The sequence below is a fragment of the Meriones unguiculatus genome, chromosome 9 (genome assembly GCF_030254825.1).
Source record: "Meriones unguiculatus strain TT.TT164.6M chromosome 9, Bangor_MerUng_6.1, whole genome shotgun sequence".
NCBI lineage: Eukaryota > Metazoa > Chordata > Mammalia > Rodentia > Muridae > Meriones > Meriones unguiculatus.
The window spans coordinates 38,495,787-38,639,965 of NC_083357.1; the positions used below are offsets into that span (position 1 = coordinate 38,495,787).

At 40.9% G+C, this 144,179-nt stretch overlaps 1 protein-coding gene across 1 annotated transcript; it reads right to left on the reverse strand.

The window, feature by feature from the left end:
• Positions 1–13,574: 13,574 nt before the first annotated feature.
• On the reverse strand, positions 13,575–82,851 carry Aco1 (aconitase 1). Its single transcript, XM_021627109.2, has 21 exons — positions 82,689–82,851; positions 56,365–56,483; positions 55,392–55,560; positions 52,276–52,413; positions 41,214–41,283; positions 40,913–41,096; positions 40,214–40,353; positions 38,218–38,389; positions 37,213–37,313; positions 36,370–36,486; positions 35,081–35,240; positions 33,724–33,859; positions 32,931–33,015; positions 31,779–31,935; positions 30,196–30,320; positions 28,363–28,467; positions 27,155–27,297; positions 25,548–25,695; positions 18,602–18,724; positions 16,308–16,493; positions 13,575–14,359 (listed from the first exon to the last, which is right to left on the reverse strand). The coding sequence occupies exons 2-21, from the start codon at positions 56,459–56,461 to the stop codon at positions 14,246–14,248; spliced, it is 2,670 nt and encodes an 889-aa protein (XP_021482784.1). The 5' UTR covers positions 56,462–56,483; positions 82,689–82,851; the 3' UTR covers positions 13,575–14,245.
• Between the last annotated feature and the right edge of the window lie 61,328 nt (positions 82,852–144,179).

Below are 144,179 nucleotides of genomic sequence, written 5' to 3' on the forward strand. Positions count from 1 at the left end.
ATTTTCAAATGTCAAGATCTCTATCAATGACTTTTTGGTTTCAGGATTTGGTATGACTCTATTGACAGCAGAAGTCGATCTCTATAAGAATTCAGTGAAGACTTCTTTAGAATTTTGTATTACTTTAGTAAAGGAGGTGGGTTTTTGTCCTGTCTCCTCAGCTGTGTTCCACACTCTTAAAGCTGCAGCATGACATTGTTTAAGTATGACAGTATCAGACCAGATTTGCTCTTGCAAATCAGCATAACACCCTTCACCAAGCATCTGGTCCTTAACATTTATCTCCCTTGCTATATTAGGTTGTTCTGTTTTCATGGCTTTGTCCCTCTACCACAATAATCATTGTTGACCACCTTTTAGAACAGCTGACACCAAATTCTTCCAATCTTGAGGAATAAGTCTGTTTTGCATAGCTCAATTATTTAATACTTGTTTAACAAGTGGGGAATGCATCCCAAAGTTTAAAATAGAGTCTTTAAAACATTTTAAATCTAGCATGTCTATTAAATGCGATGTCATCTCATCATAAGCTTCACTACCATCATTAGCAGGCATATGGTTTAAAAAGACTGGGAAGGCTTATGGTGCCTGTATAGGCCTAGACAACTCCTCTGGTGGTGCACTTTGCTCCACAGGAACCCTATACAGCCTCCTGCTCTTCCTGGCCCCTTGCCTCATGGAGGTGTTCTGGGCATGGAGCAGGGTTGGGTGGCAGCCTGCCTTCCAGCCTGCTTTGCTTCCCTCTTTCATTGTGCAGGGAAATTCCTTGTGTTGGACACCAAACCTGAAACCTGTTGTTCTCCTCCCACAGGCTCCTTTTGATTTGCAAGCATATCAACCTCTAATCACAAATTCTCCAGGTGCATAGCCAACTCTGCCATCCTTTCCAACACCAGAGCATTGAGTGAACCTTCTGAGTTTTCAGCTTTTCCCCCAGTCTTTTTCAAAATGGTACATATGAAGACCAAAAAGCAAACCCAGAAAACACCCTCTGGGAGCAAGACAAGAGACCACCCAGTGGCCAAAGACACTATTTTGCCAACCTCCTTAAACAACATTGCCAACCCATCAAAACCTGATGATTCTTACATTAAAAGTGAAGTTATCCATTGGGCCTAACCCAAAGCTGGGCACCACCTGTAGGCTTAGATTTTTCACTAAAGCTACTTTATTTAAGGTTCTTAAGCACCTTTACCTCCTTTTCAAACCACTGCAACCTTAGGTAGATTAGTAGGGAAAAGGGCTATGGTCCTGTTTTATGTACTTCCTGTTGATTAGGGTCGATGGGTTGTTAGGGGATTACCAGACTCAGTCATCAGGATACCAGCAGTCAAGTCCAAAGGCCAACACAAAATAGTAACATGAAGTCATCGAAAGTCCCAAGACTCAGTTGGATTGCCTGGAGAAGCTCTCTGGAACATTTCTTTCTGCTAAGTGTTGAGGCATGAAGATCAGTGCAGCAATGGTGATCCAAAAAGTGATGTCTCACTCTGTGTGGGCCTCTATATATGTCCTCTCCTCAGAGTCCACCTAAGGATGTTCTTAGATGACCGAAGTCATGCTCCTCACATGAGAAATCAAAACAACATGTGTTCTCTCAAAAACCAACCTGGGCAATACATCACTTGCCCAGCTCTCAGCAAAAATGTCACATGACAAAACTAAATCTTTAAGAAAACCAGAAATTTCCACTTCATGGAAGGAAGGAAGAAACTGGCTCTGCTTGTGTCTTGAGTAGTTTCTTTTCAACCACAGGGGTGGGGTCAGTAGGGCAGCACCTTGGTGGCATGGCCACCAGTTGCTGCTTTTTCCTTAAAGTTTAACCAATAGTAGTAACAACTTTAATGCATTAGAATTTAGAGCAACTACCAACAGTACATTGAAGATACTTGAGATGACTAGTATTTACTGGAATCTTACTATATAATTTTTAAAAGCCATTACGTAGAGGTGAATGAAGAGACAACTGACTATCTAAGGGAAAGCTTATGTTTATTCTTTCCCATCCCCCCCCCACTCCAGCCTGTAAGAGGCAGTGAGTAGATCTGAACCTTTTAATCTTTTATTTTATTCTTTTTATATGTATGGGTATTTTACGTATATTTGTGCCTCTGCACCCTGTTCACTCATAGTGCTCTCAGAGGCCAGAAGAAGGTGCTCGATCCTCTGGGTATGGAGTTACAGATGGCTATGAGATTTGATGTGGGTGGTGGGAATCAAACCCTGGAAGAGCAGCCAGTGCTCTTAACCACTGAGCCATCTCTCCATCCACACTGATTCGTATCTTAAAAAGGGAAGTTAAAATCTGGGCATGGTGGTGCATAACTTTAAATCTCAGCACTTAGGAGGCAGAGGGATCTCTGTGAGTCCAAAGCCAGCCTGGGTCTACATAGTAAGTTGCAGGCTAGCCAGGGCTATGTAGAAAGACCCTGTCTCAAGAAAACAAAACAACAAAAAGGAAAGTTTAATATTAAAATTACTCATAAAGGGATGTGTATATCAGAAAACCCTAAATTTTGTTCTAGAGATGTATCCAAAGGTAATTTTAGAGTAAAGAGTAAGTACATGTCATGTAATTCTTAAAAACAGGAAAATAACCTTCACTTTTTTTTTTTTTTTTTTTTTTTTTTGAGATAGAAGCATTACTTAGCCCAGGTAACTTTCAACTTACTGTGTAGGTGAGGATGACCTTGAACTTCTGGCCCTTCTGCTTCCAGATCCAGATGCTTTGTGCTACCACACCATTCCCACCCCTCTCTCCATTTTATTCACAAAAACAAGAAAATCTCAGAGGCTGGGCATGGTGGGAAATGCCTTTAATCCCAGCACCTCAGTTGCTGACTGATCTCTGAGTTTCAGGCCAGCCTGGTCTACACATCCTCAGGTGGGATAGCATGAGGGTTGGAGGCTGTGTATGTCATACACTGATTATTTTCTAACCTATAGTCATTGTAGGTGTCACGGTGGCGAATTTTGTTTTCTTCTTCTGAGAAAAACCTTGATTTCCCCTTTATTAATCGTTTTAGCATGTGAGAAATAACTGTGCCCTGCCTTGTGACCTGTGTGGCAACTGAGCACTGGTTGCTGTCATTCAGACTGCTTTTCCTTTGTAGAGAAAGGGTTTCCAGACATTTAATTACATGTACCTTTGTGTAAATATTTTTGCTTTATCCCATTTGGGGCTGTGACTCTATGGTCATGTTGCTTTTCACATTTCAGAATTGTTCAGCCATGGCTTCTCTGACTTTCCAAATCCTGCTCTTTGGTTTTTGGACTCTGATGATGTGCATGTTAGGTGTAAAAAAAATTGTTCAGTTGCCATGTGTCCCAAAGAGTCTGTTTTTTGTTTTTGTTTTAGTCTATTTTCTTTATGTTGTTTGACTGGGATAATTTCATTTGTTCTAGTTTTAAAAGTGTGTATGAGTGTGCTGCCTGCATGTAAGTCTCTGCACCAAGTACTCATGACTAGTGTTCAAGGTGGCCTGGAAAAAGACGTCAGATTTCCTGGAACTGAAGCTACAGAGAGTTTCAGCTGAAATGTGGATGCTGGGAATTGAACCCAGGTCCTACAGAAGGAGAACCAATAGTACTTATTAACTGCTAAGCTGTCTTTTCAGCACTTACTTTAGTTTTTTTTTTTTTTAATTGATTGTTTGGGAATTTCACATCATGCACCCCAATCCCACTTATTTCTCAGGCTTCCCATGTCTACCTACTCCCTCCCTCCCACCACCACCAGAAAAAAAACAAGTCCATTTTGTGTTGTTCATATACTCACTGGAGCATGGTCAAATTCCTAGTGGCCAGCCCCCCTGGAGAATACGAGTCGTTCTTCTTTGGCATCCACACCAGAAGCCATCAACTGAGGAGAGGCACTTGACTGCTAGTGAGAGGATCCAGCAGCTCTCCCTCAAGGGGCGGGGACCTGCTCTAGTTTTTAGTTCAAAGTTGCTCCTTGGTTCCTTTTAGTCTGCTGTCCACACCATCTATCAGGCATTTATTTTCAGTTATTATAAGCCTGTATATTTTTCCACAATTAAATGGGTGTGATTGTTCATTGAAGCATTTTTATTATGGCTGTTAAATTCCTTACTACATAATTCTTATCAGTTCAATGACAGCATCATTGATTTTTTTTTTCATTCTTGTTTCATGATATGAAAAGAGATCTTTGAAACCTAGATATTTTCATTTGCTGATCCCAGGACTCTGAACCTTGTTAGTCTTCTGCATTGGGTGGCTTCCAGCTTGGCTCTAATTAGGAGGCCAGGGCCTCCTCACCACCAATAGAAGCAGAAAAGGCACCCACTTGTTAATACCGTGTGAAGGTGGGAATTCTGCTTCCTCCTAGGGTCTTCTTACTGTGTGTATAAGCAAGGGTGGCGCCACCCTTAATAATACAATAAGCATAGTGTGTCTATGCTTCCAGTCAGCAAGGCTGACGACTGACTCCATCATGAAAACTGGGGCCAGATCACAGCTTTGTAAAGTAGGGATCTTAGTTCTCCCTTTATGCTGGCACAGGTAGGGAGGGGTTAGGCCACAGGCCCCTCCCCACCCTGGGAGCAAAGCTCTGAAAGTTTTGTTAGGCTGCCCTTTTCTGGTCCTTTGCTGTAGGCTTTTCTTGAGATTTTTGTTTCTGCCCATGGGCACTTCAGATTGTCAGCTGCTTCAGCTTCAAGTCTACACATATCAGATGAACAGAAAATCTGGGGAACCCAACACCATATTATTTTTAGGGCCCTAGTGTTTCTGGCTGGTCTGTCCTCTTCTCACTCTTACTAATCTTTTATTTGGTAATGCCCCATTCTTTCTGTATTCAGTCAAAGACAGAATTTGAGTTAGAACACAGCTGCATACTGCCAACAGACCAAGGTACTCTGTTCAAGGTAGGAACTGTACTGATTTATAAGCAGTACTGTGATTTAATCACATTCCTAAAAGTTATTTGTAATTCATTAGGACCATCAGTGGCCTAAACAAAACTGCAGAGATCATATGACTACATAACTCTTTTTATGTGACATGTGTGTCTGAAGACTATTCCCATACTCTCCAGTGCACAGTGGGTCACCCAAACTACCCAGATCAAGCCTGGAGGTCAACAGAATGACCCAAGAGAACACTTCATGCTCTGTTCAGAGACATAGGAATTTTTTTTTTAGGATCATAAAGACGTGTGTTTTTAATTGATAACTCAGTCTCTACATACAATATTGCCCAAAGGAGGGATGTCTCAATAATTCTGTTAATGATACAAACACATAAAACTATGAGTTGGCACATTTTGGTTGTAGATAGTTCAGTGAATAGTGCAAACATTAAACTCAACTCCATTAGACTCAGCCTTCCACAAAAAAACCTTAAGGTTTTTTTTTTTTTTTTTTTTTTTTTACTTAAGATGTTAACGAAAGTCAATCAGGTGTCGTTGCATCTGCCTCAGGAACCTGTGTGTGTAAGCAAGTAAAAGGGTCTTGGGTTCAAGGCTGGCCTGTACTACATAGCAAAACCATGGCTCAAGAGACTGGTGATAGAAACATTCTAAAATTTAGCACTTTTGCTTAGGAACTAGAAAATGCATGTATACTGGGAACTCTAAGAGTCTCTGTATTCTTCTCCACAGGGCCTATGCTCCAACAGTAACTCCATTGCAGGATCTTCTCTGTAAGAAGAAACGACTGTTTAAGATCTAAACAAACAAGATGGCAACTCATTACAAAAGGGTTTAAATGAGATTTTTCCATTCCAAAGAATACTATTGCAATCTCCATAAACTAAGAAGAAATGCTTACCAAATGCTGACCAGGCAAGAAGCCAGGCTGCCACTCATCTCTACCAAGTGTACCATACAACACTGGCGCAGGCTGCCAGTGTTGTATACTAGCTTGTATACTAGGGTGGACAAAAGCTGAGATCTAGTCTCCATACATAAGGGCCATGTAAGCCGGCTGGCTGCTTTTCCCAAGAGCTTCCAATAGAAAGGTCTAAGCAAATCATCACAAAGCATGCCCTAGGGACTGGACTGAAACCAGGCCTGCTGGTCCCACCTTCTGATAGCAGAACTCAGAACTTCAACTGTTGTAGGGTCGGCAAGTGAGTCATCTGATTATCACATTTTTTTTTGGCAAAAATGTAAAAGGCGATTGTTGGTATAATGTTCTTTTGAAATGTATACACCTTACCCTTGTTCATTCAAATAATAATTTCTCTTCCCCACTCTTTGGTTTCAATCCAGACATTTCATTGTGATACGTATTCTAAGCATCACCTGTCTCGAACTTTGTGTAAACATGCCAAAATAAAACAACCAGCCACAATGTTGAGCAATGGAGAGGAAGGAGTAGGAGGGAGAAGGGAGGAGCCAAAGGACAGGAAGAAGTGGGAGGCAGAGGAAGAGAGAGGCTGGGAGAACAGAAGTGGGAGGAGAGGTCTTTGAATAACATGGAGAATGAACTGGACCTAAGATTTCACAAAAGGCAAGTATAATGGGTGAATCTAAATGTTAGGAAACTATGAGGGCTTGGAGGTTTAGAATGGAGTAACTATTGCCCAGCATTGTGTTCTAGGTTAACTAAATAAATCAGTCTCTGTGTGGTGATTTGGTTATACAGCTGTTTAGGATTAACAGCAGTGTTACCAGAAGATATATCAATAGTATATATTAGCACAATGCAACAGGTGATGGCAAAGGTGAAGGGAAATGAGGCACCACTACATGTTACCCACGGTTATTCCGCCTGAGACTGGGAGTTGACAAAGGTTGAGAAAGGGCCCAGGAGACTGACTCTCAAGCCATTCACTATGATCTATGGGTACACACCTGTTATTCCATTCCTCAACTCCCAGCAAAGCAATGGGCATGAAGCTGGTTCTAGGGCAAAGCATGCTACAGCATTAAGAGCAGAGCAGGAGTTTTCTGTACAGGATAGAGTGACTCAAAGAAACCAACAGCTTTTCAGTTTCTGCACCTTACAAGATAGTACAGATCCCATGCCTTCAGAACTCTTAACATGATGGCTTGGTTTCCAAATGCATCACTTTATTTTTCCCCACAAGGCAGCCACACATTATAAATTCTGAGCATGTGACAGTCACACTTCTTCAGTAAGCTCCACGGTAGATGCCAGCTCTCCTGAAGCTTGGAGTCCTGAGGTTTCAAATGTTAAAGCTCTCACCACAGTGGCCTGCACCTTTGAATTTGAGGTTACAAGCTCACTGGATACTTTGTCCTCTGCATAGTCCATTTTTGTTTCTAAAATGTGTTTTCTTTTCAATGAACACTCTGACTCCTATATCCCATCACTAGGATGTAGAGCAGGAATTAAGCCTGGCTACATAAGGAGTGCGGGGCTAGTCTAGGCTACAAAAGAACCTGTCTCAAGAAGACAAGAGAGTGCACCATCTTGCAAAACTTCATCAGAATCTCCTTTTTTCTTTATATAAGATAGGACGTTACAGCCCCAATCCACACGCCAACTTTCAGACACACCAGTGTGAGCAACACCTGCATGGGCTGCAGCTTCCTCTTTCTTACAGCCCCAGAGGTGAGAGCATTGGGCCTCAGCCTCTCTCCATGGCCACGGTGGGTGCTATGACCAAGACACAGGAATATTAACCACCAACATAGCTTTTTGGAAAAAACAAACAAACTGTAGGCAGTAGACTTTTAATTGATAGAATGTATGAAAAAAGATATACTAGTTATTGATAATGGTTAATGGTAAAATTATTAATAAGATGCAATAAAATAGGCTAAATAAGTTTACTGAGAGCTGACTTTTGCTTATATCTTTTTTTTTTTCAATGCAGTTTATTCAGGAACCTTGAACAATCCTCGGACCCTGGGGAAAGCCAGCCCACAGCTTAAATAGCCTCTGGGTAGCCAACCCAGGTGTGTCACGTGGGCAATGCAGATAGGTCCACATACATGGAAGCAAGCCAGATCCTCAGCCTTAGCCAAATGTGGAATTGTTCGTGACAGAGAGCACTCACCATCGGGAAGGTGGAAGGCGAAAACCAGCTCCATCTTTAAGGCATAGCATTCCGGATCTCTCTCCAGTTCCCCCTTTTTGTTTTAGACGCATCCGGCAAGAGTAGAGGTCTGATCTCTGATATTAGAAATAAATTGGGACTTTGTACTGATGTTCATTTAGGTGTCATCCACCCAAAGAGCATCAGACCCGTCCGATACCTTTTTCTCAGAGGCGGGACCTGGGGCATCAACCCGCATGCAATCAGACATGCTCTTCTCTGGGTCAAAAGCGGCTGACCCTGAGTGCAGTGCTTAGCCTCACATCCTGAGCGTATCATTTTAGCTTTTTATGGTATCCAACCATGCTTGGGGAGAATGTCCTGCTTCAATGGCTGTAAAGGCCTGAATGATCATGGCTGCATCACACTGTTGTGAGACTCTAATCTTGCATATATACCACAGGCAAACCAAGGAGACCAACACCAGGCCTGCTAACGCTCCCATGCCCGCCCATTCCTTCAGATGATTCATGGCTGCAGCAATCCATGTTGATAATCCTGTGGCTAGTCCTGCGTCCACTCTGGTAGAATTTACTGTGACAATGGCCACTCTCAGCTGCTCCATCGTAGTATCGAATTCTCCAGTCCAATTACCTAAAATATAGCTCGACAATTGTTTAGACAAATTTGCAGCACAGGAAAAATTCTCATGTTGTATGCTAGTGACACAAAGTCCAGCATACTTTCATTGACAGCCAGGTTGAGCGATTTGCCATAGGGTATCAATTTGCTCCTGCAAGGGGTCAATCCTCTGATTGACCACCATCAAGCTTCCTTTTAGTTGAGCATTAATTCCTTTATGTACAACTAAGGCATGAGCTACATTGGCTAAATGATTATTCAGGGTCTGAGCAGTCTGCCTAGTATGACTCATGGCTAATGCCCTGGTGGTAGCTCCAACAGCCGCCAATGAGATGGTAGTAACAATGGTGGCTGTAGTTCCAAGATCCCTTTTCTGTCTGAAGAGAGTCATAGCGTGAGGGGCATCAATGGGCATAGGCACCCAGTGAGGCATGCGAGTAACCAGGGCATACCTAAATTTACTAGCATTCCAGCATTGGGCAAAAAAGCAAGTATCATTACCACAATTACTTGGCTCTATCTGGCTAATAATGAATAGAAATGGGGGATATAGACAAACAGGTGTGGGTTTATAGGAAATATTATGAGAAGCCTTAACTCCTCATTGGAACATCCTGCGTCAGTTCTAGAACTAGCAGTGGGGGTGTCCGAGGTCTGAGTAGGTTCAGGAGACCATTGCCCCCAGGGGCGAGACGTGCTGCATGCCAATTGACTAACTCCATGTTTTCCTCCAATTTTGAAAGTCATTTAAGGTTCTTAAATTAATTTTTCCCTTTTTTTTTAAATTTTTCATCAATTACTCTTTATTCATTCTGCATCCCCCCATAAGCCCCTCCCCCTCCCCTGCTTATATCTTTTAATATGTGATATCTTTTTGCTGCTACAGTTTAAGAACTCTATAACTTATGTAAGATATTTACTGGAAGTTATTCAAGAAAAAAACATTAAAAAATTTATTATTTATTTATACACCATTCAGGCTTCATGTGTGCTTGCATACCAAAAGAGGGGACCATATCTCACTATAGATGGTTATGAGCCACCATGTGGCATCTTCATCTTGAACAGGAGCCTTCAAGTCAAAGACCTCATTGTGTAATAAGTTCGATAAACTCCTGACAGACTCAGTACTAAATTTCAAATAACAAAGCGACCAGATACTAGTATTTCTGCAAGCGTGTCTTGTGGAGGGCTGTTGTAAGGTTCTGAGAGATGCACTGCTTGGCCAGAAAGCTTTTGTATCCTTGTTTACAGCACACAGAGTCACTGTGTTGCTTCTGCAATATTAACATCCATGTAAAACAGGGGTTCCTGAAACATTTCTGTTCATTGGACCTTGTTAATTAGCACCCTGTAAATACCACAAACAGATGTCTGGCTGGGAGACCAACTAGACAGGTAGAATCAAAGTGGACTATAATCTTCCGGATCATGCCAGTAACTGTTTAAATACACCATAAAATATATAAAAATAGCAGCTATGATTATCTTTGCTTATGGCAATTTGACTAAGAGAACAGAAATTAGTTGAATGTTAAATCACGTCTGTGGTTATGACATTTAACAACTTCCTAAAGCAGTGAACAGAACCACAGTTACAGGTTTCACAAGCATTACCTATTACTCTTGTACAAGCCATGGGCTGCTCCATACTATCTTAATTGCCTATTGTAAATCCCTTTTTAATGTAACAATTGTATGTATTTTTTAACAAGGTATTTTTTTCCATACATAAAGAACCTCTGTATTAGATAGTATAAAAACTCAAGACAGAATCAAACATTTGTCAAAGCTATTTGCTTCATTAAAAACTTTTCTGTATATCTGTTTATATGTCTAATTGTCTATATATGTATATATTTATATTTATATGTTTACATACATGTGGATGAATGATGTCTTTGGGAGCTTCCTTGTTTTGTCTGTGTAAGGTTTGTAAAAATCTGCTTGCTTTTTCTGCCAAATGTGTGTACATTTTTTGCACGTTTCTAAGGTTAGTAAATTTAGTAAGTGATAATCCAGAGTGTTTTATTGGCCTTCTTAATTAGGATTCTAGCTTCCAGCAAGAGTCCACTGTTGCTGTTCACTGCTAAGCTGTTAAGGTAAAAGGAAGTAAGGTTTTTCTTTTTATAACCCCTTGTATTTACAGCAAGAAAATGTCAGGGTTGCATCTGCTAAAAGAGCCACCTGGCTTAACTGATTAAGACCCTCTGCTGTTAAACAATAAAAGTTTTTAGCCAGAGTTTTGGTGGCAGAGAAACCAGAAGGCCTGGATAGCTAAATTGATAAAGCTTCAGATCATGAATCTGAAAGTTCAGGGTTCAATTCCCTGCTACCTCTCTTTTCCTTTAGAGGTTCTTGTGATCAATGGCCCCTGGGAGTTAAACTATGTAATAGTGTTAAACTGTGTGTATGTATGTATGTATACATGTATGCATGTATAATTAAACTGTATACATAGAGAGCCCCAAATAGCAAGGCTACGAGCCTTGTAGATTAAGAGTTAAAGTCTAGAGAGAAACAGCAGCCACCAGCTGGTCATCGTCTACACTGCCATCCACCTTGGTTTACCCTCTGTGCTTGAGCTGGCCTCTAGTATTACAAAGCCATAGTAATTTGGAAATAGCATTCTGCTAACATAAAAACAAATGCATGAGCCAATGGAAAAGAACAGAGACCCCAGAAATAAACCTACATAGGTATGGTTAAATGACTTGACAAGGAAGCCAAGAACACACAGTGGAGAAAGAGCTGTCTCTTCAGTGAGGGAAAAACTGGATGGCCACAAACAAAAGAATGAAGTTGGACTCTTGTCTCAAACTACATAAAAATCAACTCAAAACAGATTGAAAAGTTAAGCATTAGACCTCACACCATAAAAGTATTAGATAAACTCAGAGGGGAAGTGCCATGGCATTGTGTATTTTCTGATCGGAACTGCTGTGAAGAGCTGCTTGTTTGTCAAGTTGCTTTGTTATTGACTATTCAGCGAAAAACATGTTTTCAACCTGGCCTTTACCTTGAGACAGAGATAAACAAGATGTTCTGCCAAGTTCCTTTAATTTGTTTGTGTGACCTTTGACCATATCTGCTACAGGGAAGTGGTTTAAGAAAAGTTTGGCTGTTCCATGAACCCCTTCCTTGTATTGATGTGACTTGTTTTGTTTTACCAATAAAAAAGAATTGTGGAATAAACTTGTGGCTGCTGTTTTTACTGACAGTCCTCTTGAGCTGATCCCTTGTGTTATTTATCCTCACTCCCCACTTAGGTACTGTTTGACTTTGCCAGTGGGCTCCGGCAAACGACAGGGACAAAAGTAACAAGAATAAAAATAGGCCATCGGACTGTTTCAGGATAGAAGTTTTGTACCCAAAGAAACAGTCCTTGGACTCTTCCAAGGAAGAATTAGACAGATCACAAAATAGGAGAAAATACCTGACAAATACTTACTATCTATACTATGTGCTATTAAAATTCAAAGAACAAAATGAAATAATTCAATTAAAAATGGACAAAGGACTTGAACCAACATTTTTCAAAAGAAGTCACAAAAATGATCAACATGTATATGAAAATATACTCAACATCATTAGTCATCAGGGAGCTGCAAATAGTTCCATAGTTAAAACTATTAAGAAAATAAAGGTTAGCAGTAGTGAGAGTGTGGGATGTGTACACACAGTTGGAGGCCATACGCATGTAAAGACATTGTGGGAAACCGTATGGAGCCTCCAAGAACATTATTATGACCCAGAAATTCCACTTCTAGGGAATTAAAAGGAATTAAACCAGTATATTCAAGAGATACCTATACCAAACATTCATTTCAGCATTAGTCACAAAAGCTAAGGAATGAAATCTGCCTAGTTGTTTAGTGTCTATCCATGGCTGAATCAAGAAAGAAAATACAGGGCAAACATGTCTACACACAAATATATTATTTGTGGCAATATGGATATTATGTTAAAAGAGTAGGAAGGAGCTTAGGAGCATGGTTATTGTTGTTAATACTCATACATTATTATTTTAAAAATATATTCTTGGAAGTATTCTCACCACAAAAAGTTTATGAGGCTCAATTTAGCCACTCTATACACTTACATATTAAAAGAAATCATGTTGGGCACTGGAGAGATGGCTTAGAGATTAAGAGCACTGACTGCTCTTCCAGAGGACCTGTTGGGTACTGGGAATTGAACCCAGAGGCAGCTCACAACTATCTTTAACTCCTATTCCAGGGGACCCGACACTCTCACACAGGCATATATGCAGATAAAACACCAATGTACATAGAAAATAAAAAAATCATGTTGTTCTAAGTAAATACAGTTTTTTTTTTCAGTTAAATATAAAGATGCACAAGATAACCCTGCCCTAAGGAAATTTTAATCTATAACAGAGGCACTCACTGGTGTGGAGCCAAGGCTCAGGGGTCTGCCATGTATGGTGCAGGGGACATCCTCAGCTCTAGTTCTCATACAGACCCAAGAAAACCCAAGAAAAACACTGCTCTCACAGTGTGAGAGCAAGGAAGCATCAGCAAGCCAGTTTTCAGAGAGAACATGAAAGTGTGTGTGTGTATGTGTGTATGTGTGCATGCCCACATGCTCTCATACAGGGTAGGGATGGGTGATTTATAGTTTGTGGCATTTTGTTATGGAAGTTTAAACAGAATAAGGCACACCCTAAAATAATTCCAGATATGGAGGTCAGTGCGCAGATTTTAGGACACAAGGAGGCTAAGATTTTCTCCTTGTTGCCGTGACCAAGGTAGGGCTCTTCTTGTCCACTGCTCTTAAACAGGCAGCTTATGCATGGTTTGCTCTATTCCTTGTGTGCTTGCAGTCCACATGCAGTGGTAGAAAAAGCAGACATAAAGACCTTTCAGGGCTTATATGGCTCTCAGTGTCACAGCATTGTGCTCACATTCCCAACAAAACTCAATTCCAAAGCCAACACATTTTCATGAAAATATATTTAATCTTATTCAAATGAGAAATCCCATCTCTCTCCACAGTTACTTTCAAACAAAGGACCCCTCTCAACAAATGCTGAAAATGATAAAAGACAATCTATCATGTTGACTGAAAGGTACGTAATCAAACACTTGATGGCTGACCTATCCAGAAGGTTTTTGGTCACTTGGAAGGAGGGGATCACATCACTGCTATAAATTTGAAGTGAGGAAAGGTTCTTAACCTAAGTCAGTTAACACTGGTGTAATATAGACTAATGGCTCTCCAGGAAAGGGTTTCACTGAGTAGAGAAAAATAGAAGAACAATGAAAAGAGTAGGAGACATTTCTGAGAATACTGGCTAGTATTCAGATGAAGATTAGTCTGAGGGAAAAATCAATGTCTGGTGATCAGTAACTTTAAAGAAAAGATAGATCTCTTTTTGGTATTACAGATCTTCCCATGATGCTAGATTCCAGATTATAGAAAGGAATAAAAAGATTAACAAATCAAGAATGTAGAAACTCCTGGCTTTTGCCTCCAGGAATGGCAGTGTGTACTTGCTCATCTTGGCAGCACCCTCATTAGAGGTTGAGGTGGCTGCTTCACCAGGCCTCCACCAGCTGGGGCCTGCTGCCTCACTGTACCTAGTGCGGGTCTCCTGAGAGGCCAGTGCCTACTGGGCCATCTTGCGAATCATGTAGTTCAGGATGCCTCCATTTCGGAAGTAGGTGAGCTCCACATCAGTGTCGAGCCTCATCACAGCCTGGAAGGTCTTCCCCACGTCCAGCTGCAAGAGTAAAGAGGCAGAGCTGAGCAGAAACACCTGCCTCAGGGACACCCACCTGGCTTCCCTCTAGCCTCAGTTAGGGTGTGGTCTCTATGCCAACAGTGCCAGCAGCATATGGGCCCGGTAGCCTCTAAACTCAGCCAGACCTACTGGATTAGTATTCGTTCTTCAGCAAGACCCCTGGGATTTATGTGCCAACTGGAGGTTGAGAACATCGCAGAATCAATGATGTAGGGAACAAAGTGGCCTCTCAGGGCAGCAGATATAGGTGACACTCTGGACATGCTCTAGGCAGCAGTAGTCTTAGTGGGGTTGTTCCTTTGGCAGCTAATTCGGTTGCTCACCTTGGGCCACCCTGGACCTTAGCACCTGTCTAGATGCTAAGTATCCTTGGGACTTTGTTACGGGGATATTTACTCTTGCCTCTCCTTAGATGTGCTCCATATTAGTTACTGTTCCTGGGATAAAACACCACAAGCAAAGCAACTTATAGAATAAAGAGTTGATCTTGGGAGAATCAGTCTCAGAAAAGACCCCTGTGCCCATGTTTTTTTGTTTGTTTGTTTGTTTGTTTGTTTGTTTTGATGTTCTCTTTGTAGAACTCCTGTTCCCTCCAGGTCTTCCCCTTCTTTCATAAGATTCCCTGCACTCTGTCCAAAGTTTAGCTATGAGTTTCAGCACCTGCTGGGTGGAGACTTTCAGAGGCCCTCTGTGGTAGGCTCCTGTCCTGTTCCCTGTTTTCTTCCTCTTCCAGTGTCCATCCGTTTGCCTTTCTGAATGAGGATTGAGCATCTTACCCAGGGTCCTCCTTCTTGCTTAGCTTCTTTAGGTGTACAGATTTCAGTATGATTATCCTATATTATATGTCTAATATTATATGTCTAATATATGCCATGTGTGTCTTTCTGCTTCTGGGATACCTTACTCAGAGGACCATTCATGGAGATAACCTAGAACCCCTGCACAGATGTAGCCCATGGCAGCTCAGTCTCCAAGTAGGTTCCCTAGTAAGGGAAACAGGGACTGCCTCTGACATGAACTCAGTGGCTGGCTCTTTGATTACCTTCCCCTGAGGGTGGGGGGCCAGCCTTATGAGGCCACAGAGAAAGACAATGTAGCCAGTCCTGATAGGCTAGGGTCTCATCAGGACCTTCCCTATCAGTGGACTGGGGGAGGGACATAAGAGAAGAGGGAGGGAGGGCAGGATTGGGAGAGGACGAGGGAGGGGTCTACAGGGGGGATACACAGTGAATAAATCGTAATAAACAAAAAAATTAATTAAAATATAAAAAAAGAGTTGATCTTGGCTGGTGCTCCAGAGAGCTAAAAGTCCATCATGGCAGGAAGGCTTGGCAGCAAGTGTGGAGCATGGCTGCAGGAGCAGGAAGACAAGAGCTCATCTCCTCAACCACAGGTACAAAGCAGGGAGAGGGAGATGTAATTGTGAGTCTCTGTACTCTGAGACTCTGCCCCTGGTTACCCTTCCTCTAGCATGGCTGCACACCTAACACTCTCAAGCAGAAGCACTACCGGGTGCCAAGAGTTCAAATGCTGTAGGCTATGGGGACATTTCTCACTTAAAGTGCAACCACTGGGCTAATTAAAGCCTGAACTAGGAATGAGGTTCGTGGGGGGGCGGGGAGTGCATATAGGATCTGTTGATCATATTTTCATCAAAAAAAAAAAAAAAAAAGAGAAGTTTAGAGTTTAGATAACAGAAGTATTATCTCTGAGTTGTCATCACTATTCTTTGGGCTGAAAAGAGACTGAGAGAATGGGGCTAGGAGTTCAGAATGAATTGATAAACAATATGAATTTAAAGCTATGATAATCAGCAGGTATTAGTCTATGCTGTGAAGTGGGTAGTGCCAGCAGGCTTCACATCTAATGCCATCTTCACAAACAATGGGCCCTTACCTCAGGTCCTGCCGGCAGAAGGTCCGCTTACCTCTATCTGGACCGTCATGCGTGGCTTCAGGTTTTCAGGAATGTGAATGGTGTATCGTTCCCGACCGGTGAGTCCCAGAGTGTCTGCAGTCTCACCAGGGAGATACTCAAGGGGGATCACCCCCATCCCGACCAGGTTACTGCGGTGAATGCGCTCGTAGCTCTCTGCTAGGACAGCTTTGATTCCCTGACGAGCCAACAGAGGTTTAGACACAGCAACGACTTTTCTTGGGAAAGTACACAGAAACTTCACAAAAGAATTCTTCAGAAATTCTCACAGCTGGATGCTAGTAAGTACCTGTTAGCCTTTCATCTAAAATGCTATCTTCTAGTTATAAATAACTTAGGAGTGAACCTTATCAGAGTGCCTACAATATACCAGCACTCTGAAAGCACTCACGTGCATTCTTTCCTGCCCTCCACCAATGCTGAGATGCAGCAGATGCTATGATGGCCCCCTTTTACTGAGGAGTCTCAGTGGTGGAATGTTGTACTGAGACCCATGACCCAGCATTTAGCCACTTTAAGAGCCTCAGCTAATTTGTATCTGGAATGCATATCACAAGTATAAAAAGTCATTTTCTTTTCTTTGGGTACACACCAGCAGATACCAAGGGTTTAATCAAAACAGTGATATTCAAAATGTACTACCAAGTAAATAATTAGTGTGCAATGCTTCCACACCTTTTGTTTCAGGATCAAACTGTACCGAACAGTGCTGCTATGAAGCTTCCTATGAAGGCCCTTTTATTGTTAGTGTGTAATTGGTCATAAACAATAGTAACTAATATGTTGAAAACTGGATTGACTAGGTCATCCTGTTAGTTATAAATTCTTAGATACTACCTCAGATTTTAAATTTAAAATCTTAAATTTGAAAATTTAGAATTGCACCAGAACCTTGCAGGGCGGTGAGCTGCTGGAATGTGTGCACATGCGCACGAGTGTGTGCATGTTTGTGTGTGAGTGTGTGTGTGTACATGATTTCACCCAAGTTTCAGGAACCTGGTTGTAAAGTGGTAGGTATTAAAGCTCACCAGGAGAGGTTTTTAAACTACCAGTGTCCAAGCCTTTATTAACTGAAGCGGACTCCATGGAGAATGCCTAAAATGTGCCTGAAAGCATTGCCAAAGTCCAGAAACACGGGTAGAGTGGATTTCAGTGATATGCAGTATGCACATCCTTTGGCTGATCAGATGGCTCAGTGTGTGAAGGAACTTGCCATCAGGACCGTGGGTCCCACAAGGCTAGAACCAACTGCTGCAAGTTATCCTTCCTCCGACGTGTGGCTGTATGGGTACACATGTGTGTGTATGTGCATATATGTGAGAATGAGTGAACATACTAAATATATGTAATTTAAAATGAAAGTAACCCATTCTTATTTTACCTAGTCTCTAAAGAAGCCCAGCTCCTCACTGCTCCTGAATAGCTTGCTGTTTATTCCTTATGTTCACCGAGGATGATCATCCTAATATACTTTGGGGTTCCAAGCTCTGAGACTATTATGTGTTGGAACATGGTCCAGGAATGGGGTGATGCTAGGAGAGCTCTGAGCGCTTGTGAGAATATGCCAACAAACAAGACAAGAGTCTTGACTTCAGTTTCTTCAAAACATGGAATTGTTCTTGGAAAGTGTTTTCATTCTCCTCCCAGGTGTAGCAGACAAAAGTGAGTTTATTTCAGACTACTCATCATTGCTTCCTATTATTCAATTTAAATTATCCTTTATATACCTCTATGATGGAAAAACATGTTTTTCCATGCGAGGCTTGTCTTTATGACCGAATATATCCTTGAACTCATGAGAACTTTACCTATGTGCCCTTAACTCTCACAGCATAGGCTGTCTGAGGCTCTGGATAAGTTGGCTATTGCATGAGAATTTAGTCCACATTATTTACTGGCTCTATTCTCTCAGGTCCCACCACCTCTAGAGCAGTGACAATTAGAAAATCATGCTGTTTTTTTCTATATAGAAAAGGATAGTTGCACATACATTTCTGAATGTGTCACCCCTCACAGGCTTTTGCCCAAAGTTATTAGTAGTACTTATAGAGTTGATGGCTGTGAGTCCCAAGCCCACCTGGTATATGTGAGCCAGTTCTCCTGTGGACTGTTGCCTTGAGTGGAAGGAGTCTAGATCCACAGAGAAGCAGGCTGTGTGATACTACAAGCTCTTCACCATCTGCTTTTTCATAATGTCTTGGAAACAAAGCCATAGCATCTCTTCCCAAGCACCCTCCTGGTTCTGAGATGCCCCACCCCACTGGAAAGCCTAGGCTCCATACGCACCAGCAGGAAAGGGCCTTTGGCTGCCCAGTCTCGGGAGCTGCCTGAACCATACTCTTTGCCAGCCAGAACAATCAGGGAAAATCCAGCCTGCTGGTACCGCTCAGCAGCATCAAACACATCAAGCTGAGGAAGAGGAAAGGAAGTTTTTTATAAATGCACAAAAGATAAGAGTGAACACACAACTGCAGAAAACACTGGGGACAATACAGGGTCCAAAGGGCTGACAGCTAAGAAACTAAAAACCTGGCAATGTGCTTGGTCTACAAGTCCCCAGCTAACTCTTGTCTACCAAGAAATGTCTACCGAATTGAGTTTTACTTTTGACCAAAACGTAATTGCTGTCTTTCTATAAATTCAAATCCTAGTCAGTTCTGAAAGGTAGCAAAATACAAAATGATATGTTTGGAAACGATATCAAATGCAAAGTCTTCTTGTCATTCTACATGCAGGTCATGGCAGAGGCAGCAGAAGTGTGCATGGAAGCATGAAGCAACAGGTCAAGAAGGGTCAGCTAATTTAAGAAGTGAGAGATATCTTCCACAAACAAATTTGCTTCTTGCAGGATACTGATGAGCTGAGAGTTCCCCAGGATCTGATGGGTTCACTGCGGAATGAAACAATTATTTGTCCATAGCTAAGTGGATCAGAAAATAAAGTCCCTTAAAATAGAATCTCTTGAAAGGAAATAGACAATATTCTTGATAAATTCCATTTACCAAAATTAAACAAAGATCAGGTACATAGTTTGAATAGTCCTATATCCCCCAAGGAAATAGAAGCAGTCATCAAAAGTCTCCCTTCCAAAAAAAGCCCAGAGTCAGATGGTTTCAGCACAGAATTCTACCAGACCTTCAGAGAAGAGCTAACTCCAATTCTCTTCAAACTATTCCATAAAATAGAAACAGAAGGAACATTACCAAACCCATTCTATGAAGCCACAGTCAACTTGATACCTAAACCACACAAAGACCCAACAACAACAAAAAAGAGCTTCAGACCTATCTCTCTTATGAACACTGATGCAAAAATACTCAATAAAATACTTGCAAACTTAATCTAAGAACACATAAAAGATATCATCCACCATGACCAAATGGGCTTCAATTTGACCAGGCATGCAAAGGTGGTTCAATATATGGAAATTCAGCAATGTAATCCACCATATAAACAAACTGAAAGAGAAAAACCACACGATCATCTCCTTAGATGCCAAAAAAGCATTTAACAAAATCCAACACCCATTTATGTTTAAAGTCTTGGAGATCAGGGATACAAGGCACATACCTAAACATAATAAAGACAATATACACAAGCCTATAGCCAACATCAAACTCAATGGAGAGAAACTTAAATCAATCCCACTGAAATCAGGGACAAGGCAAGGCTGCCCATTCTCTTCAACATAGTATTTGAAGTCCTAGCTAGAGCAATAAGACAACTAAAGGAGATCAAGGGGATACAAATCGGAAAGGAAGAATTCAAAGTTTCACTCTTCGCAGATGATATGATAGTATACATGAGTGACCCCAAAAATTCAACCTGAGAACTCCTTCAGCTGATACACACCTTCAGCAAAGTGGCTGGATACAAAATTAACTCAAAGCCCTCCTGTATATAAAGACAAAAGGGCCAAGAAAGAAATTAGGAAAACAGTACCCTTCACAATAGCCACAAAGGACATAAAGTACCTTGGTGTGACTCTAACCAAGCAAGTGAAAGACCTGTTTGAAAAAAACTTCAAGTCTCTGAAGAAAAAAACTGAAGAAAATATCAGCAGATGGAAAGATCTCCCATGCTAATGGATTGGTAGGCTTAACATAGTGAAAAGACATCCTGCCAAAAGCAATCTACAGATTCAATGCAATTCCCATCAAAATATCAACACAATTCTTTACAGACCTTGAAAGAAAAATTTTCAACTTCATATGGAAAAACAAAAAACCCAGAATTTCCAAAACAATCCTGTACAACAACAGTTCGTCTGGAGGTATCTCCATCCCTGATCTCAAGCTGTACTACAGAGCAGTAGTAATGAAAGCTGCATGGTATTGGCATAGAAACAGAATGGTGGATCAATGGAATTGAATAGAAGACCCAGAAATAAACCCACATACCTACTGATACTTCATTTTTGACAAAGAATCCAAAACCATTTAATGGAAAAAAGATAGCATCTTTAACAAATGGTGCTGATCCAACTGGATGTCTACATGCAGAAAAATGAAAATAGATCCATATTTATCACTCTGCACAAAATTAAAGTCCAAGTGGATCACAGACCTTAACACAAACCCAGACACACTAAATCAATTAGAAGAAAAAGTGGGGAAGAGCCTAGAACTCATTGGCATGGGAGACAACTTCTTGAACAGAACACCAACATCACAGACTCTAAGAACAACAATCAATAAATGGGACCTCATGAAACTGAAAAGTTTCTATAAAGCAGACACTGTCGTCAGAACAAAATGACTGCCTACAGATTGGGAAAGGATCTTCACCAACCCTGTATCTGACAGAAGGCTAATATCCAGAATATATAAAGAACTCAAGAAGTTAAACAGCAACAAATCAAGTAATCCAATTAAAAAATGGGGTACAGAGTTAAGCAGAGAATTCTCTGTAGAGGAATATAGAATGGCAGAGAAACACTTAAAGAGATGCTCAACGTTCTTATAAATCAGGGAGATACAAAACAAAACAACCCTGAGCTTTCACCTTACATCCATCAGAATGGCTAAGATAAAAAACTCCAGTGACAACACATGCTGGAGAGGTTGTGGAGAAAGGGGAACCCTCCTCCACTGCTGGTGGGAATGTAAACTTGTATAACCACTTTGGAAATCAATCTGGTGGTTTCTCAGACAATTAATAATAGCACTTCCTCAAGATCCAGCCATACCACTCCTAGGAATATATCCAAAATATGCTCAAGTACACAACAAGGACATTTGTTCAACCATGTTCATAGTAGCTTTATTTGTAATAGCCAGAACCTGGAAAAAACCCAGATGTCCATCAACAGAGGAATGGATACAGAAATTGTGGTACATTTACACAATGGAATACTACTCAGCAATTAAAAACAAGGAAATTTGCAGGCAAATGGTGGGATCTAGAAAAGATCATCCTGAGTGAGGTATCCCAGAAGCAGAAAGACACACATGGTATATACTCAATGATAAGTAGATATTAGACATATAATATAGGATGATCAATACTAAAATCTGTACAACTAAGGAAGCTAATCAAGGAGGACCCTGGGTAAGATGCTCAATCTTCATTCAGAAAGGCAAATGAGGTGGACAATGGAAGAGGGAGAAGACAGGGAACAGGACAGGAGCCTACCACAGAGGGACTCTGAAATATTCTACCCAGCAGGGTATCAAAACAAATGCTGAGACTCATAGCCAAACTTTGGGCAGAATGCAGGGAATCTTTTGAAGGAAAGGGGAGATAGAAAGACCTGGAAGGGACAGAAGCTCCAACAGAACTAAAAATATCTGGGCACAGGGGTCTTTTGTGAGACTGATACTCCAAACAAGGATCATGCATGGAGATAAACTAGAACCCCTGCACAGATTAGCCCATGACAGCTCAGTGTCCAAGAGGGTTCCCTAGTAAGACAATGAAGCCAGTCCTGATGAGACCTGACAGACTAGGGTCAGATGGAAAGGGAGGAGGACCTCCCCTATCATTGGACTGGGGGAGGGGCATAGGAGAAGAAGAGGGAAGAAGGGAGGGTAGGATTGGAAGGGGATGGGGGAGGGGGCTACAGCTGGGATACAAAATGAATAAAGTGTAGTTAATAAAAATAAAACAAAAATTAAAAAAAAAAAAACAAATGGCTGAGATTTCCTGTGAGGATTTTTTTCTTAATTATATAATTTGAAGTGGGAATATCGACTTCTAATCTGGATCTTTGAGGAAGGAAGATACATCTCTAATCTGGGCCACACCTTCTGCTGCCAACCTATATAAAGGATATTGAAAAGGAAGCTTGTTTTTCCTTTGCCTGCTTGATCTTACTAGCAAGTCCATTTCTTTACTGGCATTAGAGCCTACTTCTTTGGGATCAGACGTATACTGAAGAGCAGCTGTGACATCTTGCACGGTGAATAACTACTCGATTCCTAGACCTTTCATTGGTAGATAGCAACTTTTGGACTATCTGGACTATAACTTGTAAGCCATTCTAATAAATCCTCCATTTACATATATATTCATATATTTTTAGTTCTGTTCCTCTGGAGAACCCTTACTAATATACCAATCAATATGTGATTTGATTTAAGGTCTACTCCATGAGATAGAACCCATTCTTGATACTACCTGGGTGACCAAGAACCTGAGACTAGATAGCTCAGGTAATGTAACAATAAAATGACTTGTGATTACATTCTGCTATCCTGATAGAACACTGCCTTGCTCAGCCATCATCAGAGAAGCTTTCTCCTCTGATGGGAACAGAGACCCATAGCTGGAAAATGTTCAGAGAGAGACTCAGCTCCAAATGGGATGTCTCCATCAAATCCCTTCCCTCGGGGATCAGGGAACTTTGCAGAAGAGAAGGTGAAGAGTGCAAGAGCCAGAGAAATTGAGGACACCACGGAAACAAGGCCTTGGAAACACAGCAGGATGGAGGCATGTAAGAACTCAAGAGAGATCATGGACCATGCACTGAGTATCAGTGCTGAGATTAGTGGACAGAAGTCCACATGCCTAACACACAATCTACCACCAATTGATGATCACCTGCAAATGAAAAATTAGTTTTCTCCAATGGAGTCTCACTGAGTATAAACAACAATCTTAAGAGCAAGTCCCAGGGATGGAGAGATGGCTCAGAGCTTAAGAACAATGGCTGTTCTTCCAAAGGTCCTGAGTTCAATTTCCAGCAACCACATGGTGGCTCATAACCATTTATAGTAAGATCTGGTGTCTTCTTCTGGTGTGCAGGTACACGATACAGGCAGAATGCTGTATAAATAATAAATAAATAAACCTAAAAAGAGAGAGAGAGAGAGAGAGAGAGAGAGAGCAGACCCCAAGCCTAGCAGTAGATGGCCAACATTCAATTAACTAAATGGCATCTCTGCAGGTTCATTGTCTATGTTTTGCCAGGGTATTTTTTTTTTTTTTAAACTTTACAGGTCCTTTGTCTATACATTACAGCTTCTGATTTTGTGGGTTTTTCTTTGTTTGTTTTGTTGTTTTTGACATAGGGTTTCTCTGTGTAGCCTTGGCTGTGCTGGACTTTCTTTGTAGACCAAGCTGACCTTAAACTCATAGCAATCTGCCTGTCTCTGCCTCCTGAGAGATTAAACGTTTGTGCCACCACGCCCAGCTGGTTTTGTGTTTTTATAGGATTCATTCGTACACGAACATATGTATCTGTGTATCTATGTGTTTCCTGTGCTTTTTCTTCTGTTTTTGTTTGCTTGTTTGTTTTGAGACAGGGTTTCTCTGTGACAATGAAACTTGATCTGTAGACCAGACTCACCTGGAACTCAAGATACACTTGCCTCTGCCTCTGAGTGCTGGAATTAAACACATGTGCCCAATTGTTTTGTTCTATTCTGATTTGTTTTTATTCTATTATTCTTTAGACACCTGTTTGTTTTCTAAGGTGACACAGAAAGGGTGTGGATGGGAATAGGAAGCAGGGAGGTGTTGTGGATATAAACATGTTTTTGTTTTGGTTCCAGGTGTGGGATGTGGGATGTGGGATGGGGGACTGATTCTGATGGTCCACAGCAGCAACTATTTTCCTCATGCAGACTCTTGAAAGAGGCTCTTCACCAGCTGCAAATAGCTTAAATCTGAGGACTCTGAAGATAGAATAAATGCCAGAGCCCAGAAAGGAGGAGAGGGGAGGAACACCAAGAAAGAACAAGGCTGCTGGTGCTCTCTGCTGCTGCTCCTGATAACTGTTGATACAGTTTGATGAGAAGTTGGAGATCTCTTGACAGGACCCTAACCAGTGGGAAGTAGCTAAGGAAAACTATGTCCCTTCTCCCCACTAATCTTTCTCTTCTACCGGGTACTGGGGTGTTGGGAGGGATTGGGGTAGAGAAGGGAGTGTTTCTGTTTGGCCTAAGAGATGTAAATAAAATAGTTAAAAAGTAACACTAACAGCAAGGAACTTGAGTTGGTGGTAGGGAACTGTAATCAGAATATACAGTATGAAAAGAATCTATTTTCAGTAAAAGGAAAGAAAAAAAAAAAGAAGGCCATTTTCAAGGAGGGTAAGCAATAATCAGGGAGTTCTAAAACACTCCTTGGGGACCTGCAGATATGCTACCATCCTGGATCTTATAGGTCATCCCATCTTGTTTTAAGCCTCAGAACCATGTAAGGCTGGTATTATTTCTCAGTCACAGATTTATAAAAAGGCTAGAGAGGTAAATAACAGATGCTGGTCCCTCACTCAGGTAGCTCTGAGTGAAGGCTTTCCTATCTCACACATCCAAATCTATAAACAAACAACTCCTGCATATACACCAGCTTCAAAAAGCTCCTTCAAGATGGAGCAAACCTCACACGGCCCCCATGGCCCTTCCTTTTGCTGCAGATGCAGTGGATTAGAGCAAATACCAGTGGGGACACACAACAGCCCTCATTGATAAATATTCTGAATAATCTGGAGTACTTAAAATAAAAAAGTACTTAAGTACTTAAAGTACTTAAAATGCAGATGACATTTCACTCAGAAAGCTCAACTGCCATGAAATGAGACTTAGTTAAGCTGTGGTGCCCAACCATTAAGCAACAAGAGACTGTTGCTCTTGTACTATGATGAATGGCACATGTATGGATACCTAGTAAGAGGAACTCTAGGAAGTCAGGCAAGCCACAGCAGTGAAGATAAGGAAAGCCACTGTGAAGAGCCAGGCACTGGAGCCTGACAGATACTGGTTGCTGAAGGAACGGAGATGGTACTCACAGTTTCTCCTGAAGGAAGATGCACAGTCTGAGGTGCCTGCTTGTTCAGAAACTTGTTCAGCAAGCGAATATTGGCGAAAGTCCCCCGTGCCATGATGGCATCATTACCCCGGCGTGAGCCATAGGAGTTGAACTCTCGTGGAGTTAGGCTAATATAACAGAAGCAGGAGAGGCTCTTTAGTGATGTGAGTCAAGAGTACAGCTAGGGGCTGGAGAGATGGCTCAGCGGTTAAGAGCACTGTCTGCTCTTTCAGAGGTCCTGGCTCACAACCATCTATACCCTCTACCACCCTCTTCTGGCATGCAGGTGCACATGCATCTAGAGCACTGTATTCCATAAAATAAATAAATAAAAATCTAAAAAAAAAAAAAAAAGAGTACAGCTAGTTTACACACAGCGAAGAAAAATGCCATAAAGCCGGCCATGTCACTGAATCTGCCAGACACTGGTCTGCAGGCTGTTCTCAAAGCCTCACCAGGAATAGTCACACAGGAGCTGAGAAGGGCAGGAATTAATACTCTCCTCGGTCAGTTTAAGAGTCTTTCACATTTGAGTAGGAAAATTAGAAGGAACTCTACAAGGACTGTTTGTCCTCTTAACTCAGCAAGAAGCTACATTTAAGGTGAAAACTGAATTAAAAATAATGGGGAGACTAGTCAGGTGGATCAGAGAATGAAGGACAACTAAATATGCCCCATAAACTAACCAGATGTAGGCCTGAATTTGTCCCTGAATAACCAGGGCCTCAAGGTAAAGGGAAGCAACACACTGGCAATATAACATACAACTTTCCAGAAGAAAACAATCACAGCCAGGTCACTGGCCTGTTTCTTACATCCTTGGGGTTGGTGTTAACATGATTTAATTGTTAGATCTATATTAAGGTGGTTAAGGGAGTTTCTGTTGGGTTTCAGGAGCAGGCAAACATGCCTTAGAACCCCTGAAATCTTATCCAAAATGTTGCAGGTTTGTGCACTGCAGGGAGAGAGGGACATTATAATGGCTTGCAATCACTACCCTAAAGAGTTCCCATTGTCAAGAGAACACCCCAGAGAAAAAGTGTTTGTTTTGCTTCTTAAGCTTTCTCCGAGTCCTCTCTGAGGGAACTGATTCATAAGGGAGAGATAGAAATCAGGAATTTTTGCTCCTAGATGAGTGTCATGGAAATCAAACCCGGGAACCCCAAGCTCTGTATCTTTATTGAGCTGACAGAGTATGATGTGGACACTATGGTTATGGCATATCTGAGGGGATGAAGGTGAGTGAGCTGCACATTTTTGAGGCAGTTCTGAAAGCTGTCAATAGGACACCACCATGAATTTCAGCTTATGTCACTGCTGGGCCTCAAGCAGGCAGAGGGAAGATGCTTGTGCTTCAGGCACACACTTGCTTGGGAAGCTGTCCCTCCTGGCCACTTGTGACTCACAAGCTCTCCTATGGTGCTAACTAGGCAACAAAAACAGGAAATATCAACTAGTTTTCAAGCACTAGTGCTCAGCAAAGAAAAAAAGACAGTCTGATCTAAAAGACACCACGTGAAAGAGAAATGCCAGCTTCATCTATTTCCTCCCACTACCTTTGGTCTTTTCTCCCTCACACATACTTACCCTCTGTTGGTCAAGTAGCGAGCAGCAGGACTGTTTCTTGCAATATTTCCTGCTGGAGAGATGTGGTCTGTTGTTACTGAATCTCCTAAGTTGAGTAGCACATAAGCATCCACTATAGACTTGGGTTGCTGGAGATCTAAAGTCTGGAAAAATGCACAAGTCAGCATTTGCCTAGATTTCCCAGACAGGACCCCAGGTGAGCTCAACACCATGTGAACCAGACTGAGATTTGTATATCAGTGCATGGAAAGCTCTAGTTTACTGGCTCATAGCAAGGATGTCTATAATAAAAAATAAGGTAAACTGAAAACACTGACTTCTGAACCTTGGGTAGAAGAAGGACTCACACCAGCCTCAAAGACAATGGGAATGCAGCTGCAAGGACATTCTTCCTGCTTCTCCATATAATTCGTCAGATCCCCAAGACAACTAGCATGCCAACTTCTCCTCCCTCTCCCTCCACTCCATCACAGAGTGTAAGAGTTAATACATATAGCAAGCCCTGAGGATATTCTCCTGGACCAGTCCTGCAGATCTTAGCTAGCCCTTCTCTATGCCATGTCTTCTCCCCAGGGTGTCTCTGCACAGCCACAGAGAACCTCTGGTCAGAGAGACGGCCTACAGCTAAACCTCCCAGCCTTCCACAACTTTCCTAGCATTATCAGCTTGAGTATGTAAAGGGTTTACTGTAACAGGCACTCTGTATAAGGCTGTGGGGTAAGACTGTACAAGAAAAAGATCTTTTAAAGAACTTATGTTAAAAACAAAAAAAGTCAAGGGTTGGAGAGATGGCTCAGTGGTCAGGAGCACCATCTGTTCTTCAACTTCCAGCACCAAATGGTGGCTTAAAACTGTAACTCTAGGTCCAGGGGATCCTCTTCTACGTCTCTTTCCTGGCCCCAGGCACTGTACATATGTGTACAAATATACATGCAAGCAAAAACTCATACATGTGAAAGAAAGAAAGAAAGAAAGAAAGAAAGAAAGAAAGAAGAAAGAAAAGAAAGAAAGAATATTATGCCAATGAGATGACTCAAGGTAAGTTCTTGCCACCAACACCAGGCCTGACTACCTGTGTCTGAACCCAATGTGGAATCCACACATGTCATGGCACACCTATGCCCTTGCCCACACACAAATATTATACACAGAAGATAATACATAAAACTTAGAATATATAATATCTACAAATATAGCAAAAATCATACCAAGTTTTCGAAGAATGGTGGTGACTTAATGTATGTAGATTTGGGATTCCATGCATACATCTTCTCTGATGGGGCGGCTAAGGCATTCCAGCTTTTGTTTACAGTCTGAAAGGTGAGGTGGTGATCAATTACATCCCATGCCAGGAAAAATTTGATATGTAAATATACAACATTCAAAAGAGGTCTACTAAAAGCCACTTTGATTCTAAGCAGAAACAAAAAGTGGTTTCTTTCTCTTGTTAAGTGACAGGAATCCTGTTCTGTCCTGCCCTGGTAAAAAGCCAGGAACCCTCCATTTACCCCAGCCCCAGGGACCCACACTGGCAGGTGAGCCCCCTGAAAAGCACTACCTTCTCACCATTTCTCTGATGGCAGCCACCTGCCACGATGAAGCTGGAGAAGCCATGTGGGCAATGCTGAGGGAAGCCACCAGCTAAGAGCCAGTGTGGAACTGGGGACCTCAGACCAATGCCCAGGTGGCCCAGATGAGAGGACTCTTGCCTAAAGCTTGGGAAGACAGAGGCTCCCATTCACTCTGCATCCATAGACACAAACTGTTTCTGTTTTAACATGATAAGTTTTACCTATTTTTATTTCCAATATGTGTGTATATATATTTTCTTTATGGTTTCATGAAAATGTACACAATGTTCCATTGCCCTCTTGCCCCCTTCCAATTCTTACTAACCTCATCCTCTTCTTCTCACCTAGCCTCCCTTTTACTTTTATGCCTTCTTTCCTGACCTGCTGAGTTTATATAACGCTGCTTGTATGTGCTTCGGTTGGGTGATTTGCTGGAGCCTGGATACTTATCAGCAGCTACTGAAGATTATGAACTCTTTTTTCCAGGCAACAATTAATTGCCATCTGTTCCTCAGGGAGGGATAGGGCCTCATCTGTCCCACCCCTATCCATGATGGAACCAATAATATATACTCTTAAAATACTGGACTTCCAGATTACACGGACACTAGATAGAAAATGACAGCCACTTTGTATGTAAGTTGATCTTTATAGATCCCTAACTTGATCTTTGCAGAAACACATTTAATCAGGCAGATGAGCTCCCTAATACTATTTCCCAGTGAGTAGCTTGTGGAAGAGAGCAGTGACAAAATTCTATACCCACTGAAGATTCTACAGTCCTGTCCCCTTTCACAGCATCACATTTCCCCTTGGCCATTGGGGAAGAGGGTAACTGAGGCTCAGAAAAGGGGACTGAGCCCCATTCATTTTCTCTGATTTTATTTATTTATTCATTTAATTACTTTGAGACAGGGTCTTACTATGCAGCTCTGGCTGTCGCAGGACTCACTGTGTAGACCAGACCAGTTTCAAACTCCCAGGGATCCACCTGCCTTGGCCTCCTGAGTGCTGTGCTTGAGCATTAAAGGCACGAGTCGCCAGGCTGACTTTTCTCCTATTTTAAAATGTACAACTTTTTTTTTTCTCATTTCATCAAGTTGTCACATGCTGATTTTAATACCTTTTTTTTTTTAAAAAAGACAAACACTCAAATGATTCTTTGAGATGTTCATTCAATTGATTAACTCCAGTAACTCCAGTTACTCCAGTGACAAAATATAGCCATGTGACCATCATGGTTTTCAACAAGGGTGACTCTTCAGGATGTCTGAAAAGGGAGTGGTGCTAAAGTCACATCCTTGTCCTAATCTGTAGGGCATGCGGGAATCATCAGAGAAGAGTAACTGATAACACTCCCTTAGTCAAAGGAAGAAATGCTTCTCTCTATAGTTCATGCTCCTGTTAGCTCCAAGCTCTGCAGAAATACACTAAACACTTTCTAGTGCATGTGCACTGTGTGTGTCTCACCTCTATTTTCTGATAGACCTCCTTAAACATCCCAGGGATGACATACTGCCGTTCCACCACCTGGATCTCATCTCGAGTTGGCCAGATGTCCTTCAAAAATACTTGCTGGCCCTGTGCATTCACTCCTGGAGATACATGTTACCGATAAGAAAACTTCCTCTAACACCCATTTTCATCATCACAGAGTCAGATCTGTTCCTCCCAGGAGTCGTACAAACACAGTGAAGACTGAATCTCTTCTATAGGAAAATCTTCTGATCGTATTTCTATCAAATGATTAATACATATCCTGGTAGTACATGCTTTCTTATTTACAGACATTTAAGTATAGTTTGGCCTCCATCTTACAGGTTTTGTATTTGTTAATTCAATCAACTATTGAAAACAACAACAAAAAAGTGCCTGCATTGAACATGTACACTTCCCCTCTTATTATTCCCTACACAACATTTATATAGCACTGACACTATCACAAGTATAATGAGTGACTGGGAGACGGCCTGTGAATAATATGAAATACTTTTTCCTTCGCTATAAGGCACTTGAGTTACTGGCAGACTTCAGCATCCTCAGAGGTTCCTGAAGCCAATGCCACATGGACGCTGCGGAAGGCTATACAATACTGACATTAACTGAGTTCTCAAAGTAAATAGCACACTCTTAAGTCATGTCTGAATAAAGCCTCTGTCAATACCAGGCACATTAATGGCTTCTTGTGTACAGAACATTGGACAACAGTTCAGTATTACACTCCAGGGCCAACTAAAAAAGCAAAATTATGACAAAAAACACACACAAAAAATGAAACAATGGTGCTAACTAGACCATGAAAAGGGCATTTGTTTATAGACTTAAGAGCTGAAACAAGAAGGTAGAGTGATGCTTTGTCTGCTATGGCACACTGAAGGTATGTACTGGGTGACTCAGCTTTCACTCAAGCTCATGTCTGTGAAGGGCCCTAACAACACTGGGGATACTGATTTAGGTTCATACATTTTTGCGAGCAGGCATAATTGCAAACATAGAATCCAAAACCAATGAAGGTCAACTGTACAGCTAGAGTTCGATTTCCTAAACACAAATCTAAGGATGCCTTCCACACTTAATCTCCTGGCTGGAGTGAGGAAGGTGTTGAGAGAAAAAGTCAGGGCCAACCAGCACTATAAACTGTGAGAATCTGGAACACCCGGAGCGTGTTCCCACAGGACATACAGTAAAGGCAGTCCATCTCAGGAATCCAGAAGGAGGCAAAAAGCAGTGACCTCTGAAGAATCCAGACTCCCAAATTGTTTGTAGCTTATATTCTTTCTTGCCACCTACTTCCCCCAACAGAATCTTGTTTCCTTCCTTTGTCTTTTGGTTGTACCTGGGGGAAAGGGTCTCACTGTGTAACCCTGACTGACCTGGAACTCACTTCTAGAGATCTACCTGCTTCTGCCTTCTGAGTCCTGGGATTAAAGACATGTGCCATCACGCCAAACTCTCAATTCTACCCTTCATTTTGTAATAACAAAAGCAGCAACTTCCTTCCAGTTTATTTTTCAATTCACTAGAAAAGGATAGTCACAAAAGCAAACTCTTACCCAATGGCTCTTTCTCGAAGTCAATCCTGACGGTCCCTGCAATTGCATATGCTATCACTAGTGGTGGAGAGGCTAAGTAGTTGGCCCTTGTGTTAGGATGGACCCGACCTTCAAAATTCCTGTTCCCAGACAGTACTCCAACAGCTACGAGGTCTCCCTGTGTGAGGCAAGAGACCATCAGTTTACAAGGAAAGGCACTGCCTATCCCTGTGAACATCATGTGAACAAAGATTTCAGCCAGCCCTTCCTCAGGTCCCTGCTACAGGGAGGGGGGCATGGAAGGTATCCCATGGGGAGATGCTCCAGGTCAAATGTAGGGAGTAGTGGTCAGTAACTTCTGCTCTTGAGATCTGATAGATCAGTATATGACACAGTTTTTGGTGCTGGAGTCTAGGACCAGATGAGACCACCAGGAAAGACTGGAAACTAACAGCCGAAGGAAACAGCAGTGACATGTCCCATGGCACTTTTCAAGGCTGCAGGTCTGTAGGGCCAGAAGCCAAACTAACCAAGGTAGTTACATTAGTTTCTAAGAAGATTTGCTTGATTTTGAATAAGAGGGACAAAGGGCAGGGAATAAAAGACAAAGACAGGCGATAGAGGATGAGGGAGAAAGAGTATTTGTCAGGGACGGCCTCTGGATAGAGAGAGGCAGATGTGGCCCATGGGCAAACAGCAGTTTATAATGGTAAAGAGGGAAACCCATGTTAGGATAAGGTGTTTTATTTTGATTGGGCATGTTAGTTAGGGCAGCCAAAGAGGGCCTTTGATGGCTGGACTTTAGACATTGGTAGTCAGCCTCAGAGGAGGAAGTGGCCAAATAAGGGAATAGATGGTTTTTAGTAGGGCAGAGGAAATGTGGGAGAAGGGCAAGGCCCGTCAGAAGCCCTACCTGCCATGCTTGAGCTGGCTACAGTCCCTTCATTCAGCATTCTCTAAGACAGCTACTATATTATCTCCAGTGTACATTTTTGGAAACCAAGGCACAAACCAGCTAATTTACTTGCCCAATGTGACACAGCTAGTGATTTCTCCTTGTTAATCTTAGTTCTAAAGCATACTCTTAACCACATCCCGATTCCAAGGACTGTCTTACCATGTTATATGAAGTCAAACAAGAGGTCTGCAGGATGCAGGCTCCTCTGTCATTACCTGAGTGATTGCCTCTACCACAGGTTCAGGAAGGGGTCCACTGTTGCCAATGCAGGTCATGCAGCCATAGCCCACCACATCAAACCTAGGTATCAAACAAGGCACAGGAAATGGCCACTCTCAGTGAGCCCCTCTGCTAGGGCACTTCTGGAGACCACAGGTCATAAGGAACGACAGTGGAGTACGTTTAGGACCTGGCCGTTCCCCAAAGCTTTCCTCCCTGAGCAGGATGCTATGCACATTTTTAAACATATAAACACAGGAGTTGGATGATTTAGAAGATTTAAAAGCTGAAACCAGATGTGTCATTTAATGTTTCCATCTCCTACTACTGTATGGTCCCCAAAACTTGAATTTTATGAAACACATGGAGAAAACAAATGTTATACAAGCTAATAAACAATAACATAGTAATTGGAGAAACTGTTTGGCAACTAATCACTTATTTGCCTCAAGGACTAGAACATCAGTAGCCATGTAAGTAACTATTTTTGTGCCAAAAGGCAAACTCAGTTACACAACCACTACCAAGCCCAGGGGTCATCTCAGTACAAATGAGCAAAGGTGCCCTCTTCTGGCGAAAGGAGGGAATGCTTCATGGAAGTATGAACTAGCACAACCATGCAGTTGGAATGCTAGGGTTTAAGTCTATCTACTATGTGATGAAATGCTGTGAAAGTACATAGCACCAGATAATCTCATAGTGGTTATACAAAGATGCAGATGCTAGAGGACTACAAAAGAACCTAAAGCATAAGCAAAACCAAATAACCTACCCACCCCCATTCCTCACCCTAACTGGGACAGGTACGGCATGACACCACTCTCGCGAAGGTAGTAGGTGACCACACCACTTCCAGGAGACAAGCTGGTCTTGATGTAAGGCTTCACATTCAGCCCCACCTCCACAGCTTTCTTTGCTAACAGTCCTGTGAAATGGTGAACAGAGACACAGCACAGGTGACTATTTACTTAGATGTGAAGAACACGTTTGGAAAAAGCCTGTTTTTTTTCCAGTGATGTTTCTTGACTGACAGATCAAAAGTTCACCACCCAAAGACAGTTTATGTATACAGCAAGCCCAAATGAGTCATGGTGATGAAGCAAGAGGCAGGTGGGTTTTGTTCCTTTAATAAATAAACCCCGGCCTGGCATGATAGCATACATCTTTAATTCCAGCATCTGCGAGGCAGAACCTCTGTAAGTTTAGAACAATGTGGTCTACACAGCAAGTTCCCAAACAACAAAATCAACTAACCGAACAAGTAAAAGAAATAAATCCCAAAACATTTAGGAAGATCCTATAAAATTTGTTTTTAAATTTTGAAGGGAAAATCACATAATATTATCTGTTTAGATTTAGATGAAAATTTTAACTAGACTGCCTTTTCTGAGGTACACAGATTCTGTACTGAATGGCAGGGGATCCAGGCAGCCTACAGCAGATCTAGACTACAGCTATTCCTAAAGCAGAGATCAGAGGCCCTGGGTCCCTAGACCACGATGTCAGGCAGGTACTGTGACTCAGGAGGCACCACAGCTGTGGGAAGAAATGACATAAGGGAGCAAGGAGACAAAAGCCATGGGTGGCTACTGATGTTTGACGAAACTGGTTTGTTCCAGAAAAGCATGGAAAGTTTAGGTGGCAAAGATGAACTCTAAAAAGGCTTCCCTTAGGCCCACTAACTGTTGGCACTAATCTCCAGACCCAAGGGAAGCTCTCAAGCGTGATCAGACATGTGAACTAAGGAGCTCCTAAACACTGACCTCTGTGTGTAACTATTAACTTCTCAGCATTGCACAACAGGCTGAGCACACAGAGCTTGATCAGCTAGTGCCCTATGCCCCAGTCTAGCTGCAACTGTGAAGTCTGTGAACTGTGAAGATTGCCGGGACAAAGTCTATGACATGACAATAGGTTCTTTATCTCTTTCTTTCTCAGGTAGGACCCAGATTTTAGGTGGTTTTCTCTACTTATTTTCTGTGCTAGTTACAAAAGGAAGGGCTGTCATACACTATGAATTCTACTTTAAAAATTTGCTTTGGATGCTATTTGTTGTATAGAAATTTTTTGGTCAATCGGTGTCTACATCTATAAACTTCTAATCCCACATCCGAGAGACCAAGAGGAGGGAAAATGATGCACTCACCGGCTCCTAACATCACAGATGGATTGCTGGTGTTTGTGCAGCTCGTGATGGCAGCAATTACCACAGACCCATGAGCAAGAGTAAATTCATTATTATTGTAGACAAATGTCTTGTGGTCATTGTGATGGTCCGGAGCAACTTGAAAACCTTTAAATCCTTGCTGTGGTAAGGGAAGGTTGCAAATATTATATGCAATAAGAAAGAAAACAGGATGCACAATCTGCTATAAAGAGAAAAATATGTGATCAAAACTTTTCACTTTGGAAGAAGATTGATAGTAATTTTAAGTGCCAGCTATTGACAAAACAAATACTTCTATGAGTAAACTTTGAAATAGTCCAGAAAACTTATACTTCTCTTTATCCTTTTTAAATAATCACAAAGGCAGCTGTGAGTCCTGAATCTTGCTCAGCAATGAAGCTAGTAACAATGGCTTTCTTCCCTCAAGACTAGGAGACTAAATCTACAAACAGCTCAAAGTTAGCTTGCCCCAAGACATAGTGTATGGCTCAATGACTATGGCCTGACTGAGATTCCTGATCCTGACCACGTGGTAATTTGCAGAAAGGTGACTTTTCTTTAACCTAGTTTTCAACTAATTAGTAATATAATATACAGTCGAACATCTGGTATAACGCTGATGCTTCGTTAAAATAAAATCCATCTCAACTTCCCATTGGGAGACACTCACTGAAAGTCTGAGCACTGGACATCATGCTGGGAGCTTTGTGGGGTAACAGAACGATTATGCAATTCTTAGGTTCAAAGACAGAGGTTAGGAAGAGAATCACACATACAAATAAAGTCCTGATGGCATAAGTTAAAGAATATGGAACCTCACCCAATGGGCTTCAGACTAAGTGCCATGAAGCATCAAGGACGGAAAGAGGACTACGTGCTAGGAGATGCTTAGTACCATTACAGAGAATGGTACCTGAGCAGAACTTTATGGGTATCAGAGTAGGGTGTCAGGGCATGGAGTAGAGACATGCACACACAGAGAGGCATGAACAGAAGTCCAGGGACCCACAGAAACTGTATGAACGGGCAGACAACACTGTAGGAAATGGTTTTCATGTGAAAAGCAACTATGCATAAATAGGGATTGTATTTATAAACAGGGCTTGTGCGGCAGGGAAGCCGTTGAGCCCATAGCTAACGGGGAATCGTGAAGGCACTTAGGATGTAGAAGTGCCGCTGGCACCAGGCTTCAGGAAGATTCATCACAAAGTGCTGTGAAAGCCTGTCCACTAAGAAGCAGGGAGCAGGGTAGAGTCCAGGGGCCCTACCTTGGCTCTAAGGCAGCTTTCAAAGTCCTTTTTCATGTCAGACACAGCAACTTTGTCCTGAGGTCTTTTTGGTCCACTGCAGCAAGGCACAACTGTTTTCAAATCTAACTCCACAACCTGTTCACCCAAGCCAAAAGCAATTATATAATTCATAAAGAAATAGCACAACCACACCAATGACCACAGAACATCCCAACAACCAAATCAACAAGCATCCACATTCCACTGATTCTCTTATCAGTGCAAGATTAAATTCCCAATATTAAGATGGGCATGGGAGTAGCATGAGACCAGAAGGACTCTTTGCTCCCGGAGAACTTGCTACTCTGTCAAACAGCTCACACATGGATTTCAGGCTGAGATGGGCTTTCTACTGAGGAGTGTGAACACAGGTCATCACTTCACAGAACAGACTGACAACTCAGTGAGTACTTCGTTCCCTGAGGATACATGAAAACTGGTTGCTTGGGAAAATATGGATTAGTTTGTACCCCAGAAAATAAAACAAATCACTGGATAAGCAGAACCATGGACATGCTCATCCCGTCATTTCTTTCCAGGACTGTAACAATGATGGGCTTGGCCTTTAGACAGCTCCAGCTACCTTAATAAAGTCTGCTGTGCAGAAGTGTCAATCAGTAGTTAGGGGAGGGGACACTCAATTCACAAAGGTTACATAAGCAGGCACATTAAGAAGTTACTTTGGTATGTTTATCTCCTTAACCTTTACATTTTCACCTTTTACCACCCTTATAATGACAACATAGTGACCATTTCCCCATAATTGTACCACCTCTGAAAACACAGATTCTGCAATTGCCGCCCCAGAAAGAAGAAACATACCTCAGTGAAGTCAGGATCTTGAGAGGGGTTGTTGAAATCTCGAAACATGCCAACAGCCTGAAGATACTTTTTAATGTGCTTTACTTTGTTTTCTTCACGACCTAAATGGCATTAGGGGCAAATAAACACGTTACCCTTTCCTGGTGAGCAACTAACGGGCCGGCCTGCAGTTCTGCAGGTCATGCCATTAGCACACACGCCAACACTTCTGCTCTCCAGCTTCCAGGCTACTTTTCATCAGGCACCATCTGCTATTTCTATTGAAGTGACATGTATGGTACAGACCTTGGCTCTCCTTACAGAGCCGCTTCGCTTCTTCTTTTTGGATGCAGCCCTTATTTAAGAGGATCCTAAGCCTGAGACCTCTGGCCAAGTGTACCCACACATCTGCCCAACACTTGCCACAAATACTCTTTGCATTACTTTGTTAAAATAACTAATAACCACCTTAAACCTCTGGCACCATGTGTTAAAAGCTTCAAATGAATGACTTCAAACTCTACTCTTCTATCATGATCCCTTGAAACAAGTATTCTTACTCTCATTTTACTGATGAGGAAACGCTAGCTCAGGAAAGTTATTAGTTAAGTTCTCTAAGGAGTACAACTAGGAAATGGCAGAACCTAATGTTTCAAGTCTTAACTCTCAGTGTCATATTGCCAGGAATACAAGCCTGAACCAGCTGCTGTTCTGAGTTAGCCAGCCACAGGCTTCGATTCTGGCTCTGCTACTTATTAGCAGGCACTGCAGAGTCAATAGTTACCATCACTAAGACAGTGTCAATATAAAGAAATAAGCAGATGAAAACCAGTAAAGACATCTGGGTTTTGGGGTATAAGAGAAAGCTCTTTTTCTTGGCCATCATAGCTCCATTTCACATCTCCTTAAATCCAACAACACACTTTGTCTCCACAGACAGGAAAAGTAAGTCTAAGAGCATGATGTTGGCAGGGCGAAAGGCAATGCTGGGATTCTCAGCGTCTCTGCTTTCAGCCTTGCACTTACCTGTCTGCAGCAGGTATGCTATGCTGACTTCATCAACTGGGAAGAAGGCTGCAGTTGCACCATACTCTGGGCACATGTTGGCAATTGTAGCTCGGTCAGCAATTGATAGCTGGGCCACTCCTGGCCCAAAAAACTCCACAAATTTGCCCACGACCCCAACTTGCCGTAGGTGCTATAAAGTGTAAACAATAGGAAAGTTTAAGGCTTGACGACCATGTTTAAAACACAGAATTATTATTATTATTATTATTATTATTATTATTATTATTATTATTTTGCAATGTTCCTCGAAAGCAACAAGGCGCCTAGGACTGGATCCCAGAATGGCAAAGGGACATCACTGAGGGGTGGGTGACACTGTTGTCAGGAGAACTGACCTAACATTAACCTTGGTTCTGAGAAGGCCAATATGACGTGAACATTAGGGGAGCTGGGAAGGGGGCAGGGACACTATTGGCTTTCCATCAGTTCTCCTGTAGACCTAAGATTGTACCTAATTAATTCTTATTTTTAAAAAGAAAGAAAAAGAATGCCAAAAATATGAATAACAGGAAGGTAAGTTGTTCTAAATGACAAATATCAAAAATTACACTCTTTTTAATCTAAAATAAACTTAATTCTTATATAATCACAGTATTTAAGTAAATGATTTGTTTTTAAAGACATAATGCATAGTTCTTTCTACTACAAATCACACAGCCTGCCAATCTTCTGTCTTCCCCAGAAAGCCAGTTTCACAGACAGATGACAACTGCATGAAACAGTCCTTCATTCACATGCTTTCTACCAAACTTTTGGGGTAAGTCCTGTTATTCCATTTTTGAAAAATACTGTGACAATCTGTGGTATTCAAGTAAATCCAATTCTAAATTCTATAAAAATTAAATAAAAAAGATTTTGACTTTTTCAGCATTCAGTCTATATATAAAGAGCTTCTACCTTAATTCTTATATTATAGTATTTAAGTAAATAATTTATTTAAAGACACAATGCATAGGTCTTGCTATTACAGCTCAGGCTGCATGGAAAAATAAGTGAATGCTTTATGTAAAGCAAGTAAAAAAAAGTTTCTTGCAAGAGTTTAAGAAAAAAGCCCTAATACTTTCCAACTGGTAGACACATCTGTTCCAATAAAGTAACTTAAAATAAGAAAGTGTAAAACTAATCATGGAACTAAGTTGCTATTTACATATAAAAGGATTGAGGTAGGGCCAGCAGATGGTTCAGTGGCTAGAATCAACTCACAAAGGTTATCTTCTGTCCTCCATACATGCATGACACGCCTCTCATACACAAAGATAAACACTTAATAAAACACAAAAGAAAAAGAGCCATGTGGGAAAATTGTAGCCAAAGTGTAAATGTGTGTGGGAATAATTTTCAACCTTAAGAAATTAATTATTTGTGGGAAGGAGAGGATCTGTTGAGCCATAAATACGCGCTAATTATAAAGACACTTTATCAAAAACAGCCTCAGAATCTGACAGGACATCGTTATGCCTTTAAGTCTTGGTGACAGAGCCACTGTAGTGGCACACATCTTTAATCACAGCACTTAAGAGGCAGAGGCAGGCGGATCTCTGTGATGCCAGTCTGGTCTACAGAGAGAGTTCCAGGACAGCCAGGACTACAATAGTGAGACCCAATCTTGAAAAAAAAAAATCTTGGTGACAGGAATATGAACATGATTTTAATTTCTGGGTACTTTTATGTCATAATTTTAAAAATTAAGAAAAAGAGTAAAGATAACCATCTAAACTTAACCACAAGAATCTCTTTTTCTCATTTTATTTTAGTATCTATTAAAATATTATATCCTAGCCTCTCTGAAGCACACAGACTCCTTTATGTTATTCCTTGTTTGTCCCTGGCTTTCTAAGAAATGGAAGAGGCATATATATATACTCTATATGTACATATACATACATGTATGTGTGTGTATGTGTGTGTATGAAGTATGATGCATGCATAATAAGCTATCTATACATCCCATTACCTTGGTAATGGTGAGCACAATGTCCGTGGATGTTACCAGAGGGTGAGGCTTCCCCATCAGCTTGTAGCCAATCACCTGGGGAAGCACCATGCTGATAGGCTGACCCAGCATGACAGCTTCTGCTTCGATTCCACCTACACCTGCAGTGAACAGCACAGCAGAATGACTCTTTCACAGCTTTCACTGTCCCTCAGCCACAGAAACCCAGGCAGCATGTTTACTTGGCACACAGCTGTATCTCCCTAAGGGACACACCTTTATAGAGTGTGTCCTCCCCTAGTTCTTGTATCAAAATCTCTTCACATTCAAAAGAGTAATTTAGGAGGCTCCATTGTTAACAAATGCCTAGTTGATTTTCACTTATAAAAATGTTCTAGTGCTTAATTCAGTTTATTTTTCCAAATAGAAAGTGAAAGTCTCTTTTTCTAAGAACTGGAAAACACAGCAGTACACAAAGTAGTCAGTAGCACCCTCCTCTGTGACCATGCAAACCGATGCAGGGAGTGAGGTGCGGGCCCAGATGACCAAGCAAACCGATGCAGGGAGTGAGGTGCGGGCCCAGATGACCATGCAAACAGATGCAGGGAATGAGGTGCGGGCCCAGATGACCATGCAAACCGATGCAGGGAGTGAGGTGCAGGCCCAGATGACCATGCAAATCCACATTAGCGAATGATAGGAATGTAGGAGAAGACTCACCCCAACCAAGGACTCCCAGACCATCAATCATGGTAGTGTGTGAATCTGTGCCCACGAGGCTGTCTGGGTAATAACATCCATCTTGATCAAATACTACTCTTGCCAAATACTCCAGATTCACCTGGTGAATGATTCCTGAGCCAGGAGGAATAATCCGCATGTTGCAAAAGGCCTGGGAACCCCACTTGGATTGAACAATGGAAAGAACACAGTGAAGTAAAGTTTATTTGGCCGTCTGCACACCTCTCCTCATGCCCCTGTCCCCAGAAACCAAACAGTAAAACCAAACTCTGGTCCATACCTTTAAAAATTCAAATCGTTCTCTATTTCTTTCAAATTCCAGGTCTTGATTCTTCTGTAAGCTGTCTGCCCTGTCAGAGAGAAAAGCTAACTGAATGCTGGCAAGGATTCACATGTTACCAATGCACATGTTCACCAAACTGTTGGTGACGAATCAATGAAACAGCAACTGCATCTGCAGGTGTGCAAGCAGGTATACATCTCTCTGCTACCAGATGGAAAACTGAGGTTAGCCACAAATGCATGCTACAAATTACCTGGCAATCGATTCCTCCAAAGCCCTTAAGCACAGTGGAAAAACATGAGCTGAATTCCACAGAAAGTTGACCCCCAAGTCTGACTCTCAGGGACAAACTCAAGGCATGTATGGCAACAGCAGCAAAGACACTTAAGGAGCCCTTGCTTCTGCACCTGCTTCTCTTCTTTCTGCTGAGCCAAATGCAGGAGGGATGCTTGTGTTTATGTTGTATAAAGACAACAGTAATGCTGAGGGCCCAGTACTTTCAGAACCTCAGTCTCCTGTCTTTAAGACTGGGACTTATATAGATGGTTGTTCTCCAGGATCAGCTATAAACCCCAGGTTACAGGCAGAGGTTTATTCAAGGCAATTCAGGTAGAATAAGTTATCATCACAACTCTGCAGGTTTAGCACTGAGAAGGCATTCATGACACCTGTATGTGATGGATCAAGGAGACACTAAACAGCTGAGACCCCAGTCAAGCTCCACTCCTGATATGACCACTAACTACTCACACTGCTAGGAAACAGCTGGACTAATTTTCTTAATCGAGTTTCCAAAATTATATTTTGAGTTGGGCATTACTAATGTATGCATTTTCAAATGAGGAAAATGAGATACACAGAAATAAAGAAAGCTGCCGAATGCTACACAGCTAGTAAATGGTAAAATCAGGGCATCGAGATTGGTGTCCACGCTCTTACTTCACCCTCCACTATGGCATCATCATACCTTCTCATGTGGCCCTCTACCTGCAGAAGCAGCAGTGGTACAGGACACATTGTCATGGTCAGATGACTGATCAATTATGAACTGTAATCTTAACCCAAGTCTGACTGTTCCTCAAGTTTTCATTTCTACTCAAGCCCTTCCTTTCATTTACAAATTAACTACTGGGAATGCAAAGGCTGCATTTTTGCTGCTCAGTCGAACTCAGGGCCTGGTAGGAAAGAGCCAAACAATAATGAAATGTTTTTCTTAACTCTGGACATGCAAATGGATATCACAGGAGTGTATAGAAAGGGCCATGAACTCAGACCAGCAAAGCTTCCAGAAGAAAATGACCTAGGGAGAAGGATGAAGGGACCCAGCTAGGGAGAATTAGACAGAGACTCTTTGGGAAGAAGATATGAACTAATGTTCCCTGAAAAAGCTACCCCAATGTTGAAGAATCTGACACTGATTGCTGATTAGAATTAGAATGGGCGGAGTTGGACTGCTATAGACCCAGAACGATCATTAGTTCCTTTAACAGCTATGCATTTTCCACCTGTTTCTGATCTAACATTCTTAAAGCCTTAGGAATGTATTAAGTTTTTATCAGACCACTAACTTCCTCCACTCAAAAAGCTAAGCATGTTGGACAACATCTATCATCATCATCAGTGGAGTTCCCTGTTTCCCAAGACCTGCCTGTCTGGTGTCCCCACCAATTTATAAATGCACTAGCTCATGAAGGTGTTAATGTAACCATTTCTACAATGTAGCATGCCTCAAAGGAAACCTGGATCTGCACTCCTAGGCCATGGGAACTCATACTTGACTTAGAATAAAGTACCATATTGCTTTTGAAGTGAGAGCTGTGTTTTTAGACAAAAACAGGCAGCATGTATTATTTACATTTAAAAAATACATTTAGTGAATATATTGAACCCTCCCCACGCTATAATGTGAATATTCTACAAAACATTGGTTGTTTTACTGGAATTAGTTTCTGAGACACATTAGAACAGAGGTCTATAAACTCTAGCTCCAGGGAAGAATCCAGCTCAATACTTGTATAAGCTATGTGCCTAAAGAATAAAAATTGGGGATGGGGGGGGGGAGTCCAAGATGGCAGTGACCAGTGTGCACCATATCTGAATTCTGAAATTGGTGAGTAGAAGGGCAGCTGAAGCCAGAACACTGACATTGAGGCTTCCTGGGTGAGAGGCGACAACCTGCGAGCTAGGAAAGTTTGGTTCAGGTCACCCATGGACATCTTTGGGGACTAAGAGTAGCGAATATTCAACCCCCCCTGTACTCCCACTTGCCCCTAAGCACGGGCCTTCCTCTCAGTGGAGGTGGCACTGGTTGCCCCAAGCAGGAGCCTCCATGCTCGGTGACTTGAGATGGAAGAGGCAGCGCAGTACGAGGTCTGTGGCTGCTGTGGGTGACTTCTAAGACTCCCAAGTCTGAGCCTCCATGGTCAGTGACTGAGACAGCAGAGGTGGCTGCCCAAGTGCAGTCTCCCTGCCCGGCATCCAAACAGTGGTTAGCATTGAGCTGACAGATCTCCTACACTCTCATTTGCCCCTGAATGCCCAAATCTGAGAGTAGAGAACAGGGGGACCCCTGTGCTTTCCGATTAGGCCTGCACACCTATGAGTGCACCTTCAAATCAGTGTGTGCAGAGCCCCACGTCCAGGGTCTCTCTATGCTAGCAGCCAGACATATCTCTCCCACCCACTCCCCCACTGTGGGCAACACAGGGAGGTTTGGGACAGCATTCTCAACACTGAAGTCCCTGCTCTGTGGGTCTCCTAGTGGAGTCCAGGCAAACAATTCCTGGAGCCCAGACAGATCTCAATACCGAGGACAGTAAGACAGGCCTGTAGGTCACTGAAGTATTCAGGGCACATGCACATGTACTTTGTGCCTGCGAACAGCACCAGCAACCTCTCCTGCACTTAAGCTCCACCCTTCCAGGCATCTACATGCTCTAGCACCCTGTCCTTCAAGGCACACTTCCACACACACCCCTGTACTTGCACACATGTGCCTACAACCTTCCTCCCTTAGCTACAGCTGAAACACCAACATCCACTCTTGAATCAGTGGACCTCTCTCATCTTCCTATAGAATATTCCAGACATCAGAGACAGATAGACCCAGTCTGAATTACAGACTCCAGGAACAAACAGCAAAGGATACAGATAAGCAGATGGCCAGAGGTCGATGTAGGAACATATCCAACAAAAATAAAAAATGGTTACTTCTGAGCTTTGCAGAAAAAAATTTTATTGATCCTACTGAGAAAATGAATGCCTGAGTATTTACATGTTAGAGAAAAGCAAAGAGACACACGGAGAAAGGAGAGGCCCAGCTGGCACAGAACATGGCAGCACCCTAATGTGGGCACCTGCACTGGAGATCCTCGATGCATGCAGCCAGTTCTCATCTCTAGGCTCCTTGCTCCTCCTCAGGGCTCCAGTCCTCTGCTCCTACCTCTCTCTCCTGGCCCTGGTACATCTGCATCAAGTGGAAACCCTAACAGCCTGCCTTCTTTCCTAAGTCTTTCTCCCCCATTTGTCCGTATCTCACCTAATGGTCTCCTTTCTTTCTCTTTAGTGCCTACAACCACTGGAGTATTTATCATAAACACAGCCCCCAGCTTTCTCCCAATTCATTAAACTTACCCTTCATAGCATCACTTGTGTTGAGTTTTCTATAAATACAGATCATGATCAGCTTGCCATATTCTAAAAAGGTATATGTTGGTATAATGTTCTTTTGTTCATTCAAATGCTGATTCCCCACCCCCCCCATCTGTTTTCAATCCGGATATTGCATTGTGATACTTATTCTAAGCATCCTGTTTCAACTTTGTGTAAACAGGCCAAAATAAAGAAACTAGCCACAATGTTGTGCAATGGGAGGAGCCAGAGGGCAGGAAATGAGTGGGAGGAGAAAGGGCAAGAGAAGAGCTAGGAGAGGGAGCTGGAGGACAGATCTTGGAATGACAGTGGAGATGGACTAGACATAATATATCACTAAAAGCAAGTATAATGTGGGAAATCTAAATGTTAGGAAACTATGAGGGCTCGGAGGTTTAAGAGGGAGTAACTATTGCCCAACACTGTGTTCTAGGTTAACTAAATAAACCCAGTCTCTCTGTGGTGATTTGGTTATAAGCTGTTTAGGACTAACAGCAAGCATTACTAAAAGAAATATCAAGAGTAAATATTAAACACAACTTACAACAGGTATAAATCCTTTGTTTCCAAAAACCAAGTTCTTCAGCCTGACCTGACTTTTAACAGATACTTCATATTCTCTGGTCCAGCTCTAAGGGTTGCCACATGGCAGCCCTCTATGCCTAGTGTGTTAGGATGGCCTTTTGGCTCCTCCCTCCTTGGTGTGTGTGCCTCAGGATCCTGATCATGTGGCCCTCTGGAGAGCCTTCTGGCTTCCAAGTTAGGATTCTTTGCTCCTTCTCAGGGGTGACCACACAGCAATTGCATTAAACTTTCTCTTTGAAATTTACTAAATTTATTGAATAAATCTGGGTACAACACAGGTCTATTAAACTTAGACAGGAACTCCAAACATTATTTCTACCAGTACAGGTGCAACTCTGACTCATTATGTGGCTGATGGGATCTCTTCTGTGACACATGAGAATGCTTGGACTCTAGTCATTACTCTTTGCTTTCTTAACCTCCAGCATCAGGAGGATGTTGAAACTGAAAGAGGGAATGAAAGAAAATGCTTGCCTGAAAATATGCTGGGAAAAATAATCACAAATATGTTCACAAGATGATCAGAAACCAGAAATGCCCAGGCTGTTCCAAGTTATAGGAATTTCAGATAAAAAGCTATCACTGAAAACAAAACCATATCATGTTAAATGTGGCTCAATCTATTATGGTTACTAGAATGAACAAACAAACCTCAAATTCAAATTTTAAAAATCTATTTTATTACCACTCAAAACCTTCCTAAGTTAGCATAGTCTAGTGAGCCTGTTCTTGTCTTTTGTTTTTTGAGACAGGGCCTCAAGCTCCTCATCCTCCTACCTTAGGGTTCAAGGTACTAGGATTACAAAGTGTCAACTTGCCTAGCTCCAAACTAGAGAACTAATGAGGTCTCCAAATGTGAATGGCTTCATAAATAGAAGGGATAATAATCCCTTAATTATGCAACATAAGTTCGCATTTATAGTGTCTGAGACTTTAATGGAGCAGAACCTAGAAAGTCACAAGTAATATTTCCAGAGAAAATAGCTTTCATTCTTGTGAAACCTAGTCATAAACTGTTATATAATTCTTGGGGAGAAACCAGGGGTAGGGTACTTCTGGGATAAATACAGGACACATGACAACAACATGCTAGTTACGTCCTCAGCTGCTAGAGATAATGGGAGCAAAATTATATTCAAATCAGACAAAGAGCTCCTAAGTATTGAAAATGTGCCACCCTGACACCGTTACCCACCTTTTCCATCTCCTTTCTATAGCGGAGCTGGGAATAACCCCACAGCACTCACTTTCATAATAGTTGCTGCATAGCATATTTAATTCCTTTGAATTAAAAGTCAGCCTCCAAAACTGAAACTCAAGGAAAATAAAGCAACAATAAATCCACTAAAACCAACCAACCAGCTAAGCAACCATCCAACCAACCAACCAACCAACCAATCAACTAACAAACCAACCACAATGGGGCTGGTGATGTGGCTCAGTGGGTAAAGGCACCTGCTGCCACGCTGACAATCTAAGTTTCATCCCTGAAGTCCACATGGTGAAAGGAGAGCATTTACTCCCATGGGTGTCATGTCCTCTGGCCTACACACATGCACACCACCCACACCCCCCAACAAATACATACAAAATAAGGCTAAAAACAGTTTTTAAAAAACATCACACAAAAATGTCTGGAACAGAAACATTCTCTCTAATATGTGCATTAAATTTAAATCTGTATGCAATATTCACCCCTGTATTTTATATTATATTCCTCCTGTTGTGCTCACTCCCAACTATAAAATTCATCGCTACTTCATAACTATAATTTTGCTACTGCTATGAATCGTAGTGTAAGTATCTGATATGCAGTTTATCTGACATGTGACCCCTTTAAAAGGTTTGGGAGACACCCAAAGGAGTCATGACCCATAGGTTGAGAAATACTGCTTTAAGGTGACATCGCAATGACTTTGTGAGGTAACTTTATTATTACTTATGAGGTTACATTTCAGAAAATTCTTCAAGTAGGGTACTATATTGACTATATTTTAACTTCTTTCCAAACATTGAGCAGTGCTCATGTGATTTAAAGGAGGCATGGGAGAGAAACAACCCCCAAGGAAGGGTTCTGGGGCCAAGAGGTTGGAAAAAGTAGGAGCAGTCAGTCTGTTTGTCCAAGATTTGCAAATTCAGTAGTCTGGTCATATTTTTATGCATACTGAATTTATCTGGTTTAAATATTTCAATATTAATAAGAGAATTATTTTCTAATTATTTTCTAATTTCCTTTGAGGATGTATGGAACCTACTTGACTTTGTTTCCCTCTGAATATTTTCTTTTTTGGTGTGTGGATATTTTTGAAAGACCCTCTAAAATTATAAAATAATACTTTCTTGTTGTAAAAAAAATTGGGGCTCAGAGGTCTTTTCCTGAGACTGATACTCCAACCAAGGACCATGCATGGAGATAACCTAGAACCCCTGCACAGATGTAGCCCATGGCAGCTCACCCTCCAAGTAGGTTCCCTAGTAAAGGGAACAGGGACTATCTCTGACATGGTCTTTGATCACTTCCCGAGGGGGGGAGCAGCCTTACCAGGCCACAGAGGAAGACAATGTAACCAGTCCTGATGAGACCCGATAGACTAGGATCAGATGGAAGGGGAGGAGGAACTCCCCTATCAGTGGACTAGGGGAGGGGCATGGGTGGAAAAGAGGGAGGGAGGGTTGGATTGGGAGGGAGCTATAGTTGGGATACAAAGTGAATAGTGAATAAACTGTAATTAATAAAAATAAATAAATAACGTTTTTAAAACTAAAAAACAAAAAAAAAACCAAAACAACCAACCAACCAAACAAACAAACAAAAAAAACCCAACAGAATTTCAGAGGTGACTGTTTGGCAGTCTGGCACCTCTTTTGATAGTTGCAAAACCTGGGTAGGTTTGTGATTATTCATACACACAACTTAGATTCTGGCACACTGAGCTGCAATGTGAGCACATTCCAAACATCCAAGTAATCCACTTCAGAGTATGCCATAATTCAATACATCATTCTCCTTTACGGGACATCTAGAAGGGGTCTAGCTTTCCATTTATAATACTTTTAATTTCTGGCTACCTTAGTAAGGGTGACTATTGTGATGAAACACCATAACCAAGGTAACTTGGGGAAGAAAGGGTTTATAAAGCTTACATTTCCAGGTGACAGTCCATCACCAAGGGAAGTCAAGGCAGAAACTCAAACAGGGCAGGAATTGATATAGAGACCATGGAGCAGTGCTGCTTACTGGCTTGCCCCTATAGCTTGCTCAACCTGCTTTTTTATAGAACCCAGGACCACTAGCCAAGTATGGCACCACCGACAATGGGCTGGACCCTCCCCCATGAATCAGTAATTAAGAAGATGCCCCCACAGACTTGCCTATAGCCAGATGTTATGGAAGCATGTTCTCAACTGAGGTTCCCTCTTCTCTGATGACTCTATTTTGTGACAAGTTGACATAAAACCAGCCAGTACACAGGCCATGAAGCTTTTTCTCAATTTTCAGTATTAGTTGGAAGTATGCTTGAATGCAGAAATCCCAGGTAAAAGGACAATGAAATGCTTTCTTTTTAAAGATTAACTTTATTTTTAGTTGTGCGTCTGTGTGCTTGTCAGTGCATGTGAGTGCATGTGGAGTGCCCCCTACAAACCAAAGAAGGGTGTCAGGTCCCTGGAGCTAGAGTTACTGGTAGTGTGAGAATCCCAGTATAAGCTCTAGAAACTAAGCTTAGTATGAACTCTTAACAGCTAAGCCATCTCTCCAGCCCAGAAACACAGAAGTTTCTAAGGTCTTACTACATACTGCTTTCATCATTTCCAAATACAGGGCAATTAGCAGTGCACATAAATGTCTCCCTCATGACATTTTGAATATTAAGGTTTAATCTTAATTATATTTATGAGAAAAAAATGGTATTTAAAAATTTTTTTAATTATTTATTACATTTATTTGCTTTGTATCCTGGCTGTGACCCCTCCCTCATCTCCTCTCAATCCTTCCCTCCCTCCCTCTCTCTTCTCCTTCTATGCCCATCCCCTAGTCCACTGGTAGGGGAGGTCCTCCTCCCCATCTATTCGACCCTAGCCTATCAGATCTCATCAGGACTGTTTGCACTGTCTTCCTCTGTGGCCTGGCAAGGCTGCACTCCTCAGGGTGACGTAAGGAAAGAGCCTGCCACTGAGTTCATGCCAGAGACAGCCGCTGCTCACCTTACTACAGCACCCACTTAAGAGACTAAGTCTATGGGTTACATCTGAGCCAGGTCCTCTCCATGCATGGTCCTTGGTTGAAAAATCTTTTCATTCTGTTCACTTCTAACATTTTCAAGCTGGAAATATATATTGTTCTTTGCACTTTTATTGGCTGAGTCTATTACTCTAAATGGATTACATATTGATTTTCTTTTCTTTTCTTTTCTTTTGAGACACAATCTAACTATGCAGCTCTGACTTGCCTCTAACTCTCCGAACTCAGCCTGATTCTGACTCCCAAGAGATTACATAGTTCTTTACATATTAAGATATAGCCTTTACCATATTTGTTGCAAATAATTTATTTTTTATCTTTGAAATCACTGTATCTATACACTTTTCCCTTTTTTCTTTTTTTGATTCTAAATTGAGAAGTCTTTCTAGTCAAGACATTTGACATATTCAAAATTATTATTTTCTTATAATTAAAATTACTGTATATATCCAATTATTTGAACTATAACTAAAATACAAACTGCTACTCCTACAAATACTTAGCAGAATGTGGAGAAATTCCTTCTCCACTTACAGATATACGATATATAGTCATACCTCTGTCAGATGCCCACCTCTTTACATTGATTGCTTCCCTATGTGTAAACCAATGCTCAATAACCTTACCTGCAATAGCTGGACTGGGCTTAATACCCTGATTTTGACATGCTTAAGAACCATGTCAGTCAATCATGATTACTGTGAACAGAAGTAGCTCTGTAATTGCTGAGTGAACTTTAAGAGACATTTTGTGTTTTTGACTCCTCCCCCCAGGTCACCAGATAACTGCTTCTTCTTTAGCCAAAGAAACACAAGGAAAATGGTGCCTCTCAGCTGCCCTGCACTTCAGCATTACCAGCCAGCCCAGCCACTACCACACGAGACAGAGCTGCCCAATCATCCTCACTAGGGTCAGCTCACCATCCAACCAACCTGCAACATGTCAGAAAAAAGTTCTCACTGTTGACTGTCACTGAGATCGTTGGGTTATTTTTCTACAACAATAGCTGAGTTTTATGCCTATCTTTGCATAAGAACTTTCATGGTTTGATGATATAAATTCTGCCTTTTGGAGAAAAGAACAAATAATAGTGTTTCCTCTTGCCCTTTCCCTGCCTGTCCACACCATTCTGATCCAAAGGGCAGAGGCAACGACTTTCTTTTTTTCTCAAGCTTAACCTTCTCAGGTGTTCTCTGGGTCCAGGGTGCACTCCATGCACTTCCTGGATTCTACTTCAGTAGAGCTCAGCTTTCTGAGCCTCCTAGTGCATCATGAAAGGACTGGGAATGCACTGGAATGTTTGCTAGCTGGATTCCAACTAGCCCAAAAACTCAGTCTCCAATTATTTAAGTAAAAGTTCTTTTTGGAGAATGAGATTTAAGACAGAAAGTTCATTAAAATAAGCAGCCTAGGAAGACTGACCATCACTACTTGACTTTTAAACTCAAGACCTAAATACCTTTGAACAGATTATTATTATAAATGCTACAAGTATTTTGCTTAAGAAGTATTCACTTTTTTATATCTTTATTGAGAGGCCATTGTTAAGGTGGTAGTTTACAACTGTAAAGTCATATGTTCAATTCCTCTGTAAAGACATCTTAATATCCACACCTTTGAATGTCAAGGGAGAGGAGATAGATGAAAAGGAAACCTCCCCTCCAGTCAGCCTCAGAGATTTAGTGTGTCCCCATGTAGAGATACCTTAGTCATGTTAACTTAGCTTCTCCTTTAACCTAGGGGTAATTTCAAGGTCACTGGCTTTAGTTATTTTAAGTGTCTATTGCATGCACAGCTCCAGTCTAGGAAACCAGGGACACCTCACTCCCTCGATTTATAGGTCCATTCTAGACAATGAATCTATTGAGATGAACATGTCATAGGCTGGATAATGTGGGGTTTCGGACACACAGGAATTTAAGCTGGCTGTGAAAGATGGGACAGACTTTGGTAGGACAGGCTGGGGTGAGGATGTACTCCAAGCAGAAGAGATGAAAGGTAAAACAAGTGCAGGTACTATGGCGAAGCACAGGTAGTGAGACACACACCAGTTACCTGTGGTAAAAACAGAAATAAAGCCTCTGTTGATTAAAAGCAGCCTAGCTCTTTTAAAGTGAGACGTGCTCTTGTACTGACAAGCTCTCATGGCAAAATGTGTTTTGAAATAGACTTCAAGATAGATTCAAGCTTCTAGATGCAGACCACTCCTATCCAACTTGAACAGAGAAGCAATAATTCAGTTTACACAATCCATTTCTCCCTATAGTTTTCACTGGAACACCTTTAAAGATATTCTTAAATACATTAAAACCCTTCATACCTTTACTTATTTGTGTGTATATGGATTTGTGTGTGCACGCTTGCATCGTGGCCCTCATGTAGGCCAGAAGATGACTCATGGAAGTTGGTTCTCTCCTTCTACCATTTGGGTTCTAAGGATGAAACTCAGGTCCTCAGGCTTGGTAGCAAGAACCCCAACTTGCTAAGCTACCATCAGCCTAACCTGACATATTGTTAAAAGATATGTATTCCAATATTTTTCACAAAGTAGAAAAGCAAAGAATACCTCCTAACCCTCCTCACCTTCTGTTGAAATCAACCTGGATGGAATGATCAATTACAAGGTCAGCGGGACACACAGGATTTATTTTCTCTGGATTTCCTCCCAGCTTCTTCACAGCATCGCGCATTGCTGCAAAGTCAACCACTGCAGGCACACCCCTACAGAAAGAGAGGCAAGCATAAAACAGCCATAAATGTATGGGACTGGATTCCACAGGTTTGCCAGTGTTAATACTGACAAGGGACCATTTCTTCAGAGGAGCTAGTAACAGGTGTCTCAGAAAAGTGTTAAGTTTCTAAACACATTTCCTTGGGCAGAAAGCAGTATGAATGAGTAGAACCTCCTATAGAACTCGAACACAAGAAACCATGGGAAAGCTGGTGTGTTGACATTCAAGTACCCTGACTAGGGTGACTGCTTCCCAGGGCACCCCTTCCACTTTAGACCAAACTCCAAGGGGTGTACACCTTGGAATAAGAATAACCAAAGAAGTGAAAGGTGTCTACAATGAAAACCTCAAAGCACCAAAGACTCTGCAGACACTAGAAGATGGACAGATTTCCATACTCATGGACTGGAAGAATCAATGTTGTGAAAGTGGCTATATTAACAAATCATCTGCTGGCTCAATGCAATCCTCATCAAAATTCCAATGCTATTCTTCACAGAAATGGAAAAATACAACATTAAAATCTACATGGATGCACAAAAGACCCCAGGCTGCAAAAACTCAGGCATCTTAGCTTTTCTCATTGCTATGATTAATTATTATGACAAATGCCACTCATTTTGGAGGAAAGGGATTACTGTACTGTAGCCCTTAACAGAAGGAAGTTAAGGCAGAAGCTGGAAGCAGTTGATCAAGAAAGCTAAGAACATGTGCATGCCAATGTTCCACTTTCACACTGCATTCCACTGTACAGTCTGGGATCTCTTAACTAGGGAATGGGCCTACCCACAGTTAAGACAGTCCTACCCCCACTTCCCACATCAATTAATGTGATCAAGATAATCCATCATAGACATCTCTCAGAGACCTTTCTCCCATGTGATTCTAGAGTCTGTCAAGTTGACAACACTCACCACCATTCGGAGTAAAATGAACAATCCTGGAGATTTCATCATTCTTGATTTCAAGTTATACTGCTGGGCAATAGTAGTAGCAACAACAACAACAACAAAAACCCATCAAGGTGCTCACACAAAAACAGACACGTAGATCAGTAAAACAGAATAGGGATCCAGATAAAAATTCGAACAGGATTGTCCCCCAGATTTAGGGGAAAATGCTGTTTTTTATCGGAGAAAAGACAAATGATGCTGGGAAAACTGACTATCTACATGTAAAAGAAACTAGAAACAAACACCAAATGGATAAAAAACCTAACATTAGACCTGAAACTATGAAATCATTACAAGAATAGTGGGGAAAACACTTTAAGACATAAGTGTGGGCAAGTTCTTTCTCTGTAGAATTTCAGTCTACTCAAGAAATAGGACCAACAGTTGACAAATGAGACCTTATAAAATGAAAAAGCTTCTGCACTAAAGGAAATAGTTTATAAAGTGAAGATGCAGTCAATACAATGGGAGATAATCTTTGCTATCAACACAGACGACATAGAACTAACACCTAAAATACGCAGGTCTCAAAAACTAAACAAGCAAACAACCTAATCAACAAACAGACTAACTAATGAAAAGACAGTTCTTAAAAGAAAAAAAAACAAAAACAAAAACAAAAAATGACCAATAAACACATAAAAATGTTTAATTCCTCACTAGCCACCTAAGAAAAACGTATTAAAATTATATTGGGATTCCATTTCACTCTTGTCAGAGTGGAAGTCATTAAGAAAATCATCAATGCTGGGCCATGAGGCACGTGCCTATAATCCCAGCAATGGAGGCAGAGGCAGGCAGATCTCTGTGAGTTCAAGGCCAGCCTGGTCTGCAAATCGAGTCCAGGACAGCCAAGACAACATCGAGAAACCCTGCCTTGAACCCCCCACCACCACCACACACGCACACACACACACAGAAAATCATCAACACATATTGAGGACATGGACCAAAGGGAACAGCACACAGTGTGGGTGAGAATGGACATTAGTCCATCCACAATGGGATTCTTAAAGAGCTAAATATTTCACATGTTCCATATAACCCAGCCACACCACTCCTGGACATTTCCCCAATGGCTCCCAGCGAACACATCACAGTGACACTGCAAACCCGTGTTCAGGGCAGCCCTGCCCCAGCAGCTAAGTCACATAACCAACCACGTGTCTAAGGGAGAGCAGTGGGTACAAGCACTGTCACACAACATACAGTGCAGGCGTTGTTAGCTCTTGAGTGTTTCATTTACCCCCAAGAATTAAATCATGTGCAGGAAAATGAATGCTACTGGAGACAATATATAGAGTGAGACATGCCAGTCAGAAAGACAGATATAGCTTTCTCTCATTTGTAGTTCCTATATTTTATGTAAATACATAAAGTTGTCTGTGTATATCACAGGAAAGCACATATGAAGCTGACTAGGAGAGGAATGTGCCTACAGGAGGGGAAGGGAGGAGAAGGGGACTAGGCGGTATCCCCATGCTCAATGGACATTACCTACTATGTAACAATGTAACATATACAAGGATTATACACAATTAAAAAAAGGAGTAATTAGAATAAAAAATGGGTTTTCAATCAAACTTATACAAATTAAATCATTAAAATATAAAATCTGGTGATTTCTACATAAAAAAGCTGGGTCCACCAAAGGAATAAAAAAACATCACTGCAAGTGTGAGAAATTTGGCCTCAATGACAGGTTCCAGGAGCAGCAGGCTGTGAGATGAGTGGGAGGCAGGCCTCATGAAGCGCCTCATCTCTCCTCTGGAGAGGTACAGCAGCCTGAAACTGGCTCCAGCACAGAAGACAGCACACAGCACCTCCCAGGGTACTTCTGAGGACAGCAGCCCCTGTCACTGCTAAGAGGGTGTGGCTATGAGACATAGCAGTCTTTTCTTGTTCAGAGGGAAGAGCCTCTTGCTCTCCTTGTACCACCTGGTTACTGGGAAAGAAAGCAAAACTTTTCTTGGCAGACTGACAAGGGAGGCAGACAGAGAAGTGACAGGCTCACGTAAAGTCCTGCAGGATGACACGGGCCGGTTTAAAGGGCACTTCTATGTTCTTATGCTGCATGACATTCCAATTCAGAATATTTTCAACGTCATTTTTCTTCACCAAAAACTCGTCACAGTTCCGAATGGCTGCCTCCAAGAGAACTCTGATAGAAAATGGTAAGCGTCCTAGGAGTAAGGGTAGAAAGCATTAAAAAACAAACAAACAAACAAACAAAAAAAAACACAGGGCACCTTCCATTCAGAGCTCTCTTTAAAGCCAATTTTTAGATAAACTTGATACAAGAATTGGATTTTCTTCTAACAGGGAAAGAGAGTAAAGTGATTGACAAGATTAAAATGTTTACATGGTGAAAACTATGTACAGTGGGGTTGAAGAAACATTCAGTAGTTGAAAATACTTAAAGACTAAGCTAAAAAAAAAATCAGTTTATTTATTTATGTTAAATGGTTGGTTTTGTTTTTTCGTTTTGTTTTTTTTTTCTTAATTCCCGTAACAGAAAGAAAAGCTCCCATGAAGTCACCATAGTCCACCATCAGTTCAGCCTCTCATTGTGTGGTATGTAGCAAGTAATATGTATTTTTATAGATACACAGAATAATATTTAAGAAACTAATGAGAAACAAATATTTAAGAAACAAATGAGAAAATGACCCATTTACAATTAAACACCGTAAACACAATATAGCATGGCCACTGCATATAAAAATAGAAATTCATGTAAAAAATCTATTTTATTTACAAAAGAAAAATTATATCTTGAAATATATGAAAATTACTACAATGAACAAGAAAAGACAGTAATACTTATATTTGGAAAAGTATGTGTGTATCTATGTATTTAACTGACATTCACCCATTGTCTATGATTTCTTCCAACTCTCCAAAAAGCTAAGTAATTACATAATCAATTGTACAAACATGAAACCAGTTGCTAACAGAGCACTTACATCACAAAGCAATGCACCTACCATAGCTGGAACCCTCCAATTTATTCAAATTGAAGAATCTCTTTTCTGGTTGTGCAGGGTCCAAGGGCTCAGCAAGGTGTGCAAATGGGTTTTTCATGATTATTGGTGGTCACGTGTCCCTGAAAAACAAAAATATTGGGAGCAATTAAGAGGAGGGTGAATATAATCAAAATATATTTTATTCATGTATGAAATTCTCAAAGAATTAATAAAAAATAAATTTTAAAATAGAAGATAACTTAATTTTTATTTTAGAAGCTGGGCTCTTTAGAGAAATTCTGGTACATGTTTACATAAACAAATCATTTATTAACTTTTCAAAATAGGAGGTGGGATAGGACTTAAATCAATACAAGAGTTAGTCTAGAACAAATGTGTTTCTTGCGAAGCTACCATGTCTGAAAGCCAGCATCAGCTTCTCAAAACAGCAAACAGCCCCTATACCTTCTGTCCTGTTTCTATAATCTTCCAACATTTTCCCATGAACTTTATGCAGAAAAAGAGGAAACACAAGATACACCTCACAGAAAATCTTGGCTATATAAACACATCTTGAAACTGGACTCATCTTTTAGCAGAAGCCAGGCGGCTATACAGGTGAGTTTATGTATCTGTATCAATTTTCTGATCTTTCTGCCTCTGCCTATTATGGTCCTTCTGCCTCTGCTTCAGTAAAGGCACTACAACTGGTGAAATTGAATCAAACTTCAAGCTGGAAGTAGGGACCCATGAGCTTACTTTCTGATACTGTTCTATTTGTTTCTATTTTAAAATCTCTGCAGCACTTTAGTAAACAAATTCCTGATTTCCCTTGGCATCTGATGGTAAGCAACGTGCTGATGTCTATGAACCCACCCTCTCTCGCTCTCTCCTGCTTTTCCTTTGGGCTTCAGATCAGTTTCCCACTCCCCACATATGTTTGCAGGGGACAGCTACCCTAGCTCAGGAAGACACTATTCCTAGGTCTATCATACATATAAAAGGTGCTTTCATTTAACAACACAACTGAAAGCAAAACACACTAAGGTAGAACTCATCCTTCAATCAATCTATTCTCCAATATTTTATTTAATTGCATTTTATATGTATGAATGTTTTGCCTGTATGTGTGCTGTGTAGGTCTGGTGCCAGATTGGGTGTTTGGTCACCTGCGACAGGAATTAAGGCCATTTATGAGTTGCCATGTAGGTGCTCTAGGTCCTCTGCAAGAATAGGAAAAAAAGTACTCTTAAACCCTAAGCAATGTCTCCAGCCCCTCCCCAATATTTTTTAATTTAAATATAATAACAGTTTGCATTTCCCTGCTTAATCTCAAAGTTTGTACCAGTAAACAGTATTAAGATAGTAGATACATTTATAGAGTGATCAGTATGCTAAAATGACATTATTGTAGAGGATGAAATTGTTTGTGAGGATGCAAAGTATGGGTATCTACAGACAGATGATATAATTCTTCACTAAGGACACAAGGGTCCCTTTTGAGACTGGCTACCTCAGGATGAAGGCTTAGGTTTTATGTATCCTTTACTATCATTTACATTTTAAACTATAAGCACATGTAAGTTTTTAAAAAACTAGTTACAAAGCAGGCTGCAGAGATGGCTCAGCAGTTAAGAGCACTGGCTGCTTTTCTAGAAGACCTGAATTCAATTCCAAGCACCCACATGGTGGCTCACAATTGTCTGTAACTCCCGTTCTAGAGGATTCAACATCTCCACACAGACAAACATGCAATCAAAACACCAATGTACATAAAATAAAAATAAACCAAAAAAAGTTACAAATTTTAAGAGAAACAGCTATTTGTGCATCTATCCAAAGTGTAGTGCAGAACTAGTATGCCAAACCAAAAAGTTCTTAAATTTAAAATGACTGTAACTTTTTGTGTACTAAGAGGATACCATAAATGTAAGATTACATAACTGAACTCATACTATTGGGCACAACTAAAACACAGGTGTGCTAACAGATAGCGTATGAGATGAGTTTTAGGTTTATGTGTATAAGAGGTATATGAAACATAACCAAATGAACTTCATATGCAGAATTCATTTCATCAACTGAAAGACCCAACTGTGCACAAGCAAAACTTCAAAAACCAAAATCATCTGAAAGAATATTTTGACACAGGGTCTCATGCTGGCTAGCCTGTTACTCACTATGTAGCCAATGTTAGCATTGCACTTACGCCAGCAATCCTCCTTTTGCCTCCTAGGTGTTAGGATTACAGATTACAGCTATGTACCACCTTGCCTGTATATAACGTAAAATCTTCTGGTCTGAAGCATTTACTGAACAGATCTTCAGCCTGGACTACATAGTCTTGAGAAGAAGCAGTTACAGCACAGCAGGGACAAGGCACACTGTCTTAGAATGAGTTTCTGTTGTTGTGATAAAGCACTGACTAAAACCAATTTGGAGGGGGAAAATTTATTTCGTCTTACAACTCTGGGGTCACAATCCATCATCCAGGGAGGTCAGGGAAGGAGCCTGAAAGAAGGAACAGAAGCAGAGGACACAGAAGAACACTGCTTATTGGTTTGCTCCCCATGAATTGCTCAGCTTGCTCTTTTATACAGCACAGGACCACTTGCCCAGGGATGGTATCACCCACAGCCTTCCACATCAATTATAAATCAAGAAAATGCCCCATAGACTTGTTTATAGGCCAATCTGATTGAAGCATCTTCTTAATCGAGTGTTCTCTTTCCCAGATGTGCTACTTTGAATGAGAATGTCCGCCACAGGCTCAGATGCTTGAATAGTTGGTCCCCAGTTGGTGGAACTGTTTGGGTAGTTTGTGTGGCCTTGCTATAGAATGTAAGTCACTGGGAAAAAGCTTTGAGATTTAAAAGCCACAGGCCATTCCCAGTATTCTCTTCCCTACCCCCTTCTGCTTGTGATTCAAGATGGAAGCTTTTAGCTTCCAGATCCAGCTGCCATTTTTCTGAGCTGTCATCATGGACTCTTATTCCTCTGGAGCCTTAAGCCCAAATAAACTCTTTTTTTTTTCCAATATACTGCCCTGCTTATGGTGTTTCATCATAGCAATAGGAGAGTAACTAATAGACTAGGTAACTCTAGTTCATGTCAAGCTGGCAAAAATACTAACCAGTACACATACCATGGTACCCTTGCATAGGGACAGTGGCTTTAGTTTTTGCCGTTTTGTTTGTTTTTTGAGGTTTTTTGTGTTTGTTGTTTTGTTTTTGTTTTGTTTTGACTGGAACTTGGTACGTAGACAAGACTGGCCTTGAACTCACAGAGATATAACTGTCTTTGCTTCCTTAGAGCTGGAGTTAAAGGATGTCTTGTGGCCTTCGTTTTTGAAGTTAGGAAGCATGTAAGATGAAGAATCACACAAATGCAAGAGATTTGCTAGCAAATCTTAGTAAGTGAGCAACCAACCAAGTCTAAAAAACCATCAATACTCTTTCTAACAAGAGACATGAAAACTTGTCTATAGACGGAGTTTGCTAATCTTTTGGGTCCAGAAAATGAGATTAAGTCAATTTGAAGAAGGCATCTGTTTCCAAACACAACATTGCTTTTGGATTTGTCATTCATGCCTTAGGCACAACATTCAAAATTTTCACCCCACACAGTAGCAACTAAAACAATAAAGCTGTTGTTTTTCCTGCTAGAACAACAACAACAACAACAAAAACCACAACAGATTAACAGAAAAACATCTCCAGGGATGCAGTTGGGGGAAATGCTGGAAAACACTTAAAGGACTGAGCAAAAGCGTCACTCATGTCTTCAGACAGTCTTAGTTCTGAATCGTTCCTATCCCCACATCATGTTCTAAAGGTGCTGGCTAAAACTTTACAATTAAATCAACTGCTAAACTGTACCCTATCTACCATCAGTGAGGGCCAACCAGCTGATTTCCTGAGCACTGCTCTCAGATGCGGAGGTAACACTAGTCTTCATATGATTGCTGCTACTCTGACCACCATTCATTGCCAGGTTGTATTTTAGGATGGATGAAGTGACTAGTATGGCTCCAGCAGAAACTGGCTTGTGAGAAGAGGTCTTCCTGCCTCCCTCCTTAGGAGGTTGGTAACTGAAATAGCATTATGGTCACAAAGTTAACTCTACTTGTAGACATCAGAGGAGAACAGAAGCACTTCCTGCTCACTGTGTAGCAGAAATCAAGCTGAGCACCCCCCCCCCACACACACACACATACACCTTTCTCAAATAGTGGGTTGCAACTCTGTATGGGTCATGTAACTGCACCTGGGAGAGGGGTGGGAAAATTTTAATGCAACTACTAAAAATTAGCTCAAAATCAACTGGGTAATGATTCTGAGGTGTTTCTGGCAGTATTCACCCATGCTGCACTGAGCAACTTCTCTGCACACACAGAGCACACTGCACTGTACATGACATTATGTCATACAACCCCAAACAATGTTGCCCAGCACCTCTGCTCAGACTCAATGTATGTTATGAGTGCAGTCAATGTTTCCTGTTCTTATAGAAACACAGTGATTTCATTACGGAAAACAAAGACTTATTTTTTTACTATCACTCTTATTAAGTATCAAATTAGTATAACTTTGGGTTGTTTTGGCTTTTTAAAAGTCCATTTGATTGCTAAGTTGAGTTTCATTAAAAAAAAAATCATTTGGGGGGACAAGATGGTGGCGCCATGAGAACACTGCGTCTGAGGAGCAGGACAACATTTTCCGTACAGTGACCAAGAGACTGAACTCTGGGCCCTAAAACAACAGCGATCGTGTTTCCCAGGTGAGAGGAAACCCCCACGGTGTGGGAACCAGTAGGGTCCAAGCTCAGGCCACCCAGCCAGAACCCAGAAGAGAACCCAGGTCCCGAGGGCACTAGGTCGCTGGACCAGAGCCACACGCCTGTGTGTCCTGATCATTCTTTCCAGGCTGATTGGTGGGCACAAAAACCACCAGAGACTGGGAGTTCCAGTCGCGAGAAAACCCCACAGGGAAGGAAGGAAATGGTACTGACTTGGGTCACCCAGTCTTTCCCTAGAAAAAGTCTCACAGACCAGCGGGTACAAGCCGCCATCACTGAACTGGGCTCCAGCCACAGGCACAAGCAGTTGCTGCTCGCCAGCTTTTCAGCACAGTCAGAGAGTGCGCCCCAGGGCAACAGAGACTGAGAGTCCCTATCGGGAGAAAGCCCCACAGGGAATGAAGCAAAGGGGACTGACTTAGGCCACCCAGTATATCCCTGGAAAAGGGCCCGTAGGGACCACCCAGGGACCTGCTGTGAGCCAGATAGCCTGCTGTTACCAGGAGAGCGGTACCAACCCACCACAGATTACCGCTTGGGTACTGGGGCACAGAGCCCCAACCTCAGACCTACAGGAGCCCAGAATCCCCGAGATCAACCCCCAGATACTGCTCCAAGGGGCAACCAGTTATCCCTAACAAAACTAACCAAACCACAGGACACACAGGTTACAGCAGCAGATCACTAAATTTACAGCAAGAAACCCAGAAGCTGTGCAGCTGTCTTCAGTACTTCTCCAGGTGAGAGGAAAGCCCTCTCGACTAACAAGGACCAGTTACCACTCAGGTCTCTATGCCTGAGGTGAGCAGCGACAACTCCTGAAAAACACTGGCCATCCAGTGACTATACCCAAAAAGCTGGAAAGGCTTCCTGAAGGAAAAACCATCTCCCTGCCAAGGGGATTCTCTCCACCACAGGAACCCAGGAACCACCAGAAACTAACTCCAAACACCTAAGATAGCCCAATGGGTAGAGGCCAGCATAAAAGCTCAAACAACAAAAGACAGAGCAATATGGCATCTCCAGAACCCAGTTATCCAGGGACAAGTAGCCCTGGACACCCCAGCATAATTGAAATTCAAGATGACCTAACATCTATGCTCATGAAGAGGATAACAGAGGAAACAAATAAAATGTGTAAAGAACTGGAGGAAGAGTCAAACAGACTATGGCCATCCATGAAGAAATACAGGAAGTTGCAGCCAAACAGTTTGTGGCCTTTAGAGAGGAAATGCTTAAATCACTGAAAGAAATAAAAGAAACAGAGGATTATTCAAACAAACAGCTGGAAGGAATTGAAGGAAAAACAGGAAAATTCAGTCAGACAGGTAAAGGAAATCAACAAAATGGCTCAAGAGCTGAAGATAGAATTGGAAAAATTAAAGAAAACACAAATGGAGGAAATTGTGGAGAGAAAGAACTTAGGGAAGAAAACAGGAACTACAGAGGTTAGCATAACCGATAGATTGCAAGAGATGGAAGAAAGAATCTCAGGTGTGGAAGATACAATGGAAGAAATAGATGTATCTGTCACAGAAAATGTTAAATCTAAAAAATTCCTGACACAGATCATCCAAGAAATTCAAGACAACACAAAAAGACAAAACCTAAGAATAATAGGAATAGAGGAAAAAGAAGATTCCCTCCTCCAAGGCCCAGAAAATATTTTCAACAAAATCATTGAAGAAAATTTCCCCAACTTAAAGGAGAGGCCAATAAGAATACAAGAGGCCTACAGAACACCCAATAAATTAGACCAGAAAAGAAAATCCTCCAGCCACATAATAATCAAAACAGTATCTATACAGAACGAAGAAAAAATACTAAAAGCTGGAAGGGAAAAAGGCCAAGTAATATATAATGGCAAACCCATTAGAATCACACCTGACTTCTCAACAGAGACTATGAAAGCCGGAAGGGCCTGGACGGATATCATGCAGACCCTAAGAGAACACAGATGTCAGCCCAGCCTACTATACCCAGCAAAACTCTCAGTCCTCATAGACGGAGAAAACAAGATATTCGATGACAAAAACAAATTTCAACAATACCTACACACAAATCCAGCACTAAAGAACACACTAGAAGGGAAAATACAACCCGAGAAAACTAACTACTTTCAAGAAAACACAGGAAATAATTAACCTCACTACAGTAAAACAAAAAGTAACCAAGCACACAAACTTACTACAACAGCCAACATCAAAATCAAAGGATCTAACAGCCACTGGTCATTAATTTCTTTCAACATCAATGGACTCAATCCTCCAAAAAAAGACACAGACTAACAGAATGGATGCGTAAACAAAACCCAGCAATCTGTTGCATACAAAAAAACACACCTAAGCCACAAAGATAGACATTACCTGAGGGTAAAAGGTTGGAAGACTGCTTTCCAAGCAAATGGGCCCAAGAAGCAAGCAGGAGTAGCCATTCTACTATCTCATAAAATAGACTTTCAACCAAAATTAATAAAAAGAGATGGGGAAGAATATTTCATACTCACCAAGGGAAAATTCCACCAGGAAGTCATCATAATCCTGAATATCTATGCTCCAAATACAAGAGTACCTGCACTTGTACATGAAATATTATTAAAGCTTAAATCACACATCGATTCCAACACATTAAATAGCGGGAGACTTCAACACCCCACTCTCAACAAAGGACAGGTCAACAAAACAGAAATTAAACAAAGAAACAATGTCTCTAACAGAGGTCATGAATCAAATGGACCTAAACAGACATTTACAGAACTTTACACCCAAACACAAAAGAATTTACCTTCTTCTCAGCACCTCATAGAACCTTCTCTAAAACAGACCACATAGTTGGTCACAAAGTAAGCCTCAACAGATACAAAAAGTTTGAAATAATCCCTTGTATCCTGTCTGATCACCATGGAATAAAGCTGGACCTTAACAACAACAGAAATAGCAAAAAGCCTACACACACATGGAAACTGAACAACTTACTACTAAATGACAGCTGGGTCAGGGAAGAAATAAAGAAGGAAATTAAAGTCTTCCTAGAACTCAATGAAAATGAAGACACAACATACCCAAACTTGTGGGACACAATGAAAGCAGTGCTAAGAGGAAAATTTATAGCACTAAGTGCCTTCAAGAAGAAATTCGAGACAGCTCATTCAAGCAACTTAATGGCTCACTTAAAAACCCTAGAAAAAGAAGAAGCAGACACACCAAAAAGGAGTAGACGGCTGGAAATAATCAAAATCAGGGCTGAAATCAATAAATTAGAAATAACCAAAACAATTCAAAGAATCAATGAAACCAAGAGCTGGTTCTTTGAGAAAACCAACAAGATAGACAAACCCTTAGCCAAGCTAACTAAAAGGCAGAGAGACACCATCCAAATCAACAAAATCAGAAATGAAAAGGGGGACATAACTACAGACACTGAGGAAATCCAAACAATCATTAGGACTTACTTCAAAAGTCTATATGCCACAAAATTTGAAAATCTAAATGAAATGGACAATTTTCTTGATCAATTCCACTTACCAAAGCTGAATCAGGACCAGGTAAATCAATTAAATAGTCCTATATCCCCCAAAGAAATAGAAGCGGTCATCGAAAGTCTCCCATCCAGAAAAAGCCCAGGACCAGATGGTTTCAGCGCAGAATTCTACCAGACCTTCAAAGAAGAGCTAACTCCAGTTCTCTTCAAACTATTCCACAAAATAGAAACAGAAGGAACATTACCAAACTCATTCTATGAAGCCACAGTCACCTTGGTACCTAAACCTCACAAAGACCCAACAAAGAAAGAAAATTTCAGGCCAATCTCTCTTATTAACATTGATGCAAAAATACTCAACAAAATACTTGCAAATCGAATACAAGAACACATCAAAGATATCATCCATTATAAACAAGTAGGCTTCATCCCAGGTATGCAGGGGTGGTTCAATATACAGAAATCCATCAATGTGATCCACCATATTAACAAATTGAAAGAAAAAAAAAAACACATGATAATCTCCCTAGATGCTGAAAAAACATTTGACAAAATCCAACATCCATTCATGTTTAAAGTATTGGAGAGATCAGGGATACAAGGCACATATCTAAACATAGTAAAGGTGATATACAGCAAGCCTATACCCAACATCAAACTGAATGGAGAGAAACATAAAGCAATCCCACTGAAATCAGGGACAAGGCAAGGCTGCCCACTCTCTCCATATCTCTTCAACATAGTTTGTGAAGTCCTTGCTAGAGCAATAAGACAATTGTAGTAGATCAAGGGGATACAAATTGGAAAGGAAGAAGTCAAATTATCACTATTTGCAAATGATATGATAGTATATGTGAGTGACCCAAAAACTCCACCAGGGAACTCCTACAGCTGATACACACTTTCAGCAAAGTGCCCGGATACAAAATTAACTCTAAAAAATCAGTAGCCCTCCTGTATAGAAAAGACAAAAGGGCTGAGAAAGAAATTAGGGAAACAACACCCTTCACAATAGCCACAAAGGACATAAAGTACCTTGGTGTAACCCTAACCAAGCAAGTCAAAGACTTGTATGAAAAAAATTTCAGGTCTCTGAAGAAAGAATTAGAAGATCAGAAGATGGAAAGATCTCCCATGCTCATGGCTTGGCAGGATTAACATAGTAAAAATGGCCATCTTACCAAAAGCAATCTACAGATTCAATGCAATTCCCATCAAATTACCAACAAAATTCTTTACAGACCTGGAAAGAAAAATTCTCAACTTCATATGGAATTCATATGAAACCCAAAATTGCTAACACAATACTCTACAATAAAAGATCTTCAGGAGGTATCTCCATCCCTGATTTTAAGCTGTACTATAGAGCAACAGTTATAAAAACTACATGGTACTGGCATAGAAACAGAATGGTGGATCAATGGAACCAAACAGAAGACCCAGAAATAAACCCACACACTTATGGACAGCTGATCTTTGACAAAAATGCCAAAACCATACAATGGAAAAAAGACAGCATCTTCAACAAATGGTGCTGGTCTAACTGGATGTCTATATGTAGAAAAATGAAAATAGATCCATACTATCACCCTGCACAAAACTAAAGTCCACGTGAATCAAAGACCTCAACATAAAACCAGTTACATTAACTAGAACTCATTGGTACAGGAGACAACTTCCTGAACAGAACACCAACAGCACAGGCTCTAAGAGCAACAATCAATAAATGGGACCTCATGAAACTGAAAAGCTTCTGTAAAGCAAAGGACACCATCATCAAAACAAAACGACTGCCTACAGATTGGGAAAGAATCTTCACCAACCCTTTATCTGACAGAGGGCTAATATCCAGAAAACGACTGCCTACAGATTGGGAAAGAATCTTCACCAACCCTTTATCTGACAGAAGGCTAATATCCAGTATATATAAAGAACTAAAGAAGCTGAAAAGCAGCAAACCAAGTAATCCAATTAAAAAATGGGGAACAGAGCTAAACAGAGAATTCTCTGTAGAGGAATATTGAATGGCAGAGAAACACTTAAAGAAATGCTCAACCTCATAAGCCATTAGGGAAATGCAAATCAAAACGACCCTGAGATTTTACCTTACACCCATCAGAATGGCCAAGATGAAAAACTCAAGTGACAACACATGCTGGAGATGGTGTAGAAAAAGGGGAACCCTCCTCCGCTGCTGGTGAAAATGTAAACTTGTACAACCACTCTGGAAATCAATCTGGTGCTTTCTCAGACAACTAGGAATAGCGCTTCCTCAAGATCCAGCCATACCACTTCTAGGCATAGGCTCAAGTACACAATAAGGACATTTGCTCAACCATGTTTGTAGCAGCTTTATTTGTAATAGCCAGAAGCTGGAAACAGCCCAGAAGCCCCTCAACTGAAAAACGGATGCAGAAATTGTGGTATATCTACACAATGGAGTATTACTCTGCAATAAAAAATAAGGAAATCATGAAATTTGCAGGGAAATGGTGGGACCTGAAAAGGATCATCCTGAGTGAGCTGTCCCAGAAGCAGAAAGACACACACGGTATATACTCACTCATATAGACATATAACATATGATAAACCTACTAAAATCTGTACATCTAAAGAAACTAATTAATAGAGAAGACCCTGACTAAAATGCTCAATCCCCATCCGGAAAGGCAAAGAGGATGGACATCAGAAGAAGAAGAAAACAGGAAACAACCTAGAAACCTGCCACAGAGGGCCTCTGAAAGGCTCTGCCCTGCAGACTATCAAAGCAGATGCTGAGACTTATGGCCAACTGTTGAGCAGAGTGCACGGAATCTTATGTAAGAAGTGGGAAATAGTAAGATCTGGAGAGGACAGGAACCCCAGAAGGAGAGCAACAAAACCAGAAAATTTGAATAAAGGGGTCTTCCCAGAGACTCATACTCCAACCAAGTACCAGGCATGTAGATAACCTAGAACCCCTGCACAGATGTAGCCCATGGCAGTTTAATGTCCAAGTGGGTTACATAGTAATGGGAAGAGGGACTGCCTCTGACATAATCTGATTGTCCTGGTCTTTGATCACCTCCCTCTGAGGGAGGAGCAGCCTTACCAGGCCACAGAAGATGACAATGCAGCCACTCCTGATGTGATCTGATAGACTAAGATCAGAAGGAAGGAGAGGAGGACCTCCCTTATCAGTGGACTTGGGGAGGGGCATGTGTGAAGAAGGGGGAGGGAGAGTGAGACTGGGAGGGGAGGAGGGAGGGGCTTATGGGGGGGATACAAAGTGAATAAAGTGTAATTAATAAAAGAAAATTAAATTTAAAAAAATCATTAAATGAATGAATCCCAAATTCTGTTGGGATTTCAACAGAATTTCTGTTCAGTTTCTGAAATGTTCCTAAGCATTTGTTGCCATTTTGTAATAAGTATTTATATACAGCAGTATTTTCAGCATTGATGGTTATAAAATCAACTCTAATCCTGCAGTATTGTTTCTCATGAAACAAAACAAGCACATTAGTGTGTAAACTTGCTTTTTAAAATAGATATCTAAATTATGAGTATAATTAACACATATATCAAAGATTTATTTAAAAATACATTTCTTCATATTTACTTCAGTAAGTATTTGTAGTCTATGCCTTTTTCTTCACCTACACCTGAGGCCACGTAAAAATCCCTCAAGCAAAAAGGGCTCAGGAGGGAGAGGTGTGGAGAGCACCCCTTGTACTGTCTTCTGCAGTCCTGGTGAGAGCTCCTTTGGTGGAGCTCATCACCATCCCATTTCACATCTGAGAAACAGCAGCTCTGAGGGATGGTACAATGTATTTATCCTAGGAAGACACAGAATGAGGTTTGAACTCCAGCTGTTTCCTTTGCCCCACCACTTTGTGGTTATAAGGACTCCTGCTGTTAATGTGATCCTGGCCCAACCAGGCTACCCACGTGTCCCCAGCTGAAGATAGTTACCAGAAGTGTCCAAGGACCAACTCAGTATTGAATGGTGAAATTATTCTTTCTAGCACTATTCTGAGCCATATCTTATTACATGTCCCTACCCATCTTTACTGAGCCACAGGTCAAAAAACAACAGCTGTGTTATATCAACTAAAACTGGTTTTGCTTGCGAATTGGGAAATAATCCCTCTCTGTAAGTGTCCCTGGAGGATTCAATCCAGGGGCACTCCAAGGTTCCACCCACATCACCACTCTTAGTGCAAACCTCTTTATAGGAGGTCTCACTGGTTCAGTGACTCCACAAAAAATCCCCAAATGACCACGTTTCAATGAGGAAGTGAGGAAAAAGACCTTTAGTTTAGGAATAAGTGCAGATCAAGCACAGACTCTTGGCACGGCCAATGCCTTCTAGGTCAGCCTCTTTCCCCAGTCAAACTCTAACCCATTCCAATCCTCAAGTCCTTCCATAGTTGGATAAACTCCAAAACTCTTCCAAGATGTGCAGCTTTGCCCAACACAGGTTCCAGCTTTCTTTTCTACCTGTCATGTCATGTGTCCTCCCATCCCCTACCTCCCACTCCAAACCCCACCCCAATCCCAAACCCCACCCCCGCCCCAACCGGGCTGTACTCCAATCTCTTTTCTGTTTCTTCTGGCTAATCTGCATATTGTAACACTGTAAGACAGGAATGGACCCAGAGAGGGAACTGTGGATTTGGGGAAGAGGTCAGCACACATTATTCTAGTTTCTTCTGTTGGGGAAGCGGGAAGAGTCAACATACATGGCAGTATGATTTAGGCTGCTGCCTTTTCTGTTTCACAGAAGGTAATATTAGAGGTGAGAGGTAAAGCAAACAAGTAAAAAGGAGAAAAGAAAAAAAAAAAAAAGACGGGGCAATGCAGCTAAAGCAATCATTTAGAGCCTGCCCTCCTTGGAGGCTTAGCTGTATTAATACCTGGGACTGTGGAACATTCACCTCTGGCCACTTACTAAAGTGAAAGCAGTAAGAGTTCTTATACAAAAGGATTTTATAAAGGGTGGGAAGCCCGTCACTGTACTACATTCTGAAAATAAAGAGACTTGTTTGGTAGGATAGTGGTTCAAAGCTAACGTATTTGAAGTGATGGATGCATGAAGGGCACATCAGTATTCTCACAGTACACTCTGCACAGGAGAGTAGAGGGTACAAACCCAGAGTTTTAGAGGAAATCACAAAACAAACAAGGGAGAAAGTATTAGCCACAAATAGCCTAATCTGAGGTAGACATATAAAGGAGTAGCCATGCAGGCAAAGAGGTCTGAGTCTTGCTGGTAACTGCCCTATGACTTCCATGTGGTGTCTGCAGGCTTCACTGTGGGGTCTGCAGGCTTCACTTATGCATAGATATCCAGCATGGCCTTCATCACACCCTAGGCATACCTTGACCTTCGCTGTTTGGAAATATCACCAAACAAGGCTGCACCTTTATTCAGAGGTTTAGCAGGCCCCTATTCCACTTAATATGTTGTTGGCTGTCAGTCCCTAGAAGCAGGACAGTCATATGAAAGGATCTGTATGTCTCTGTGTTTTCCCAAGCATTTGGGAAAGGCTCTATATGTTTAATGATTCTTCTCGGAAGAGTGAATGGAGGTGCAGAAACCAGGCAAGATAATTTGTTCTTATATTGTGCCAAGTTTTGAGAGAGAAAAAGACAATCTTTACATTTCTTTAACAGCTAAGAAAGTTGACTATTTCCCATTTGTCTGCTACATATGTGAATTTCTTCATTTGTAAACTGCTTAAGTGTCAGTAAGGCCAAACTGAGTGACAAACTGAGATGACCAAATGTTCTCATCTCCAAGTGAGGCAGGGATGTGGCTGAGAGGGATGCCAAAGAGAACGGGATGGCTTGAGATTCAGACTCTGCTAGATTTCCCCTTAATAAATGACGCTCTAAAATGTGTTGCAAAATTGGCTCTGTGTTTGCTAAACTGAGACCCTCACTGCCTACAACAGCAAGAAAAGAGGCTCATCTTTTAAAATGTGGGCAAAAAGTTTATCTAGGTCAAGGTGCTTTGCTCTGTGTAGCCCGACTAAACCTTCATATCCAAGCAGCAATTTTACAGGAAGGTTGTATGCCTGAGACTGAGTACTGCTTATGAATGTATGCCAAACCACCACTCTTGCTTGAAAAACATGCCGAGGCATATTCTACATGGCATCAGTACCTAGGGGTAGATGCTGTTTTCGTCCACCAAGGCATATTTGTTTGGAATAGGTGAAATACCTGCTAATGACCATGGTAGAGAAAAAAAAAAAAGGCTGCATCTTTTTGCTCTAACACCAGCCTACAGATAAAGTAGGCCTATGTTACATCTCACTATCAGAGTTGAATCCTGTCAATCCTGCCTCCTATTAAACAGACCCTACACTCAGCACTGCCTTTGCACCCTCAGAGGAGGGAGCAGAGGAGTGGTCCTGCATAAGAGAACCACATTGGTAGTGGGGTAGGTGCAGTTTTGCGGTTTGTTGAGAGGCAGTACATCAGCTTCTTGGGAAGCTCACATTCTGAATAAGCCTGGCAGCGCTGGGATCACCCCTTTGGGGCCTGAAGCACAGAAAGTATACCCTCAGGACTGCTCATTTGGGACACCCAGAGAAGACAAGAGCAGAGATTATGAAAGCCCATCTGACAGCAGGAAGCACTTTCCTTGGCCTTCCTTGCAGTGTAGCCTCCTTTCCTCATGTCCCACATCTGTTCTAAATGTACAGCCTGAACAGTCACAGTTCTCAACTCAAAGTCAGTCACCACATGTTTAGGTTTACTTCAGTGCACTGGAAAGACAGCTATGCTTCATTTTTTTTCTATTTAAAGAGAAATTAATTTGTCCTATTCCCAAACTGACTTGTGTGTCTAAACATTATACTACATATAAACTACCTTTTTGTTAAAAAAAAAAGTTTCAAAGGATGTCTATATAAGCCTAAACACTGAGGTTAGATGTCTTCAAGAAGGCAAAATCACCATGGATTGCCCCCAGCTCATCCACAAGCAAAGTGCTAGAAAGGCTTTGCTGTTCTGGGTGAATGTGGGAAATGGATTTTCTTAGAGACAGGACAACTTTGATCTTTTCAGCTATTTTTAAAAGTGATTTTGACTAAATGAAAACCTCTTAACTTGTAACTAAAAGCTAGGGTCTTGTGCTGTTGACACTTGTAACTAAATAACTTAGAAAAAGAAGCCATCCCAATTCTCTATTTTGGGAGAGCACAGACAAAGTCTTGGAGAAAGCAACAACTATATAACAGCCAGCTCTGAGTCAGGACAGATGGCTCAGTGCTTAAGAGCATTTACAGCTCTTCCAGAGGCCCTGAGTTTGATTCCTAGCACCCACATCTCACAACCACATGTAACCCGAGCTGATGCTGGCTTCTGACCTCTGCAGGAACTGCACTCATATTTGCACCCCAACACCAACACACACACACACACACACACACACACACACACAAGTATTTTTAAAAAACTGTTCGGTGTGGTGGTGCACACTTTTAATCCCAGAACTTGGGAGGTGGAAGCCTGCAAGTGGATCTATATAAATTCAAGTCCAGCCTAATCTCACTGAGTTCTAGACAGCCAGAGCTACATATTGGGGCCCTGACTAAAAACAGCCAAACCAAATAAAACCACCACTACCCCCACCCCCACCCCCCCAAAAAAAAAAAACAAAAAAAAACCAACCAAACAAACAAACAAAAACCACCTGCTCTGGCAGGAACGTTTTCCTTGAGCACCAATCATATGGTAGGTGCAGGGCTGCCTGAGAGCTGAAAGCACCCCTCTCAGAAAGCCTGGCCACCAAGGCTGTCTCTTCTTTGTACATTTAGAAGTTATTTATTAGTCTATTTCTTTTCGGTCGTCTGTCCTAACCTAGATAACTGAGCAGATTAGGCCATAGAGTTCTAGATTTTTTAAATGGATGTTAATGATTAATTTTCATTTAGGCATCAAACATTTCTGTGCTTTACAAAATAAGGTAGATTGCAGATCTAAGGTAAGTTTGGACAATGATCTAAAAAGTTCTTCCTAAATAAAAAATGATTTTCTATTTGTGCATTCAATGGACACTTACACACATCAGGAACTGTGCAGGTCCCAGGGAGACTCCAGCAAAGAGACAGAGACAAAGCTCCCGCCCATACAGGCCAGTACACAGAGTAAACAGGTGAACAAGTGTACAAACAGAATGTGTGTGGGAGCCTGCTCCTTGGTAAAGTAGAGCAAGGGCATTAGGAAGCTCCAGGGCAATGGGAAGGAGGGTCAGGTGACCAAAGATTTCTCATTGAAGCCACCAAAGCAGCGAACTGAAGTCACACCTCCTACGTGCAATTTTCACTTCAAGGTCTAAGCAATGTGTAAGAGGGTGAGATCCCTCACAAAGGTCCCCTGGTAGACGCCTGCTAGGGGGGCTGGGCAGCTGCATGGAAGTCATGGTGAGCAAGGATAATGGGGAAAACACCAATCCGGAAAAGTAGGAAAAGTAGCAGGGGCTACTTGAGCTTTTCAGCCACTGAAGGGCTTTCATAAAGACAGTTTATACATTCCTGGTTGTCTACCTGGTTTAAATTATAGGCTTTCAATACAAAAATTTTCTTAAAATTTGATGAGACATGAACTCAGTGAGGAAATATTAAATTATAATTGAGATGTGGCTACTTCTAACCTAACCTTTGTTGCTCTGAAGTTCATTACTAAGTAACACTGGAAATTCTTAGGACATATCACAGAAATGATCATGTTTTTTAGGAGATGTGCAAGCCTCTCCAGAATAGTCAGGATTTGGGGGGGGCAGGGACAGGCTACAGCAAAGCCTCTCTCCTTTGGGGGCTTCCCAATCCTGGAGGGTGCAGTGTCCATACCCAGACCTCAAAGACAAAGAATTAATCCAATTAACTCACTTTAAGTTAGTTGAAGCAAATCAAAACAACAGAAGACTCATTTTTACTTTTAGTATCACTGAGGGTAAAGAACAGTTTCACAAAATGTTGTCAAGTTTCGGCATTTATAGATTCTAGAGACATCTAGAAAAACGAGCCACCCCAGGAAATAGAACACTCACTCAGAAAGCAGCGGCACTGAGGCAGAGCTCAGGCTCATCCTCCGCTTGGGAAGGTCACCCACAAGTCTCTGCGTATGTGGGTCTTCACCCTATATTTTCTTACGGTCAATAGTGGGATTAGTGAGTGTTGCCTACAGAGACTCCAATTATGCTCCTCTGTGTCTAAGTTGTGAGCGAGTGTGTATGTATGAGAGTTTATGTGTGTGAGTGTATGTATTAATGTATGTGAGTGAAAGAATGTGTGTGTAAATGTGTGTATATAAATGTGTATGGTAGTGTGTATGTGTATGAATGCATGTGGGTGTGTGAATGTGTGTGTGGCAATGTGTATGAGTGTATAAATGTAAGTGTATGAATACGTGTGAGTGTGTGAATGAATGGGTATGTGTGTGCAAATTTATGTGTGTGTTGTTTTTGAGACAAGGTCTTGATGCACAACCAGGCTGGCCTTTCACTCTCAATACTCTTGCCTAAGCTTCCCAAATGCTAAAATTTGAGGTGTATGTGCCACCATGCCTCACTTTTACGTAAATTTTGAGGAAAAATAGAGGGGAGCATTACATAGCAGGCCTAGCTGAGACTCATTTTTTAAAGACCTGAACAATTTTCTCAAGCCCCTGAGGAATGTGGGCATGAACTTTTGACTTACATTTAGGAATGAGAAAGTACATCACCACAACTGATTGCAGGTGCAGCCTCCAGGGACCTCACAAGGCCATTTTACGTTGGCATTCACCAGGGTCTGGAGGCTCTAGTCAGAGCCTCAGCACTGTGGCCTCAGAGCAGATGATTTGTGCTAATGAAGTTCCCAGAAGCTCACTATATATACCCACTATATAAACCCACAATAGCAAATGCCTACAGGACTGAGGCCCTTGTCTCTTAGCCCAAGAGCACCATCACAGCGAGGGTGTGGATACTCTGAAACCAGAGGCAGATGTGCTGAGATAGGAACTGTGATGCCAAATGCAGCTCCTCAGTAACACTGAGTTCCAGCTCAGAGAATCACATGTGTCGTGGAACATATAGGTGACTCCCACTTCACTAGGTTAAAGATGTGACAAGTAATAGAGTGACATTAAATCTTGGTATCTGTGCTTCTTTGAACTGTCTAAGGAAGTGCCATCCTACCTGTGGGATGTGTCTCAGGATGGCTACAAATGTGACTCAAGACATTTGGAGATAACACCACCATATGGGACTATCTCCTGACATGAGAGAAGGAACTGATAGAATCATTCATGCATTTACTATTTAAAGGGATGAGGATGTTCCTATCCTCAGCTGCTCTCAGACTAAAAAGAAAAGCTGGAGAATAATCAGAGGCTGAGAGAGAACCCATGTCTCCCATACTACAGCAGCATGGCCACAGATGATGAGGAAGCATATAGGCAGTGCACCTAGTCCAGCATGGGAGAAGGCTTCTAGGGTCAGGTGACAGGACACACCTTTAAGAATCACAACGGGGGGGCTGGAGAGATGGCTCAGTGGTTAAGAGCACTGTCTGTTCTTTCAAAGGACCTGGGTTCAATTCCCAGTACCCACATGGCAGATCACAACTGTCTATCTCTCAGTTCTAAGGGATCTGACACCTTCACACTAATGCACATAAAAAAAAAAAGAATCACAATGGAACAGGAGACTAATGAGAGAGCACACTATATAAAGACATGAAAAAAGTGATGTGATGGGACTCACAAAGTCCTTCTGTGTTGAATGAAGTATGGGGGACACAGGAAAAAATGACAAGAAAAGGGATGGTCAAGGTCTGGGTCACAAGGGATCCACTCCAAGGTCTGAATTTACACTGGAGACAAGGAAGGGTGTTTCAGGCTTTCAGTCAGTTAGACTGGTGTCAGGGAGGCATGTGATTTTACAGTCACCACACTTGGACTCTGGGAGTGGTGTCAGTGAGAATGGGCAGGAAGGAAAATATCCAGGGGCCAGAGGAGAGAGGTAGGGGCCAGCGAGGGGCACAGAGAGGTCATTACTGTCCCTTTTTTGGTTAAAGCATCTTAGGTGGCCCATCTACAGGCCTAGAGCTCAGGAGATGGTTGGGGTCATGTCAGAAGCTGGGAAGAACAGTAGCAACAAACAGCGTCATAGACCAAAAGTGGCCACTACCCAAGGATGTATGTGTTGCCACTGCAGTGCTGGGCGCCTTAAAGTACTGACAAAATCTTTAAACAACCCATCCACAAAGGCACCACTATCTTATTTTATAGGTGCCTAGACAGTCAGAAGGGTTAGGTCACCTGCTGAGGCCTGTGGGTGGTAACCTAGCTAATAGTTACATTCAGGCTTCCCTGTGCTACAACCCACTCTCTTGTACCCATGATGCAACCTCTCAGGTACAGGCAGAGTCATTTCACATAAGAATACACAAATTAAACAATGTTTGAAAAAAATTAAACTCACAAATAATCTTCAAACTCTAAGGCCTCTATGTGAGGACCAGATAGTCAGCCTCAAGCTCCCCAAAATGCCCTTTATTTTGGGCAAAATTTGTTTGGTATCTAACTTTGAAAGGATGGGCTGATGTGAATTGTAAAGGCAACAGCAGCATTAAGGCAACCACTCCTTATTTTTGCTAATGCAAGAAACAACATTCTGCGTCCCAAGGCTGGAGAATGTATCACAGACTGTAACCTTCCTTACATCTTTCTGGTGCAGCTCTCAATCAGGGCATATTCTTGGCAGTTCCTGACCAAGTATATTGACTGTTCCTCCTCCCAACCAAAAATTAAAACTAGTGAATCACAATGAGTTAACACACTATGCACAGTGCATTCTGGGAGCTCTATGACATGAGATACAGTATTTGATGACATTGTTATCAACTTACTTCATGAAGCTTGGTAGCTAGAAAAGTAGCCTATTTCTCTTGCTAAAGAGTTAAATGATACAGCTGGGAAACAGTTAATAAAATGTAACTAATAATAACAAACAATAAAAAAAAGAGTTAAATGTACATTTTCAAACACATTCATTAAGCAGAGGCAAGAAGATAAGATTTAATCCAATAAAAGTGATGCTATAAAATATGTATTTTTAGATATTTTTCCTGGGGTGGGAAAAAGCATTGTAAGGTTGGATAGACCCTAAAAGCTCCTCTAGATACAGATGTAAACAAAACAAAACACCAAACCTCCTAAAAACAAACAGAGCAAACAACTAGTCCATTACCACTCTTTAAAACTTTCAAAAATCTATGCAGACAAGAGAAATTTTATACTCAGCAGAAAATTTATCTTTTATACTCATGTTTCAAACTTTCCCCCCATTGGTTCTTTAAAAACATTTTTTTTAAATTGTTTTTGTTTCTTGAGACAGGGTTTCTCTATATAGCTGTGGCTGTCTTGGAACTCACTCTGTAGACTAGGCTGTCTTCGAACTTAGAGATCCACCTGCCTCTGCCCCTCCCCACCCACTCCAGTTCTAGGAATAAAGGCTTTAAAAATATTTTTTATTTAATGCACGAAGACAAATGGAGAGGTCAGAAGAGGGCATTGGTCCCATGTAAATGAAGTTACAGATCACTGTGAGTTCTCAAGCGGGTGCTGGAAACAGAACCTAGGTCCTTTGGAAGTTGAGCTAGTGCTCTTCAGCCACTGAGTCATCACTGCAGCTCCCCTCCAAGGAGTCTTATCAACTCAATTTGGCATGTGTTTCTTGAGGATCTTGCAGTAATTACTAGGTACCAGAGCAGCAAAGAAGATAAAAAAGACACAACCTTTATACAAAGGTTACAACCTAACAGAAAGACTAACATAAGCACACACTTAATTACATTGAGATAAGGTCCAGAAGAAAGAACAGCAGATAAAAATAGCTACAACTGGGATTTGAGAAAGGCTTTAGGAAAGCCAGACTCTGGCAGCTAGAAAGCAAAGACAGGGAGGGCCCAAGGACTCGCTGGCTCTACCTGGCTTACATGAGGCTATTTATGGAGAAAAATAAACAGCAACAAAAACACAAAGAAAGGAGTTGGGGTTTTTGTTATTGTTGTTTGTTTTTCCTCTCACCATTGTTAATTTAAGTTGCTGAAAATAAAGATAACAACTTCTATCTATGAAGGAAAAGGAAGTGATATAGGTGGAACATGGATATGGATGAAAATAAGACTGGCCAACAGGTAATGTTCAAAACTGTAGAAGACAAATCACTCTCTTCTCCATGTACTTGTGTGCCCTGAATTTCTTACTAAAATAGTTAAAAATTAAACTGGGCACAGTGCCCCACGCCTATAATCCCAGCACTCTGAGAGGCAGAGACAGGCAGATCTCTGTGAGCTGGAAGCCAGTCTGGTCTACAAAGTGAATTCAGGACAGTCAGGCCTACACAGAGAAACCCTGTCTCGAAAAACCAAAAACCAACAAAACAACAAAAAAGTTAAAAATGAGACATCAAGTTGAGTGAGTGTGCATTAGAGAGAGAGAGAGAGAGAGAGAGACAAAGAAAGACAGGCAGAGACAGAGAGGGGGCAGGAAGGAGATGGTCAGCTGATGGCACTAAATCTATGAAGAACCTTCTAAGCTCTTAGTCAAGTGGACAAAGGGTCACAGTGGACTCCAGGGGGAAGTCGACACAGCACAACGCGACTCCAGTAGTCCCTGTGCCTGTTTCAATTCCCATGTCTTGCTCTCACTTCTCTCTCCACTGGAAAAAAGTTCTGCAAAGCCCTGCTGCCAGGCAGGCTGTTGGTAACTTAGTACAAGAATGGATCAACTGTTTCCTCCATGTGTTTACTGGCAAGACAACTGCAAACAGTGATGCCTTCACCAAAAGTACAACCCTCAATACTGTGGCAAACCCAGTTTCTTTACCCAGGCGAACACACACTCTTGCACACATGTGTGCACACAACACACAAACACATATATACAAATGTACACACATACATACTCACATTTTCTTTGAGGATCACAGGGAAATAGTTTTTTTAAACATTTCATTTTAAAAACCACATACCAGATTCTTGTAACACCAGTACAAGGGTTTCCAAAGGCCCATCAAGAAATACTTTGATTTTAGCACTTCTAACCACTGACAAGAGTTTTAAATCAAACACTGGGAATGTATAATGGAATGTTTTGACTTGAGAGGTTTGCTCTGAATACTGAATTAACATATACTAGCACTGCACATCCTGGTTCAAAAATGTGACATGACAACGTTACTTGCTGTGGTAGTTTGAATTAAAAATGACCCCCATAGGTTCACAGATTTGAATGTTTAGTCATCAGGGAGAGGTACTATTCGGAAAGGATTAAGAGGTGTGGCTTTGTTGGAGGAAGTGTGTCACTGGGGGTGGGCTTTGCAGTCTCTTTCTGCTGCCTGAGGATCTGGATGTAGAACTCTCAGCTATCTCTCCAGCACCATTTCTGCCTATGTGCTGCCATGCTTCCTGCCATGATGATAATGGACTAAACCTCTAAAACTAAGCAAGCCCCAATTAAATGCTCTTTTATAAGACTTGCTGTGGTCTTGGTGTCTCTTCAATACTAAGACACTTGCCGTATTGAGGGAGAGAGGGGAACAGGGAGATTAGTTACACTCTTACAAAAGATATCACCCCATCTCCCTTTAAAGGCATGGCCTGTTGGAATTTAGATTTTTTGTTTTAAGTTGCAAAACCAACATGTGAATCTTACAGGATAGATTAGTATCTACCATTACAAAAATAAAAAGGAAAAGATTACTGACTTGGTTTCACCCCACTCCACTACTCAGAAATGGCAACCAGTAATAGTTTAGTATTTGTTTTCCATTTCTGAGGCCAGTTTAAATTTATGGGTATGAGATCACATATGATTACAACTTAATATGTGTACAAGTAACAAATATACATATATCTACAGTATGTGTACAAATATGTATATAACACATATAATAATTATAATATACATAATATATAAGAAAGATTTGTCCCTGCCCTGAAATCAGGATAGCTGTTAGAGATGCTTCTCTGTTTTGTGCATGCAGTTAAAGTCTACACTGTATTAGAAGGTGGGTCCACCCACCCCAATATAAATCTGAGAGAGCTCCAGAGAGCAGGGAGTAAGGATTCCCACTTACAATGCATGCATGAGGTCCTTCTATGAATAACCTAGTTTGGATTTCTTCTATGATTGATTCTAAGTCCTCTGTGGTTCTTACTTTCACATACATCCATCCTGGAGATTCCAGACCCAGAATTCCTGAAGTATCTCTTTTTCTACACAGAAGATATTGTTGAAAAGCAGGGTTCCTCTTTATATTCTAGCACAAGGGTTTGTAAACTATAGTCCAGCACCTGTTTTGTAAATAAAGTTTTATTTGAACACAGCCATGCTCCTTTGTATATGGCTTCTGGCTGCTTTCATACCGTAGCAGCAGAACTGCATGGTTGTAATTTTTTGCTGTGGTCATGCAAAATTTTTGTGGTCACACAAAAAATGTTGATTTGTATTAGTATATTTTAAACACAGCTTCCCCAAACTCATCAAAAAATTTGGAAGACTTGAATAACACACCCCATACCTAGTATCTTTGTTCAGGCCAAGGGGTCTCGTTTTACTTAAAAAAAGAAAAAAGAAAGAGAAAACAGAAAAGAAGCCACTAGAATGTAGTTGTCTAGCACGCTGATGTGTGATAGACGAGACCTTTCATTAGATTCTTTCCTTTGTTTCATGCCCTGTCTACACAAACTTGAGATAGAAATTATATACATATAATTGAGAGATGTGTGTGTGTATGTATCAAAGCAAACAGATTTCTCCATCCTCTACCCAAAGAGGCCATCATGTTATCATGGGGCAGCTTAAACATTTTGACTGATATGTTAGAAATGATCTGTGCATATACTATTGCTTCCACAGGTGGGAGAAGGGGGATGGGATCCAAACTGTGACCACTTGTGTTCTTTCTATAAGACTACATTGATGATGGAGCCTCCCTGAGTAGATATTTATTTCACTCTTCTGGACTTTGGGGAATTAATCACAGGACCTGTCTGGAACTTACAGTCAAGAGTGTAGGTAACTATTGGTCAGTTGAGACAATTCCCAGTCTGAATGAGTATATGAAACATGGTCCTGTAAGAAGATCAATACTGCTTAGTAAAGTGTGCTTCAAAAGCATAAGTGAAGGCAACCAGAGGCCTACACTGTTAGGATGACAATTAAAACCAATATTTATTACCATGTGTCTGGCAAACAACATTGTTTGTCTTGCTTCCTCCCTTCTGTCTTTTAGAAGGAAATATCTCTTCATGAGGCAGTAAGAGCCTCGATAGAAGAATCCCTAACAACCTGATGTCAGTTCTCGGACTAGTGTTGTGGAGGATATTTGATCTTTCAGAACTTTAGTATCTCCAGTTTTATAATTAGGCTGTTGTTAGTAGGTGTCCCAAGCACCTATGGTTTCCTGAAAGAGATTTATGCTAGCATTTGTGTATATTTCTTTCCAGCCCTGTGTTCAGCAGTGTTACATTTCTGAAGCTTGAAATAGCCCATGATGAGAATATTTGCACCTTAGAAATGATCCCGTGTTCCATGTCTGAGCTTTTTCTACCTGGGGAACAAATTGCTAAGCGCTTACCAGCACATTGCTGCCATTGTTGGGGCCAAGGTGCATTGAGTTTGTTTGGCTTCTTTTCTGTTTTCTTTTACTTACACAAGGGAGGACTTCTCACAGTGATAACCAGGAATGTGTAAGTAAAAGAATTCTAAGACTGAAGTATACCTCAACATATCCAAGCCTAGAAACTACAAACAGAACTGAACGTGGGGGAAAGAAGGCAAAAGCATGCTACCCTGATGTTTCAGAAATGACCTGTCAACTAGTTGGTAATCTTATACTAACCCCTACACATTTGGCATGATCTCTCCATACACATTGGAGAGATACACACTTCCCTGAACCGACAGGTCTGCTTTGCCACTTCAATGCTGAAATCCTGATTCTTACATGGATCAACTCAGCAGGCATAGAAACAACCAAGGCACACATGAACGTCTCTGAGTTTGCAGAAGGCCAGAGCCACCATCAAGTGTGGGGATCTGGTACTTAGTTTCAAAGTGAGGTCGAAGTAGTCCTGAATAGCAGAGGTTAACACTCTCCGTAGTGCTGTGTAGAAAGATCATAAAGTAGAAAACCCTCTGAACTATGCCCCTCAAGCACTGCCTACCTCAGCGGTTCTAAAGTGTGGTGCAGTGAACCACAGGTGCAGGTATCTACGAAGTCAAAACCACTTCTAAACAGTAAGAAGATGTTACCATTTTCAGAAGTATACTTGGAAATCTCCAGAAGCTACATGGCATATTTTCCTGCAACAGATTGAATGCAGAGGCAGATATAAGAATCCACCTATCTTCTAAGCAGAGATTTGCAGAAATGGGGGAAAAAAGCCTCTCTTAATAACTTTGTTTTGGAAAATACAGGATTTTTTTTTAAAATGTCATGTTAAATATAATCTGTCTATTCTGAATTATTAAGTTATTAAGCTTTATTTATATACGGCAAATATCAATACGGCCCATATAACAAAGGTTCTTTAGGCGTGCAACCGGTTCTAAGTCCAAAAGTTCGGCAACTTCTGCTCAGGGGCTATCAGCCTTGCGGCAGGGAGATGTGCGGTTCTGGTGTACTGGCCTGGCCAGCGAGAACAGTCCCATTCTCCTTGGGTTTCTCAATCAACCACCTTGGGCTCTGAGCCTAACCCTTCCACTGAGGGGTCTCTAGTCCTCACTCCACTTCCCTTTGCCCCCTGTTGGGTATTCTTTCACCGCTGCTTTCTTTATACCGTGGGCCGGGCCTGGCAGACTACCCGGCGCAGCCCGCGCGGCCCACGAGGCCCGCACAGCCGCAGCGAGAACTCCCAGGGCGCTAAGAGCCACTCCTAGGCCGAAGCAACGCAGGCTGCGGAGCAGGAGCGGTCTCCCCAGGAGCCGGGTCCACGGCCTACCCCAGCTCGCCCCGTGTCCCCGGGGTCTGCACCATGGAGAAGGCCTGCACGGACGCCCCGGGGCCGCGTGCTACTCACCGCTCACCCTGGCCCTCCGCAAGCACACAGCCGGCTGCGACCGAGTACTGACCCAGGCCGACTCCGCGCCCCTCCCCTCCAGCGGTCCTCCCGACGCTTCAGGCAGCGAGGCGGGACCCGAGGGAGAGCAGGCCGGAACCAGCTGCTGCAGGACGGGGGCGGGGCTTGGGGCTCAGTACCCACTAGGGGCGGGGCTTTGGCTTCAGTACCGGACACTCCCGCCACAGGGGACGGGGACTGGACACCCCCTCCCTTTGGAACCCTCTGGCCGAGGCGGACAGGCGGAGTGTAGGACCTGTCCGGCCCCGAGGGCCATAACTTGAGGCTGTGACCAAGCAACAGAGCCTGGGACACCTCTTTCCAGAACCCGAAGGCAGGCCATACCCAGGGGCGGGTCCTAGGCCCCTCCTCATCCCCAAGGTCGACCTGGAGCCTGAGGCTGAGTGGCAGAGTGCCCGGCCCCGCCCCTAGGTCCCGAGACTCTTGGCCCCGGGCGGGGAAGGGGCGGGAACTAGGACCTGTCCGGCCCCTCACTGTACCGCCCAGTCCCGAAGGCGTTCGAAAAGCGCAAGGCCTTAGATCCCCACCAGCCTCCCGCTTCTCCGCCAAGGAGGGAGAAACTGGACCCCGGGGCTGCGACCAGCTTTGCCAGTAGCTCACTCCCAGGAAGTGCAGCAGAGTTTAACTAGCTCAGGGGGTCAGAAAAAAGAAAGGTGTTCTTTCCCCACCTTTCTTTTAAATGCTTGGTGGTAAGTACAACCGTCGTTTTCTGAGTGTTTCAGTACACCAAGAAATCAGTCATCTCCTTGTCTCCAGGTCCCTGTCCGTGCCTTCCCCATCCCCTTTGCCCTTCACTTCCTATTCCTACCCCAATTATTGTTTTGTTTGTTTCAGAATCCTTAATGGGGTTTTAGTTGTTTTGGGTCTGGTTTTGAGACAAACTCACAGGGCCCAGGCAGACATAGAGGTCATAGTTTGGTGGAATTCAGCCTGACCTTGAACTCCCTTCACCCATCTTTAAAGTGCTGGGATTGCAGGTGTGCCCCACCAGAGCCAGCTCTTTTAAAAAGTCAGCTTTCCTGTTTTTATTTGCACAAAGCATGGGAAGTGGACATCAGGAACACTAAAAATAGGACCTCAACATTTCTCTGGCTTACACAGAATGCAAAATTTCTATATATAAAACTGTATATAAACCTATAGTACATGCTGCCCACCGATCTAAAGTCTGAGTTCTGAGATTCAGTTTAACCCCTCAAGTCAATGTGAATTCAAAGATAACGATTAGCTCGAGATGAAAGGTGGTGAGGTTTTGTATACCTACATTATTTGGAAAATTAGTATAGATTTCTAGACTGAGTTAACCTGACTGAGTATCATTATAGGGTGACTAAAACTAATATGTCAAACATCTGTCTAGGCATGGGGGTTTTGCTGCTCTAGATTGCTCCCTTATTGTGGAGTACCCCGAGTATTAGGGACTCATAGGTGAGCTTCAGTTCCAAGCTATCAAAGCCTAAGGCTTATTATTCCAGGTACTCAAGGCTTATTGCCTGGGATTTAGAGTACTCAGCAAGCAACAGGCAGAATTTCAGCTACTGATCTTTGGGGGTCAGGACCCTTGCTGTCAAAGCGACCAAGCTTTGCAGCCCCTGCTTTCTGTTCTTCAGAGCCCCTGCCTGAATTTCGCTGCATTTCTGCTGTTCCTTTATAGTCATAGCTTCTTGGGTTTTCTTTCCTGGAAACCCGTTAGCCACTTCTCGTGTTAGAACTGAGCTCTTGGAAGGCTCTGGAACTCGTAGCTGCCCTCTGTGTTGGTACTCTGAGCTCTGGCTGTTTAATCCCTCAGCTCTTGGTGACTCTGGAACTGCCAATGCCAGTGCTGCTGCCACTGCCCTCAGATAGGGACGTCTCACCCTCCCTCCATATAGCCTGGCTAGCTTGATAAGGACTGTAAGTAGGCAAAGAGGTTATGAAGTGCTGTGCAACCTCAGGAAAAGTCTTCCAGAATAACAAGCCAGAAGGGGAGCTTGTGTGTGCATTGTAATCTCACCAATTACAGCCCTCATGTGCATAGTTCCACCAATCACAAGTGCTGTATAAACAAAATGAGAAGCTTCACTTATGAGCCAATCACAAGCCTCACCTTTAATGAGTCACAGTTTATTTTTCTCCTGAGTCAGCAAAGGGTTACTTCCTTCTCTAGTCCAGAGGAAGAATAGTGTCCCAGTGAGCAGGATGATCTAGAGTTCACTGCCTTTGTCTTGTAGAAAGCTGTCTTTCAAAGCCATGACTTGCTGAAGAAGTCATGACTGGAGCAGGGCTCTCAGAGCAGAAGTCTTACTTTCAGCAATAGCAGGCAGGTGCAGTGCTCCTTGAAGCTGTTGAGTAGCAGAATCCATACCCAGCCTTGCATTTTGGAAGGAAACTTCTCAAGAGAGAAGCTATAAAGGGAATGTGAAACAACAGGATATTTCACAACAGGATATTTACAGGAACACTCCATCCTGCAGGGAAGCTCTTTAAGACAGGAAATAAAGGAAGTCCCTGAAGCTGACCAAATTCGCTCCCCTCTTCCAGCACATATAAGCAATAAGAATTGTTCAGAGTCATTTTCAGACAAGACAAGCTGCCTGGAAGAAAGCAAAGATAAGTGAACTGCTTATAAGAAATAAAGACAAGCAGAGATGCTTAGAAGAGACTCAGATCAGCTACGCCACCTAGAAAGAACACTCTCCCAAAACACTGAATTGCTTGCAGGATGTGCATTGTATGTCAGGCTGATAGCTCTTGTGAGCTGTCATCCATGCTGGGGTAGACTTTGATGATGGCAGCTGTCACTGAGTCATTTCTGCTCCTGTAAGGAACTTCTGTGGTAACACAAGTAAAACTCATTGGTTCACCAGGTTGGACTTTGACAGTGTCTGCACTTTGATCTCTCATCAGCTTCCTGCTTGGAATGAGTAGTACACTTTGGTTCTATTGTCCTAAAGCACTCTCTTCAGTCCGACTCTGGGTCCCAACTTCCTTCTCTCATGCTTTGGAAAAAGTAACCTTGCTGTTTTCACTGTTATTCTTCTAACATCCTGGCCTGGCCTCTGCCCCCAGTACTACACTGAGACTGCTGTCTCTGAGTTTCAATAGCCCTTTCATTGTCATATCTAATATCACAATTGTTATCTAAGGCTATTTTTACTGAACTTTGTAGTTGTATTTACTCTTTTGTTTTTCAAAACTCTGTACCTTTGGTGTAGTGAGAGTGTAAACAATGTGTGCCAATAAGCACATGTTTTGGGAGATTAGTAGAGAAGGCCAGAAACCAGCTGGTTTAGACAAATAAGGAGGAGTGATATAATAGAATGATGACATGCTTAAAAATTAAAGGTATAAAAACCCAAAGCTTGGACCGAATGAAGAAATCCTTTTTCTCGAGTACTCTCATGTAGGGCAGCAGAATGTGCTGTCACCCTGAGGAGAGCTTCCCACCCTGCAGTTTGGAATGACAAGCTTGCTTATCTGGCCGGCCGAATTCTCACCTTACCCCAGAAACACTGGAGCTGCCTGAGCCACGGAATCCCAGAGGATAGGAAGTGCCGTGATTGTGTACCTGTGATGATAGTCATCAGCCATGACAGAGACTCCTGGAGTCCAGGAGAGGTACCCCGCTACGAACATACTATATATTGGCTCATAGTGATTGGATGTGTGTTCACTGGATTGATATTATTAAAGTGCTTTTGTTAAACTGAAAACAAAGCCTCCAGCATAATCTATCCTCGCCGGCAGCTGGCTTGGGGACTGGCCAGAGTGTGCTCGTGACATTTGGACATCATGACATTTCACTTTCTTGGCTCTGTTAGTTCTCAGACCATTTGGTTGGGTTGTTGAGCTGCTCGGCAAGTCTGCTGTTTTCAAAGGAATTACAATGGTTTACCTAAATGAATAACAAGTACTACATATGCACTGTAGATATTTCTTGTTGGTTTGTTTTTTGAAAGCTTTTTAGGTTGACTACCCAAATGAAACCTTATTGTTAACTTTAAACAACTTTTAGTAGGGCATATATTTTAATTTTTTCCAATTAATTTTGACATTACACTAGCTTAAGGAGAGAAAATATCTTCTTCGATTTGTTTCTCTGCTCTTATTTGCACAGGAGCTGGGTGGCCATTAAATCCGTTCACTAAAACAGCTGAATGCAGAACATTCTACTCTATCTTCTTCGATTTGTTTCTCTGCTCTTATTTGCACAGGAGCTGGGTGGCCATTAAATCCGTTCACTAAAACAGCTGAATGCAGAACATTCTACTCACAGGACAGAAATAACCCCAGAAATCTATAAATGAGAGTTGAATTTGGAAACCAGAGGAGGTAGATGATGTGATTAAAAAAAAAAAATAGGAGTAAGGCTTTGTATTGTCAAGATTTAGAATCTACTGATGTACCGACATTTATTTCATCTACCTTTTATTCAGCTCTGAAGGCTCACAGGTCACCTGCCTGATTGCTCTGGCCTCCTCCAAGGGTGGCAGCAGTAAGAGGGACAGGCTTCCTTACTGCCACCAGGTGTCAGTCTTAGACGTAAAAAAAATCTACTCATTTAAAACCACTGGTTTCTCTCTCAGTCTAGTTTTCTCCAGTGTCTCTCCCTCCCTCCCTCTTTCTCTTTCATGATGCGTATATTTTTGACTTTCATCCCTTAGATTCACCTTATTTATAGTTTTACTGATGAATTTATTGTATGCTAACATTCTTACAGTTGCAACCCTCTTTCCCCCTCTGATAGAATCCCAGCACTACCACAGCAGAGTAAATGCACATAAAATACATAAATGTGACCAAACCTCAGCATCAGCTGCCATCATGAAAGAAAAAGGCATAAAATAACATGCTCAAATGTGCATCTGATTCATCCCAGAATCCCTGTTTGCCTGGAAGAACTGATTGGCACCTGCTCAAGCTTATGCTTCATGCTGGTCACCTAGAAACAGTTTCCTGGTATCTGAAGCAGGAGGCTCAGACTGAGATCTGAAAGTCCACATCTGTTGATTTTGCTTTCAACCTCTGAAGGAATCTCCATTCTGACACTGCCTCAGGTCTCACCACAGGCCATGACCATGGTGGGAAGGGTGTGTGTGTGTGTGTGTGTGTTTGTGTATGTGTGTGTGTGTGTGTGTGTGACTGGCAACTCCTCTGGACTGGCCGCTGCACAGCTAGGAGGACAGCTCTTAGGGCAGCCAGCAAGGCTTCTCTAACTCATGAGGTCAGCTCCTGGTGGAACAGAGTTCGATTTTTTTCTTTCATTAAAAATAGATTCTTTTCTCACATAATATATCCCAATTACAGTTTCCCCTCCCTCTACTCCTCCCAGTTCTTTCCCACCTCCCCTCCATCTGGATCCACTCCCTTTCTGTCTCTCATTAGAAAAGAATAGGGTTTTAAAAGTTAATAAAACATGACAAAATAAAACCTAACAAGATAAAAACGATTGGGGTTGGATATGACAAACAGAAGGAAAAGAGCCTAAGAGAAGGCACAAGAGCCAGGGACCCACTCATTTGCACACTCAGGAATCCCATAAAAGCAGTGAATTGGAAGCCATAGTATATACAGACAGAGGACCTGGTGCAGACTTGTTCAGGCCCTGTGTATGCTCCTTCAGTCTCTGTGAGTTTGAACATTGTTCATATTGATTGATTTAGAGGGCCTTGTTTTCTTGGTATTCTCCATCCTGTCATCTTCTGGAGGGAGGAGCCAGGCTCCACTTCTGAGGACCTCCAACTGCCAGATTCCTCCCAAAGAACACTCTAAGGGCTGTAATGGCTGACCTAGCCCCTCCAGACACAGGTGGTTAAGCCCTGCTCTACAGAGTAAAAAGCCCAAGCTTAGGACTTGAAAACTCACCGTCTCTACCCTGGAAAGCTCCCCCTCCTCTGAAATCCTGTATAAACCCTGTCTTCTGCTAAGTTCTCTGTTGCTTCTTGTCCCAACAGAGGCAGCCACCCTCCTGGGGTTTTTCCCTCCCAATAACCAGTACCTCTCTCTTTTTATATATATATAATTTTTTATTTTTTTATATTAATTACAGTTTATTTACTTTGTGTCCCAGCCGTAGGCCCCTCCCTCATTCTCTCCCAATCTCACCCTCCCTCCTCATCTCCTCCTTGCCCCTCTCTAAGTCCACTTATAGGGGAGGTCCTCCTTCCCTTCCATCTGACCCTAGCTTATCAGGTCTCACCAGGGCTGGCTGCAATGTCCTCTTCTGTGGCCTAGCTAGGCTGCTCCTCCCACAGGGGGCTGGGGAGGTCAAAGAGCTAACCATAGAGTTCATGCCAGAGACAGTCCCTCTTCCCCTTACTAGGGAAGCCACTTGGATACTGAGCTGCCATGGGCTACGTCCAAGCAGGGGTCCTAGGTTATATCCATGCATGGTCCCTGGTTGGAGAATTAGTCTGAGACAAGCCCCTGTGCCCAGATATATTTGGTCCTTGTGGAGCTCCTGTTCTCTCCACGTCTTACTAACTCTCTCTTCTTTCTTATGATTCCCTGCACTCTGCTCAAAGTTTGGTTATGAGTCTCAACATCTGCTTTGATACACTGCTATGTAGAGTCTTTCAGAGACCCTCTATGGTAGGCTCCTATCTTGCTTCTCATTTTCTCCTACTTCCAATGTCCATTTTTCTAAGTAAGGATTGATCTTACTACCCTGGGTCCTCCTTCTCGTTTACCTTCTTTAGGTGTACAGATTTTAGTATGTTTATGCTATCTTATCTTATATGTCTAGTATCCACTTATAAGTGAGTATATACCGTGTGTGTCTTTCTGCTTCTGGGATACCTCACTCAGGATGATCTTTTCTAGATCCCACCATTTGCCTGCAAATTTCATGATTTCCTTGTTTTTCATTGCTGAGTAGTATTCTATTGTGTAAATGTACCACAATTTCTGTAGCCATTCCTCTATTGAGGGACATCTGGGTTGTTTCCAGGTTCTGGCTATTACAAATAAAGCTGCTACAAACATGGTTGAACAAATGTCCTTGTTGTGTACTTGAGCATATTTTGGATATATGCCTAGGAGTGGTATAGCTGGATCTTGAGGAAGCACTATTCCTAATTGTCTGAGAAAGCGCCAAATTGATTTCCAAAGTGGTTGTACAAGTTTACATTCCCACCAGCAATGGAGGAGGGTTCCCCTTTCTCCACAACCTCTCCAGCATGTAATGTCTCTTGAGTTTTTGATCTTAGCCATTCTGATGGGTGTAACGTGAAATCTCAAGGTCATTTTGATTTGCATCTCCCTGATGGCTAAGGATCCTGAGCATTTCTTTAAGTGTTTTTCTGCCATTCTACAATCCTCTACAGAGAGTTCTCTGTTTAGTTCCGTACTCCATTTTTTAATTGGATTACTTGATTTGTTGCTGTTTAACTTCTTGAGTTCTTTATATATACTGGATATTAGCCCTCTGTCAGATATAGGGTTGGTGAAGATTCTTTCCCAATTTGTAGGCTGTTGTTTTGTTTTGATGACAGTGTCTTTTGCTTTACAGAAGCTTTTCAGTTTCATAAGGTCCCCTTTATTTATTGTTGATCTTAGAACATGTGCTGTTGGTGTTCTGTTTAGAAAGTTGTCTCCTGTACCAATGAGTTCTAGGGTCTTCCCCACTTTTTTTCTAACCACTTTAATGTGTCTGGTTTTATGTTGAGGTCTTTGATTCACTTGGACTTTAGTTTTGTGCAGGGTGATAAATATGGATCTATTTTCATTTTTCTGCATGTAGACATCCAGTTGGACCAGCACCATTTGTTGAAGATGCTGTCTTTTTTCCATTGAATGGTTTTGGCATCTTTGTCAAAAATCAAGTATCCATAGTGTTATACCCAGTTCGCGAGCCCCCAAAAGATCTACAGGAATCGACTCCATTGCAAAACACATGAGGGTCTTTTTATTGTAAATTACAAGCTGCAGCTTGGGCCTACACAGCCCCACCGCCGGAGCGGTGGGTGCTGAGCGCACCGCCTCAGGTTAGTTGGGTGATTTATAGATTCTGGTCCATCCCAGCATGCCCAAGGCAGGGGCAATTCCTGCCTGGCAGGCATCTATTGGTCAAGATGCTACATTTTGAATCGATTGGCTATAGGAAGGTTCCCAGATCATTAATGACCAGGTGTCCCTCCCTAGGGGGAAGGTCCAGTTTCCTAGCAACTGTATCTCCAGTGGGTGGGGAAAGAACGCGGCGAGGTAGCTCTCCCCTCAGGGAATTTACTAACTGTTATACCGCACCTACTCTACTTAGTCTTAACGATCACTGCTTATCTTTTGGTCTCTCAATAGGTGTGTGAGTTTATTTCTGGGTCTTCTATTCACCAATAACTCTCTTGTGTGAAGTTTGTTATGCAGTGTGACTTTGTATTCCTTGGCTCCTTATGGGATATCTTTTCTTTCAGAGGTTTAACACTTGCATTGAGGAGTCCCCTCCCCCAGAGCAGAGCTGGAACACTCACATGGGGAAACCTTCCCCCACAGGGCTATAACACTTCCATTGAGGAAGCCTTTCCCCTCAGAACTGTAACAGTAAGATGTTCCCTCCAGCTCTTACACTCTTTGTGCCTCCTCTTTTGCCTCCCCTTCCTTAGGGTTTCCTGATCCCTGGGGAAAAGGGGAGGGATTTGATGGAGATATCCCATTTAGGGCTGAGTGTTTCAAGATCTCTCACTTTCTCCATACTGTCTGGCTGTAGCTCTCTCTGTTTGTTCCCATCTGTTGCAGAAGGAAGCTTCTCTGGTGATGGCTAAGCAAGGCACTGATCTATGAGTATAGCAGAATGTCATTAGGAGTCAATTTATTACTAGATTTTTTTAGACATGTAGTATATGGTTTTGCCATAGGTCCCTGGGCTAACAAGTCTCAGATTCTTGGTAACCTGAAGAGTGTTGGGTATGGGTTTCCTCTCGTGGAGTAGGCCTTAAGTTAAATCAGATATTGGTTGGTTACTCCAGAGGGGGATGAGGGAGAAAATAAAAGGAGAGACATCTAAAAATAATGGTCATTTGAGGGGTTGTATGGAAGCCTAATGTAGTAAAAGCATCCTAAAATATATAAATATATGAAGTTTATCTAAATGAAATAGCCAAGTAATGGGAGAGAGAGAGTCCAAAATGGCCATCTCTTGTCACCAAATAAAGTTTCTAGTACCAGGATTGGGTTACATATAATTGAGTTGTTGGCCAAAGGGATCCCATGGAAATCCACAAATAACCCATGTTGTTTCCAAGACTATAGATTGCTTTCCACAAACTGACAGCAAAGCCCCATTGCTGAAGCCCCATACCCATGCAACTCATTGAACATGGAGAAGTCAAGCTGGTGCCTACAGAGCTGTTACTTCTATGTTCTAGTGTCTTTGGCACAGGAAGTTATTTGGCATGCTACCAAACATAAACATCGACCCAGCCACAAAACCTTTGTTCTATAATAGTATACTGCCTGCAAAATATGCTAGGGCAATGGTAGCATAAACCTAGTGGGAGAAACCAACTAATATCCATTTCATTCAATTTCACAACTCTACTTTAAATAAAAAATGAAGAAACAAAAAACAGCCAGAAACTTAGTGAGGTGATTGTATTAGAGACAGGACTCATTCTCGGGGCCATTCACACCAACACCTCAAAGATCTTGGAGCTTTCCTCCAGGTTAATGTTACCAGAATTTCCTGGTTCCCTGCATGTCTCCTTTGTTTTCTCCTTTCCCAGTTCATTTCCAGACCCATACTTCCCCACTGGCAGCCCCCTCAGATGCCGTTCTCAATGTTGGTTTAATTCTCTCTGGTCAGTGATGTGAGCATTTACATCTGCTTTGTGACTACTTTAAAAACTTCAAAGTATTTTTTTTGTTATAAAGTAAAGACCTAACTTTATTCCATTTTGAAAACAATTAAGCATTTGAAATAATAAAAATTAAACACAGTAATCAGTTACATAGTCAATGTACACCATGAGGTAAGTATTTTTATTCTCATTTTCCAGAGAAAGGAGTCTCAGCATAAAAATGTTATGTAACTCCTCATATCTAAATAATAATCTTTGTTGGTTTGAAGAGCCATTGAAACTAGTAGCTTTTAACATGTAATCTGACATGAGCACTCAGGGACCATGCTCATAGATTTAAGTAGGACAGACTTTTCCTTATAATTGTATTTTATGTTTTTCCCTTTAAAATGTTGAAAGGTTATGATGAAGGTTAGTGTAATGCACTTTCAGACTATAGTATGAAAAATTAAGTTTATTAAAGTGATTCACAACAAGTCTAATACAAAGACTACACTATTAATACAAATACAAATGTACAAATGTATGTGTAAAAGGGTCTTTCAAACTAACTTTACACATTTCCACATAGTATCCAGATATGATGGCAGTTGCAACTGTACCAGTTCATTTCTGGCTGTCTTTTTCTGAGGATGGTGGTTGGACACCCAACACTTGCTGACTCTCTTGCTCCCAGACCTTGTAACAAATAGTCAGGACTCCCTCCTGTTTGGCATGCAGTGTATACATAATTCTGCTCAAGTTAACAGTGGCAAGTAGCCAGTGTGGTTCACTGTGTGGAGTCACCCAACACTTCAGACTTTTTGTTGTTGTTGCCATAAGACCTGGTAGAACAGTTCCCCAATGGTCATTGCAGAGGGATGGCCACACTTGGTGCACTCTAGCTGCTGAGTTTATTCAGGGTTCCAGCCAGCAGAGAAGGGTAAGACCTCCAGAAAACAGTGTGGGACTTAGTCAGCCTAGTGCTTGGATTAATTTAGGAAAAACTTAATAGCATAAACTCAGAGAGACTATATCCCATTTCTTGGCAAACTGAAATTTTGAGGAATTGAGGTCTGGGGTGGTAGTAACTTGTTTAAGGCCACAAAAGGAACATAGCTAGGCTAGGACAGAGTAGAGATCACAGAGTTCTGTTTTCTGGCTAGCTGCCCTCTGCTTCCTGACTTCACCAAATGTACTTATTCTAGCAAGGGGAAAGCTCTCCTGTAATCTGTTTCTGGGATAAAACTTTCTGTGCCATTTGCAACTCTCTAGAGAACAGAAATGTAATGGAATTATTGTTTTGTGTTAACACTTCCGTTTTGAGCCATCTCAGCCATCAATCAGAACTTTTATCTTGTTGCCTGAAGAGACAAGGACATTTAATTCACTCAATTTCCTCTTTCCTTTCTCTCAGTGGCTCTATTAAATGATAGATCACACTCTTTATCTGCATGCCAGCTAAAACATGGACAGGGCTCTGATAGAGCGGAGAGAACACTGCTCACTTGTTTGTGACAGAGATGAAAAGGAGGTCAGCACTAAAGGAGGTCCAAAATACATGGTTGTGTTTCTTCATAGGGGAGGGGGTACAATTAATACCCAGGATGAAAACTGGAAGGTAAGCTAAAAATAAGTAAATAAAATAAGTTTAAATCAGCAAAGAGCATAACCCTTCCTAAGTAAGTCTAGCCTATTATTATTATATAATATTTGGGTCTTGGAAGGCAGAACTGTGCATCATGTGGTTAAATATTCACCGTTCTATACTCATCTTTTGAGGTAATTCCCTTCTTCCTGCAACAATCAGAGCAGAGGTTTTTTTTTTTTTTAATCCACATTTACTTAGAATGTTCACCTTTCCTCTTTTTCACAGTGAGAGTGCCCAGAGATGCTAATCTTGCATGTGTTTTAGCGCAACCAATGCATCTTGCAGCCTTTGGCAATTAGAGCCAGTGAGCACAGCACTCCACCTAGCTTTATGAAGACAGAGGATCACATTTTACTTCGAGATTCTCTTCTATGGGGTTTATGATTGGCTCAAGATTGAAGGTGGAGGGTGGCCCTGAATGCAGGTCTCCTGTTTGCAAGTGATTAATGACATTTTGCTCTTTCGTTTATTCATCTAAGAAATCCTATTTTGGCTGAAGATGTGAAAATGAACTAGATGAAATATCTTGCTCACCAAAGTGTTTCTGTGTTTCGAAAATATAATTCTCTATTGATACAGGCCCCAGGTGACAAAATTATGCTACTAGCATGGCTGGCTTACTTCATCTAGATTAAAGCAAGTAAGACTAAATTTATTCAATTCACTAGTAAATTCACTAGTAAATGTGTGTTTATGCTTATGTGTGTGTGCATATGCAAGTACAAGTCTTTTTAGTTTACTTTCTGCCTGATTCAGTGATGCAGGGTTTCTCAGTGGAACCTTGCTGATAAGGTGTCATAGATTAGTTGCCAGGGTGACACACGTGGAAACCAGTGACCTCAACTGAGGAATTGCTTATACAGGATTTTTTGTGGGTGTGTCTGTGGGGGAGTTTTCTTGATTGTAGATTGATACAATGATCTTCAGTACCCACTGTGAGTGGTACCCTCCTTAGGCAAGTGGGCCTGGGCTATGTAAGAAAGGGAGCTGAGCAAGCCTTATGGAGCAAATCAGTAAGCAGTATTTCTTCATGGCTTTTGTTTCATGTTCCTACATTGAATTCTTGCTAAAATAAACACCTTCCCCAGTTGCTTTTGTCAGTTTTTGTTTTGTTTTTTGTCACATCAACAGAGAAACAAATTAGAGCATATGGCTAATTTGGATAGTTCCTGTCTCTGCCTTCTTTTTTTTTAAATTTGAATATTTTAATTATTTTTATTTTGATTAATTACGGTTTATTTACTTTGTATCCCCCCTGTATCCACCTCCATCCTCCCCTCCCAAACCCACCTGTGTTCCTCTCCCAGTCCACTGAAAAGGGAGGTCCTCCTCCCCTTCCTTCTGACCCTAGTCTATCAGGTCTCATCAGGAGTGGCTGCATTGTCTTCTTCTGTGGTAAGGCTGCACCCCCCTCAGAGGGAGATGATCAAAGAGCAAGGTAATCAGTTCATGTCAGAGACAGTCTCTGTCCCCATTACTATAGAGGCCACTTGGATACTGAACTGCCATAGGCTACCTCTGTGCAGGGGTTCCAGGCCATCTCCATGAGTAGTCCTTGGCTGGAGTATCAGTTTCAGAAAAGACCCCTGTGCCCAGATTTTTCTGGTTCTGTTGCTGTCTTTGTGGAGCTCCTGTCCTCTTCAGGTCTTACTATCTCCCACTACTTTCATAAGATTCCCTGTACTCTACCCAAAGTTTGGCTATGAGTCTCAGCATCTGCCTTGATACCCCGCAGGGTAGAGCCTTTCAGAGGCCCTCTGTGGTAGGCTCTTGTCCTCTTCCCTGTTTTCTCCCTCCTCCGATGTCCATCCTCTTTGCCTTTCTGAATGGGCATTGAGCATCTTAGCCAGAGTCCTCCTTCTTGATTAGCTTCCTTACATGTACAGATTTTAGTATGTTTTTCCTATATTATATGTCTAGTATCCACTTATAAGTGAGTATATACCGTGTGTGTCTTTCTGCTTCTGGGATACCTCACTCAGGATAATCTTTTCCAGTTCCCACCATTTACCTGCAAATTTCATGATTTCCTTTTTTGTTTGTTTGTTTGTTTGTTTTTGTTTTTAATTGCTGAATAATATTACATTGTGTAGATCTACCACAATTTCTATATCTATTCCTCAACTGAGGGGCATCTGGGCTGTTTCCAGCTTCTGGCTATTACAATTAAAGCTGCTACAAACATGTTTGAGCAGATGTCCTTGTTGTATATACTTAAGTGTCTTTTGGATATATGCCTTAGGAGTGGTATAGCTATGTCTTAAGGAAGCACTATTCCTAATTGTCTGAGAAAGCGCCAGATTGATTTCCAAAGTGGTTGTATAAGTTTACATTCCCACCAGCAGTGGAGGAGGTTTCCCCTTCTCCACATTCTCTCCAGAATGTGTTGTCACTTGAGCTATTCTTCTTAGCCATTCTGATGGCTATAAGGTGAAATCTCAAGGTCATTTTGATTTGCATTTCCCTGATGGCTAAGGACATTGAACATTTCTTTAAGTGTTTCTCTGCCATTTGATATTCCTCTACAGAGAATTCTCTGTTTAGCTCCATACCCCAGGTTTTAATTGGATTGCTTGATTCATTGATTTTTAACTTCTTGAGTTCTTTATATATACTGGATATTAGCCCTCTGTCAGGGTTGGTGAAGATTCTTTCCCAGTCTGTAGGCTGTCATTTTGTTCTGATGACAGTGTCCTTTGCTTTACAGAAGCTTTTCAGTTTCATGAGATCCCATTTATTTATTGTTGATCTTAGAGCCTGTGCTGTTGGTGTTCTGTTCAGGAAGTTGTTTCCTGTGCCAATGAGTTCTAGGGTCTTCCCTAATTTTTATCTAACCGATTTAATGTGTCTGGTTTTATGTTGAGGTCTTTGATTCATTTGGACTTTAGTTTTGCGCAGGGTGATAAATATGGATCTACTTGCATTTTTCTACATGTAGACATCCAGTTAGACCAGCACCGTTTGTTAAAGATGCTATCTTTTTTTCCATTGAATGGTTTTGGCATCTTTGTAAAAAATCAGGTGTCTATAAGTGTGTAGGTTTATTTCTAGGTCTTCTATTAGGTTCCATTGATCCACCAGTCTATTTCTATGCAGTACCATACAGTTTTTATTACTATTGCTCTATAGTACAGCTTGAGATCAGAGATGGAGATACCTCCAAAAGATCATTTATTGTAGAGGATTGTTTTAGCAATTCTGGGTTTCTCGTTATTCCATATAAAGTTCAGAATCTTTCTTTCAAGGTCTCTAAAGAACTGTGTTGGTAATTTGATGGAAATTGCATTGAATCTGTAGATTGCTTTTAGTAAGATGGCCATTTTTACTATGTTAATCCTGCCAAGCCATGAGCATGGGAGATTGTGCCATCTTCTGATATCTTCTTCTGATTCTTTCTTCAGAGACTTGAAATTTTTTTCATACAAGTCTTTGACTTGTTTGGTTAGGGTTACATCAAGGCACCTTATGTCCTTTGTGGCTATTGTGAAGGGTGTAGTTTCCCTAATTTCTTTCTCAGCCATTTTGTCTCTTGTATACAGGGGGGCTATTGATTTTTTTAGTATCCAAATTTTTGTATCCAAAATTTGCTGAGGGTGTTTATCAGATGTAGGATTTCCCTAGTAGAATTTTTGGTGTCACTAATGTATACCATCATATCATCTGCAAATAGTGATACTTTGACTTCTTCCTTTCCAATTTGCATCCCCTTGATCTACTTCAATTGTCTTATTTCTCTAGCAAGGACTTCACAAACTATGTTGAAGAGATATGGAGAGAGTGGGCAGCCTTGCCTTGTCCCTAATTTCAGTGGGATTGCTTTATGTTTCTCTCCATTTAGTTTGATGTTGGCTACAGGCTTGCTGTATATTGCCTTTACTATGTTTAGGTATGTGCCTTGTATCCCTGATCTCTCCAATACTTTAAACATGAATGGATGTTGGATTTTGTCAAATGCTTTTTCAGCATCTAAGGAGATTATCATGTGTTTTTTTTCTTTCAATTTGCTAGTATGGTGGATCACATTGATAGATTTCTGTATATTGAACCACCCCTGCATACCTGGGATGAAGCCTACTTGGTCATAGTGGATGATATCTTTGATGTGTTCTGTGTTCAGTTTGCAAGTATTTTGTTGAGTATTTTTGCATCAATGTTCAGAAGGGAGATTGACCTGAAATTCACTTTTTCTGTTGGGTCTTTGTGAGGTTTATGTACCAAGGTTACTGTGGTTTCATAGAATGAGTTTGGTAATGTTCCTTCTGTTTCTATTTTGTGGAATAGTTTGAAGAGAATTGGAGTTAGCTCTTCTATGAAGGTCTGGTAGAATTCTGAGCTGATACCATCTGGTCCTGGGCTTTTTCTGGATGAAAGACTTTTGATGTTTTCCTTAGGGGATATAGGACTATTTAATTGATTTACCTGGTCCTGATTCAGCTTTGGTAAGTGGAATCGATCAAGAAAATTGGCCATTTCATTTAGATTTTCAAATTTTGTGGCATATAGGCTTTTGAAGTAAGTCCTAATGATTGTTTGTATTTCCTCATAGTCTGTTATTATGTCTCCCTTTTCATTTCTGATTTTGTTAATTTGGATAATGTCTCTCAGCCTTTTAGTTAGTTTGGCTGTGGGTTTGTCTATCTTGTTGATTTTCTCAAAGAACCAGCTCTTGGTTTCATTGATTCTTTGAATTGTTTTACTTGTTTCTAATTTATTGATTTCAGCCCTGAATCTGATTATTTCCAGTGTTCTACTCCTTTTTGGTGTGTCTGTTTTTTTTCCCCTAGGGGCTTAGGTGAGCCATTAATTTGCTTGAATGAGATGTTCCAAATTTCTTCTTGAAAGCACTTAGTGCTATGAACTTTCCTCTTAGCACTGCTTTCATTGTGTCCCATAAGTTTGGGTATGTTGTGTCTTCATTTTCGTTGAGTTCTAGGAAGACTTTAATTTCCTTCTTTATTTCTTCCCTGACCCAGCTGTCATTTAGTAGGGAGTTGTTCAGTTTCCATATGTGTGTAGGCTTTTTGCTATTTCTGTTGTTGTTGAGGTTCAGCTTTATTCCATGGTGATCAGACAGGATACAAGGGATTATTTTAATCTTCTTGTATCTGTTGAGGCTCACTTTGTGACCAACCAGATAGTCTATTTTGGAGAAGGTTCCATGAGGTGCTGAGAAGAAGGTAAATTCTTTTGTGTTTGGGTGTAAGGTTCTGTAGATGTCTCTTAGGTCCATTTGATTCATGGCCTATGTTAGATACATTGTTTCTTTGTTTAATTTCTGTTTTGTTGACCTGTCCTTTGTTGAGAGTGGGGTGAAGTCTCCGGTTATTAATGTGTTGGAATCGATGTGTGGTTTAAGCTTTAATAATATTTCATGTACAAGTGCAGGTACTCTTGTATTTGGAGCATAGATATTCAGGATTGTGATGTCTTCCTGGTGGAATTTTCCCTTGGTGAGTATGAAGTGTCCTTCCCCATCTCTTTTTATTAATTTTGGTTGAAAGTCTATTTTATCAGATATTAGGATGGCTACTCCTGCTTGCTTCTTGGGTCCATTTGCTTGGAAAGCTGTCTTCCAGCCCTTTACCCTCAGGTAATGTCTATCTTTGTGGCTTAGGTGTGTTTCTTGTATCCAAGAGATCTTGTTTACCCATCCATTCTGTTAGTCTGTGTCTTTTTATTGGAGAATTGAGTCCATTGATGTTGAAAGAGATTAATGACCAGTGGCTGTTAGATCCTTTGATTTTGATGTTGGCTGTTATAGTAAGTTTGTGTGCTTGGTTACTTTTTGTTTTACTGTAGTGAGGTTAATTATTTCCTGTGTTTTCTTGAAAGTACCTAGTTTTCTCGGGTTGTATTTTCCCTTCTAGTGTCTTCTTTAGCGCTGGATTTGTGTGTAGGTATTGTTGAAATTTGTTTTTGTCATTGAATATCTTGTTTTCTCTGTCTATGAGGACCGAGAGTTTTGCTGGGTATAGTAGCCTGGGCTGACAGCTGTGTTCTCTTAGGGCCTACATGATATCCATTCAGGCCCTTCTGGCTTTCATAGTCTCTGTTGAGAAATCAGGTGTGATTCTGCTGGAGCCAGCCAGCAAGCTCCTGTGAGAGAATGGTTGAAAGAGGTAGACGGACCACTGCAGCAGACCGGCCCCACCCTTCGGGTGCCCTGAGTCCGCGGGAAAATCAGAGAATTCGGATATCAGGAAGGCACAGATAGGTGAAATGACAGAGACCACACCACATAATGTTGATTTGGATCTGCTGCAATTTACTGAAGTCAAGCTAACACTTATATAGTGATTACATAAAGAAGCACCTGAAGTTAACATATTTCCCGGAGCATTCAGACTTTTTACCAACAATACAAAGTTTACATTTTAACTGAAAGAATAACCTGGTAGAAGCAGTGTCTACAAAAAAATCTTGGCCTAACAGCCTCTTAAGCAGAGCAAACATAGAACTAGTGGTGTTTACACAGTTTACTGCTACTAATTAGTGAGTAGAAAGCCAGGGGCTGTCATTGCCCTCCTAACCAAGTCAGCTAAAGATTTACAACCCCCCTAGAGTTAAGCACTGAAGGGAATTTCTCCTGTTTGTCTTGTTAAGGATTTACAACCTTTCCTTAGAGATAAGATGCTTGAGCTAGCCTGTCTGTAAAACTTGTAGTATAATACAAAACTCTCTGACCTTCTATGTTTGCCTATCTTCTTTTTGCCTCATCATAAATATCTGTGTTAGGTAATGGTTTTGTAGTAGTTTTACTGCAGTGGGGATATCCATAGCATTTATCCTAACAGATTCTGATTAAACATTTTCTTTAGAAAGCCCTAAAACTCTTGTCCTTTTACTACCTACAATGTTTGGTTTTTCCACAAGCAATTCCTGATGCTGAATCTGATTTATTACCTCTCCTAAAATTTTATTTTCCTTCTACTCTTATTTGCTAAAGCTTTTAGTGATCTATTAGAAATGTTTCCTTGAATAGTTAATTGTACTGTTTCAAGAATCATAGAGAAACAGCAAAAAAAGGGCTCATCAATTCCAGTCTTGCATCTGAGAAAGCAGGATTACAAGAGCATGTCTTATTTCAATAGGGTATTTTTGCTAGGGACTTCCAGGGAGCTAATTCCCATAGAAAACGTGTCTCCTCATCTGTTTGCATAATTTTATGCTTGCATAACACATTTTTATGCTACACAGACGGTTTCTGGAGTTAGTGTAGCAGACCACAGCTCTTGATATGGCATATGGCAAAATTTAATAATTCAACATAAACTTTTATAGCACATGCAAACAAAAGTGGGTTATTCCAGGTCAAGACAAAAATAAACTTTATTTATATTTATGTCTTCGCTTTCTCAGACTCTTCTAAAAACATATACTCTCATCTTAATCTTGAAACCACCTGTTTCTCAGTATTTTCCTTTGCACACAGCAAGGTTCTGCCAAGATATGGGTTACCAAGTGGACATGTCCTTGAGGCAGCATTAAGGATGCCTCCTTGCTTTCAGGAGGGGCAGTCCCATCTGCTTTCCCAGCTCATCCAGCCAGACCCTTTCAGGCCTGGCCAAAGTGGACAAGACCAAAGAGCAAAGTAGCCCACATGATTCTAATGGGTTTGCCATTATATGTTACTTGGCCTTTTTCCCTTGCAGTTTTTAGTATTTTTTCTTTGTTCTGTATACATACTGTTTTGATTATTATGTGGCTGGAGGATTTTCTTTTCTGATCTAATTTATTGGGTGTTCTGTAGGCCTCTTGTATTCTTATTGGCCTCTCCTTTAAGTTGGGGAAATTTTCTTCAATGATTTTGTTGAAAATATTTTCTGGGCCTTGGGGAGGGAATCTTCTTTTTCCTCTATTCCTATCATTCTTAGGTTTTGTCTTTTCATGTTGTCTTGAATTTCTTGGACAGTCTGTGTCAGGGATTTTTTTAGGTTTAACATTTTCTTTGATGGCTACATCAGTTTCTTCCATTGTATCTTCCACACCTGAGATTATTTCTTCCATCTCTTATAATCTATTGATTATACTTACCTCTGTAGTTCCTGTTTTCTTCCCTAAATTCTTTCTCTCCACAATTTCCTCCATTTGTGTTTTCTTTAATTTTTCCAATTCTATCTTCAGCCCTTGAGCCATTTTGTTGATTTCCTTCACCTGTCTGACTGAATTTTCCTGTTTTTCCTTCAATTCCTTCAACTGTTTGTTTGAACAATCCTCTGTTTCTTTTTTCTTTCAGTGATTTAAGCATTTCCTCTCTAAAGGCCTCAAACTGTTTGGCTGCAACTTCCTGTATTTCTTTACAGATGGCCATAATCTGTTTGACTTTATCCTCTTCTAATTCTTTAATTATTTAAATATTGTATTTATTTCCTCTATTATTCTCTTCATAAGCATAGATATTAGGTCATCTTCTTGAATTTCAATTATGCTGGGGTGTCCAGGGCTACTTGCCCCTGGATAACTGGGTTCTGGAGATGCCATGTTGCTCTGTCTTTTGTTGTTTGAGCTTTTATGCTGGCCTCTACCCATTGGGCTATCTTAGGTGTTTGGAGTTAGTTTCTGGTGGTTACTGGGATCCTGTGGTTGGGAGAATCCCTTTGGCAGGAAGATGATTTTTTCTGAAGGAGGCCTTCTCAGCCTTTTGGGTATGGTCACTGAATGGCTGGTGTTTTTCAGGAATTGCCACAGCTCACCTCAGGTGTACAGACCTGAGTGGTAACTGTGGTCCTTGTTAGTCAAAAGGGCTCTCTTCTCACCAGGAGAAGTCCTGGAGACAGGTGCCCTGATTCTGGGTTCTTGCTGTAAATTTAGTGAGCTTCTGTTATAACCTGGGTGCCCCGTGGTTTGGTCAGTTTAATTAGGGATAACTGGTTGCCCCTTTGAGCACTATCTGGGGGATCTCAGGTTTCTGTAGGTCTGTTCGGGCTCTGTGCGCCAGTGCCCAAGCAGTAATCAGTGGCAGGTGAGCTCCGCTCTCATTCGTGCAGCTGGAGGTTAGAGTCTGGAGCATGATAGCCAGACTCAGTGGATAGCCAGAAAATTTTCTGAAAGCTAGCTGTCCTGAGGTAGGGCCAGATGTTTCCCCCACCATGGGGTTTTCTCCCAACAGAAAGGCCCAGTCTGTGGTGTTTGGGGTGGCGCGTAGAGCACATAGGCACTGTCGGGTGGTAGCTTCAAGCTGGTGACTGAGCAGGAACCTTAGACCTTTTCCTGAGAACTTTCCTGTGTGCGCTGTGGGGGGGTGTCAGCTGAGTGCTCTAAGCTGTTTCCCTCTTTGTGGGGTTTTCTCCCAATAGGGAAATCCAGTCTTTGGTGTTCTGGGGCTCATAGTTCTGTCTGTGACAGAAAGTGGGCCATGCAGCAGGTCTTTGGGCTGGTGGCTGCTCACCCACCAGTCTACGGGACCTTTTCCAGGGATAGACTGGGTGACCTGAAATCAGTCCCATTTCCTTCCTTCCCTGTGGGGTTTTCTCACGACTGGGACTCCCAGTCTCTGGTGTTTTTGCCCACCGTTCAGCCTGGGAAGGTGATCAGGACATGCAGGTGTGTGGCTCTGGTCTGGCGACCTAGTGCCTGTGCTACCCAGGATCTCTTCCAGGTTCTGGATGGGTGACCTGAGAGTGGACCTAACTGATTCCCACACTGTGGAATTTCCTCTCACCTGGGAAACACGATCGCTGTTGTTTTAGGGCCCAGAGTTCAGTCTCTTGCTCACTGTACCGACTCCTTAGACACAGTGTCCTCCTGGTACCACCATCTTGGATCCCCCCCATCTCTGCCTTCTTAATGCTGGAATTACAAGTGGCAGGACACACCCAGTTGGCATTTAAATGGAGTTTGAGGGTCCAAACTCTGTTCTTCATACTTGCTACCGTGGAGCAAGTGCTTTAGCTCAGTGAGCCATCTCCAAGGAACCTAGCAAACTTATTGATTATAGTAACCAAACAACATAAAAAGTAAAAACCAGATTCATACATTCTAATAAAGTCATACAAAATTCATAGCTACACCCAGTGTGTTCCACAGGGAAAGAAGTGAGGGCTGGAGAGAAGACTGAGGTCTGGTAATAGATAGATAGATAGATAGATAGATAGATAGATAGATAGATAGATAGATAGATGAATCCTGAAATATACACATAAATAAATAAATGAAGAGAATCCATATTATAGTATGCTCTGCCACTAATACTGCAGCCAGCACACAAATAAAGGGTCCTCAGGAGGACAATAATGGCTGAGCTCTTGTAAACAGACCCCACAGGCTATAGAAGAGCTGGCACAGTTCACCATACAGTCTGCTCATGTGGTGGCTTGTAGGATGCAAGGCTGTTCCCAAAAGAAATACAAAACTTTAAGTTTAGATGGAAAAAAAAAACTATACAGTACCAACGAAACACAGCTCACGTCTTGTTGTGCCAGCTTTTGGGAGCCAGTTTAAAGTGAGCACACACATGTTCTTAGGCAGACACTTGCTCCTCCTGTTATGACAGGCTTGAACTGACAGAGCTCTACATTTAGAGAGCCCAAGAGAAAGACATCAAACTCAAACAAGCCTACTGAGCATTAACACAAAGCTCTCTTTCTCTCTTTCTCTCTTTCTCTCTCTCTCTCTCTTTTTTTTTTTGACAATGAAAATGCCCAGAATGCCCAGTAATTTATAACATACACTATGCTGGTTAGTTTCAATCAATTTGATGCAAACCCTGGAAGGTGGAACCTCGTAGGGGATTATCTCCATTAGACTGGCCTATGGACATGTCTGTGAGGCATTATTTTCTGTTTTTGGCTTTTTGAGACAAGGTATCTCTATGTAGCCCTGGCTGTCCAGGAACTCACTATGTAGTGCAAACTGGCCTCAAACTCACAGAGCTCTGTAGAGAAAATCTCTTGTGTACTGTAGGGAAGCACCACTTGTCAATAAAAAGCTGATGGTCTATTGGCCAAGGCAAGAAATAGGAGGTGGGAGTTCCGGCAGAGACCCGTGAACTCTGGAATAGGGTCAGAGGAGAGATTCACCCTAGACTCTGAGGAAGACCCACACATGAAGCTGAGGAGAGGTCGTCAGCCATGTGGCATACATAGAATAGAATAAACTGCTAAAATAAGTTAAAAGCTAGTAGGGGAACAATCCAAAGCTTATAGCATCTCAGGTTGTTATTTCAGGAACTAGAACACACAAAGAAAACACGCAGTTAAAGAGAGCCACCTGCCTCTACCTTTGGAGTACTGGGGTTAAGGGCATGCACCACTATGTTAGGTTTGTGGGGTCATTTCTTAACTACGAATTGATGGGGGAAGACCCAGTCCACTGTGGAAAGTGCCATCCCTAGGCCCTAGTAAACTGTGTTCTGACTATCCCCCATGGACTTTGCTGAAGCTTGTGATCCATGTTCCTGCCATAGCTTCCCTAGATAACATAAGGTATACAATGAAGTAAACCCTCTCTTCTCCAAGTTCGCTTTGGTTTTGGTGTTTATCATGGCAGCAGAGAAGCAAGGAAGGGCTCATCAGATAAATAGAGTAAGTCAGTGAGACATACAGAATTAGAATTGAATGGTATTGATTTTAGTAAAATGGGCAAATAGTCAAATGGTAACACACCTGGCAAGCCTCTAAGAGTCATGCTCTGGGGTCTGGAGAGCTGGCTCTGCATTTTAGAACAGAGCACCTCAGTTCCAGCCCTAGCACCTACATGGTGGCTCACAACTGTCTCTAACTCTAGTTCCAGGGGATCTGACACTCTCTTTTGGCCTCTGTGAGTATCAGATACACATGCAATACACATGCACACATGCAGAAAAAACCTCCATATGCAGAAAATAATAATTTATAAAAAGAATAATGTCCCACAAAGCAGTAAGCTCTTCTCTGTGCCTTTCAGAAGACCTGGTCATTTTACTTGCTGGTTCAGCATTTGTACAGTGGCATTTTGACCTGTGGTTATGCTTTGGCACTGTTCATGTGGGATCTCACTTGTCCTACAGACTTGCTCTGTAGCCCAAGGAGTCTGGATCCTGCTTTATAAGTTTTACACAACTTAAACTCTTTACCAAATGTCTGTATGGATGGAAGTAGCATAGGACAATAATAGTATCCAAGCTACCCATGTAGTTAAAATTTCTTCCTCCCTTAAACTATTTGCCCCAGAAATCTCAGGCTATCTTACTTAACAGTCAGCAGTTCAGGTTTGAATCAGAGGCTGGACAAGACCTTAATATTTCAAAACTATGAGCAATAACTTCCAGAAGCAACTTATGCTATTGAATTATGACCAATTTATTATCACAAGGTAAAGCACACATCTTAAAAATTGTCTTAACTATTGCTTCATAATATAGAAAGAGTACATGATAAAACTATGTGTACTTTAAACTAGAACAAATATCATATCTTTATTCCCAACCTGGCAAATTCTACCCATTAAAAGGGAACAAAATAGAAGGCATCCTTTACAGCAGCATCCATCTCTCCTCTGAAGTATTCAAAAGCTTAGAAATCATGCACAGTTCCTTGTTGTAAGCTAGACATGATGTTGTGGGTTATTAGTATTTATTACTAATTTATCTTTTAGTTAAGCAGCAGTTAATTCTAATCCAGCTGTATACCCAAATCACCACACAGAGACTAGGGTTCATTTAGTTAACCTAGAGCACAATGCTGGGCAATGATTACTCTATCCTAAACCTCCAAATGGGCATAGTTTCCCACCATTCAGATTTTACCCATTATAATTGCTTTTAGTCATATCTTAGGTCCAGTTCATCTCTCCATGTGGTTCTAAGTTCTCTCCAGCTGACCTCTGTTCCTCCTCTCTTGCTTCCTTCTCCCCCTCTGGATCAGGATGTCCAATCCTATTCTCCCCAATGCACAGCAATGGCTTGGTTGTTTTATTGACAACGCAGAGATCAAATGGTGGCATGTTTACATAAACTTGAGACAGGTGATACTTAGAATAAGCATCACAATGTAGTATCCAGATTGAAACCAGATAGTGGGGTGGAGAAGTTAGCATTTGAACGAACAAGGGTAAATTGTATACATTCCACAAGAGTATTATACCAACATTTCCCCCTTTAAGTCCAATAAAAGGCTCCTTTTCTTTTCAATACAATAATAATTATAAAAGTTATGAAAACTATTAGGTAAGTTTTACATGTGTAGTGTCCAGTCCATGAGTAGTTAGCAACTCAGGAGAAAGTATTTGATTATCCTATCTTGACAAGTTTAGAGTTTTATACCGAAATTACCTTTTATCCTTATTTGTATTATCTATATGAAAAAATTTTCTTAAATTCTAAACAACTTAAGCTAAGTGTGGAACTATAACTATTTGGTCTTTAACCCCACCAGAGACTTGAGAAGAAATAAAATTAGTTATTGGAGAAAAAAGTAAGTGCATGTTAGTAGCTTCCAAAAAATAAAAATTGACATTTTGCTGCCTGAACAGCCACCCAAAACTCTGTATAATGTTGGAGCATCATCTTCAGCCTTCTGTCTGAGAATATTTGACAGACATATATATGAAGTAGGAATTTAGGACTTGCTTACCCTGTCTTGGCAGAGTTTGGCAGTCGATTTATCCTGCATTTAAGCTTGCCCATTTTTGGCAGATTTTGTCTGTCACAAAGTGAGGGTATTTTCTTTACCCAGTGGCTCATTTGCCATATTTGAAGCCATCTCCACATGGAGGTTCTTCAATGCTCATCATCTTCTTTGAGGTAGGCAGGATGCTGCCAGGAGATGACCTGTCTCATTGTCAAAGAATCTTTAAAATAATAAAGACATTTTAAAATGCTATCTTCTGTAGGTCCCTGAATTTTCAGAAGACTACTTGTCTTTATATAATTGATCTGTCTACAAAATCATATCTATCTGTTAAATTTAGGATGTATATTCCTGTGATAAATTAGACTGGTGTCTGACATGACTATGAGTTGATTAACTAGCAATTAACTATTACCTAATACCCTAAACAGTCTGTAATAGCAGTTTAAAAGTATTAGAAGTAACCTTGAATTTGTATACTAACATTTACTAATGTATTAAAAATAGACTTATTTTTATATCAATATACGCAATCCTATACCAGAGTTAAAATTAACCTTATTTGAGAATAACAAATTATTAAGTAAATTCAATAATCTACCTTTTGTCTTATTATTCCTGTAAAATATCTCTGTATTCCCCTTTCTTTCTTTTTAACCCCTTTTCTCCTTATCTAAGAAAGAGGAAAAAAAGGAAAAGAGAGAAATCCCTGAGTTTAAGCTTGTTTTCTTTCTGAAAACATTAATAATTTATAACCATCTCCCAATGACAATAAACATTTATAGCCATAGAAAACAGCCAGAAGCCTACCTAACCCCCTTAAGGAAAATTGGACGTGGTTCTTATGGATTTCTTCTAGCTGACATTTTGGGCATGCAGAAATCCTGTTAGGGAGCACAAAGGGAACTGGGAAAAATGTTAATTAAGCAAGCATTAACATTAGTGGTCCAGTCTTTGAATGTTGAGAATATTCAGGCTTAATAGAGGTCCTGTTTGGAACAGTCTAAAATTTTGGACCAATTGAGATTAGTAGCTTTCTTCAAAGCTCTCTTGGGAGCAGGCTTTGATGAGAAACAACAATTGAAGCAGTTGAGGCAGGGATAAGCAGAATGCCGGAACATGCAAGATGCTGGAACAGAGGTGTCAACATCTCAGCATGCTGGAATAATGAATTTTGTCAGATTTGATCCAGTGTCTCTGGTGTCCAGTCCTTTTGTTCAGTAAACATATAACTTCTCACAAGCATTATACAGTTCTAAAATTTTAAATGCATGAGATGTTCAGAATGAAACTAAACTAAACCAATTTTATCTATGCCAATTAAAAGAATGGCATAATAAATTTTGAGATATTGTAGCCAAGGATTTATTGCTAAATCTCTCTGGGCCCTAGTTAGTTGGCTCTGTTGGTTGTCTTGTGGAGCTCCCGTCACCTCCAGGTCCATTTCTCTTTCCTCACACTTTTCCACAAGTCTCCCTACACATTGCCCAATGTTTGATAAAGTGCTTTCTTTTATAAGTTGCCCTGGTTATTATCTCTTCACAGCAATAGGACAGTGATTAAGACACAACAGAACTGAGATGTTTGCACTCTCCCTGAAATTTATGGATCTGGCTGCTTTTGTACTTTAATTTTGTATTTTAATCATATTTCAACAACATTTTCAAACATAGATTTTACTTTCTGTAGTTTCAGTGTACACTTTAGTTCCTTGCATCAATAAACTTAAAAAAAAAATCTTGCTTTAAAGTTCTCTTTCATCTTCTCATGAGCAGGACGAAGGCATCCCAGACATCTTCTGAGCAAGTCTCATACAACACTGGTAGCTCTGCTCTGGAAGTCCTTCTCATTTGATGCTTGTCACTGAAGCCCTGGAGCTCTGGCCCTGCGCACACAGCAGCCCTCTGCACTTTTGTACATCTTGTGATTAAAGTCTTCCTTCTGTGTAGCAGTCTGTGCCAGGAGGGCTGCTGCTGGGAGCCTCTTCTTCTGGTTCTGCCTTCATGAATTGCAGACATGGCTGCTGTTCACGTCCATGAGAGTTCACAGATCTGTATACAGAAAAGGGGCCATCAGAAATGGATTGAGAATTCTGAGCCATGCTTCCTTAGTCCTTTGACTGTCATCACCTAGAAGCAGCAGGGAAAGTGGCCACGTGGAGACATGTAGATAGCTCCCTTCTTGCTGGAGAAAATGGACAGCTCCTTCTAAGTCTTAAGTTCCCTGATGGTGCTGGCTGCTGATCACAGCTCCTTAGCAGCCTACATAGTTGTAGCAGTTAAAATGTGTCCTGTGCACTTGCCAGAGAAGATCCTATCTCTCAGGATTAGTGTATATGCTCTTGCACACTCACATATTTATGGCCTAACACTGAATTTTCTTTTGTCTGAGTCCCTGACAAAAATCCAACTCATTATCCCTGATTTTAGTTTTCTGTCTACTTTGGGAGTAGGTTAGGGGATATATGTAGTCCAGGGCCATGAACCCTCCATTGGCTTTTCAAGGAAGGTTGATTTTACTTTGTCAAAGTGCTTGGCTCTGCTTCTTGGATCTACCTTAGGACTCATTATGCAAAGTGTTTTGGTATGTATATGTACACATATGAGAAGTGAAAGGTTCTCAGTTATCTCATCAGTTATATATGTTTTACAAGGCTCTTTGGCTCTTCTTTGGCCTCTGCATTTCACCAACTCTTGTAGAGGTAGAGATTATGCTTATGGAGGTCATGAAGAGTCTATGTGGAACCTTGAACAATCTTGCAAACCTCTTGGGCTTATTTACTCCCTTTGCTAGCCTAGTATGAGACTGAATTTAGAAGGCCAGGGAGATAGCTTCCATGTAGGTGTTATGCTGAACCTGACTGAGGCTCATTAGATCTCAAACCTTTATTACTTTCCATGTCACTTGGTGTGGTATCGATTCAGAGAACATTGACCTGGCACTGCATCAGTCTAGAACCCAGAGCCATCCTTGTTTTCCTTTTGCCTCCAAGAAAACTTTTAGACTTACACCACATATCCATTTCCTTAGGATTTACAATTTTATCAAATAATGTGTACTAAAATGGAAGTAAATTTTTTTAAGGAGCAGGTGGACCAGAATCTCCACATGCACCTGTTGATGGTACAGTATTAGGAGTGAAAGGAGGCTCAGCCCTTCAGGACCCAGAGACATACAGGATACCAGGCTCCCAATCAAGGCAAAGATGATGGATAGATAGATTTGCACAAGGGAAGTAGTTATTTCAATAAGACTTATCTGAGTTAGCCTAGAATAAACAGTGCTGCTCTGTTCAGGGAGCACCATTTGACATGAATAAAGACAAGGACAGTGATCGGGTCTGATAGACAGTTAATTGAAACAGAGCAGCTAGTTCTGATCTGCAGATTGAGCGCCTTGGGAAGATTCAGGTAGCCAGAATGAGTCAAATGCTTTTACATAGGATTTTCTCAGGGAGACACAAACACCAGATTTCACTGATCAGGAAAACACTGACCTCACAGCCACTTGGAGGAGCTTGATTTCCAGGTGGCACATCTAATTGCAATGCTCATTAAAATGGCAAGTTCTTTAGCTGTTAGATCTATAGAAGCAGAAAAACCAAAGAACAGAAGAATGAAAGAGCAGCTTTAAGTACTTAGCCACCCACCCCCCTTAACAAAAATCCTCAGGCTTTTAGTTGAAAGATAAAAAAATAATTGGCTAAGGACTCCTTGCTCTTTTGATTAGATCTGAGAATCAAGAATGAACAGCATCTGTCTTGGAAGAATGAATGTTAGCTTTGTCTGAATGGCTAAGTAGTAACATACCACTTATTCTCTAATATATCACCTTAGTTTGTTCAATTTCATCTCTTCAGACAAGCCTTCAGACCTCTACGCTGACTACACTAGTGTTACTTCATTCTGTCAATAATAAGGATGTGTTTCCTTAATGGTCTATAGTGTCACGTGAAATGTTGTTTGTCTACCCATCTTTATAATGTAGGTGACTGTTAACCTTGATCTTTTCCAGGTGGAAGCTATTAAAATTTATTGTTAAAGATATGAGGTATGCTTTTAGTACCCAGGCTAGTGCTTAAGTATTAAAACAAGCACTCAAGTACACTGGACAAGGGTTTTTACATTTCTCTCTAATAAACTGTATTCACTTTCCCACCTGTTTTGAAAATTACTTTATTATAGATTTATTCTATTCATTAATAATGAAGTAATAAGAACAAACAAACATAATATATAAAATCAAGACAAATGCTAATGATAGCAGTTTGTGTGTGTGTGTGTGTAAGAGAGAAGGAAAAGAGAGAGAGCAAAATTCAACATGCTCATTGTAAAAATAAGTATACTACAAAAAGCAAGTTTGAGTAAATTATGGAAGAACTATCATAAATTTCATCAAACAAGTGGTATGTGTGATTGGGTTACTGTGCTTAGCTTTCATAAATGACCCCTGCTCTAACTTACCATACATTAATTATAAGTTAACACACAGATGTAAGGAGTAGCAAAGAGACCTTGTGTGCTGTCACCCAGTTTCTTCCTCTGACAGCTCTTGAAAAAGTGCAGTACAGCAGTACAGCCAGGTTATTGACACTGGTACAATTTACCAATCATATCCCAATTTCCCAAGTTTTACACCACTAATTTATATATCTGTGTGTTTTGTTTTATAACACATAGGTTGTTGTACTTGCTACCACAGTCAAGAATTCTCCGTCACCTCATGGCCATATTGACATTGCTACTCTCCTTATCCAAGCCCATAATAACCACTAAGCTACAGCTGTTTGTATAATTCATCATTTCAGAATGTTACATAACTGGAACCACACAATGTAATAGGATTAGCTTTTTAGTTAGAATTCCTTGGAGGAGCTATCCAAGGCACAGAATCCAGCGAACTTTCATTTCTTTTTATTTCTCTGTTCCCTTTTTTTATTTCCATAGTGTACCTGTGCCAGAGTGCTTAACTTTGACTGAAGGACATTTGGGCTATCTATAGTCTCCTCCTCCTCTCTTTCTTCCCTCCCTCTCTTTTTCTGGCAGTTTCAAATAAAATGGCCATTGAATGTTCTAGTAAACAATATTAACTACTGGTACTTATACAGACACAATCATAAAATATACTATTTTTTGAGATAAAATCTTACCCTGTAGGCAAGGCTGGCCTACAAGTTCTTTCATAGGTTAGGCTGATCTTCAAGTTCCATGCTGGGATTATAGTCATGAGCCCCCAGGCCTGGTTTAATTTAAATTGGTTTTGGAGGAAGAGGTAGATAAAGTGCCTAGTGCTCCTGACAACTGTTGTGAAGCTACATGACAATTTAATGTAGCTACAATTACCATTTAAACTCCGTAAGAACAGAGAGAGAATGATGGGCTTGCTTCTTTCTATAGCCACAGATGTTCAATGTGGTGTTTGCAAGAGGTAGGGAATACTTCCATCAAAACCAAAGTACCTTAAGGTTAAGTGTAGCTACAGCTTTACTGGCTTTCACATAGTAGTGACTGGAATAAACTAGAAGATTCCAGCAAGGTGGCTCCATGGGTAAAGGTGTTTGCCTCTAGCTTCCATGAACTGAATTTGACCGCTGTCACCTATATAGTAAAGAATACAGCTCCCTAAAATTGTCCTCTGACCTCTGTACATGTGCTGTGGTGTGTACAAGAATGCACACAAACATGTATTACTGTGAAACATTAAAAAGAAACAAAAAAAATAACTGCAAGGTATTATTATGCTGCCTCATAAACCTTAGTTTGTTGAGACAATGTATAAGGACTATGTAGGTTAGGTTGATCTCTCAAGCTCTGTGCTGGGAGTATAGCCACCAGGCTGGCTTAATCTAAATTGGCTTTTGGAGGAAGAGGCACATAAAGTGCCTAGGGCTCCTGACAGTTACACCATTTCTGCCTGATGCCTACTAATATGGGTCTTCCTGGGAATAGTTTTTGATTTTTGATCTAAAAAAGGATTAGACACATAAGGCCCTTTATCCACCTATAGAATTAATGCATGTGCGAAGCCCTTTCTACAGAATTGTTCTTCCATAGTTTATTTTGCCTTTTCTTCTCTCATGGTACTTCCTGACCTTACCATGTATTCCATGCCACAAAGCCATAGTCTAATAAGGCAGGCAAAAATCAATTCACAGTTCACTCATGTCAAATGCTAACAGAGTGGTCTGAAGCAGGGTTGGGACATAAGTTGACGATTGTGCTTGTCTTTGAAGGAGTAGGAATTCCTACACAAGGCAGGTATAGTTTCTACACAGGGAAGACTGCAAGGCATGGACATGGAAGACATTTTAGGAGATGCTCAGGCCATGTAGGGGAAGAGTAAGCAGTCTAGTTAGCATGAGCAACAGAGTACATTAAGGACTTAGTAGAAGAAACAAATGTGGTTTCAGGGATGAAAGGGATTCTTGGGAGCCTAGGTCAGTTGGAGCTGTGCAAGTCAGGGGTAAAATGAGGAGAAGAGAGGGCAAAGAGGCTCATTCACTGTTTATTTCAGCAGTTCACAGGGTTGTGAACGGTATAGAGATGTACTAGAGGTATGTTATAGATGAGGCAGGCAAGGCAGATCTTATTTTGATTGTGAAATCAAGAACAAAGATTGGTCAGACAAAGTTTTGAGATTTTGACTCACAGAGACTGAGTTATACTGCCACTCCAGAAAAGAGGGAGTGAGGGTGAGGAGCCACTTTGAAGATGTTGAAAGATGATGAACTTGGGCAGTGTGTGCTCAGTATAAAGAATCCTACAGCTCTCTGTGTCATATAGGATCCTCAAAGAGAAAGAGACAGCAAACAAGAGAGATGGGCTGAGGAGATGACTCATTGGCCAACATGCTTCCTGGGAAAGCTCAAAAGCCAGAGTTCAGATCCCCAGTGTCTATATAAAATCTACATATACAACCCCACTGCTAAGGGCCAGGTACAGGTGGCTCCTGGAGGCTTGCTAGGGAGCCAGTTAGTGAGCCCTGGTTTTACTGTGAGACTTTACTTCAAAATAAAACAAAACAAAGTGAAGAAAATGGAAAGCAACTGAGGAAGACCAAATGTTTACTTTGGCCTACATATGCATGCAAAGACTGTGCACAAATGTGAACACACACATGTATAAAACACATGCACAAAATAAAGATTAGAAACAGGGATACAATTTTATTTGGCTGTATAACACAAGAGCTGGGCAGGCAGCTCTTGAAGAGGTTGAAGAGGTTGAAGTTCTAAGTGTGAAGTGTTCTAGGGAGTCTCAGCCATGCTACCCAAATGCAGCCTGTTAGGTTTTGTGGTTTCCCAGATAGGAACCATATTCTAAGAAAACAATACAAACTGATGCAATTACTAGAAGGAGATCAAGACCTGTCCTGGTTCTATCTTGCCTTCTCATCTGGACAGTACATGCAGGCATGGAAGTGCAGGAGTGAAAAAGTCATTGAGCTGCAGCTGTCCTGTCAGAGTGACATGGTTAGGTCTGAGCTTTAGGGAGAGTGGCAGATACAATGCTTGGGAGAAGCTGCCAAGAGGAAGATGGGATGCTGCTGTACAGTTAGGTTAGGAGGAGGCTATAACTGTGAGAACAGTTTCCAGGAAACAAATGTCGGACACTTTACATGGCAACATGATTCCTCAATGGTGCTCACTTGGCAGAATCTTTCTCCATAGCAGCAGAGTTAATATGGGACAAACAGGTTTGAATTGCAGAAAACAAAAGAAATAATGTTCTTTGTATCTATTAATATGACTGGTGGAAATGGAAAATGGGAAAGTCATCTTCAGCATCAACATTTCAAACTGAGCAAGGTACCAAAACATCATTCTCAGAAATATTCAGAAATAAAAAGAAAAATTTTAAATTTGAAGTTTTTAGTCATGTTTTAGAACAGCAGAAGGTGACCTTGGCCCAGTTTAATGTTTCCCTTTTAGTGAAAGGATTTAAAAGGCACACCGAATTGGACCATCTGAACTCCTGCTTTAAAAACCGTCAAGAGCTGCTTTCCTCTGTTCCACGATTTCATATTCTTTTATGTCCTCTTACACACGTATGTGGAATGAGAAGCTGTTTTCTCACTGTGTGGGGGCTGTGGCTAATTTTTTTTGAGTGCATGAGTTGATAGGTAAGGGTGTAGCATACTGAGCAGTGAGCATGATCTTTGCTCAGGGGTATATGGTAGAGCAAGCACTCAGAACTTAAAAGGAATCTTGTTTGCATATGAATGTTAAATTTAGCTAATTGGGCCACTAAATAACTTTTGCCAGTTTTCACTATTATTTGAACTGAACAGCTTTTTTTAGGATTCCATAATTCATATGGTACTTGCCTAGTCAGTTCTGCTAGGGAAAACGCTTGCTCTCACTGGTACTATGTACAAGGACTGGCAGAGATCAGGTCAGTATTTCTATGATCTCAGGACTTCAGGGGTGTATTACTTCTTCAAATGTGATATATATATATGTGTATATATATATCTTATATATAATGCATATATATGTATATATACATACACATACATACACACCATCAGCACAAAGATCATAAGAACTTGCTTTGCACAGCAAGCTATGAAGTAGTATTGAAAGCTGAATAAAAGTTTCCATTTATTCAGCCATTCTTATAGTATTGTTACATGGCTGTGCCCTCTATCACACAACTCTATGAAACATCTCACTGGAAGATATGGAATATCCTCCCCACTCCATTGTTGTTATGCTAATATGCCAGTCCTAAAGAGAGGTCTTATAAGACATTGGGTGCTGCTTCCCCCAATATTACTGTCACTCTTTCTGAGAAGAACACATGCAGGTGGCTGTAGGCTCAAGAAGACGAAACTCCTATCTGCTGTTTGTGTTTAGGGTAAGTTCTTTCTTTTGCTAGGACTCACCACTCTATTCTTTGACCTGAGCAGATCCCATGTCTATTTGCATCCTGAAGCAGACCCTGTCTAGCAATCATTAAATGAGCAGAAGTAGGTCAAAGATGTTGGATAGGCTAGTTGCCATCATGAAACACTAAGATAGGCCTTTTGGCTTTTAAGATGTGTAGTGTCACAGGGTTTGAAGCTATCATTTAACTCAAGGTCTATTCTTGAATTTTTAGACTATTAGCCACCAAGCTCAAGATCTAGATTCTAATACTTTTCTATTTAGTGGTTGTCCTGGTCAGTCAACTTGAAATAAGGCAGAATTATCTGGGATGAAGAACCTCAGTTGAGAAAGTGCCTCCATCAGATTGGCTGTAGGTAACTCTGTAGGGCATTTTCTTGATTGGTAATTCAGTGGCAGGGCCAAGCCCTTGGCAGGTGGCCCTGGAATGTATAAGAAAGCAAAGTGAGTATGCTGCAAAAAGCAAGCCAGTAAGCAGCACTATTCCATGGCCTCTGCTTCAGTTCCTGCCTCCAGGTTCCTATCTTGAGTTCCTGCCATAGTTCTCTTCATAATGGACATTAACTATAAGCTGAAATAAGCCATGTCCTCCTCAAGTTGACTTTGGCCACGTGTATTTATCACATCAACAGAAAAATAACAAATAGCAGCTTTTGCATTGTTACACCTGACACATTGCTGGAGTGACCTTAGAGAGCCTTAATTTCTTCATGTTACAGAGTGAGAACAACCAGGTTACATTGCCCACTGTGAACCAAAAGGACTGCTTTTAACTTCTCAATTATTATATTGATACAGAAGGGATGGAAACATCCTTCTCTAGATAAAAGTGTAAAGCCTGAATAAGTCTGTACACACCCTTGTTTACTATTGCGTGTGCGTGTGCATATGTTGTGCACATGTGTATGTGTACACGTGTGTGAATGTCCGAAGTTGATGTTTGGTGTCTTCCTAAATGCTCTTCACTTTTTAAAAATCACTTATTGAAGCTAGACCTTCGTAAGTCAGTCAGGCTCCAGGAACCTACCTGTCCAATTTCCTGTCCCCAATACCAGGGCTACAGAGAGGCATGGCTGTACTTTTACATGAGTGTTGGGAATATAAGTTGATGTCTTTGTTCTTGTGTGCCACACATGTATCAACTGAGATATCTCATGGCCCTCAAGAGATGGCTGAGTGTCAGAGTTGTTCTTAGTGTCACAGAACTCTATCTTGGGTTTCATAGTTCTTCAGCCTTGTGATCACATGTGAGTGTGATTATTTACATTTCTACCATCTGCTGCTTGTGTTTAGGGTAAGCCTCTTTCTTTTGCTAGGACTCAGCACTCTTCTTTGACATCAGCTTTTAAGTTTGTTCTTGATCTCTCACAGTGCCATTCATAATAATGACAGTACAACAAAAACAATGTCAAAATGATTTATTAGTACACGCTTTGGAACAAGTTTGCTTCTTTTTAAATTATAGTTTTGCATTTAAGTAGCTATGTGACTTTATCTCCTCTTCATATTACATTCTTCATCTATAAAAATGTTAATAACCCCATGGTTATGGTGTAAGGAATAAATAAGCTGACACATGTAGCAAGTTTACAACAGTTTGTTTCCCACCAGTCAGAATGAAAAATCATTCAACACACAAGCATTGAGTTCTCAGAAAGGTGTACCTTAATATCGAAAACTATGGACTAAAGTCCTCCAGGAGCCATTTGACAAAATCAAAGGTAACTTCAAAAGCATCAAACTGATCATGAAGTCCACGAATCTTTAAAAGAATACAAACCCCTCCAAACCCCTTAAGACCTAATAATGTAAAATGTACACTGTCCAGAGGCAAATACAATTCCAAAATATAAAATGATGTAGGAAAACATTAGTTCATAACCAAGTGAAAAAATCATTCAATAGCAATGTAATGTTAAAACTGATAGAGTGGGCATATAAGGACACCAACATCCTATTATAACTATGTGTTTAAGAAGGAGACAAGGGAGATTTGAGGACACAAAAGACTAAAGTTAAACTTTTAGAGACGAACCATGTTATCTTTAGAATGAAAACTACACTTGGGGAATTAACTGAAGATTGACATTCCTGAAGCAAAGATGAGTGAATTTAGAGATAGTAGCAGACATCATCCAAAATGTGTGTTATCAGGTGGAGCTTACTATGTTGGTTGCCACAGTAAAGACATCAGGTGACTCAGCAGATTTCTCTAACATCTACACTTACCTTAGAACTTAAAGTGAAGACATAGTAATTAGAGCTCAGCAATTATCATTGCATAAAAGCAAGATAATATGGGTCAGAACATATTTTGGGAGTCCAAGTTAATAGTACTAGAACTTAAAAATTTGCAAATTGATAGTTAGAATTTAGGAAATCTCTGGTTTGTTTTCATAGTTAGTATTTTTTCCAGGTTGTGTCTTAGATGGTCTCTGGTGGTGTCCATGAAATATCTCTTCCTATATAACCTAGAACTTCTGCTCAGATGTGGCCCACGGTAGCTCAGTAACCAAATAGTTTTCCAAAGTAAGTGGAACAAGGACTATTTCTAACAGGATCTCAAGGGCAGGCTCTTTGACTCCCTCCTCCCACCCCCAGGGGAGGAGCAGTCCTGTTAGGCCACAGAGGAGGACTCTACAGCCAGCCCTGAAGATACCTGATAAAACAGGGTCAAATGAAAGGGGAGGAGGTCCTCCCCTATCAGTGGACTTGGAAAGGGGCACGGTGGAGATGAGGGAGGGGTTGGGGAAGGAATGAGGGAGCGGGATACAGCTGGGACACAGAGTTAACAAAATGTAACTAAAAAGAAAAATAAAATTAAAAAAATATATAACAGAACAAATAAAAATTAAAAAAAAAAGAAATATCTCTTCCTGAATAAATCTTTAGGTGAGTGGCAGGCTATTCAAGATGAAACTTTCTAGAGATCCTTGAAAGTAAACTCCCGATGTTTATTTTGGAGATAATTGCTTTGCAATGAAAGTATGATTTTATAACATTGCATTTCTGCTTCACACACACACACACACACACACACACACACACACACACAAAGAGAGAGAACAACCAGAGGAAAAATATAGGTTGTACGTGATGAACTATTGTACAAATGACACATGACTAGCTGCTCAATAGAAATATAGAAGTCAGAGATGATAGTATGATATTACAAAAAGCTGACAAACCAACATCAAAGTGCTGACATTTAATCTAAAATTCTATACAAAGAAAATTTTAGACAATCAATAAAACTCAGTCAATTAAAGTGAAGGAAAATATTAAAGGATGGGTGTTATTCAAACAAAAATCAGATTATTCCAAGTAGACAGTAATCTGCATAAGAAAAAATAAAAAACAAGGTTTATAACTATAAAGATAAAAATGAAGTTATTATCTTCCAAAGCCTAGTATTTGTGGAAGTTCATGGAAAAGCAGGAGAAAGAATCAGAGTGCTAGAAAGTACAATAGTTTTTCTGTAAAATGGCCAAAGGGTATTAAATCACATTCTAGAAGACATAAGAATCAAATCCATCATTAAAAAAGACTTTATATTTGAGAATTTCATTCATGTATACCATGAGATATGATATATAGTCATGTTCTCTTTTCTGCAAATTTCCCCACATTTCCCACACTCCCTTCCTGTCCACATGTCCTCATGTGGGGCATGAGCATAAGTCCACCAGTAACCACATCTTCAAAAAGAAAGATTCTTCTTTTTTTAACATATATCTTCAATTTTCTTTTTTTAATTTTTTTATTCAGTTTGTATCTTGGCTATGTCCCCTTTCCTCATCTCCTCCCTCTTCTCCCCCTATGTCCCTTCCTAGTCCACTTCTATCTGATCCTAGCTTATTAGGTCTCATCAGGACTAGTTGCATCATCTTCCTCTGTGGTCTGGAAAGGCTATACCCCTCAGGGGGAGGTGATTAGAGAGCCTGTCACTGAGTTCATGCCAGAGAAAGCCCCTGCTCCCCTTATTAGGGAAGCCACTTGGAGGCTGAGTTTGAGTTACATCTGAGCTGGGGTTTTAGGTCCTCTCAATGCTTTGTCCTTGGTTGGGATATCAGTCTCTGCAAGGCCCCCCAGGGCTCAGTTTTTTGGCTCTGTTGTTCTCCTTTGGAGCTCCTGTTCCCTCCAGGTCTTTCTATCTCCCCCTTCTTTTCTAAGATTATCTGCACTCTGCCCAAAGTTTGAGCAGAAAGACACCCATGATATATACTTACTCAGAAGTGGATATTAGCCATATAATATAGGCTAAATATACTAAAATCTATATTTCTAAAGAAGCTAAACAACAAGGAAGACCCTAGGGAAGATGCTCAATCCTTATTCAGAAGGACAAATGTAATAGACATTGGAAGCAGGAGAAGACAGGGAACAGGACAGGAGCCTACCACAGATGGCCTCTGAAAGACTCTACTGATCAAGGAAAGATTCTTCTTTTTCCAGCACTGACTGCTGTGAATTTCTTCCCAATAAGGGGTGGAGTAGGGAGATCATCTACCCAGTCAATGCCATGGTTTTGGCTGGCTTGATCTTGTACAGGTCTTATGTGTGTGACCACAGCACCTATGAATGTATATTGAACATTCATGAGAGTAATAAATGTGCCATGTCCAAAAGACAGTACTTCCCAACATTCTTCCCTATCCTTTGTCTCATATTCTTTTTGCCTCCTATACATGATGGTCCCTGAGCCTTTGAGAAGGGTATCAATACTGATACCCTCTTTAGGGCTAAACTCTTAATTTCTTATTCTTGTATTTTGACCAGTTATGCAACTCTCCACTGACTTTGGCCCACTTACAAAAGAAGCTTCTCAGACCAAGATTAAAAGCATTCTTAGGCCTATAGGTAAACATAAACATTTAGAAGACAAATGGACAGCATGGAAAAATAAAAAAAATAGTTTCAGGCAGATGACATGACCTCCCTAGCCACAGGCTTTTGGTCAGGATTAAAATACTAGGCACAAAATTTTCTCCTGTGGGGCAGGTTTCAAGTCCAACAAAAACTATCAATTACCCTATAACAATTGTGTCATTATTTCAGCATTGGGAACATCTTACCTGACAGGTTGGTATTACAGCATGCATAGTCCAGCAGAGGTTAAGACCATTGATGTTTTTCTTCCCCAGCAGCTGGCATAGCACCTTCCTGCTCTGTGAAAATAGCTATTTCAAACTACCTGGTCAATTTGAAATAGAGTTTAGCAAAATGATCTTGCCATGTAGTTGTGGTGGGTAAATAAGAGGAACACAAAGGTCTGTGTTGTTTTAGAGACCTCTGGGTCACCCCTGAGCAATAAATCACAAATCAGTATCCTAGATCTTGTATCATGACAGTCATCATTTTAATACTTTTAATGACATAAAATGAGAGTAATTAATGTCAGTAGTTACTGTTACCCTCTTTTAAAGTCAATTGACAGAACCCTATAATTAGGACTAACTTACTTTCCCCTCATCATTTTCCCTAGGACGCAGCTATTTGGGGAACCAAAAGTATGAATTCTTACTAGGACCCACTGGTTCCCATTTCCTGGCTTGCAGCTAGGCCACTGCTACTTCACAACTATCCTCACCATTTTCACCAGCATATCCACTTTACCAACTTATCTCACTTATGACCATGAGGCCAAGAGTTTAAGGTTTACAAGGCAGTCAATTAGAGTGTAGATCCTCAATGAGAAGAGATGTAAAACCACACCTGGCGATACAAGGATAATATAATTGAGAGTAAAGTGGTCATAGTCCCAAAGTCCATCATGGTAGCAGGGTACACAACACAACCAATGGGCATCTGCAGGGACACTTTTGGTCATTAAGGGAAAGAGTATCATCTTCCCTCCCTCAGATTTTACTAGCCATAGACAACAGGCCAGGTGCAGGTGAAGGAGGGGTTGTGTAAGGTGGAAAAGCAGCATCAGAAGCCATGAAACGAGATGCTACACACCTACTCTCTACCATAGGAATCAAATCACTGCGTGTGCTCAGAGCACAGCATTTGAGTATTTAAGCCATGGAGAAGGAGAAGGAACTTTTTGGCTTTTAGCTTTTGTCTTTTTCCTCCTGAGCTGTCAAGTAAGCTACCAGGCCTCTTCCTCCTGTGTGCCTTCAGAGCCACATAGTTAACTATTTCTTTTTCTCCAGGACCTACAGCAGTGGGTGGTTTCTGCTATACCCCTATGTTGTTTCTGGAGTTGCCCTAGAAGTGCTTCTTTTGTTGACAATTCTTGGCAGAAATTATGATATACAGAAACATGCAGCAGCTTTTCAAGCTTCACCCAGGAAAAACAAACAGTCACTCTAATTCTCAACTGATGCCAAGATCTTATAGCTATAAAGATTTATTTAGGCCACACCAGTATAAAAAATAAAGTGTGTGTGTGTGTGTGTGTGTGTATGTGTGTGTGTGTGTGTATGTGGTATTACTTTCTTAAGGCTGTGGACCAAAAGTTCTCAATGAGTAACTTTGCTGATAATTATTCACCTGTGGACAAAATGAGATATGTTGTATTATCTTTCAGATCTTATTTGTCTCCCTCTCTAGAGAATCCTCTGAAGACATTACAGATATGGGTACCAGTGTTCTTCCCCTCTTCATTAGGGACCATGAAAGGAGGGGAGGCCTGTGCTGAATATTTGCTCTACAGAACTGTGTAATACCCTCTGACCTTAATGAATTTCTAATCCTATAAGATCATACCTTCAAGAAGGAGGAAAAAGAGGAAGAGGAGGAGGAAAAGAAGAGAAGAACAACAACTCTAGAGTAAACATCCTCTTTGACCAACCCTCAAACTTATAAACTGTATGGCAGGCATCATACACACTCAGGATGGATAATTTTCCATGTGTACCCATACTTTAAAGAACATGGAACGTTCTTTTATGTCAGCCTATTTAGGTTGTAGCAATTGAAAATAAAAACAAAAGTTTGGGTGCTCAGAACGTGATGGGGGTAGAAACAAAAGCAGACAGAAAGGAGAGAAGAATAGAGAAAATCAGACTTGGTCAGTGAGACCTAGCAGAAGTTTCTTCTCTATCCCCCCAATTCCCCCTTTTTGGGAGGTCACCTGAAAAAGTATGATGCTCAGGGAACTCTCTCCTCCGCTGGCTGACTGAGGCAGTGCTGCTGACAGAACCCAGGGCCTAATGAGGATTTCTAACGCTCCGCCTAACCCATAGCCTCACAGCCAGGCTCCTGCCATTTTCTTCCCCGATCCTCTTCACTGTACCCTCAGGTGTCTCCATTTAGCTATTCCCAGCTCAAGGGTTCAAGAGCCAGGTGTAAGGTGAGGTAGCTATTAGGTCAAAGAATAACTGTTACCATGGATCTCTCCCGGGCATAGTGAGTAGAGCATATTCTCTTTCTAACTCTTCCCCATATACCTGTCAGTTCCTCGGGGTCCTGTCTACAGGTCTCCTGGATGAACCGTGGCAACACAAGCTCTTGCCCTGGCTCTAAAATTTTAAATCATCTTCCACATTGCTCATTCACACCTACTCTTCATACACCCAGTGGAAGTGGGGGCTGACTGAAGATTCCACCATGTGGTCAGGTCAGTGTCCCTTAGCGGGGGACACTTAGCCCGTCAGCGGGGCTCTTGGATGGGTTATGACAACTTCTGAGTCCTTCTCTGAGATTTTCAGCCAAGTATACAAGTATATAGTTTAGTCAGGTACGCGACTGGATAGTAGAGGTCATCTCAAATTGTAGATGAGAGACCCCAAGGCTTGTAACTGGGGTGCTATTAGTTATTTGGGGAACTGAGAAGTTCATTCTCTGGCATTGATAATGAACTGAATGACTATGGAAATACAGAAGACTAAGTTGTAGAGAAGGGGAAAGTAACAGCTTTATACCTTCAGGATGAGAGAAGACCGAAGTCTGTTAAATAGATGCTAAATGCGGCTTCCAGTACCTTACAAGGCTCCTGGATCCTTCCCTTTCCCCTGTTGCTACCCACCCCGTGCCTTCTAGCTGTTTCTCCTTAAAGAGTTTTCTAGAAACAAGAAGCGACTGGCTCAGGAAGTCTGCTTTTGCTTTCCTTGCCTGTGCATGTTCCTTTAACCTCCCTTCAGTTCCTTACCTGGAAGGAATTGTTTCCCTCCCCAGGTCCCCAGTATTTTTTTCATGGATGCTTGTGACCACTAGGGGACAGTGATGGGCTGGTCTTGAGAGGACAGAGCTGCTGGCAAGATCAAGTCATTCAGAAATCTCTACTTTCATGTCAGAGACAGTCCCTGTTCCCCTTACTATGGAACCCACTTGACATGAACTGATTGGCCTTCTCTTTGATCACCTCCCCCTGAGGGGGGAGCAGCCTTACCAGGACACAGAGGAAGACAATGTAGCCACTCCTGATGAGACCTGATAGACTAGGATCAGAAGGAAGGGGAAGGGCATGGGTGGAGAAGGGGGAGAGAGGGTGGGGTTGGGAAGGGAGGGAGGGTGGGGTTGGGAGGGGAGGGGAGGGGAAGGGAGGGAGGGTGGGGTTGGGAGGGGAGGGGAGGGGAAGGGAGGGAGGGTGGGGTTGGGAGGGGAGGAGGGAGGGAGCTACAGGGTGGATACAAAGTGAATAAATTGTAATTAATAAAAATTAAAATTAAAAAAATTTAAAGATGGAAAAAAAAAAGAAATCTCTATTTTCCCAAACTTGCACACATAGTGAAGCCATTGAGGACTATTACCCAAGAGCTATCCTGTGATCCTTCCTGCTCCTTGGTCCCATTGACCACATGAGTAGTGAGATCACAACTCTGCTTTATACTTCTTCCTTCATTCCGGTGAACCAGGAAAATATTTCTACTAACAAAAAAATTAATAATTTCATCTACACTACCTACTTAGCATAAAAATTAAAGACTCAGAAATTAAACATTTTCAGTTTCAACAACCTGGTCTCATCAATTACAATTTGATATTTTCTTCGCTATTGCTCTGTTCTCCCAGTGCTACAAATCCTCAGCTGTTGGAGAAGAAATCCCCATAGAATGCAAGCTGAAGATTTCAGAGGCTATGTTGTCATTGCATACTTGCATACTTGCCCACACAAATGAATCAGTGTGGATAAAAGCAGCTTCCTGTATTTGTTTTATTGTTATTGTTTTGTTTTCAGAAACAGGCAGTCCTGGAACTCAATCTGTAGATCAGGTTGGTTTTGAACTCACAGAATCCATGTGTCTCTACCTCCTGAGTTCTGGGATTAAAGGCAACACTATTGCCACCCAGAATGCTTTCTTTATTTGATATGATACAACCCCAAGAAACTCCTATACATTTGGAGGAGGCATTTGAAATAGAAGCTGTGGAGTTTCACATTAGATTTTATACTTTCACCATCATATATCTTTTTTATATTTATCTGCCACATAAACAACATTTCCATGAACAGAATCAGCACTAGAACACGTAGCATTCTGTCCTTTTTCATAACTCATGCCCACCACCTGCACTCGGACCTTTCACATCCCCTTATATTTAGCCTTTCTTGTTTTCTTTTATTCATGTAATACTGTACCTAATGTATGTTTGCTTATATGCAAATATATTATTTTCTAGATTCCACATGTGAGAGAGAATTGGCTTTTTCATTATGAGATTGTGTAGTCTCATTTATTACTATACACTTTAAGTCTACCAATTTTCCTGCAGACTTTTAGATTTCATTTTTCCAGAGGAAAAAAAATACAGTGTATGTATGTAATACATACAAAGTTTCCCTATCCGTTCATTTGTTGACAGGTAATAAATAAGAGTTCCTTTTACTCCACATCCTAGATGTGTGGGTTGCAGCCATTCTAACTGGGCTGAAGTTATATCTCAAAGTAGTTTTAATTTCCATTTACCAAATATTTTAAAAATTGTTCTCCATTTTGTTTCTGTCTTTGCAAACTGTTTATCAGCTCATTTGCTTGCTGTTGATTTACTGTTTTATTTCCTTAGTTTTTAATGTCTGAAATTCTTTGTAAATTCCAGGTATTAGCCCCTTATCTGAAGTGTAGATAATAAAGACTTTTTTTTCTCCCATTCTGTAGTCTCAGTCCCAATCCAAGAAATACATTTTTACCTAAAACCCCCAGTGGCCACACCTACCAACCCTTGGAAGATTTTCCTACAGGCAACACACAGCCTCCATATTCTCCTAGAACCAGAGAGAAAGCAGAAACTGAGGAACAAAAACTTCCACCTAACAAAGACAGGACCAGATATCAGTACCTAGAATTACAATCTTCCCAATCCCAGGTGTTTAGACAACAACATAAAAATGCAACCAATAACAAATAGGAAAATATGTCTCTATTAGATCCCTGCAATGCCACCATAGCAGGCCCTCAATAGTGTAACAAGCACTAAGGAAAAGACCTTAAAACAAACAGCCTTTATAAATTTGATAGAGGTTGTTATAGAGGAAACTTATAATACCTTAAAGAAATCTATGAAAATGCAAAAAAATAGAGGAAGGAAATTATTAAGACAGTTCAAGACCTCAAAGTGGAAATAAAATCAATAAATCATACCTGGCTGAGGGAAATCTGCAAATAAAAATTTAGAAACTCAAACAGAAACCTCGGAGGCAAGTTTTATCAACAGATGAAAGAGAGAATCTCAGGCATTGAAGACATGATAGAAGAAATGGGTACACCAGTCAAAGAAAATGTTAAATAGAAAAATAATTCCTGCCACAAAACATCCAGGAAATCTGGGATACAATGAAAAGACCAAATCTAAGAACAATAGGAATAAAGAGAGGAGAAGAGACATAGGTCAATGGCACAGAAAACATTTTCAACAAAATCGTAGGAGAAAAATTTCCTAATCTAAGGAAGGAGATGCCTATCAGTGTACAAGAAGCATACAGAACACTAAATAGCCTGACCAGAAAAGAAAGTCCCCTTAGCACTTACTAATCAAAACATTAAGTGTACAGAACAAAGAAAGACTATTAAAAGCTGAAAGGGAAAAAGACCAAGTAAAGTATAAATGCAGACCTGTGAGAATTACATCTGACTTTTCAATGTATACTCAAAAAGTCAAAAAGGCCTGGAGAAGTGAGTTGCAGACTCTAAGAAGTTAAAGATGTCAACCCAGACCAGTACACTCAGAAAAACCTTCAATCACATAGAATATATAATAAGACATTCCATGGAAAACCAAATTGAAACAATATCTACAACTTTAGCTCTACAGAAGGTGCTAGAAGCTAAACTCCAGCTTAAAGAGGTTAACTATATACAAGAAAACACAGGGAATAAGTAATTTCAGACCAGCAAAGTCAAAAGAAGAAAAGCATGTGTGTGTGCACATGCACGCACACACACAAATGCACACACACACACACACACACATCATCATCATCATCATCATCACCACCACCACCACCAAACAACATCAACAACAAAATAAGAGGAATAAACTACTATTAATTATTGATATCTCTTAATATCTATGCTCTCAATTCCTAAATAAAAAGACTAACCGAACATATGTGAAAATAGGATCCGTCCTTCTGCTGCATCCAAGAAACATGCCTTGACACCAAGGATAAACATCACCTCAAGGTAAAGGGTTAAAAAAAGATATTAAAAAGATATCCAAGCAAATGGATCTAAGAAATAAGCTAGTAAAATCATTTTAATATCTGACAAAATATTCAAATCAAAACTAATCAGAAGAGATAGGGAAGGACACTTAAATACCCATCAATGGAAAGATCCACCAAGATGACATTAAATTCTTAATATGTATGCCACATACAGAGGTGTACCCAAGTTGATAAAGGAAATATTACTACAACTTAAATCACATTTTCACCTTCAATATGCTACTCTCACCAATGAACAGGTCATCCAGACAAAAACTAATCACAAAATGCTAGAGCTAATAGACATTATAAATCAAATGGACCTAACAAATACTTACAGAACATTTCATCCAAACACAAAAGAACATATCTTCTTCTCAATAACCCATGAAACTTTTTCCAAAATTGAATACATACTCAGACACAAAGCTATTCTCAACAGATACAAGAAAATTGAAATAAAACCCTGCATCCTATTTGACCACCACAATTTAAAGCTGGATTTCAATAACAGAAATAACAAAATGCTTACAAACTCATGGGAATTGAACAACTCTTTATTGAGCAAAATAATGAGTCAAGATAGAAATTAAGAAAAAACTCAAAGACTTTCCAGAATGGAATAAAATTAATACACAACATATCCAAATGTATGAGACACAATGAAAGCACTTCTAAGAGGCAAGTCCATAGCACTAAGTATCTACATAAAAAAAAGAGAGCTCTTATTCTAGCAACTAAACAGAATACCTAAAAGCTCTAGAGCAAAAAGAAAATAAGGTCATACCCAAAAGAAGCAGACAGCAAGAAATAATCAACCTCAGTGCTGAAGTCAATAAAATAGAAACAAACAAACAGCAACAACAAAAACAACACAAAGAATCAATGAAACAAAGGGTTGGTTCTTTCTGGAAAGCAGTAAGATTGACAAACCCTTATCCTAATTAACAAAAAGTCAGAGACAGTATATCCAAATTAATAAAATTAGAAATGAAAGGATACATGGAGGAATTCTAGAGAATCATAAGGACATAGTTTAAAAATCTGTGCTCCTCCTAATTGGAAAATCTAAAAGAAATGGACAATTTTCTTTATACCCACCACTAACCACAGTTAAGCCAAGACCAGATAAGCAATTTGAACAGACCTAAAACACAATGAAATAGAAGCAGCCATTAGTCTCTGAAACAAAAAAGCCCAGGATCAGATCATTTTAGTACAGAATTCAACTAGACTTTCAAAGAAGAACTAATACTGATACTCCTCAAATTATCCCACAAAATAGAAACAGAAGGAACATTGCCAAATTCATTTTGTAAGGTTACAGTCATCCTAGTACCCACACAACAAAGAGAATTCTAGACTAATCTCCCTTATGATCATAGATGCAAAAATACTCAATAAAATACTTGCAAACTGAATTCAGGAACACATCAAAAAGATCATCTACTATGATCAAGTAGGTTTCATCTCAGAGATGCAGAGATGGTTCAGCATATGCAAATAGATATATGTAATTCACCATAAGCAAACTGAAAAACAAAAACCAGAAGATCATGACATTAGTTACAGAAAAGGCCTTTCACAAAAGCCAGCATCTGCTTATAATAAAAGTCCTGAAAAGATTAGGGATATGAGGCACACACCTCAACATAATAAAGGCCTAGTCAACATCAAATTAAATGGAGAGAAACTCAAAGCTGTTTCATTAAAATTAGGAGCAAGACAAGGGTTGACTCTCTCCATATCTATTCAGTTTAGTACTTGCAGTCCTAGCTAGAGCAATAAGGCAACCAAAAGAGATCAAGGGGATACAAATTAGGAAGAAAGAAGTCAAAGTATCTTCATTTGCAGATGCAGATGCAATATATACATGTGACCCTAAAAATTCTGCCAGGAAATTCCTACATCAGATAAACACTGTGGGTGAAGTAGCTGGATACACAGCTCACAAACTCAGTAGCCCTTCTATATACAAATGACAAATGGACTGAGAATAAAATAGGGGACCAACAACTTTTGCATTAGCCTCAAATAATAACAGATTTAAACAGAGAATTCATAAAAGAGGAAACACCCCGCTGAGAAACATTTAAGTAAATGATCAATGTCTTTGGCCATCAAGAAAATGATATAAGAAAACTTCCTTGAGATTCCATCCTACAGCTGTTAGAACAGCGAAGAGCAACAAACAGATGACAACACATGCTGGTACAGATGTGAGCACACTCCTCCACCGCTGGGAGTACCAACTTATATAGCCACTATGAAATGAGTATGCTGGTTTGTCAGAAAGATGGAAGTCAATCTACCTCAAGACACAGCTATATCACTCCTGAGCAGGTACCCAAGGGAACTTCATCCTACTACAAGGATACTTTCTTAGCCATATTCATTGCTGCTTTCTTCATAATAGCTAGAAATTGGAAGCAACCCAAATATCTCTCAACAAATGAGCGGTTAAAGAAAATGTGGTACATTTACACAATGGAGTATTATTCAGCTTTCAAAAGTGATATCATGAAATCTGTAGGTGAATGAATAGTACTAAAAAAAAATTATCCTGAGAGAGGTATACCAGACCTAGAAAGGAAAATATGGTATGTATTTGTTTACATGTAGATATTAGCTGTTAAATCAATGATAGCTAACCTACAATCCATGGAACCACTGAGTGCTGATATAGAGTAAAGTAATATAGGGAACAGAAAGATCTCATTGGGACAGGGAAACAGAATAAATATTTATGGATTGTTGGAGGTGTCTAGAATTAGAGGTCAAGTGGGGAGTTGGAGAGAATAAGGGTAGTGGGTAGGAACAGAGAGAGAGACACCTAAAATTAAGGGGCATTTGAGAGTTAGTATGAAAACCTAATGCAGAAAAGGCTTCCTAAATATATGCATTTATGTAGATGATTAAATGAAATCAACAAATAATGGAGGAGTCAGATTCCAACTGGCTTTCTCTTGTCAGCAAACAGAGCTTCCAGTAACAGGAATATTGGTGAGATGGGGCTTGTGGGAATCCCCAAGCAAGCCAGGGTGTTGCAAAGATTATAGGTTGTTCTCTTCAAACTGAACGAAAGGTCCCATGGCTGAAGATAACACCTACACCATTCATTGAACATGAAGATGTCAAGTTTGTGCCTATATAGAGCTTTCACCCCTTAGGTTTATTGTCTTTGTTACAAGAAGGAGTTCTGCATACTATCAAAAGAAAAATGTAAACACAAGTCAGCCACAAACCTTTACTTACAATAGTGTACTACCTGCAAGGTATGCTAGGGCAATGGTGGCACAGAGCTTGTGAGAGTAACCAGCCAATAACTGATCTGACTTAAGACCCAGTCCATGAGATGGCATCCATACACCACACTTCTTGGATGACCAAGAATCTGAGACTAGACAGCTCAGGGACCTAGTGCAAAACCAAATAATACTTGGGTAAATTAAGGAAAAATGTATTGATAAAATGACTCATAGTGATAATTTGCTATACTCATAGATCAGTGCCTAATTCAGTCATCATCAGAGAAGCTTCCTCCTGAATCAGATGTGTACAAATATAGAGACCCACAGGCACACATCCCTCCCCTCAGAGCTCGGGAAACAGAGGAAAAGGAGGCAGAATGAGTGTAAAAGCCAGAAAAGATGGAGGACACCAGGAAAACAAGGCCCTCTGAATCAACAGGAGCAAAGCTAATACGATCTCACAGAGACTGAAGTGGCCTGCACATGTCTTTACCAGGACCTCTACGCTTATATTGTGACTTCCATTTTAATATTTTTCTGAGATTCCTTAGTGGGCACATAAGTGGGTCTTCTCTTTGCCTCATCCAACTTTAGTGCAATAGTTTTTGGTATATTATTATATTATATTATATTATATTATATTATATTTTTTAATGAAGGAATGAGTGAATATAAACCTAGCCACTAGGGTAAAGGTTAACAACAGAACTGTCATTTCTACTTTCTTGGAAAGGGGAAATGAGTTATCCTCAGTGGAGTGACACTAGGTATATCAACCACTCCAGGGCCAGCCTCATATTCAAGAGTAGCTGAGCAACACATAACAGGACTCAATGGCTTTGTGTGTGTGTGTGTGTGTGTGTGTGTGTGTGTGTGTGCCTTTATTTGGCTTTAGTTTATTTTGTTTTTTCACTTTGGGTGTTGTATTTTGTTTTCTTGGTTTGAGAGCTTTGTTGTTGTATTAGGTTTTTGGTTTGTATTTTGAAAAAGAGCTTAAAGTTGGGTGGGTAGGAAGGAGAGGAAGAATGTGATCTTGGGGGAGGGGAAGATTATTATCAAAATATATTTAAATTTAACAATAATAATATTAATAATAATAATGAAACTCCAATAATAATGAAGCCTACCTTCAGTTATATACTTCTCCCAATAAGGCTATATTTCCTAACCCTTCTAATTCTATCTAAGAGTTCCATTTAAATATATGGCCTATAGGGGCCATTCTTATTCAAACCACCACAGTTCCGAACTCTGTCCAGTTACAATGAAATACTACCAGATCAACAGCTAGAAGAATCCTAAAGTAGTCCCAAACTCATAGAAATTAAGCAACACAGTATTGAATGATGAATGGGTCTTTGGTCAAACAAAGAAATAAGTAAAATCCTAGAGCTGAATAAAAATCCAAAAATACACAAGCCTATAAGATGAAAGCAGACCTAAAAAGACAGTTTATAGCTTTAGATTCCATGGAAGACTTGAGGTTAAGTGTACCACTTAAAATGGTGGGTGTGGCTGTGAGTGCCTGTAACCTCAGCTTGGCAATGAGTGACAGAGGCATAGGTGAATCCTGAGAACGTTCTAGCCATCCAGTCTAGACTAACAGTGAGTTTCTGGTTCACTGAAGGAACCTGTATCAAGGGAATAAGGTGAAGTGATTAAAAAAAAATACCCTATGTCTCAGTCCTTTTTGTGGGCACCTATTGACTCATATACTCACACTCAGACACATATGCAAAATCAGAGAGATCTCAGATAAATATCTTTTTTTTTCTTTTTTCTTTTTTTTTTTTTTTCAATGCAGTTTATTCAGGAACCTTGAACAATCCTCGGACCCTGGGGAAAGCCAGCCCACAGCTTAAATAGCCTCTGGGTAGCCAACCCAGGCGTGCCACGTGGGCAATGCAGATAGGTCCACATACATGGAAGCAAGCCAGATCCTCAGCCTTAGCCAAATGTGGAATTGTTCGTGACAGAGAGCACTCACCATCGGGAAGGTGGAAGGCAGAAACCAGCTCCATCTTTAAGGCATAGCATTCTGCAGCTCTCTACAGTTCCCCCTTTTTGTTTTAGACGCATCAGGCAAGAGTAGAGGTCTGATCTCTGATATTAGAAATAAATTGGGACTTTGTACTGATGTTCATTTAGGTGTCATCAGATAAATATCTTAATGATACACAACCTAACTCTCTGCTAGAAAGATAAGCCAAATATTATATCAGTATATAGAAACTATTCTAGAGACTGGAGTAGAAAGAAAGAAAGGAAGGAAGGAAGGAAGGAAGGAAGGAAGGAAGAAAGAAAGAAAGAAAGAAAGAAAGAAAGAAAGAAAGAAAGAAAGAAGGAAGGAAAAAATTGGTCTTCTAAAAAGAGTGAAAAATTCTTAGCTAGATTAAAAGAGAGAAAAAGCCTAAATTAATAAAATTAAAAATGAAAAGGAAGCCATGATGATAAACACCATTTAAATTCAACGAATCACTATTTTGTCTTAAAAACATTTGTTCCTGCCTGGGGAAGTGGCACACACTTTTAATTTCAGCATTCAGGAGGCAGAGGCAAGGCCAGCCTGGTCTACAGAGCAAGTTCCAGGACAGCCAAGGCTACACAGAGAAACCTGTGTTGAGCATCTATGAGCTCTAGATTCCCTGCTTTTGTGAGCTGTCCTCATGTTGAGGTGGGCTTTGGTGAGACACCTGATTTTGAATCATCTCTGCTCCTGTAAGTAACCCCTTACCCATATTCCTATAAATAACCCCAATAAAACTTACTGGTTTGGGGGCTAGAGCAATGGCTCAGTGGTTATAAGCATTGGTTGTTCTTCTAGAGAACCCAGGTTCAATTCCCAGCACCCACATGGCAGCTCACAACTGTCTATAACTCCAGCTCCAGGGGATCTGGCCCATTCCCAAAGACATACATGCAGGCTAAACATGTATGTAAAAATAAATAAATTTATTTTTTATGTAAAAATAAATAAATGCATGTAAAAATAAATAAATATTTTTTAAAGTTAAAAAAAAAGTCTTACTGTTTTACTAAGGTGGACTTTGGTGGCATCTGTACTTTCTTCTGCTGTGGGCTCCCTGTCTGGAGTGGGTAGATGTGTGTGTTGCATCTTCTCAGGAAGTCTGTCACACAACACAGAGAGATGCAAGATTCACTTGACATATGTAAATAACTAAGTGGACTCAAAGACAGAAATTACATGGTCATCTCAATAAACAGAAAATATTTATCCCTTCATGATGAACATTCTCAAGTAATTCAAAATAGAAAGACTGCATCTCAACAAAAATAAAGACTATATACAACAGACCTATAGTTATTAAATGTGGGAGGAAAGTCAAATCATTTCTGCTAAAATCAAGAACAAGACAAGGATGTCCATTTTCTCTACTTCAATATAGTACCAGAAGTATTAGTTAGAGTGTTATAAAGTTTGTGACCCCTGGTTAAAGACCATAAACTCAACTCAATTATAACTAAAAGATTTGCTGATAAGCTTCTACCCCTAAAGCCAAATTTTAGGCATGCCTTGAAGGAAGGGTGTGGGGAAGGTTTTTCTATTTGTTTTTTTTTTTTTAATTTACATCCTGATATCAGCTTCCTTTCCCTCCTTGCTTCCCAGTTCCTTTCTTTCACCTCACCTCCCTGACATTCTCTCTCATCCCTTTCTCCTCAGAAAAGGCTCAGAAAAAGGCAGGCCTCCCATGGGTATCAGCCCTGTGGCATATCAAGTTGTAGCAGGACTAGACACATCTTCCCCTATTGTGGCGAGGTGAGGCCGCCCAGGTAAGCGAGAGGGATCCCAAGGTAGGCAATAGAGTCAGAGACAGCCCCTGCTCCTGCTGTTAGGAGTCCCACATGAGGGCTGAGCTACACAACTGTTACACATGTGCCAAGGGCCTCTGTCAGTCTCAAGTGTGCTCTCTGGTTGGTTGTTCAGTCTCTGTGGACCCTCATGGGACCAGGTTAGTTGATTCTATTGGTTTTGTTTGTGCTGTGCTTGACTTCTCTGGCTCCTTCTATCCTTTGTCCCCTTCTTTCACAGATTTCCCCAAGCTCTGCCTAATGTTTGGCTGTGGGTCTCTGCATCTGTTTCCATCAGCTGCTGGGCGAAGCCTCTCAGACAGTTATGTTAGGTGCCCCTCTGCAAGTATAGCAGAATATCATTAGCAGTGTCAGGGATGGACCCTCTCTCATGGCATGGGCCAGTCATTGGTTGCCCATTCCCTCAGTTTCTGCTCAATATTTACCCCTGCACATCTTGTTGGCAGGACAAATTGTGGGTCTAAGGTTTTGTGGTTGGGTTGGATTAGACAGTTCACGCTCCATATCCCCCATTGCTAGAAGTCTTAGTTAAGGTCACTCTCATAGATTCCTGGGAGTTTCCACTGTCCTAGGTTTCTACCTGAGATGCACTCCCCTTCCCAATTCCAGTTCTCTCACGCTGTACCCTCTCCTTCTATCCTCCTCCCACTTGATCCTTCCTGCTCTCCTTCCCACCCCTTCTCTGACCCAGTTCCTCCCTTTGTCCATCCTGGATATCTATTCTATTTTCCTTTCTCAGTGAGATTCAAGCATCCTCCCTTGTTACTTTAGCTTCTTTGGATCTGTGGATTGCTGCATAGTTGTACTTTATGGCTAATATCCACTTATAAGTGAGTACATACCATGCTTGTCTTTCTGGGTCTGGGTTACCTCACTCAGGATGATCTTTTCTAGTTCCATCCATTTGCCTGAAAATTTCATGGTTCCTTGTTTTTAATAACTGAGTAGTATTCCATTATATAAGTATGTCACAGTTTCTTTATCCATTCTTCCTAAGAAAGACAATCTATAGACTTAATGAGCTCAAAGTTCCAGTGTCATACTTAAAAAAATGTTTTTACAAAAGGTAACCTTAAATTCATATAGAAGCAAAAAATCTCCAGATAGCCAAAGAAATCCCGAGCCAAAGAATGCTGCTGAAAGTATCACCATAGCTGACTTCATGTTACTATAGAGTCATAATAGTAAAAACAGCACAAAAAACAGAAAAACAGGATAAAGGACCAGATAAAGGCCCACACAACAGTAGTCAACTTATTTTTGGTAAAAATGCCTAAAATGTACATTGTAGAAAAGACAGCTTATTTTGCAAACAGAGTGGGAGAAACTGGCTATTTACCTGCAGAAGAATAAAAATAGATCCTTACCTTTCACCTGTTGGAGCACTGTCCAGGAATAGAGTTGTGTGAAGAATTCTGAGTGCTCCTGAGAACACTCCAAGAAAATAAGACAGGAATCTTGTGACCTCAGTTTCTTAAAAAAACACAGAATTGTTCTTGGAATGTTTTTTTTTTTTTTCTGCTCCTCCCAGGTGTAGTGGATAGGAGGGAATTTACTTCAGATTATTCATTATTGCTTGCTGATGTTATTCAATTAAATGTTTAAAGTTTAAACTATCCTTTATGTGCCTCTGTGGAAAACATGCTTTTCCCATGTGTAGCTTGTCCTTATGATTGTATATAGCTTGAACTCATGAGAAATTTACTCAGGTGACCGTTCTTAACACTCAGAGTATAAAATGTTTGGGGCTCTGAGTAAAGTTGGTTATTGTATGAGACTTTAGTCTGTTGCATTTATCAGCTCCATTCTCTCAGGTCCCACCACCTCCAAAGCACAAAAATCAACTCAAAATGGATCAAGGTAGTCAACATAATACTTCAATCTGTGCTAGAGAAAAAAGCAAGGGTATACTTTGAGATATAGGCACAAGTATGGACATTCTGTAAAGACCTGTGGTCACTCAGTGGGAGAGGCATGAAATTAAATATTCTGAATGTTAAAGGAAACTATCAAGTGAAGAGGCAGTCCATACAATGGGAGAACACCCATGCCAGTGCATGCCTTTGATAAAGGCATCTAGAAATACAAAGAGCTAAGAAAAAACTGAACATCAGTAAGACAACATAGTTGAAAAGATGATTTATGGAACTAAACAGAGATTTCTCAGATGGTTAATAAACATTTTTAAAGTGTTCAATTATGGCTATATTAATTACTTTTCAGTTGCTGTGATAAAAATACCAAACCCAAAAGCAATTTAGGAAGAAATTGAATTTGGGTATATGGTTCAAGAGGGATACAGAGTCCATAGTGAGACAGCATGGCAACAAGCAGTCATGATAGCAGGAGAAGGAAACAGAAACAATCTCTCAGCTGCACACAGGAAACAGAACAGCAGGAAATGGGTGCTACCAAGTGGATATCAAGTATTCAAATACATGAGCCTATGGAAAACATTTCTCATTCAAACCACACCTAAGCCACCAAGAAAATGCAAATAAAAACTACTTTGAGATTCTTACCCCAGTCAGAATGACGATCATCAAGAAAACAAAGGGATCTGGCAAGATGACTGTGGCATTTGCTACCAACTCTACACACCACATATACTGATGAGGATGTAGAAAAGGGGGAACCCTTATTCACTGTTGATGAGAGTATAAATTGGTACAGCTACTATGGAAACCAGTATCAAGCTTTCTTAATAATCTAAAAATAAAATAACCACCACATAACCTCATTACATTAGTCCTGGACATATACTCAAAGGATTCTGTGTCCTGCTACAGAGATACTTACACATTTAAGTCCATTGCTCCTCTATTCTCAATAGCCAGGAAATGAGATTGGCCTAAATCTCCATCAGCTGATAATGAAAACGCTGTATTTATACAAAATTTAATTCTACTTAGCTGTCAAGAAAAATGAAATTATCAAATTCACAGGAAAATGAATGGAACTGGAAAATATACTGAATGAGGTAACTGCAGGTTTAAAAAAATAAAAAGCCCAAAAATAAAACAATCATGAACTTCATCAAAAAATTCAAAGTGCTGAACACAGTGGCACACATCTGTAATCCCAGCACTCAGGGAAGGAAGGGAAGGTGAATCTCTGTGAGCCTGAGGCTAGCCTGGTCTACAAAGCAAGTCTAAGACAGCCAAGGCCACACAGAGAAACTCTGTCTCAAAAAAAAAAATTCAAAATATTTAAAGAAAACAAAAACCAGTAAACTTAATGAAAATATCAACAAATGCCTGACTGATGGCCAAGAAAACATCACAGAGGGCCTCTGAAAGACTCTACCCAGCAGGGTATCAAAGCAGATGCTGAGACTCAGAGCCAAACTTTGGGCAGAGTACAGGGAATCTTATGAAAGAAGGGGGAGACAGAAAGACCTGGAGGGGACAGGAGCTCCACAAGGAGAGAAAAAATATCTGGGACCAGTGATCTTTTCTGAGACTGATACTTCAACCAAGGACCATTCATAACCTAGAACCCCTGCACAGGTGAAGCCCATGAGAGCCCAGAGTCCAAGTAGAATCCCTAGTAATGGGAACAGGGATGGTCTCTGTCATGAACTCAGTGGCCTGTTCTTTGATCACCTCCCCCTTAGGGGGGAGCAGCCTTACCAGACCACAGAGGAAGACAATGCAACCACTGTTGATGAGACCTGATAGACTAGGATCAGATGGAAGGGAAAGAAGACCTCCCCTATCAGTGGAGTTGGAGAGGGACATGGGTAGAGACAAGGAAGGGAGGCTAGGATTGGGAGGGGCTGAGGGAAGGGGCTACAGTTGGGATACAAAATTAATAAACTGTAATTAATAAAAAAATAAATTTAAAAAATTTATAACCTCCCCCCAAAAAAAGAAAAGAAAAAACAAACAAATAAATGAATGAAATGATGAAGACTGTAGGATTTGAAAACTGAATTCAGTAAAGGGAGAAGTAATGAAGAGATCTCAAGCTGAAATAAAGATGTAAATAAAAAACTCAATAATCCAATTAGAAAACTCAGGGTGGAAAGTCTGAGTAGGATGGATCAGATAGAAGATAGAGTACAAGGCCTTGATGATGATGATGAAGTGCAGAAATTGAACTATTCAGGTAAAGAATATGAACAATTTAAAACACAAGAAAGAAACATGATACAGTCTAGGGAGCTGTTTGATCTTGAGACCCTCCTGTCTCAGCCTCCTAAGTAGATGGTATTATAGACACAAATCACCAGGCTTAGTTTTTTTTTTTAAACGGGATTTTAGTATATGCCCAGGTTGCCCTCAAACTTAACCTCTTTCTCAGCTTTCCAAATGCTGGAATCACAGCCATGCACACCAAACACAGAAGCCTCTGCCTCTTGGAGATCCTGCCCCTTTCCAATACTGCCATGGACACAGATATTTTCACACATGAAACTTTGAAGTCCACTAATGCACTCTCTGACACCACTCTTTTGGATTTTATGAATAATACTGCAATGAAAATTTGCATACAAGTTTGTGTAGACAAATTCATTTCTCTCAGAGATACAACATTCAAAGCAGAATGGCTGATTTTTGTAGAAAAACACCTTTAGGTTTTTTGCTTGATCTATTTTATTCAACCATTTAATTGTTCATTTAATATTCAGAAACAGACAAATGTATCCAAGGCTGGCCTCAAATTCACTATGTAGCCAGTAGTGACTCTGGACTTCTGAGACTCTTGTCTCCACTTTCCAAGCTGCAAGCAAAAAGGCCCCTTGCCTGAGTTATATGGTGGCAGGGATTGAGTCCAAGGCTTCCTGTGTATGAGGTGAGCATCCTACCAACTAAGTTACATTCCTAACCTCTTTTGACAGAAAAAAAGATTGGTTCACTATTTGTTTTTTTATTGTTTAATTTCAAGGAATTTTTGTTTTGTTAAGTAAGATCTCAGACTGGTCTCTGACTGGCAATTCAGGAAGAGCTCCCAAGTGCTGGAATATAGGTACATCCCACCTGAAGTGACTAATAACTACTTATGCTAAATATAATCCCCTTGTAACTTGCAAATAGCATTCCCTAGACTATGGATTAGATCTTTAAAATACTAGTACTAGGGTGCTGGAGAGATAGCTCAGCGGTTAAGAGTACTGACTGCTCTTCCAGATGGACCTAGGTTCAATTCCCACGGCAGCTCACAACTGTCTGTAACTCCTGTTCCAGGGGATCTGACACCCTCACATAGATATACATGTAGTCAAAAACACCGATGTACATAAAATTAAAAAAAATAAATTTTAAAAAATACTAGTACTGGTTTGAACTCAGGGTCTATCATATGCTAAGTTTTTACCCTTCTCCATGGTGTCTGTGATGCACAAAAATTTTCTATTTTAATAAAGCTCAGCCTACATTTTCTTTGGTTGTTTGATTTCTTGGCATCATATTTAAGAAGCCCAGCCATTATGGAAACACTCATCTATTATCCTCAAGTTGGGAGGTAAAGGCAGGAGGACTTAGGCTAGTTTTATGTCAACAGCCTACAGCAGTGATTCTCAGGCTGTAAATCACAATCCCTTTGGGGAAGGTCAAAAGACACTGTCATAGGTGTTAAAAACTAAAAATAAGGAGAAGGGGGACAACCGATATATTCTCTGCGAGAGGTTTATTAGGGGGGTATGGAGGAAGTGGGTAGCAGGGACATGGTGGAGAGGAGGAAAAGGAAGGGGAAAGGGCGTGCCCCAAGAGAGAGAGAGAAAGAGAAGAGTGTAAGAGAGGGAAAGAAAAGAGTGTAAGAGAGAGTGAGAGAGAGAGAAGAGAGTAAGAGTAAGAGAGAGACCACATGTCAGGGTGGGCCCTTTTAAGGGGGTACGGTAACCATGCCTTCCAGGTGTGGTCACCTGGCAACCCAGGTGACCAGGGCAACCCAGAAGCAGGTTGTGTTCCAAAATACTAACAATAGGGGTCACAAATCAGATTTCCTGTATATCAGATATTTACCTTATGATTTATAACACTATAAAACTACAGTTATAGAGTAGCAATGAAATAATTTTATGGGCAGAGGGTCACCCCAACACGAGGAACTGTATAAAATGGTTGCAGCATTAGGAAGGTTGAAAATAACTAGTCCAGAGTCATCTGGAGAGGAGGAAATATCAATTGAGGAAATACCTGCATAACATTGGGCAATGGGTAACCAAGCCTGTAGGGTGTTTTCTTAATTAGTGACTGAAGGGTGAGGGCCCAGCCCATTGTAGTTGAGGATACCTCCTGGGCTGATGGTCCTGGGTTCCATAAAAAAAGCATGCTTAGCAAGCCATGAGGAGCAAGCCAGCAAGCAGCACCCCTCCATAACCTGTTTCTGCATCAGTTCCCGACTCTCGATTTCTGCCCTGTTTGAGTTCCTGTCCTGACTTCTTTCAATTATGAGCAGTGATGTGAAAGTGTAAGAAAAAGAAATCCTTTTTGCTCTAAGTTGCTTTTGATTAGGGTATTTCATCACAGCAATATTAACCCTAACTAAGATAGAAATTGGTACCAGGATAATGGGGCATTGCTGTAACAAACCTGACCATGTGTTTTTGGGAGAATTATGGAAAGACTTTGGACTACAAAAGCCAGAATGTCTGAAGTACAGTGAGTTCAGAAGATGAGAGTGTTGAGAGACATGCAGATGATCAAGGCCTGTTTTGTGAAGTTTTCTTGGGGAAGCAGAAGGCTGTTAGTATGATATTTTGTATGAATAATTTGTGGTGTTTGGTCACCACAGAACTATTATACCACAGGTGTCTGGAGCTACAGAACTGGCTGTGATAAACTAGACATAAATAAAGCTAAGGTTTTATACCAGCACTACTTGGAGTCAAACCTTAGTTTTCCTGGGAAAATGGATGCTGGTCAGCTGGGGCTAGAGAATCACTTGTGATTATGGACAGACCAGTATCATTGAGACAGTCTGTACTGGGAAGTGTTTTCTTAGGGTCAGCACATACAAGATGTGTTCCTGAGGTGCCTAAGGTTGTACTTCATGCTGGCAGCCAAACTTGGTAATGCTTGGTAAAACAGTCACCCAGGTAGTACTAGTTTTGAAGGTATAAAGAGGTCACAGACAAGAGCTGAGGCTTGACACTGTGAGAGACATGGAGAGGCCATTGGTAAAGGTGCAGCCTCAGTGGCAGTTAAAGTCCCAGGATCGAAAGGGTAGTGGAGAGAAGTTGAGTCTTGGCACCATGAAGTAAGGCTATGTATACTATTGGTGAAAGAGCAGCCAAATTACACCAGGAGGCCCTAGCATTTTGGAGATGCTAGTACTATAGGGCAATCAAGGACAGAAGTAGCCATGGCATACACTTGGCCTGAACCTAGGAAACAAAGTGTGTGGGCTACACAGGGAAAAGCTGTAAAAGTGACCAAGAGCCTCTAGAAAAATCCAGAAGACTGCGATTGAATTCCAACATGGAACCCTTGGTTATTTCCACTGCAGGTGTTTGGTTTTGCTTTGCTCAGACTGTGACTATGTCCTGGTTCTTCCCTGTTGAAGTAAGATAGTATTAAACTTAATTTGATTTTACAGAAGCCCACATATGAGAAACTTGGACCTTTTAAAGAGACTTCATATTTTTAGAGATATTCTGAATATTTTCTCAAGATTTACATTTTATTGAACACTATTTTATTAATGGTATCTTGACAATTACTTCCTAAAATATTCTAGTTATGTTACAAATGAACCTGACAAAATTTAAGAAGATTAATGTGAAAGATAAACTTCATGTTTTTAGATTAAAAATACTTTCTAACACAAATGCAGTTTTAATCTAACCCCAAAATTATCCATTGATAAAATAAACACACATTTGTTTCTTTTCTGTAATTTTGATAGCTTTTTTTTTATTTCCAGGGTTTACTAATTAGAATTTCTTTTTTTTTGTAAGTTGAACATGTTTATATATTTATTGTAAAATGAACCTTTGTACTATTACTTATTAGTATAAATGGTTGAACATGCATTTTACATAATGAATTTTTAAAAATATTGAATAAAAATTACATTGTATGCCATCCAGTATGAAAACAAAACGAAAGCTGTTTCTTTAGTCACATCTTATAATAACTTCATATTTCCTGGCAAAGAAACATTGGAAATTGAATATATTATTACTAGACAAAATTGCCTTTGCATATGTATGTTTATAATAAAATTAGAATCATAAAATTTGAATGTGCAAATGTAACCTTGAAACTATAATAGAATTAAACACTGAGATATTATGTTTCATGAATATTTAACATTAAGAGCTAGGTATATGCTGTATTCTCAGTCTTACTGAGATATTTACATATTAATTTCCTCTAGGAACATGTCTACAAAAACTTCACAAGATGAGATACAGGAGTTATTACATTACAACAATACATATAGCTTGTAACACCTTGACAAAATATTTCTGAAATTCTGACCTCTACATATTTGTAATATGTTATAATAAGTAATAATCTTTGTGGTCCAATTTTTTTTTTAATCAGCCTATTCCTTAAGTCTTCCTTTCATTCTTCTTTTCTTCCTTGGTTCTTATTTCTCTTCTTTCTGCTTCCTTTCTTTTCTTTTCTTTTCTTTTCTTTTCTTTTCTTTTCTTTTCTTTTTTCTCAATGCAGTTTATTTCATACCCTCTGTTTTTCTATGGACTACAGCTTGGTTATCATCGACTCAACAGCTAATATCCACTTAAAAGTAAGTACATGCCACATTTGTATTTCTGGGTCTAGGTTACCTCACTCGGGATATTTTTTTCTATTTCCATTCATTTCCTGGAAATTTCATGATTTCATTTTTTTTAAACAGCTGAGTAATACTCGATTGTATAAATGTACCACATTTTTTATCTATTCATCTGCTGAAGGACATCTAGTTTCTTCATACTTTCTGGCTATTATGAAGAAAGCAGCAATGAAT

What these genes read in the sequence shown, in the direction of transcription:
- Aco1 (XM_021627109.2), bottom strand. Translation starts at nt 56,461, where the DNA reads ATGAAAAACCCATTTGCACACCTTGCTGAGCCCTTGGACCCTGCACAA. An exon ending in GTCATCCTGCAGGACTTTAC is followed by an intron (nt 52,414 to 55,391) that starts GTGAGCCTGTCA and finishes CTCTTTCTGTAG; the next exon opens with GGGTGTGCCTGCAGTGGTTG. An exon ending in AGCATACCTGCTGCAGACAG is followed by an intron (nt 37,314 to 38,217) that starts GTAAGTGCAAGG and finishes AATGCCATTTAG; the next exon opens with GTCGTGAAGAAAACAAAGTA.